Source organism: Eretmochelys imbricata, chromosome 4 (assembly GCF_965152235.1).
Source record: "Eretmochelys imbricata isolate rEreImb1 chromosome 4, rEreImb1.hap1, whole genome shotgun sequence".
Taxonomy (NCBI): domain Eukaryota; kingdom Metazoa; phylum Chordata; order Testudines; family Cheloniidae; genus Eretmochelys; species Eretmochelys imbricata.
In genome coordinates, this window is record NC_135575.1 from 84570281 (window position 1) to 84714459 (window position 144179).

Sequence of the window (144179 nt, forward strand, 5' to 3'; positions counted from 1 at the left end):
TATCCTCACCTACAAAGTCAAGTATTCTATGGCAACCTCTTAAAACACGCACCCAAATAAATTATAAAGGGTTATGATTGTTACCATCTATACATTTTTTTATTCTTACTTTTTATAGTAAATGTAATGGAGTTGTGAAAAATGTTGACTTCAAATAAGGGGTTGCCAACCTGCAATGTTTGAGAAGCACTGATTTAGGGTATGTCTACGCTAGAAAGTTGACCTATATTCGGCTGGCTTACAGCTGTCGTCAAGTGTCACCAGTGCGGTGTTCTGCTCTATCCGATGTTGATAACAGTTGGCTGCATGCTGCCGTGGCTCTGCACAGATAGCTGGCACAGCAGACCCCAAGAGAAACCCCAAGGACCACAGACTCTGATAAGGTACGAAGGCACCTGGCCAGGTTTATTGCCAAACGAAACAGTCTCTAGCTCCCCGGATCAGATGTCTACAGCTCTACTAGTACATATATGCTCCCTGACAATGGACCGGCTCAGTCAGTGATGGGATTTACCACTGCCCCCTATGCCAGACAAAGACAACCCCTCAGGACTGCATTCTTATATACAGGTACAAACAAATTACACCTCACTCCTGACATACTGACACTCCTGACATCCCTCTACGTAGTAAGGTGCAGCCTATTACCTTGTACATGTTGGTTTGATCAAAACAACCCCATCCATCATATTAACCTTCTGCCCCTGTCTTTAGGATGGGTCAGCTTGTTCCTTGTTGTCTGTGTGGAATGTGCAAGTATCGGAGTGTTCTGGTACCATCCTGGCACATGTTTATATCTCTAGTGTCCAGTACCTTTTAGGTATGTGTGTTTTTGAAACATCAGCCCTTTCCTTGCCAGATTCTGAGCAGCGCCTGCCTTTTGCTCACAGCTTAACTTTGCTTTATGTTAACAAAGTCTTGACCGTTACTATAGTTCAGGCCTTAGGCCTCATACCAGGCCTCTGATACAAGGGTTTATGTTTCAGGGCCTCATCTAACTACAGTCTACATTACTACAACAGCCACCGTAGTAATTTCTGCAGTGATTCACATCCAGCTACCCTCCTTGTGTCAGTGGTGCGCATCCTCACCAGGAGTGCTTCCACTGACCTAAGAAGGGAGCCAGTGGACTTAGGCTCACAGGTTGGGCTGTGGGGCTGTTTCATTGCTGTGTAGACTTCCAGGCTTGGGCTGGAGGACCGAGCTCTGGGCCCTCTACCCCACAGGGTATCAACTCATGACTATACTTGGTTGTTGTAGTTTGTCCCTCTCCCACACTGACCCTGCCCTCATATGTAATATTGCCTGTGTCCTGAAGGTATTCTCAGTGTTGCCCATGAGGCTAGTAGTTGTGCCCTGGACCTTGCAGTAGCTGAGTGAAAGATGGTTTGACCCCTCTAACTATGAGCAGTGGTAGTTAGGGTCACTGACAACTACAGGGAGACCTCACTTGACCCTCCAAGTTCAGATCCCAGGCTGCACAGGCTCAGGGGTATCACATTCAGAGTTGGAGCTCCTGGTGTTTGGCAGCTGAAAGCTGAAGTATTTACTCCTAGGATCACACTTTGCCTTTTGCTGCAGGCATGTGGCCTAACAGAAGCTGAGGGAGTTGCATGGAGTCTGTGCCTTTGCTGAGTCTGTCTTCTCTGATGCTTCCCTCCTCCGTGGTCTTTCCCCTGCTGTGGGCTCGTGTCACCTCCTGCAGATCCCAGCTTACACAGTGAGAACAAGGCCAACCATAGATCACAGCCGCGTTTCCTTCCTCTGCTGCTCTGCTCGCTCCCTGTCTAGAGATCCCTCCTTCCCTGCCACTTTGTTCCCCGGCCTCCCGCTCCAGCCCAGTCCCCGGGGCTCGAGCTCCGCCCCCTGGAGTCCCCAGGCGCAGCCGCTCAGCTCGGGCTCGAGGAGAGGGGAACTGTTCTCGGGACAACGGCTCAGTGCGCGCCCAGCGGCCGGGTCGGGGCAGCGATGGGGGCTCTGCAGCTGCCCCAGGAGGGGGACCGGCTGCTGTACTGGGGGGCTGGAGCCGTCACTCTGCTCTTCACGCTGCTGGCAGCCTTCACGTTCCGCCTGCTGCCGGCTTACCTGGGGAAGTGGAAGGCGCTGAAGCCGATTCCGGGGCTCAGCCCCTGTTACCCGCTGCTGGGAAATGCTCTGCTCTTCGAGCGCAAAGGGGAAGGTAACGGCCGCCCAGACACGTAGCGGGGGGTGCCTGCAAACCCCTCTTCCCTCCTGGAGCTGCTGCCTGCAGCACCCTCTCTCCCGGCTGACCGCAATGCCCTGGGGATCAGCCCCGGCAACAGGGCCTACAGCGGTGTGGACATTAGTAAAGTGCTCGGGAAGTGGCTGGCGATTTCCAGGGGCTGTAGAAATAGGAGCTGATTTGCAGCCGTGGAGCTGGACTGGTCCCATCACTAAGTGGTGGTGGTGTTGTAGAATAACAGAGTAGGAGCGAGCTGGTCTCAGGTTAAAGGATTTTTTCCAAGCTGCAGACAAAAACAAAACAGTTCATTCCTCAGCATCCTGCTGCATTTCTAGATCCAGGCAAAACAGACAGGCCGTATTACCGAGACTCTACTTCTACCAACCAAGCCTCCCCGAGAAACCTCTGACACGTCTTTATGGTTCCTGGGGTATTCCCCCCCTCCCCCCGCTATTTGCAACGAGTTTATAAATTGATTATAATTTGTTTCATGAAAACAAGTTCTTAATTATGATGTCCTGTCCTTTTAATTATTTGAGCACTTTCCCTCCCCATTGCAAAGCCTCCTTCTGTGTTAGTTTCTCTTTTGCAGCCGGAATAATAGCTAGCCGGTAGACAGCTGTGTTGCTTTCGGCTCCCCCTCTGTCTTGGTCCAAACGTAACATTAAACTTGGACGAATTGTTTGTTTTGATTTTTACCAGATATTTCCTAACTGATGTCAAATATTTTTAACTTTCAAGAGTTCAAAAGGACATTTTGAAGTTTACCTTTTTCAGAAGCTACCTTTCCACCCCTGTATGCTTTGAAATCCATTTCTTGTCTTTCAGTGAAACTTTAGAGATCCTTGATCAGCCTCTTTATGGCTAATACATTTAAAAACAACTGCCATGGTACATGCTTTCCCACTAGATTCTATGGTAAAGGAGTCTTATGCTAAAGCACTGGATAATTACATAATTAGATGAGCTTGTTATGTACATAGGAATTGTTGTTTCAGAACAAACTTTCAAAGTGTATGCAGTATTTATGCAAAACTGGAACAGTTCCACATTACAGTGTTATGAGTCCATTCATTATGCTCCTCTGATTTTCAAGACAAATCGGACATTACTAATTCTTTTTCTACTGTGAGACTTTTTTATACACCTATATTCATATGAGTCTTAAGATGCTGAGGTTACTGTGCCTTTCTCCCCAGTGAGATAGTAAAAATATCCATAAGCATGGATTTCTGTGCTTTTTGTACCTGTGCAACTATGGGCTTTTGTGCTGTATTATTGAGCCTTGATTTTTTTTTTTAACAAAAGGGATCTTTCAGGTAAGTTATACCTGAAGTGGAATGAAGAAAAAGGATTATTTTTTTGCTTAACTTTGCTGCAGGGTGGGTGTGGTGGTTGTGCTGAAGAAGACAATACTATAAATGTAGGTTTAATGCTCCTGCTGGTGAAGTTTTTTCTTTTTGATGTCATTTGGGAAAACAATAGGCCAGACCTGCAGCTGGTATAAATCCGGTGTCTTCAGTGGAGTGCTGCTGATTTACAACAACTGAACACCTAATACGGTGAATTTTATCTGGTGTTTGGATATCCCAAAAGGTAGCTGATCTGGTTTATTGTTAGCTTTTTGCTAAATGTACAGGCCCAATCCTGCCCTTCTCACACTTGTAGAATTTTCATTAAAATATAGATTGATATGGCCTTCCATCTACAAAATGCTTCTGTGGCAAAACAGAAGTATAATAGATGTACTATAGGTTATAAATTGTGAGCTGTATTTCACGTTGTGTTCTTCTATCTGTAAAATATGAAGTCCACATTTTATAACACTATATAACTCCTGGACTTAGTATCTTATGTAATTATTTTATGTGTAATTAAAGTACATCTGCCACAACTCTCTTACTAGAGAAAAAACACAAAGTCCATTTGTAGCACATTATATATAACTGTTATGTAACCTCTTGGACCCTTCCCTACCTGCTGGAGCTAAGGCAAATGCAGTGGGGCACATTGGCTCCTCTCAGCACCTCCCACTCCATGGCCCCAACAGCTGCCAGCACAGGCCTTGTAGATGGGAGCTTTAAAGTTCCAAGCTGCCCCAGAGCTCTTTGCTGCAGCACAGCCACCATGAGAAACTACAATGGCCTGGGCCTTTTACACTTGGGCAGGGAACCCATCTAGAGGCACTGGGTCCCAGTTGGTGCACAAGTGCTCACAAACAGCAGCTTCAATTAGCCACCAGGCCAGCATAGGTATTCTGAGGGTGGAGCTTTGAAGCACTAACACCTCAAGAGCCTCAAAGACCCAGGGGTCCCTTATCCTTTAATCAAACTCCTGGGAGGGACAATTAAAACTATGAGCAGACATTTCAGCACAGAGCCCTGTGTTGGGGCCCCTCTGGCCATCCCAACAGACAGCTGTGTCTGTGTTGAGAGCTAGGTGAAACTCTGCTTGGGGTAGGTTGTGGTTGATGGACTTAGCATCCTCCTCCTCTGTTGCTATAGCAAGAGAGACTCTTCTCCACAGAACTGTTTCTAAGGGGCGATGGGGTGTTGTTGATGTCCCCACCTACACCCAAAGAGCCTTCTATTTGGGAGACTGAATACTCCCATGGATTCTTGCTTTAGGAGGTGAGACTGCACTCAAGTCTCTGTTCCAGTAGGTGGGAAGTGCAGCCCTCCTACAAACTTACACACACAGAACCCTTCTCCTAATGGTGGCAGCTCTTTCCCCTTCCAAAAGCCTAACCAGCACAATCTTTCTGTTGATTTAGAAAGGTCCTCAAAGAAACCATTTTGAAGCATTTTGGAGGAGAAGAGGGTAATCAGGAACAGTCAACATGGATTCACCAAGGGCAAGTCATGCCTGACCAACATGATTGCCTTCTATGATGAGATAACTGGCTCTGTGGATATGGAGAAAGCAGTGGACATGACATATCTTGACTTTAGCAAAGCTTTTGATATGGTCTCCCACAGTATTTTTGCCAGCAAGTTAAAAAAGTATAGATTGGATGAATGGACTATAAGATGGATAGAAAGCTGGCTACATTGTTGGGCTTAATGGGTAGTGATCAACAGCTCGATGTTTAGTTGGCAGCCGGTATCAAGCGGAGTGCTCCACGGATCGGTCCTGGGGCCGGTTTTGTTCAACATCTTTGTTAATGATCTGGATGATGGGATGGATTGCACCCTCAGCAAGTTCACCGATTACACAAAGATGGGGGGAGAGGTAGATATGCTGGAGGGTAGGGATAGGGTCCAGAGTGACCTAGACATATTGAAGGACTGGGCCAAAGGAAATCTGATGAGGTTCAACAAAGACAAGTACAGAGTCCTTCACTTAGAATGGAAGAATCCCATGCACTGCTATAGACTGGGGACCGACTAGCTAAGCAGCAGTTCTGCAGAAAAGGACTTGGGGATTACAGTGGACAAGAAGCTGGATATGAGTCAGCAGTGTGCCCTTGTTGCCAAGAAGGCTAATGGCATATTGGGTTGCATTAGTAGGAGCATTGCCAGCGGATCGAGGGAAGTGATTATTCCCTTCTGTTTGGCCCTGGTGAGGCCACCTGCTCCAGTTTTGGGCCTCCCACTATAGAAAGATGTGGACAAATTGGAGAGTCCAGCGGAGGGCAATGAAAATGATCAGCAGACTGGGGCACATGACGAGAGGCTGAGGGAACTGGGCTTTTTTAGTCTGCAGAAGAGAAGAGTGAGGGGGGATTTGATAGCAGCCTTCAACTACCTGAAGGGGGGTTCCAAAGAGGATGGAGCTCGGCTGTTCTCAGTGGTGGCAGATGACAGAACAAGGAGCAATGGTCTCAAGTTGCAGTGGGGGAGGTCTAGGTTGGCTATTAGGAAACACTGTTTCACTAGGAGGGTGATGAAGTACTGGAATGAGTTCCCTAGGGAGATGGTGGAATCTCCATCGTTAGAGGTTTTTAAGGCCCGGCTTGACAAAGCCCTGCCAGGGATAATTTAGTTGGTGTTGGTCCTGCTTTGAGCAGGGGATTGGACTAGATGACCTCCTAAGGTCTCTTCCAACTGTAATCTTCTATGATTCTATGAAAGACCAGGAAATGCTGCATCAGATCATACTTGGGTCATGTTTGGAAAGTTATCTTCACAACCACAAGAAGCAGAAATCTTAGATTCTACGGAAACCAATAGCTCTCGCTTAGGGAAGATTCCAAGTCTTACTGTTTCAATTCCTTGCCCAGGGCCTGGAAACCAGTTATAGAGCAGACAGGGCTCAGATTTGGAAATGTTACAGTATTTTATTTGGAAAGCCAACGAGTGTCTTTAAAAGCAGAATTTTGTTTTGATCAGGGTAAGCATAAATAATGCTTCTGTAGGAATGTCTTGCCAGTACCAGGGAAATTTTCAAGGTTCTGGGTTGTTTAAATGTGTTTCTTTTGCATTATACATTCTGATGAAGATCTAGTTGGCTGAACTGCTCTTTTTACATGTCATTTCTGACTTTGTACTATGACATAAGTGGGTTAAAAGACATACACTAGGGCCACAATCCTGCCATTTGCTCTGGTGCAGGCGGCTGCCTGTGTGGAATTCCTTGCAAGTTCAGGGCCTAAGACAGCATTTGCTACATTTATATCTATCACACACACAAATTTATTTTAAAAGAACATTATGAAGGTTTTCAAGTCAAGCACTCAAAAGTTAGGAAATGCCAGAATTAAGGTTGGCTATACAACCTTAAAAGAGCTCTCTTTGTGCATAAGGATTATGATCTAGTCTTTAATTACAGGATCACATACTATATTTTCCATAGGACCCCAGCGTCATTCTGCATGTAGGATGGACAGTGCTCAGTTAATGAGCAGCTATTCAATGTTTTGTTTTAACCCCATAGTTCAGTATGTTGCCATAGGCTGTATTTACTGCATGCTAGTCAAATTCTGATATGAAGATAGAATTATTAGTTTCCTCGGGGTCTCTTCTATGATACTGATCACAGTAGTATCCATCTGCTTCCCAAACATTAATTAATTAATTTTTTTGCATCACCACTGTGAGGTGAGGGGGTGTTATTATGGGGAAGTGAGGCACAGAGAGATTAAGGTAAAAAATATCCACTGATTTTAGGTGCTCAATCTGAGATGCTGAAGACCTGATTTTTTATAGTACTTAACAATGTATCACACTTTATATATTCAAGCACAGCTCCCGCTGCCTTCAGCTGCAATTATGAGCCCCCTACACTTCTCCTGAACAGGCCACGTTTGGGCATCCAGAAAATGGGGAACACACAATTAATGACTACCTGTGGAAAATTTGGGTTAAGTGACCTGCTTAGCATCACCCTCTGTGGCAGAGGCTGGGATAGAAGCCAGTTCTCCAGGGCAGAATTCCACTATCTAAACCACCAGATCCTCCTTTCTCTTCCTGCAACCCCTTGCCCTCATTTGCTATGCATAGGGCCCTACGAAATTCACAGCCATGAAAAAAGCTTTACGGTGAAGTCCCCCTCCCCCGTGTGAAATGTGGTCTTTTGTGTTCTTGTTGCCTATACGATACAGATTTCACATGGGGGAGGGGGAGCGGAAGAAACAGTGTTTCTCAAATTGGGGGTCCTGACCCAAAAGGGAGTTGCAGGGGGGTTTCAATGTTATTTTAGGTCGGGTTGTGGTATTGCCACCCTTACTTCTGTGCTGCCTTCAGAGTTGGGTGGCCGGAGAGCGACGGCTGTTGGCCGGGTGCCCAGCTCTGGAGGCAGCGCTCTGCCAGCAGCAGTGCAGAAGTAAGGTTAGCAATACCATACCATTGCCATCCTTACTGCTGCGCTGCTGCCTTCAGAGCTGGGTGGCTGGAGAGTGGCAGCTGCTGACTGAGGGCCCGGCTCTGCAGGTAGCTCTGCCTTCAGAGCTGGGCTCTCGGCCAGCAGCCCTCACTCTCACGGCCAGTGGTGCCGCCAGCAGCCGCACAGAAGTAAGGGTAGCAGTACTGCAACCCTCCGTACAATGATCTTGCGACCCTGCCCACAGCTCCTTCTTGGGTCGGGACCCCTACAATTACAACACCCTGACATTTCACATTTAAATAGCTGAAATCATGAAATGTATGATTTTAAACGTACTCTGATTGTGAAATTGACCAAAGTGGACCGTGAATTTGGTAGAGCCCAAACTATGCACCTTTTCTATAACATGAGGCAGGGATCCTACAGACAGCAGATTCCTTCACTTACACGGCCCTGATTAATCCTCAGAGCAGCTCCATCCCATTCACTGAATCAGGCACGGGGCTCATGGAAAAAAATATGTGATCATGTAGATAAAGACTGTATCATAATGTATATTCTTAAGGATGCACAGGGAACCTTAACTCTGGCATTTCCTAACTTTTAAGTGATTGACTTTGTAACCTTAACAATGTTTTTAAACATAGTTTGTGTGTGTGTAATTTTCAGAATTTTTAAAAAAGCAAGCTGAAAACACAGAAATTCCATCATGTAGTCCATCATTGGATTGACACCCACATGGTTCATCAGCAAGGTTGAGACCATTAAATCCACTGCACAGACCTCTGCCACTTAAACTAATGGAGTATCTGATAGCAATAGTACAGTGTCATCTCTTTGTGGGCCAGCACTAGAGAGGGATGAGACACAGATTTGCCAGTTAGTGTCACAGATATTTGTTGTCAACAGAGGAATGATGAGATTCAGGAATTTAGGCTTTTATTCCAGACTCTGGAGGCTTATGTTCTCCACAAACTCTTCTGCCTGTTTCCCCCAAGCTTTGATCCCTTTCTTCCCTGTCCCCTCCAACCTGTTCCTATCCCTGTTCTAGTCCTATATCTTCCTCACTTCTGGGTTCCTGTTCCAGCCTTGGCCGCCTTGCCTACCCAGTCATCTCTTATCAGGCTTTTTATCTTAGTCCCAGTCTTCTTACCCAGCCAGTCTTTGTCTTCCCCTCTGGTCTCACTGTCTGAATCCAAATATCCCAATGATTCCAAATCTCTCCCTGTCCCCACATCCAGTCGTTGTCTGTTTGCCCAGCAACTCTCCGTTTTCCCATCTGGCTCCTCATCTGATATGCCTTTTCTCTCTCTCTTGTACTGTCTATCGGTCCCAGTCTCCCTCTCGGGATTCTTTATCCAGTCTCAGTATCTCTCTCTTCCCTCCCTAGCTCCTTGTCCCAGTCTCTTTGCCCAGCCAGTCTCACTTCCTTCCACTCACCCCAGTTCCTTGTCAGATCTGTCTCTTCTCTCACCTGCTCCCATCTCCCCCTGGTTCCTTGTCCTCCTCTTGTGGCCAGACAGTCCCAGTTTCCCTCCCTCCACCCAGCCCTCCAGCTAACTGTATCCTAGTCCCCTATCTTCCCATTTCCCTCAATGATTCCTGTCTCCTTGCCCAATTAGTCCCTGTCTCCCCACCCAACAAATCCCAACATGCCCTTACTTCCCCAGCTCCCAGTCTCCTTGCCCAGTCAGCCCAGTATTCCCTGTCCAATCCCAGTCAGAGTTTCTCTCCCCCCTTGGTCCCAGTTTCATTAGCTCTCTTGTCCCAATCTACTCCTTTCCTTCCCCCCAGTCTGACTTTTTTCCTCGTCTGCAGTTTCCTTCTCCATGCTGCCTGGGTACCAGCAGGAGGGTCATAGAGAGCACAGAAGAGAGAGGCTCCCTGCTCTGAGTTGTGGTGCCCAGTTGCACCCTGGGCTGAAGCAGCCATTATGGGGAAAGTTCTTCTGAGCCTCGTAACCCTTGGCTGGAGAGGGCATGTGCAGTCCAGTCCCACACAGGAGCTGTTGAGGGGATGGAGGCAGCTCAGTCACTCTGTGAGGATGGCACATGCATGGTCTGGTCACATGTGAGGGTGGGGAGGGGATGCAGCATAGCCAGTTGCTCTGCAGGGATGGCACATAAAATGTGTGGTCACACAAAGGAGCTGTGAGAGACTCAAGCATGCTCAGTGAAGAAGGAATCTTCAGAGATTTTTAGCTTTTAAAACCCAGCAAGTCTCTATTGAACAAGTACAAAATGTTTTTTTTCAAAGGCTAAAGATGGTCAAATTTGGGTGGATTTTTACTGGGGTGGCACAAGGTACATTCCTGACGCACAGTCCATTCCCTTGCATGTAGGTGTTAAGGCATTTAAAACTAAAGGTCTCAAGAATTTTTTAACATGAGCAAAACAACAACATATTTGTACTTAGCCTTGTTCAACTTGTTCAAAACAACTGAATGGTTTTGGCTGAAATTTGGCTTGAGGTGGGCACCTGGCGTGGAAATTTGCAACCCAAACTGGTAAAGTTTGGCAAAATTATAAGCAACTAAAAATGAGGCCTTACAGTGGAAAGTGTCAGGCAATGTTTATAATAGGTGGTGACCCTCTGGTCTTTTGTGTATAAATCTCTTTCGAATGTGGGACTCTAGCATTATTGTGGAATGATTTATGAATCTGCACAATCTCATTTCCCCTTTTATCTCAGATGCTTGTGGTGTCATTTTAGAGGGACTCAATTAATGTCTATAAAGTCAGTTAGTAGAGGTTCTCTTGTACTTAATAGATGATCCTTACCTTCCCCCCACCCCCCAAGATTTATATTCCGTCTTCCATGTTGTTCAGAAAAATTAATCAGTGTGAGGATGGGTTTGTGTTAATGCACTGGACTGGGACTCTGGAGAAATGTATTCAATTTCTAGCTTTGCCATAGACTTCCTTGGGCAAGACTTCCTTTGGCAAGTCATAGTCTTCTTTTGCAATGGACTTCCTTGAGCAAGTCACATAACCTGTTGTGTGTTGGATCCCCATCTGTAAAAGGGGGATAAAAATATTTCCTTTATACTCTTTCATTTGTCCTTTCTATTTAAGTTGCAAGATTCCTGTGTCTGTACAGTACTTACAACAATCTCGACTGAGACCCCTCTGTGCTACTATGATCAAAATAATAAATAAGTGCAAAACATACTTGCTTTGTCACAGTAGCAAAACTAACACTACGGTGAACTCATGATCAATTACATGATTACAGAAGTTCTGGTTTTGGCCTATTCAAATTGATTTTTCCCCCCCACAGATTTCTTTAAACAAATACTCGACAAATTTGAAGAATACAGGAATCTACCACTGCTAAAACTTTGGATAGGACCATTGCCTTTTGTGATTTTATATCATCCAGATGCTGTAGAGGTGAGTGTTTGTATCTCAGGTTTAATAGATTTGTTTGTACAAGTCATACAATTTATGACAGTTATTCCCTAATTTGAAATTTTGTGTTGTTTCATCTCCAGAGTTTATAGTAAACATTGAAAATGGCTGGTCATGAAGCACAGATGCCAGTCACCAAACTTCTTGTTAGTTCTACAGCTTAGGCTTCATGCTGGTCTCCCCCTCCTCCCTGCCTGCCCTCCCTCCCTACTTTTGTGCAGGTGCTTTATAGCTCTAGGCACTCAGGGGAGCATAGGGACTGCATGCCAGATGCCCCTCGCAGTGGTATGCTGCCTGAGCTAAAGGAGTGACACAAATCACTCCCTGTCAGTCCAACTGAGACACAATACCCCTGGTGTTCTCACTGCAGGGGTGCGAGTACCATCCCTTTTATTATGGCAGTGTGCAAATAGTGCAGTCTAGCCCTGAATGGTTTGTAGTTTGCTTGGAGATAAATGCAAAATTTCTTGTTCTGTGTCTTTACGTTGATTAACTATACTTCTGTGATTCTCAACTAAGTGAGAGGAAATGTTTATCCAGGTTTTGGACTGTGGAAAACCTTGAACTTCACTTTGCATGATCAACTTAAGAGGTCTGAATGCAGATACTGTGTTAATGATCTACTGATTTAAAATGTCAGTGTTGTGCTATTATCTTCGAGGCACAGTTGTGTTTTATAAGCAAGTGATATATGGGTGAGATACATTTTATTGGTTTCAAAGTAACAGCCGTGTTAGTCTGTATTCGCAAAAAGAAAAGGAGTACTTATGGCACCTTAGAGACTAACCAATTTATTTGAGCATAAGCTTTCGTGAGCTACAGCTCACTTCATCGGATGCGTACTGTGGAAAGTATAGAAGATCTTTTATACACACAAAGCATGAAAAAATGGGTGTTTACCACTACAAAAGGTTTTCTCTCCCCCCACCCCACTCTCCTGCTGGTAATAGCTTATCTAAAGTGATCACTCTCCTTACAATGTATATGATAATCAAGTTGGGCCATTTCCAGCACAAATCCCAGGTCCCTCCCCCCCCCCCCCCCACGCACACACACACCCACTCTCCTGTTGGTAATAGCTTATCTAAAGTGATCACTCTCCTTACAATGTGTATGATAATCAAGGTGGGCCATTTCCAGCACAAAGCCAGGGTTTAACAAGAACGTCTGGGGGGGCAGGGGGGGGTAGGAAAAAACAAGGGGAAATAGGTTACCTTGCATAATGACTTAGCCACTCCCAGTCTCTATTCAAGCCTAAGTTAATTGTATCCAGTTTGCAAATGAATTCCTATTCAACAGTCTCTTGCTGGAGTCTGGTTTTGAAGTTTTTTTGTTGTAATATCGCAACTTTCATGTCTGTAATCGCGTGACCAGAGAGATTGAAGTGTTCTCCGACTGGTTTATGAAAGTTATAATTCTTGACATCTGATTTGTGTCCATTTATTCTTTTACGTAGAGACTGTCCAGTTTGACCAATAGGTTCCTGGGTTAGTGGTTCTGTTGTGTGGTATATGGTTGCTGGTGAGTATTTGCTTCAGGTTGGGGGGCTGTCTGTAGGCAAGGACTGGCCAGTCTCCCAAGATTTGTGAGAGTGTTTGGTCGTCCTTCAGGATAGGTTGTAGATCCTTAATAATGCATTGGAGGGGTTTTAGTTGGGGGCTGAACGTGACGGCTAGTGGCGTTCTGTTATTTTCTTTGTTAGGCCTGTCCTGTAGTAGGTGACTTCTGGGAACTCTTCTGGCTCTATCAATCTGTTTCTTTACTTCCACAGGTGGGTATTGTAGTTATAAGAATGCTTGATAGAGATCTTGTAGGTGTTTGTCTCTGTCTGAGGGGTTGGAGCAAATGCGGTTGTATCGCAGAGCTTGGCTGTAGACAATGGATCGTGTGGTGTGGTCAGGGTGAAAGCTGGAGGCGTGTAGGTAGGAATAGCGGTCAGTAGGTTTCCGGTATAGGGTGGTGTTTATGTGACCATTGTTTATTAGCACTGTAGTGTCCAGGAAGTGGATCTCTTGTGTGGACTGGACCAGGCTGAGGTTGATGGTGGGATGGAAATTGTTGAAATCATGGTGGAATTCCTCAAGGGCTTCTTTTCCATGGGTCCAGATGATGAAGGTGTATCAATATAGCGCAAGTAGAGTAGGGGCGTTAGGGGACAAGAGCTGAGGAAGCGTTTTTCTAAGTCAGCCATAAAAATGTTGACATACTGTGGGGCCATGCAGGTATCCATAGCAGTGCCGCTGATTTGAACGTATACATTGTCCCCAAATGTAAAGTAGTTATGGGTAAGGACAAAGTCACAAAGTTCAGCCACCAGGTTAGCCGTGACATTATCGGGGATAGTGTTCTTGACGGCTTGTAGTCCATCTTTGTGTGGAATGTTGGTGTAGAGGGCTTCTATATCCACAGTGGCCAGGATGGTGTTATCAGGAAGATCACTGATGGATTCTAGTTTCCTCCGGAAGTCAGTGGTGTCTCGAAGGTAGCTGGGAGTGCTGGTAGCGTAGGGCCTGAGGTGGGAGTCTACATAGCCAGACAATCCTGGTGTCAGGGTGCCAATGCCTGAGATGATGGAGCGCCCAGGATTTCCAGGTTTATGGATCTTGGGTAGTAGATCCAGGATGGTGTTATCAGGAAGATCACCGATGGATTGTAGTTTCCTCAGGAAGTCTGTGGTGTCTCGAAGGTCCAGTGAGAGACTGTTGAATTGGAATTCATTTGCAAATTGGATACAATTAACTTAGCTTGAACAGAGACTGGGAGTGGCTAAGTCATTATGCAAGGTAACCTATTTCCCCTTGTTTTTTCCTACCCCCCCCCCAAGACGTTCTTGTTAAACCCTGGCTTTGTGCTGGAAATGGCCCACCTTGATTATCATACACATTGTAAGGAGAGTGATCACTTTAGATAAGCTATTACCAGCAGGAGAGTGGGGTGGGGGGAGAGAAAACCTTTTGTAGTGGTAAACACCCATTTTTTCATGCTTTGTGTGTATAAAAGATCTTCTGTACTTTCCACAGTATGCATCCGATGAAGTGAGCTGCAGCTCACGAAAGCTTATGCTCAAATAAATTGGTTAGTCTCTAAGGTTCCACAAGTACTCCTTTTCTTTTTGTGAATACATTTTATTGTATTTATTAAATAAAGTGCATACAAAGAAATCTCTCAACAGGACTTGAGGACAGACAGTTTATCTGATGGAAATGATTTAACTTGCATCAATCAGATTAAAACTGAAAAAAGTGTTTTAATTAAAACCATAGACATTATTTTATAAAGGAGAATGCATTATTTAGAGTAGCCTTAAGGCAGCTTTGTTGTTCAGGTATCTCTTCTGCCAGTGATTATCAGGACACTTGTTTATGTATTTCAGTGTATAAAATCTGCCCACTACCATCAGCCTCTAGATGTGTGTATAATTCAATCTTTAAATATATGTCCAAGAAATTCAGGTTGACTCAGCGTCACCCCTAGGAGCCCCTTCTACCGTATGTCGTGGACTGGGGTAAATCTGCCTCTTTAGTTTGCTCGCCCATTCCTCCTGACCCCATGGAAATGTCTCTGGGGATATGTCAGTTCTATGGAGCTAAGAGGGGTAGTTAAATGAGCTGCTGGGAGAGCCCCTGGAAGCACAGCACCAGTTTATACCTGCAGAATTCCTATAAAAATCTACTAGCCCAACTAAAACTCCAGGAGACTGACAAAATGACTTATCTTACTGTTAATAAGAGTCTGTGTTTATGTCCACCGCCCTTTCTCAAGAAAACAACCCATTTTTTGCCTCTGAAAAGACTCTTCTTCATAAACATGTGGTTCTTGCTCTCAGCCCCGCTTCGGAGACTGACCTCCTTTGTCTTGGGAAGATGTCGCTGCCTTGGTGTAAACCATCCAACCAGAAATCAAGTTATTTTCACAAGACGAAGGGCTAGAAACCTAACTTTAAAAATGAAAGCTTAGATTCTGCACAAGATGGTGTTGTTCCCCAAAAAAGACTCCTACTCTAGTTGGGCAAAGTTTGTAGATATATTACATAAATAATTATATTCTGTGTCTCGTGTTTAATATTACTGTTAGGAAGATGTACTTTTACCAATCACATGAGAGAGACAGAACCTCTGTTGCAGTTCAGGTTGTCAGTCCAGATATCCAGCTTCTCTTTGGCCTGGGAGATATTGCAATATATTAAAAAGGAATATCGCATTCAGACTATTAACTATTACAATCCATTGGAACATTTTCCTGGTCTTACAGTCAAAGTGATGTATTTTTATTGTGATAATATTTCCTTGTTAATGACCTCTCCTGTACCTCCAGGGTTTGTAAAGTTGACTGAGCCATATAAAGCAATCTCTGATTGTAAATGAGTGTGCAAGTATATAGGAGAGCAGTCATAGCTTTGAATATATTTTGCAAGTGCCCTCCTCCTTAAAAATAGGATGAGTATACAGTGTTACCAACTTCTTCTTTTAAAGAGATATTTCCCCTCTGTCCTTTCTCCTGCTGGTAGGTTGTTCTCAACAGTTCAAAGCACATAGAAAAATCTTTTCTGTACAAATTTCTACATCCATGGCTTGGCACAGGACTTCTGACAAGGTATAGTAATATATAAATAGAGTCATGTACCTTTAAAGTTATGCAAAGTTTAATTCTAAGATATTATGTATATTTACTGCCTGAAGACTAGAATGTGTTATATTTTATTTGCTAATAGGCAGAATAAAAGGCATAATTAGAGTCTGAATATTAGAATCTAAAGTACAGATGCCCAAAGAGCAGCTTTAGGCCCACGTATCGCCTGCAGGGCCATAAAATGGGGTCCTCCTGCCACCATCTGGAGTCTAGAAAGGATCAATTCTTGAAAGGATCATGTGGTGTGAGGAATGTGAATGGGACTTTAGAGCAAATGATGTAGCAAGACTTCACTTGGATGCACTGAGCTCGAGCTTTCATAATTGTTAGAAACAACTTTTAATTTTTCAGCAAAAGAATATCAGTCAATTATAATCCAGCAATATCAAATATTGTCCCCACACAAATGACACAAGTAGTCTTTTTGAGCTAGCCCTCAGCTGTCCTCAGACTCAGCTTCATGAACTTCAAGGCGAGCCATGTGCAAGGGCACCCACTCTAGGCTCCCAACTCCTCACCCATCACCTTTTCATGTCTCTCTCCCTCCTGATGGAGTTTTTCTAGGCTGCACGGTTCCCTGCCTATACTGTGATATTCGCAGCAAGCCAGACTGCCTGAACAGGCCAGTGTCTGTGTTTTGCTTTTTCTCCAAAGGCTATAGACAGTTAAATTGCACACAGTTATAAGTTACCACACAGCTCTTTCTAAGCAAGCACATTTATTTTTAAGGTGAAAGGATTACAGGGAAAACGTATAAAAAACAATAAAAGAATCTACACATGTGCTGAAAAGCTTACCAAAGATGACCCCCTCACCACTCCCTACTCCAGCAGGGACTTTGGTAGGAGTCAGTCCTTCCAGCCCCACCAAAGGGTTTTTCTGTAGTTACAAGTTCATTCAGCTTTTGCTCAGAAAAAGCACACCGATGCATAGGTTCATCTTTCCTTTACACAGCTTGGTCCTTTGATCTCGGGATTCTGGAATCAGCTGATGATTGTGCTGTCCTTAGGGTGCAGTTGCATAACCATAGGTGGGGTTGGGGTGGGTGTGAAATTTGCATTCACCTCCCCCTAGATTTTTCCCAGGAAATCCATTTTACTGGTATTATCCCAAAAATCCATTTTTGTCTGCTACTTTGTTCAATGTAGTCATTTGATCATCCAGGCCCACAACCATTCATTTAATGCAATGTACCCCAAACATACGTAAACTTAATTCCCAAGGATATTGCGGGAAGTTGCCATATCTGTCACACTTGGGTTAAAGTAAAGTATTTCAGTTCCCAGGAGACGAAACTGTGGTGTGCTATGGGCAGAGAACAAGAAAGACTAAGGTGCTATCAATACCCAATGCCCTTGCAATGGCAGGGAATTGATTAGGTAAACTACACACAGATGATCCTGGTTGATAATCCACACACTGTGCTACTGAGGATGGCAAAAAATGCCCAAGTACCCTTCCCATCTGACTTGCTGATTCTTTCCTGACCCCAAATTGGGTGATCAATTTGACCCTGAGCCTGTGTGCAAGACACACCAGGCATTCTCTGAGAGAGAGGATTTTCTGTACCATTGAGAGCAGTGGTCCACCCTGCCTGGTGTCCTGTCTCCAGTAGTGGCCAATGCTTGATGTTTCAGAGAAAGGTGAACCCCTGAGGTTAAAGTAAGTCGGTACGGTATGGTACTGCGTACATAGCTAACCATACCAGCAGGGGACAGCTTCTCCAGGCTGGCAATTTAAAAGGGCCCTGGGCTCTGGGCAGCGGCCAGATCCCCCGGTCCTTTAAATCTCTGCCAGAGCCCTGCTGCCGGAACCCTGGAGTAGCGGCCGTGAGCCCTGGGGCTCTGGTGGTGATTTAAAAGGGCGAGGGGCTCCGCTGTGGTAGCAGCGGCTGGGAACCTCAGGCCCTTTAAATCTCCACTGGAGCTCCGGGGCCCTTTAAATTGTGATTTAAAGGGCCTGGGGATTTAAAAGCCCCGCCCCTTCCAGTTGAGGCCCCGGCCCTGAGTACCAGTAAGTCCCTTTAGTTACTTTCACCCTGGGTGAACCCACACAAACCCCCACAAGAAATCTGGCCAATTGTGCATTGTGGAAAAAATTCCTCCCTGATGCTTACAGGTGACTGGCTGAAACCCTGAAGAATGAGATTTGATGATAATCATTGTCTTAATACAGAGCTGTAAGTGTAAATGAGTATGCTGAGGGCAATGCAGACACACCTACTTCTCCCTATGGCCCATGAAAAAAGGGACGAAGGGGGGAATTAATAAATTCACAGATTCTGAGCCCAAAGAGCCCACAATGACCATCCAGCCTGAAGGTGGATTAAAGCATATTTTTTAGAGAGCTATATAATCTCATTTTAAAGACTCTAGGCAACGATGAGCCTTCCACCTACGTTGGTAAATTGTTCCAAAGTCTAATTACCCCCACGGCTAGGAAATGGCAACTTATTTCAAGGTTGAATTTGTCTAATTTCCAGCTGTTGAACTGTGTTCTGCCTTTGTCAGAGGTGAAAGTAAGCCGGTACGATACGGCGTACCTGCAAGAGCTTTGCACAGCCAACTGTACCAGTAGGGGGCAGCTTCTCCAGGCCGGCAATTTAAAAGGGCCCTAGGCTCCGGGCAGCAGCCGGAGGCCCGAGCACTTTAAATTGCTGCCAGAGCCCCGCTGCCAGAGCCTTGGGGTAGCGGCAGCTGCTGGAAGACCTAGGGCTCCGGCAGCGATTTAAAGGACCTGGGGCTCTCCGCAGCAGCAGGTACAAAATAACAGCAGGTTAATTTGATGAGACCTACCTTCTATGAAACCATGTTGACTGGCATTAATTATATTTGTAGCCTCTAATTCTTTTTTAATAAGAGTCCCAAATTAACTATTCCATCATTTTATTTGGGATCAACATCAGGCTATCCAGTGTATAGTTCCTTGGGTCATCCCTGTTTCCCTTTCTAAATACTAGAACTACGTTGGCAATGCTTTCATCCTTTGGCATTTCCTCAGTTTTCTAAGATTTGTTAAAAATTAACATTAGTGATTGAGAGAGATCCTTAGCTAGTTCCTTTAAGGCTCTTGGGTGTAAGTTATCTGTGGATTTGGAAATGTTTAATTTAAGCAGATGCTGTGTGCCAGGGAAGACTAGGCTCACAGGCCCCCTGCTGGAGGCCTCAGGGTCCTGCCACACCTCGTCCCAGAGAAGAGCAGAAGAGAAGTCCTCCAAGCAGCCTAGGAGTGATTGCAAGGAAGGCAGCCAATCAGAGAGACGACTGGAGCAGCCGATCAGGGGCCAGAAGGGCAATATAAAAAGGAGCAAGAGGCCCAGAGCAGTCAGCTGCTGGGTGGAGCTGGAAGGGAGAGGACCAGGTTACTGGCTGTCTGAAAGAACAGCAGGACAACGGACAGCTCAGTTTGGGCAGTGACTGGGGGAGCTAAGAAGGAGCTCCTGGCTAGTTGCTGGGACTGAGTCTGGGGAGGGCTGCAGGGGCACGTACCCATACCAGGGCCGAGACTACTTAGAGACTGAGCTCGGGGAGGGATAGAGAGACAGGCCTCTGGTGGACTGTATATCCTGGAAAGGGTCTGTTCTGATTCACATATAGACAGTGTGGGTGACTCAGCCAGAGGGCTGAATTACTGAAAAACCACCTGAGGAACCACCAGCAGAGGCCACCAGAACTGAAAGACTGTAGACACATCCAACCAGAAGGGGTGCTCGTGAGAGGTGAGTGTCACTTCCTCACATTCTCCTTTGTTATAGATGTTGACCTTTCTGTTCCATCCACAATATTGTGTGTAATGGGTTCAGGCTGCTGCATGGTTCCAAACACAGAACAGAAATATCTGTTGAACATTTCTCCCTTTTCTGCATCAGTATTTACAATTAAATCATTTACATCTAGCAATGTTGTGCTACCTGACATAGGGTTGTTTTGCTCCTGATATGTTTAAAAAATACTTATTGTCTCTAACCCATTTGGACATTGATATTTCATATATTTCTTTATCTTCGTATATCAGTTGCCTACATTTTTAACTTGTATTCATTGCCATTTACTTCCCCTTCCTTCCATCCTTTAAATATTTTTGAGTGTGTTTTATTGCTACTTCTACTTGCCTCTCATGTATCACTTCTAATTTGTTGATCTCAAAGAGCCTTTAAAAGAAGGGTAAATATTATTCTCATTTTACATTTTGGGAAACTGAGGTACAGAAAGGTGAAGTGACTTTCCCAAGTTCATCTAGCAGAACAGCGGCACAAAATCCCAGGTCTTTTGACTCCTATTCTAGTACCTGATCGGTTGGACCACACTGCCCCTCAACAGGGCTACCGAGCAGCTTAGATGCAGAGCAAGTGGCACAATAAACATAGCTCATTTTCAAACCCTGGGGCTCAAAAGAAGGAGAATAGTGCACACGTTGAGCACCACTATGTGGGGGAATGGAGCAGGAGAATCCTTCTCCACCCTTCAAAGCTGCAGAGCAGCTCCTTAGCCACCACTGTAACATTGCATTCATTATTAGGGCCTTTTGTACTTGTAGCAGTCTAGACCTAAATTCTGCACAAGGTATCTGAATTCAGCACTTAACTCCCTTTGTGAAGCACACCCTGAGCACCTTGCCAGTTATCTGATTCAGAATTATTAAATTCTGCCTTCATTTATGTTCTTAGAACTTTAAGTGCAGCTGCTGGGGTGTAATGAAAAGCAAGCTTGCAGACAGAATCTGACTCACAGTCAGCTTGGATTTATGTGCTATATCAAAGGTGGTGTGTTTATGTATTTATCAGTTATACACACTTATACCTCTGCTGAAGGGACAGTCTGTTGTTATTATGAATCATGATTATTAGGGTAATGCCTTGGGCCCCTTTGTGCTAGGCACCATACACATTCACAGCAGTAGATACACCCTTCCATGAAGAGCTTACAGTATAAGTAGACAAGACAGACACAGGGTGAGGGAAAGGGATATGACCCACAAGCAAAGTGAATAATGTGGAAGCATAGATGTCATACCAGTGTGATGATTTTTTCTGAAGAGGGCTAAGAGGAGATTCACACAACAGAAAAGGCAGGAAAGGAGAGTGATGAGAGGGACAGAGCAGATGAGAAGCAGGACGGAAGGAAGGTATATGGGGAAGGTTAGATGTGGAAGGAGGCTGAGGAGTAGAGATGTTGGCTGTTTGCTCCAGTCCCTTCCCCCAGTCAGCACAAGGCAGAGAAAGTCCAGTCAAAGCTGTAGAAAATATTAGTGTTCCTGGGTGCCTGCTTCAATTGCTTCCACTGCTGCTCTGCTGGCTTCAGACTCTGGCTGGCTCCTCTGCTGTTTTTTTGCCCTAGCAGACATGTGCCTGGGAAGGGAAGGCACTTAATGTCCACCGGGGATGTGCTGGGGATACCATTCATGAGGGAGGGATGGCCCTCGCTGGGCCCCACTTTACTCCTCCCCCAGTGCAATAGTACCTACTTATGCTGTTCTGGAAGCACAAGTGTAATGTAGGTATTTGCCATTTCAGATCTTTTGTAAATATTTTAGTGATTATTTCCCCCATAATTTTTTGCTGATTAGAGACTCAGAATGAACTAACACTGTGGCTGGATCTCAGCAATGCTGTGTTCCTGACTTTCACTCAATAGACAAAGGAGGGTCAGTTCAAGGAAATGCTCAGTTTGGGGACATTTAAAAATAAGCGATTTAGGGGTGGGGGGTTTGTGAGCTCCCCTGCTCAAAACAGGAAGATGCTGTGTTCCCTGCTGAAACCGTCTGAGACACAGGCTAGGTCTCCTCTTAAGATTGCAGTAGGGATTCAGCATAAGGAGCAGACAGGCTAGAGTAGCTAAGAAGAGAAGGCCCACTGTCTCCTTTGGCCAGCCTGTGTTGTGATGGTGCAAGATCAAGCACATCCATACCTTAAAGACTAGCAGTAATTGGGAGAGGGGCCTGGAGAAGCATCAGTGGCACCCCAGGAGAGGGGAGGTGAAGTAGATTTGGCCCACCCAGAATGAGCCAGATGGCTTGGGAGGCTGGGATCAAGCACCCTGAAAGAGGTTCATGGGAGGAACGAAACTAGTTGGTCTCACTGCAATAGAAACAGCTTCCTGCAGCGGGGAGGGACCACAGAAACGTATACTTGGGCAGTCTCTGTCCCATCACCTTAACAGCTCTGTGGGAGATGAATCCTATTCTCTGAGAAACGTTTGGTATATGATACTGACGTAAAAAATTGGACATTAGGCTATAACTATCCCTAAACCCCACTTTTCTACATAGTGGAAAAATGAGGGCAGCCACCATTTACGATTATCAGTGAAGATGGGCTTAGCCGCAGCTGGGATGCTAAATATTTAACAAGGGACTTTTTATTTACCCTTATCCTCATCCCCTTACACCCCAAGTGCCTTCCTAATGTCAGCCCTTGCCTTAGAGTAATTTTGTTCACCGTATTTGTCTTGCAGCAGCTTCAGTTAGCACCAAACTTTTAGTAGCACTGTATGATTAGAAGTTTTTTTAGCAAAATGCACTTCCATTTTTCCCCTAATGGTGAGTGGTGCTGGCTGCAACTACCGACATTAATTTATGTATGAAAAATGTTACTAGTCATTACAGCCACTCTTTAGTGTCATCAATGAAGATGGACTGACAAAGACTACATTGTCCACTGGCAACATTTGAAAAGATTAGCTTTAAGAATCTATCTACCAGTTGTAGCTACTCTAGTGCCAGGAATTGTATGTTCACTGAGCACTTCCACAAGCAATTAATTGTTTCCTTTTTGGTGAGGTTTTTTATACTTAATTTCCAACTCTTTATTCTGTAGCACCGGAGATAAGTGGCGTTCCAGAAGGAAAATGATAACTCCCACGTTCCACTTCACAATCTTAGCTGATTTTCTAGAAGTTATGAATGAACAAGCCAATATTTTGATTGATAAACTTGAAAAGCACGTTGACAAAGAGCCCTTTGATTGCTTTCTAGACATCACTCTCTGTGCCCTGGATATAATCTGTGGTAAGTCCTGGTGATGATTCAACAGTTGCTATAAAAGTCCTGTAAATGATGAGGAGAGTACAGCTGTCCACAATGCTACAGTTTCATTTGTTGTGATAATTGACAAAAAAGCCCTGCTGGTTTTGTAACACTGTTTTTGTATTATCAACACTGAACACATCTTTTCTGTTTTAATTATGTTGTGTCTATCTGAACAATCAAACATTGTGTTATGGGGTAAAACAGGGACATGGAATCTAAACTGAGGGAGAGTTAAAGGAACAGGAATATTAGGACTAGACTCAAAGAGAGTACATATTCTAAAAAAAGAGAAATGCCATGAGATGAGGATGTAAATGACTGCAATGCTTTCATGCAACTCCTGGCCGTATGTTGTCAATGTACTTTGGGCTTTCCACCCCACTAATGTACTCTTCAAAAATTTCTCTTTTCTCTTCCTAGAAACTGCAATGGGCAAGAATGTTGGTGCGCAGAACAATAGGGATTCTGAATATGTTCGTGCTGTTTATAAGTAAGTGTAGATCTTTCATGTCTGTCTTATAGTTTTGTTGGTGAAGGATTGAGAACGCCAATGCCAGCTATAGCACCTCAAAGCTTACGAAAGCAAAATCTGGTAGGACAACCAGGCCTGCACAAGAGCAACAGTTCACCCAAGCACAAGGCCCGCTGATGTGCAAGTTAGGTCCTGCATTGCCCATGCTTGGGGATGGGGGAGTGTATATGGAGGTAGAGTGGCAGGATGATGGTAGAACCTATGCAAGCTGTATGTGCACAGAGGAGACCTCTGTATTGGCTCTGCAAGGCCAGCTGCTATAACGGCGTGAACAGGTTGCAGTTGCAAATCAGCCCTTCCATAGCTAACATTGGCTGGACTAGTCACTACAGCTCCTTTCAGTCTTCTTTATGGGCGGCATGAGGACACTGAATCTATATGGCACATTGGGCCCAACTCACTGTTGATTTGCACCTGTATAGGCATTTACACAGTGCAAAGTGAGTACGGAATGATGATGTTTTGCACTCGTCATGCGTTAGTGTAAAAGACTACAGGAGGTGCAACACAACAATGAAGTGAGAATAAATTAGTCACACCATAGCAGCGTAAAGGGAGCTTACAGTGGGTGTAACTGTAATTTATTCTAATTCAAAAGCCCCTTTTTATTGCCACAGCAGTACAAAGGCACCTTATTGACCATAAGAATCAGACCATATGGGTCTACATTAGATTATATTAGAACAAGCATTGCATTGGTTATACAATGATTTGTTTTGTGACTGATCCTTTTGCAAATGCAGATTAATATTGTGGACTTCAGTAGAGTTATTCCAGATTTACATTAGTGTGACCAAGAGAAAAAGTTGACCCTAGGTTTTTTTTTCATAGTGACAAACTTCTTGAATTAATACTGCTTTTGTATGGGAAAATAGATTTCACTGGACAGAAGCATTTCTATAAATAAAAATGTGAAAAGTATTATAGCTGGGAGTGAGCATTATAATGAATTAAAAATGGAGTGAGGGCATCTCTAAAGATTAGACCAAATGGTTTGTGTCTGTAACATCAAGCAGTGCTTGCATCATCCTGTCCAGGACCAGGAAATTTAGACCCTATTAGACTCTTGTAGTCATGTTGTGAATACGTTTTCAGAAATAAATATTACAATGCTATTTTTGTTACCCTAGGATGAGTGACCTCATTCATCATAGACAGAAGTCTCCTTGGCTTTGGTCTAACTTGATGTACCCTATGTTCCAAGAAGGAAGGGAACATACTAGAAGCCTCAAGATCCTTCACAGTTTTACTGACAGTGTAACCTGTTATTCCTTTTTCTATTGTGTTCCCATTAAAGGAGAGAAATAATGTAGTAAATATAGAGATTCCAGGTTGTGAATGTGGTGACAGGGAATCAGTCACTGGGAATATCACCTTATCTGTGGTACATATATAATAGGAGAACTGAATATTTATGACAGGTTTCAGAGTAACAGCCGTGTTAGTCTGTATTCGCAAAAAGAAAAGAAGTACTTGTGGCACCTTAGAGACTAACCAATTTATTTGAGCATGAGCTTTAGCTGTAGCTCATGAAAGCTCATGCTCAAATAAATTGGTTAGTCTCTAAGGTGCCACAAGTACTTCTTTTCTTTTTGTGAATATTTATGATAGTCAGTCCCTAAAGAAATCCTCTGAAGAGGAGAGATAATGTGACTTAGAACTCGTTGCTTGAGTGTTGGTTTTAGTCAATGGGTCACCCTCACATGGTAATAGTATGACTTAGTTGTAATTGGCGGTAAAAAAAAAAATCACACAGAATCGTCCTAATTCCTTTAACGTACAATGTTCTCAACATTTTAAAATAATTGGTGCACTTCACCCTAAGGCTTGTAACAGCTAAAATATTTGAAAACGGCTTTCTGCTTTGTTCTGGTGCTTTGTCCAGTACTTAAATATTTCAGTTCAGATCTGAATTTTGAGAAAATGATAGAAATTTGGACTGCATGGAATACTTAAAAATAAAAACCCCAATGAATACACTTCAGCAAGAAAATATACGCAGAGATGACCTACTTTTTTTTACCCACTATTTTCTCTTAATTTTAAATCCATAAAAGTAACATCTGATTTTAATTAATTTTCTCCAGCTACAATGGTGTGCTTAACATGGGTTACCATTCAAATCCTGTCTTTCTTTCTATAACAACTTGATGCTGATTAGCATTTTGTGTGATGTACTATCACTATACAGTATTATAATATTGCTTACTAGAGACACGGTGTTGAAGACTCAGAAATGAAGGACAATCAAAGTAAAGAGCCAGCATGGATTTAAAAACTCAGATTATACATGATTCACAACCCTGACCTGTGCAAACTCAGTGTACAATAGGAAAACAAATACAGAGGGGGTGGGTATAGATGTCGCTTCCTGTCACCAACCAGTGCATAGTATGGAGTCAGAGGTAGAATCGGTTTTTAAATATCTGGGGTAAAAGTTATTTTAAAGTACGTATGCAGTGGCCACACACTTAGATTGTGGAATCTAAATTGTGGAAAAAATAATATATTGATTTATTTATATCTAAGGTTATTGAAGAAAAAGCCCGTGAAATAAAGAACCACATACAACAGAAAGATGACTTTGATGACAACTGTGAACAAAGTGGGCCCAAAAGGAGAAGGGCTTTTCTTGATATGCTTCTCAATGCAACTGATGATGAAGGGAACAAACTGAGCTACATGGATATTCGAGAAGAAGTGGATACTTTCATGTTTGAGGTACTCCAACTAAACTGAATGGTCCCAGTCTCTTCCCACAATGAATCTCTTTATACTTCTAATCGCTTTTGTCAGCTGTCTTTGGACCCTTTCCATAACACTTAGATCCGTTGTGACACAGGATGACTGGAAAAGATCACACTGGGTCTGGTTCCCTGCTGTACTGCTCCAGTTTTCTGATGATGTAACTCTGTACTCCCAGAGGCAGTGGAATTAATTGTACTGTGGTTGCTATTACTCTATGGCATAATTAGAGTACATTTGATTAAAATTAAACTTCGTGTACTAAAATCTGTTGCTAGTGAACATTATCTTGTTTTCTTTAGCATATAGTACCTGAATGGATGAGTTTTATGTTTGTAATATATAATCTTAGCAAAATTAAATTTCTTTGCCTTCTTCCGGTAATTGATGGTAATACTGTATATTTTATCATGGGATAGTAAAGATAGTGAGTAACTAAAAAGTCAGGCATACTTACATTTCATTGTAAAGTGGTGAAGAAGGGCAAATGCCCTTCCAACAGTTGACTGAGGAAAAAAATAGTGAATTTAAGATTGCTATATAATGTTTAAATTATTGTGACTGTCCAGAGCAATTTAGTGGGTCAACAAGTTTATGTCTACAAGGAAGCAATGGCAAACCTCTTCCTCATAGAGACTGAATGTGGAGGAAGACCCTTCACCCAGGCAACGTAGAAAAGCTAAGTAATAGAAGAGGGATGGCAAAGGGACTTCTGCTTATTAATTATTATGATTTGTTTTAGCTTTTTTCTTATCTTAGTCTCCATCCATCCTATTACATAATTGGTTATTTTTGTTATGTCTTGGGTGCCAAATTGTTACATGTATTCATATAGTCTTACCTTTTCTTCTGTATCTGTACAGTTAGGCTACACCACTATAATATCCCTAATTATTTGTATATATTTATCTTCATATGCATGAGGATAATGCAGATCTGAACATCTGAATAAATCTGTACCTCTAGGGGCATGATACAACAGCTGCTGCTATGAACTGGGTCATCTACTTACTTGGATGTCATCCTGAAGCCCAGAAGAAAGTTCACAGAGAATTGGATGAAGTGTTTGGTAAGTTTCTACTCTTTCCTTGGATGTGGTGTAAGTTTGTATGGTACAGTATATGGTTTATATATTAATTTCTGTATAGAGGTTTAGAAAGGCAATGATTCTACTGCCACTGTATGTGCTGTAACTCTTCTGTGGAGAAAGAGATGTCACTAGGAGTTGGTTTGATGCTAAGGGAGTTGTGACAGACTTCAGTACTGACATTGTAAGCTTTTTGGGCAAGAACCATCTCTTCTATATTTGCACAGTGCCTAGCACAATGGGGTCCTAGTCCATGACTGGGGCTCTTTGATGCTACCTCAATACAAACAATAAATAACAATAGTTTAAGGACATCGCAAGAATGAAAATTGAGATAAATGATTCAAATCCGTAAGCACAGTGGTGCAGTTGTAGTTTTGTCATCGTTTAAGATAGCTGTGAGCCTCTTCAGCTAGCTTGTGTTTAGTCTGATTAGGACAGTTGTTTCTCACACCCCTGTTGTGATTCTGATCAGGGAACTCTGACCGGCCAGTCACAATGGATGACTTGAAGAAGCTCCGATATCTTGAGTGTGTTGTTAAAGAAGCCCTTCGTCTCTTCCCTTCTGTTCCATTTTTTGCCCGCACCACAAGTGAAGATTGCCATATTAGTAAGTAGTTCTCAGCCTTTTGTATGTATTCATCATTTTAGGTATGATAAATATCTGCTCCGTCAAGATGGTGCACAAGTCAAGAATTGGTTTTGAGCTTTGTATCCATTTAGAGAAAGCCACTTACTTCACTGGCATGTTGATACTGTTTTTGCAGGCGGATTTAAGATACCAAAGGCAACAGAGGTAATCGTGGTTCCTTATGTGCTGCACAGACAACCGGAGATTTTCCCAGACCCAGAAGAATTCAGGCCTGAGCGATTCTTCCCTGAGAATTCTAAGGGAAGGCACCCATATGCATATGTGCCCTTCTCTGCTGGACCCAGAAACTGTATTGGTACATGATAAAGTGTAATAAGGCCCATATGTGGTTATTTTCTTACCACTTAGGTGAAGGTGCCTTTGCTGTAGTACTCACAACAGAGCCTATGAATTTGAATGGAGATTTCAGATCTCTGTGGCTGATAACTGCAGCAAAACAGTACCAGTATCTCACATTATCATTGTCACAACATTTCCTTTCTTCCCGTGGGGTTCTTTAGAGTCCACATTACACCCACTTTATTGTTTTCCTCCTTGTTGGGACATGCTCCATATGTAGCATTGTATCATGCTAACTTCAGTTCTGCTCAAGAGGGCTGGACACATCCTCAAGACTCCAGAACCCATCAATGACACCCTGACAACTCACTAGGGAACAACATGAGCCACTGTCTTTCTTTTCTTTCCCTTGGGATAAGTTTGCAGGCTATACAATGATCCTAACCTGCAGGCTGGAGGGGAAAATTTAAGAACCCTCCTCTGTCTTCTGCACTGGTTGCTGGGGTGTTCGCTCAATTCCTAAACTTGTAAGCTGTTCAGGGAATGGACTGTGTCTGCAATTGTTTCTCTGAAGCACCTAACACAGCTATGGGTGTTCAAAAATAAAGAGCTTTTGGAGTATTGTATGTATTATATAGTTGTTGTGACGTCAGAGAAGCTGTCCCTCCATTGACCCTTGATCTAGAAGCACTATTCTATTATATTAACAGCCTTGAATGGGTCAAAATACTGAGAGGAAGGTAAATTTCCATGGGTCTGATCTCATTTCATTTTCAGGATTTCATTCCATTTTGTATGGGTCAGTCCCAATGACAGAATCACGGGCAATGCTCTTCTTCTGTCAGCAGTGCGAAGTTCTAGAAGATATTCTCAGGAGTCCAAATATTAAGTGAAGCTAAAATTAAAACCCCCCCTCAAAGATTACTTTTTTGTTCTTGATCAGATCTTCGTGTGTTGAAAGCTGATCTAATTTATTATACCCAGGCTAATTAATTATTGTTTCTAGAGCACCCAAAGAAGTCTGGACGCTTTGCAGACATAATGATTCCTGCCTAGATAGATGGCAGTCTGAATAGACAATGTACAGAGTAGGTGTTGATGGAAGGGTGAGATGCAGCAGAAAACAACTTTTTTAAATCCACACCTCTTTTGAGTTAAATCCTTGGCTAAGGGCTTGTCTACACTTGAAACACTACAGCAGCACAGCTGCTGTGCTTCAGTGTAGACACTGTGTATGCTGACGGGAAGGATTCTCCCCTCGGTGTAGATAATCCATGTCCCCGAGAGGCAGTAGCTAGGGCAAGGAAAGAATTCTTCCATCGACCTAGCACTGTCTACCCCGGGGGTTAGGTTGGTATAGCTGCATCCCTCAGAGAAGTGGATTTTTCACGCCCTTGAGAGACGAAGCTATACTGATGTCAATTTCTAGTATAGACCCAGGCGAATTGTCTGGTCTGTGACCCTTGTCACTTTGCTTAGTTCTTTTTTTATTTCTGTCTATTTTTTCGCCCCTCCTCTTTTCTTGTAAACCTTTGATCATCTGCCTAATTCCTCTCCCTGTCTACCACACCAGCACACTCCACTTTTAGGATAAAAAATAGACATAATTCTATCATTTCCCCTGTGTGTGCACACCCATTCAACCCTGAATTTGGCCCATATTGGCTTATAATCTGTGACACCAGATGCACAGATATTCCCATGCTGCATCTTGTGGGAAACCTTTGCCATGTAATTACAATTTCTAAACTACTACTGGTTTTGTTCCAATTTAACTTGAAGGCCAGCGCTTTGCACAGATGGAAGAGAGAGCTGTTCTAGCCATCATCCTACGGCGCTTTTGGGTGGAAACAAGTCAAGAGCGAGAAGGGCTTAGCCTCGTGGGAGAACTAATACTTCGCCCAAATAAGGGCATCTGGATCCAACTGAAGAGGAGAAGAGTGTGTGTGTTATAAGAAGAAAGCTCCTAAAACATGTGCCATTATAAGATCAGCTAGCAGTTGATTCTCGCTGAGATTTATGTAAATCTCTGCATTTTAAATTATTGTAACCATTTATAAAGGAACTCAGTATCAAATTATTAGAAGGGGTTTTTCTTGTTGTTCAGTTTGTATTTCTGGCACTTTGTTCACACAGCACGATTTTCACGTTACAATGAAAACGGAGGTAGTGTCGAGCGTAACCTCCCTCCCTTAATAGAGCAGGTACTGGAGGACAAGGTGGGGGTTCTATATCTGCCTCGCCTGTGCACAAAATAAGAAGTTTGGTTGCCAGTACAAATAATTCTAACAATTTAGCATGCAGGGCCAGAATCTGTTGAGATACCCAGGTCCTATGGAAAAACAAGTATGTTGATCATGTAATTAAAGACTGTATCATACTTAGAGCTGCATGAATAATGGATTTGTAAGTTTGCTGGCAAGTAAAAAAAAAATAAAAACCATTTTGTTTTAGATTGAACCATTATGAAATTATTCAGTGTATTGAACAGTCAACAGATTTTAAATTGGGTCAAAACAAAATGTTTTGAGCTGAAAATTTTCATTCTAGTTTTGGGCATTTTTATAAAAACAAAGGCTGGATTCATGAGAAGGGGTGGGAAAGAGCTTCCTAGTACCCTTTAGCCGAGGGGTTTGGGTACTTTCCTAGGATGTGGTAGACTCAGATTCATTTCTTTCCCTCCCTGATATAGAGAATGTATTTGAACTTCACAAATACTCTCCACATTCAGGAGAGTGTCCTCGCTTCTGAGCTATGGCATATTCTGATGCAGGATATGGGCTACGGAGTCATTGTCTGGCTTTTCTCTAGCCCTATGATTATCCATTGTTATCATGAATTACTAGGAATTGCAACCTCTGTTCTGACACGGCTGAGCAGCTGGACATCTAAACCCCAGCAGGATCCTCAGTCTAGGCGGTCACCCTCCTATCTTATCTGATCTGGTAGGCATGCTTAGTAGCTGTCTACCAGATTGTACCCCACACAAAACACAGCTGAGGGAGGTGCTGCTGCCGCCACCCCATACTCTAAGAGAGCACTCACTTGGGATGGGGAAGATATGGATTCATATCCCCACTTTACCTGCTTCAAAGCAGAGATCTGAAACCCTCCCCCTCCATTTCTCATCTTATAGGTGAGTGCCCAAAGCACCAGGCTACAGGGTAGGGTGTTCTGATCAGGTTGTCTTTCGGTCTGTCCGATGAAGCTGTTCCACTTGTATAAATGAATGTTATAATAAATGAAATGAAATAAATGAAGCTGTTCGACTTGTATAAATAAAATATTCATTGGAGCTTGGACTGTAGCCGGGGTCACCCATATGAGTGCTCTAGCTGCTGGGCTACTGAGTCATTCTCACTATCTTTCAGGCTCAATATCCCTTTAAGGGCTGGCGGCTTAGGCATTTCCCACTGGCTAGCTTATTTGGCTTCCTGGTCAGCTTGTTGGCTTTTATGAATCCCCTTCTTAGCCACTTAACTCTCCCCAGGCATTAGGTGGCAGGGCACCTTAATCTCAGGCATTGTAACACCAAATCTAAATCCCCACTTTGAACCTAGGCCCACATCCTCAAAAGTATTGAGGTGCCTAATTCTATCTGATTTCTTTGAGAGTTAGGCAGCTAAATATCTTTGAGGAGCTGGTTCCTAGCCCCTACTTGCCACCAGTGGGTGTGAGTCTCCTGCAACAGCAAGGAATCATTTAGATGAGATATGCCCAGATAATTTTAGCAGGCGATCCATACTCCTATGCTGCTGAGGAAGCCAAAACCCCACCAAAGTCCCTGCCTATCTGACCTAAGGAAAATTCATTCCTGACCTGAAATGTGGCAATCAGTTTAACCCTGAGCCTGTGAGAAACACACACCAGCCAGGCAGCTGAGAAAAAGGATTTTCTCTGTATCAGATCACTGGTCCACCCTGTCCTATGTTCTGTTTCCAGCTGTGGCCAATTCTTGATGTTTCAGAGGAAGGCAGAAAAACCCCCAAAATACATCTGGCCAACTATTCATTAGGGAAAGAGATTCTCTTCTGGCCACTGTAGGTGACCAACTGAGACATGAGAGCCGATTATAGTCATTGTCTTAATGCAGAGCTGCAAGTGTTATGAGCATGTTGAAGCAGTGCAGGTAATCCTATTCTTTTCTTGGCCCACAAAGGAAGGTCATGAACAGGGGATTCATAAAATTCACAGATTCCAAAACCAGAAGGGACTACCATGACCATGCAGCCCACCCATCCAAAAACATAGGCCACACAATTTCTCCCAGAAGCTGGACTAAAGCATATCTCTTAAAAACATGTCTAATCTCACCTTAAAGACTCTAAGTGATTGTGAATTGACCTAAGGAATTGCATCCTATCTCAAGGTTAAATTGTTTCACTGCAGTTCTAGCAATTGGATCTGTGTTATGCCTGTGAAAAGCTCTCCACTATCAGATATCTTTTCCATGGGTATGTACCTAAGCACAGCCATCAAAGCACTTTTCAACCTGCCCATCAATAAGCTTGTGATAGGCCTTGCCTTCCTCAGGGGTCACCCTCAGGCAGTTTCAGATCCTATACCCATCCTGTAGGTATAGCCTGCATTCCTTGTTCCCAAATGTATTATATTCCATTTGGCTGTACTAAAACACATTTTGTTCGATTGTGATCATTTAAATAGGTGATTCAGATTGTTTTGTAATGGTAACCTAGCCTCCTTGTTATTTATGACCCCACCAATGTTTGTGTCACCTGCAAACTTCACCAGCAAAGATTTTGTATCATCGTCTACACGACTGATTAAAATACTGAATAGTATTGGACCAAGAGCCCATCACTGGGTTCTCATAGGTGATAGGAGACATGAATTGGGTTGCATCTCTACAAGTGCAAATGCAGCAGTCTTCTCAGTGGAACGGATCCCTTTTCATATCCCATTTTTGTGTCCTGGATGACTCAGGTTAAGACATGGATGAAGCAGGTTAGGCTGTCACAGTGGGAGAAAAGGAGTAATCCTGACATGTAAATTAGAGTGGATGCTGTCTTCAGATTATCAGGCCTACATGGAATATTTACTTAATTATAGATTATACATGTCATGAATGTGTAATTGCTAGGAGTAGGCTTACACATATGGGGTGGCTAGATGAGTGTGTATCTGATTCATGACAAATATTAACACAAGGGACCACATATACATTAGTATTCTATTCTATTCTGTTCCATTCCGTATAGGTTCTCATGTCACCCTCATCACTGTAGTATCCAAATACCTTCCAGTACTGCATTAAGCATCGTGACTATGACTTGTCACATGTTGTTCACAATCTCAGAAGAGGGTGATTGTATCTGGGGATTTGGAAACAATACACAACTAGTGGAGCATCACAACAGATAGGTTGTGCGCATACCCATATATTAGTACTACAACCCAGCACTTAGCCAACACTTTACAAACATTAACAAATGACTCCGTTAAACCTTCCTCCGCTCATTTGAGGTAGATGAGTAAATATCCCCATTGTTCAGATGGAGAAACAGAGAGGTCAGATGAGTCACCCAATGGCACAGGGTGATTGGATTAGTATTCCAGGAGTTCCTGACTTCAACTCTTTCCCTCATTCCTCCGAACTACAATTATTAATGATAATAATGGTTAAATTATTTGTTACCAGTTCTTAAAAAAACATTCATTATGAATTAGCCCCACTTTTTGGCTAGGGAATCATTTGTGAACGCATCCTGATTTTCTTTGAACATATTAATTATTCATACACGTTCGGCAAATAGTTCAGAAGACTAAATTTTAGAATCGGAGTTGTTTGCCCCCCCTCACTTTGACTGTTCCATGTTTGCTATTTGTTCCTGGTGCTATGTTAAATTATATGGTATTTATGTTAGGGTGACAGATTTTTTTTTAAACAGGAGAATCAAACTTCTAGAATTAAATTTTAGAATAAATATGTGTGTAGCTTTTGGGATACACAAATATTTTCTCAGATACCAGCAGTTGTCAAAATATTCACATATAATGAATAACATCAACGCACAAATCACAGTAACCATATTCACTTGGCATTTGTATTCATGAAAATATATCCATTTTTATATATCCAAATCCATTTTTTTTACTATTTGACCAGCTCTTTTCTAAACTATGCTATGTCTCAGGGACTCATGTGTCCCAAATAACTCTGGTCAATGGTTTCAACAAGGTAGAAGAGAGTTGTATCTAAAGGAGGAGGAGGCTATAGATATGTGTACGTTATATTCTATAGGTCATTCCTTTTGTTGACTTCAGTAGGCTTTGGATCAAGCCCACTGAGCACGCTGTAGCATTTTATCCCAAATACGTCCCATTGGCTGCTGTTGTACTATTCTGTATAATGAGTAGCTGGCAATAACCATTGTTTTATAAATCAATTACATAGAACAGGAGGTGTACAAGCTGCTTTAAAAACATGTAAGAAGACATGATTCCACCTCCAAGTAGCTTACAGAGCTAAGGGCTAGATTGTCACTAGCTCTACGTGCCTGTGCATAGGTGGAAGGGAGTGTAAATTCTAAATAAGACCTAACCTCGCAGTGTAGACCAGATCTAAGACCTCATCTTGTTCTCTTGCATGGGCTACTTATTCCACTAGTTGCAGCCTGAGAGGGAAGCAGGAGGAAATGTGAAAAGGTCAGGGACTTGGCTCTGCACCCTCAGTGCACTGACTAGGGTGTTTGTTGATGAACACTGTACCAGTTGAGGCCGGTTATCGTTTTCTACCTCCCTACAGCAGAGAGTAGCTCAGAGGCACAGTCTGCTTCCCTAGCTGTTCCTTTCCTGAAGCAGCCCAACTATATATGACCCCCTTTTTCAGGCAGATTGTAAAGTTATAATCCAGCCTTAAATTATACAGATAAATAAGGGTCATGAACAAGAGAGGGGACAGACAGAATGAAGAGGAGATCACCATTGTAAGACTAAGTCAGGAGGACTATGTGATTGCTGCCTATAAATACATTAGGGGTAAATGCTAGTGAGGGTAAAGAGCTATTTAAGCTAAAGGACATGTTGACACAAGAACAAAGGGGTGTAATCTGACCGGGAAAAAATTCAGGCTGGAAATTAGAAGAATGTTTCTAACCCTCAGAGGGACGAGGCTCTGAAACAGCCTCCCAGTACTAGTTGTGGGGGCAAACAACTTAATCAGTTTTAAGAGAGAATTGGACAAATTTATGAGTCCAATTGTCTGACAGGGTTGTTTGTGATGGTAGGGGGCAGGGCTCAGGCTCACTTCCAGTTTTTGTCTTATATTCCTAGAAGCTCAGGCTTCAGGATTTCTGTTGGCCATGTGCAGGTGTCAGGATGGGATTTCCACCCCCCAGCATATCCTTTGGGGTTTTTTTAATGTCCTTCCTCTGGCCAGAGCTGAAGATGGGACACTGGACAGGGAGGGCCAGGTCTGTGAGGTGGCACCAAGCATTCTCTCTCTCAGGTGCTTGGCTGGCTGTTTCACGCTCAAGATCTAACTGATCCTAAACTGTGGGGTTGGGAAGGAATTTTTCCCCACGTCAAATTGACAGTGACCTTTGCGGTGTTTCACCTTCCTCTGCAGTAAGTGGGTGTGGTTCACTGGCCAGGATTATCTGGGTGTATCTCAATCATTTCCCTGTCTCCACAGGCGTGCAGAGCACTAGTGTACCTTGGTCCCTGCTTTCTCTGCCTGTGATGCATTGTAGTCTAGTCTCCTGTGGGCTATAATACTCTGCTCTAATATCCTTTGTTGGGTTTAGTGTGTGGATGCCATGTGGTGTTGGTGGCCTGTGACATGCAACAGGTCTGACTAGATGATCTGGTGGTCCCTTCTGGCCTTAAACTCTATATTGGCTAAGATTTTCCAAAGCAACTCAGGATTTTGGTTGCCTTGGTTTTTGGGGCATGATTTTCAGAGAGTGCTCAGCAGTCTCTGAAAGTCAAGCCCCATTTAAAGTGTCTCCCGCTGAGCACCAAAAAGTTGAGGCAATCATGACTTTGCTTCAGTGGGCCCTATGGAATGAAACTTGCTCCCCTTGGCATGGGTCTCAGCCCATCCCTTCCCACTTTATATAAAAAACAAACAAGGCAAGTTTCTTTGGAAAGGTGCTTTTCTTCTTATTCTGATTTTTTCGGCTCCATATTTAGGACTTTCTCTTCTCCCGGCTCTCGTTGCCCCATTCTTTTTGCATTAAGACCCATGATTTTTTTTTTTTTTTAAGTTACTATTCTGGTCTTCTTACCTTTGTGTGTATGCTTTTACATTTGGTTTGCACTACCTAATTCCTTCTATGGAGAACTATAAGAAGTATGCTTTGATGAGGATCCCAATAAGCATTTGTATCTTCTGGGCTCAGCTGTGCAGTGAAACCAAGTCACTAACTTGATCATTAGCTTCACCTAAGCACCCTAGTCTCTTCTTTGCCTGTTGGCAGTACACATGGTACATCAAAGTGTATTGTTGAAAGTAACCCCCACCAAACTGAATCTGGTAAGGTTAAGTGCTAATTACCCATGTAGTCTTTCAGGCCAATGTCACCTTGCATGCTGTTTATTTACAGAAGTGGAATGCAGAGAAGAGCTTGGATCAGATTTTCAGATATACGGAACTCCTGGAGCAAGTGGCGGCCACTAAAAGGTCAAGAGTGGGTGTCAACACATTTTAAGGGATTGTGAATGACCTTGACATGCAAAAAGTTTAAATTTTTTAGTTAACATAATAAGAGGTTCCAACAAGGTTGGAAAACTGTAGCCAGGTTTGAGCCCTTCAGTTGTCTCAGTAGGGTCCAAAATTCTGATAATTATTCAGGCATATTTTGTAACATGTTGTTTTACAATACACTGTTTCAGTAGGTTTAATTGTTAATATCCATTGAGAGGAAGCTCACTATCATGTAAGGAAGCACGTTCCCTGTGCAAGGGCCTCATTCCATTTTTGACACCACCTCCCCCTGTCACCTTGATCAAATTACCTAGACAAAACTTTTCAAACTGGGTGTCCTAGAGTTAGGCACCTAGTTCTATAAGGGCTTAATCCTGTGCAGATTGAAGTCAATGGCAAATCTTTCACTGACTTTAATGGTGCAGGATCAGGCCTTAAGTGCGGAGTACCTGCAGCTTTCACTGCAGCTTTTCACTACAGCTTTTCACTTAATGCCAGTTGCAGGATAAATCAGTGTAGGGAATCCACAAAAATGAGAACATCCATAGTTGTTTAAAATGTCTTTTTTGTCACTTATCTTTTATCGAGCTCACTAACTTGCTTTGTCCAATGGTAAGGAGTGTGCAATAGTAACGAGACAAAAACAGACGCAGTTTTGAATACAGATAATCTATAGTGTCGGCATCCTTTTTAGAGGTACCTAGTCACAGAAATCTTGGCTGTCTATTTTACTCAAAAGCAATTGACACCACGCCTCACAGAAGGTGGAAAAGAAAAATATATGTTTGGAATCCAAGTAGCCATAATCCCTCGGGTAATGCTGGGCCTACGTACGCCCATAGAAGGAGTATTATGCTGAAGCAGGAAAGATTATGCAAAAAGGAAGATATTGTGTAACTGGGTTACCAGTTTCATGTGGGGGAAAACACCTGCTGATGTGTAGATGCAGACAGCTTTGACGGTCTGGTGCACCATCTTTCCCTATAGAATGCTGCAGGCTGTCACATTCAGGGATCTGTGAAGTTAGCCTATTATAACATGAATGACTGGTTGACTTGGAATATGTCCCACGTACTCACTACTATGTATTAGCAGATTGTATGGCTGTTTAATGCAGACATCTTGACTGTAGTGTGTTAAAGCTTTGGTATACTGGGATAAAGTAACCAGGTGAAGAACTTTGCCTTGCTGAGTCTTTGTTGTGTGTTTGTGCCTTTTTGGATGACTGAATAACCTTCTGACAGCAGTAAATTATGTACACTAAATTACATACCTGAGCTGTAGTATGATAAAAACTACTATTATTATACAGTGATCTCAGAACTGGGTTTTAACATTAGGGTAATGCCGCGAATTGTAGAAAAATACTTGATATGGAAGCCTTGTACATAGAGGAGCCACTAAGTTGCTCTTATGTCAGAGAGCGATGCTATGTTTAATCAATGCTCCACAGTCATCTGTCAGGTGGAAATGTTTATAGGTTAGGAATTTTGGGGTGTGTCATGACTAATGTGCTGTTCTTACATTCAGGGACCAAACGGAAAAACTAAGCTAGTTAGACTTGTGCTTTTCAGGTTCTTGCTTCAATAAGAAAAAAAAATCTGTTTCAGAAACACTGCCAGGTGGTATTTCCAAAAGGAACTGTACTTCTCTGGGCCAGCAGCTGCTGAGAAACATGGATGGGTCTGCCACAAGATACACTTCATACGCTGTGTTCATAACTTTGCAGTGTGGTTCTGACTGCATATTACAGAAGTGCCTGTTGCTTACCGTTGCTTAAAAATGTCATCAGAAATAGCGCAAAGATGCCAGTGGTATATAATTACACATCTCTTACCTACAGAGCCTGCAAATTCACTGTCTGGACTCGGGAAATACTGAGTGAATCTTATTAGCTCTGTGTCAGCACAACATGTTATACTGTTATAGCCTTCTCAGAGTAATCAGGCAAAGTCTTCCCTTATTGTCATGCTTACTGAAGGTACTCAAATGGAGTCGGGTTAAGGATCCTGGCATCCCTTTATCTCTGTACTTTCAGTGGCAGAGTGGGTGCAGACTAGGACCTTGCAATAGCTACACACGGTGTCATGACCACCTCCAGGTTTCATTATTGTCATTCTCTCTTAACAGGGCTTGCGACATTGGATCTCTGTTACTACTGCATTCTAAAAGTATGTTTGTTCACTGTTTTGAGCAACTGCGAGCATAATATGCCCACTTTATGGTCTTTATGGCCACTTAAGAAGTAGTACATTGATTCTCTGAACCCTCTCCAGTTTATTAGCATCTTTCCTGAACAGTGACACCAGAACTGGGCACAGTAGCCATTGTACCAGTTCCAAATACAAAGGTATTAGAACTTTTTCACACCTATTCCATCTTCCCCTGTTTATGTATCTAAGGATTGCATTAGCCTTTTTGGCTGCAGATCGCACTGAGGGCTTGTGTTCACTTGATTATCCACCATGACCTCAGTCTTTTTCAGAATTACTGCTTCCCAGGATAAAGTCCCCCCCACATTCTGTAAATCTGGCCTGCATTCCTTGTTCTTATCTCATTCTTTGGCTCCAGGCTGCCCCTCCCAAGCATCTCTGGGCCTGGCACTTCTGCTCCTGGCAATTTCCCATGGTTTCTCTACAATTATTGAGCTGTAGCACTTAATGAAGAGGCTACTTATGCCAACAGGAGACCTGTTGAACTGTTAGCCCACTTGTTAGGGCACTCACCTGGGAAGTAGGAGACCTGGCTTCAAATCCCTGCCCCAAATCAGGCAGAGTGGGGATTTGAACTTGGGTCTTCCACATCCCAGCCAAGTACTCAAACTATTCGGTTATTCAGAATTAACAGGGCCTTGTATACATCATGATTTTCATACTTTTTTTTGTAGAAAATTCATGACAGTGTAAATGGCAAAATATTGAATTTCACAGATTTTCCATGGATTTTAAAGTAATGCTACTGAATTTCTAGGAAGGAATGAAATTTAGAAGTAACCTCAGTCAATTTTGACTAGTTACTTGTAAAATTCTTTCCATCCTTTAAAACTGACTAGCTAAAATAATTATTGTATTAAAGACTTTGTAGCCATTTTTCTTAAGGAAGGAGGGGAAAAACAAAGAAAAGATCACAGTTTGGGGGCGTTTTCATAATTTCCATGCCTTCCAGGAAATTTAGACAGGGCACTGACTGTAAGGGAAGTAGCACACTCCTCTGCTCCTTTTTGCGTGGTTGAGTGTGCAAAGAGCACACTTACTGGATCAGGCCCAGCTGAGGAAATCAGTATGTGAATCCCACTAGGGCTTAGATGTAAAGAGCAGCTTGATAGTGTCAGGACTTAGATTTGCGCATGCCCACTGACAGAAACGTAGGGGACTTTACCAGCAGAAACTTAGGCACGTAGTGACTTCGGGCACCTAAAGGGTCAAGCAGCAGCCAGGCAGTGGTTTCATGAATGCCAGTGGTGCCTAGATGTTAGATTCAGGCACCTAAGGGTATGCCTATACTGAAATTAAGAACCCAACGCTGGCCTGTGCCATCTGACAGGCTAAGGGGCTGTTTAATTCCCAGGCTTGGGCTCTAGCACTCTGTGAGGTGAGAGGGTCCCAGAACAGGGGCACCGGAACAGGGGGGCCAAGGGGCAATGGCCCTCCCACTTTTTGCCACAGTCCTGGTCTTCTGCCTCTCCTCTTTGGTCACCAAGGCAACACCCCCAGGCCAGGCCAGAAGCCGGAGCCGGGTTGGGGTAAGAGCTGTGTGGGGAGCCACAGACCCTCCACCTGCCCTGGGTTGGGGGGCCAGGGACATGGGCCGGGGGCTGCTCTTGTGTAGATGGAGCCAGGCTGGGGAGCACAGTCAGGTGGAGGAGCCTGGGCTCCCCGGCCTGGCTCCAGCTTCTGGCTTGGGTGGGACCTCAGGAGGAAGAGGACTACGGGGCAGGGATGGGGCCATGGAGGGGGTGGGACCTTATGGCCCCCGCACATTTAGGAAGAATCCATTGCCCCTGCCCTATCCCGAGTCCTGCAAGTCAGATGCCATGGGCCAAACACGGGTCTGTGCCACCCCGGGCCGCACCTGGGTCTGGTGGATAGAAAGCTGGCTCGATTTTCGGGTTCAATGGGTAGTGATCACTGGATGATGGGATGGATTGCACCCTCAGCAAGTTTGCAGATGACATTAAGCTTGGGGGAGAGGTATATATGCTGGAGGGTAGGGCTAGGGTTCAGAGTGACCTAGACAAATTGGAGGATTGGGCCAAAAGAAATCTGATGAGGTTCAGCAAGGACAAGTGCAGAGTCCTGCACTTAGAACGGAAGAATCCCATGCACTACTCCAGGCTGGGGACCGACTAGCTAAGCAGCAGTTCTGCAGAAAACGACCTGGGGATTACAGTGGATGAGAAGCTGGATGTGAGTCAGAAGTGTGCCCTTGTTGCCAAGAAGGCTAATGGCATATTGGGCTGCATTAGTTTGGGCATTGCCAGCAGATCGAGGGAAGTGATTATTACCCTCTATTCGTCACTGATGAGGCCACACCTGGAGTATTGTGTCCAGTTTTGGGCCCCCCACTACAGAAAGGATGTGGACAAATTGGAGAGTCCAGTGGAGGGCAATGAAAATGATCAGCAGACTGGGGCACATGATGAGAGGCTGAGGGAACTGGTCTTATTTAGTCTGCAGAAGAGAAGAGTGAGGGGGGATTTGATACCAGCCTTTAACTACCTGAAGGGGGCTCCAAAGAGGATGGAGCTTGACTGTTCTCAGTGGTGGCAAATGACAGAACAAGGAGCAATGGTCTCAAGTTGCAGGGGAGGAGGTCTTGGTTGGATATTAGAAAAAACTATTTCACTAGGAGGGTGGTGAAGCACTGGAATGGGTTACCTAGGGAGATGGTGGAATCTCCATCCTTAGAGGTTTTTAAGGTCAAGCTTGACAAAGCCTGGCTGGGATGGTTTAGTTGGGGTTGGTCCTGCTTTGAGCAGGGGGTTGGACTAGATGGCCTCCTGAGGTCTCTTCCAACTTTTTAGTCTTCTATGATTCTCTCTGCCCCCTGGCCAGGCCCCAGTGCACCTCTGGGTCTGTGCAGTCTCTGCTTCCCACCACCTGTGCGGCCCCACCTGTCTCACTGGAGCTGAGCCACCTGGGACTGGTGCACAAAACTGGCCAGTCTCAGCCAGTTGATGGGGGGCAGTGTGGGGGACATGGCTGGGCCCTTCCAGGCAAGTGGCTCCTGAAGGAGGCTGGCTGGGGCAGGCCCTGGTCTGGCTGAACATGCCACTCTCGGGGGGCTGGAGTGATTGTTCACCCCGGAACCAGCCCTGGCTGCACTGGCAGCTCATCCTGCCAGACACAGTTGCCTCCCATCAGGGCCAATGCGTGTGGCCAGGAGGCAGGGCATGGGGGAGTGGGTCTCTGGGCGACATGGGGGTGGGGTGCTGGGCGGTGAGGGAGTGGGGAAGATCTGTGTGTTGGAGCACTGTGGAGTGGGGGTTCTGTGTGGGGCGCTGGGCAGGTGTGGTGGGGCTGTGGGCAGGGGGGTGCTGGGTAGGACTGGTGGTGTGCAGGGTGCTGTGCATTTGTGGCAGGGTCTGTGGGGGGGCATTGGGCGTAGCAGGTCTGAGGGGGCTCTGGCCATAGGAAATCAGAGGAGTGGGGGGTGGTCCGATGTTGGGCAAGGGTATGTGTGGCACCTGGAGCAAATTGTAAAGTGGGGGTGCTGAGAGCCATTGAACCAAACTGTAAACTCTGTATGTGATGGAAACCACTTTAAGCCAGGGGGTGCCGCAGCTCCCCCAGCACCTCTAGTTCCAACACCTATGCCTTCGCTGCTCTGCCCCCTCCTCAGGCAGCCTCTGGGGATCCCTCCTGCCCTCCCACTCCTTTGTTCCTGGGCCTCTCCCCCCACTGCAGCGGGCCACGCCCCTGGGCTCCACTTCCCTCGGCTGGAGCCCGAGTCCGGGTTCTACTCCCGGTGCAGCACCCCAGGACTGTGGCTCGGTGCGCGCCCAGCGGCCGGGTCGGGGCAGCGATGGGGGCTCTGCAGCTGCCCCAGGAGGGGGACCGGCTGCTCTACTGGGGGGCTGGAGCCGTCACTCTGCTCTTCACGCTGCTGGCAGCCTTCACGTTCCGCCTGCTGCCGGCTTACCTGGGGAAGTGGAAGGCGCTGAAGCCGATTCCGGGGCTCAGCCCCTGTTACCCGCTGCTGGGAAATGCTCTGCTCTTCGAGCGCAAAGGGGAAGGTAACGGCCGCCCAGACACGTAGCGGGGGGTGCCTGCAAACCCCTCTTCCCTCCTGGAGCTGCTGCCTGCAGCACCCTCTCTCCCGGGTGACCGCAATGCCCTGGGGATCAGCCCCGGCAACAGGGCGTACAGCGGTGTGGACATTAGTAAAGTGCTCGGGAAGTGGCTGGCGATTTCCAGGGGCTGTAGAAATAGGAGCTGATTTGCAGCCGTGGAGCTGGACTGGTCCCATCACTAAGGGTGGTGGTGTTGTAGAATAACAGAGTAGGAGCGAGCTGGTCTTAGGTTAAAGGATTTTTTTCAAGCTGCAGACAAAAACAAAACAGTTCATTCCTCAGCATCCTGCTGCATTTCTAGATCCAGGCAAAACAGACAGGCCGTATTACCGAGACTCTACTTCTACCAACCAAGCCTCCCCCAGAAACCTCTGACACCTCTTTATGGTTCAGTGTGTTGCTCCTGTTTATCCCTATTTCTAAGGAGCTTATTATTAGAATATGTAAATAAGCTCTTAACTGTGGACAAATGTTTTATTTTGATCTTTGTCAAGTTTTCCCTAATTTATTTGTTATTTTTTGTTTTGGGTGTTCAAGAAGTTAACTTTTTTCAGAGGCGACCTTTCCACACATTTAAGGTTTAAATATATATAATGGCCCATATCACCAGTACAAATTAAGATATACAGCAGAGATGGTTTGTCAAATGGACAGTCAGGTCAGTAAAACAATTAAAATGAGATAGACCTGAAACATCTACTTTCTCAGTTTATATGCTTAAAAACAACTGCCTAGATACATGTCTTAGAATCTCTTGCAAAAACAAAGGAGTCATACTAAATTGTTGGATAATTACAAATTTAGTTGCTTCCCTCATAGGCATAAGAGTTGTTTGCAAACAGACAGAAGCTGGGAATGGGTGACGGGATGGATCACTTGAGGATTACCTGTTCTGTTCATTCCCTCTGGGACACTTGGCATTGGGCACTGTCAGAAGACAGGATACTGGGCTAGATGGACCTTTGGTCTGACCCAGTATGGCCGTTCTTATGTTAACTCTGGAACTGTATGCAGGGTTTACCTCAAAACTTGTACAGGCAGACGTGTAGTATCATGAGACCATTCATTACACTTGTGGGGTTTTCAAGACTAATCAGGCCCGGTGCTAGTTCCTTTTCTCCCATGAGCTTTTTTTCATACACCCACAATTATTATTATGAAATATTTTGTAGGGACCTGAAGGTACTGTGCCACTCTCTGCACAATGAGATTGTGAAAATATCAATATGCTTGTGATGTCTGTGAATTTTTTAGCTGTGCAAATATGCATTTTTGTTTGTGCAGTGTTCTATAGCTCTAATTGTTTAACAAAAGTGATCTTTCAGATAAGTAATACTTGCTTTGTAACCTCTAGTGGAATCAAGAAAATAATTATTTAATTTCTTTCTTTTTTAAGGGTAATTTAATTTCTTTAACTTTGATGCAGGTGGGTGGTGGTCGTGATGTGGAAGACAATACTGTAGGCCAGATACTTGCACACACTTAGGATAGTGACTCTCCAAATGGACACATATGTGCATTGCCAGAACCAGGATTAATATAACTCCAAGTTCTGTGGGCCCCAAACTACTCCCATAAGAAGGCAGTCTTTCTTGCTGACTTGAATGGGAGTAGGATCTGAACCAGAGTGCGAGAAGTTTCCACAATGCAAATTGTTTTTGAAAGACTTTTCAAAAGGTTTCACAGGAGTACTGTAAGGTTTTGGGATCACTCAGACCATAAGGGGTTCTATCACTGCCTGCATTGTAACTTTGGGTGCCTTAATGCTATGCTATTATGGCTCAGAGCCCTGACACCAGTAGCCAGCCTACGGCCATAAAGATCTCACTCTGGCTTCTACCAGCCTAGTTACTCCTTGTAGGGTGACCTCAACGGCCCCTTCCAGTCTTGACTACCAGACACTTGGTCTTTTCCTCTCTGGTTTGTCAACTCCGAAGGAGTGAAACCTTCCCCCAGTGATCAGATCACTTTGGACACGCATTCTATGTAGTTTGCACAGCAGAGACCTGCTTGCGGCAAAAAATAACAAAAGCTTTATTTAATAGCAAAATCACAGATTCAAAGATGACATAGTAAGGCAGAGCGAATGCATACAAGTTACATAGAAAATAAACATAAAGCTGCAACTTCAGCCTTTACACTTCTATATTAGACAAATTACCTTTTCTAGTACAAGTTACGTACTGTTTCTAAACACTTGCCCAGCATGCTTCTGTTGTAGATGGGATCCAGTGTTTCATGGACAGCATCCTACTTTGATGCTGCCTAGTTTCTGAATAGCCTTCCCTTCAAACCCCTTTCCTTTTAATAGGGTTTTCAGGGTTTTTTTCTTCTTTTTCTCAGACTATGGTGATTCATGGTGGGGGAAATTCCCTCCTTTCTTAATTTCTCAAGACTGGGGTTTTCTTTTCAGTTTCAAGTTGTTTCAATGTGTCCCCATTCATTTTAATGGCCCATCCGATGTCTCTTCCTGACTTGTAGGATGTGAAGTGTTTGGAGCCAGTCTCATCTTGTGGGGAAGGCAGCCCCTTTTTGCCTGGCTGATCACCTCCCTGTTGTGAGGTGGAGCTGAATGTTGTAGCACAAATTATGAACACATTTTATAGCTATACAAATCCACAAATTCATAACCACAATCTGTATACATATCTTATAATTAAGGCTACGATTTAATCATAGGTATTTTTAGTAAAAGTCATGGATAGGTCATGGACAAGAAACAAAAAATCACAGCCTGTGACCTGTCCATGAGTTACACCATAAATACTCCTGATTTAATCCTATGGGGCGAAGGGTTCCATGGAGGGGGGGTGCCCACAGCACCAGCTATGCAAGGAGTGTGTGAGCCCCTGGCCCCAGATGCTGGGGGGAGGGAGCCTCGGGGGCCAGTGACTGCTCTGGCCCACCCGGGACCACTTCCAGGAGCCACCAAGCTGTGGCGGCTCCCACTGCCCTTGGGACTGCTGCTCAGGTGGTCTCCAGGGCCAGCTGCCCAGGGCCGCCAAAGCAGTGGCTGGTGCGTACGGCCCCAGGGCTGGGACTGCTCCAGCAGCGTCCGGTGTGGCTGTCCCTATTCATAATGACCACCAAATTCATAATGACCACCAAATTCAGAATGTTACAAGCTTTCATAAAAGAGCTTACTTGACATGACAGTCTGTTTATACACAATGACATTCCATACAGCCGGTTGATTCAGTTACTTACCCTGATTATCACAACTACTCTGTGTCAGTTTGAGGGTAGCTGCACCTGTACTTCCCTCCCTCCCTACTCGGTCACCCACTATGGTCTGGTCCACTTCAGGAGTTCCCAGTTAGGTCTCAGGTCTGCAGCCATCACCTGTGTCTGGGCAGGGTCCCTTATCCCATTTCCTTCTGACTGGAGGTTTTAAGGCTATAGAGCTCCCTTCCTTACACTGATATCTTCAGCAAGCCAATGTGCATAAAGGCTAGTGCCTGTGCTTTGCTTTCTCTCCAAGGGCTATCAACAGTGTAAGGTAGGAAGCTACCTGGTTTTCTGTGAAAATGTAAAGGATCTAGAATCTGGTTGGGGAAGAACTGATGCTCACCTTGACTCAGTGTATGGGAATCAATACTCATTCCCCTTGCTGAGATTAGGTCAAATTTTAGGTCCTCATGCTTCAGTCTCTGAGGCGCAGAGAAAAGAATTTGGCTATGGGGGAGGTTTGAAGAATTTCCTTTGCCCTCCCCTGCCACCTTCCACTGTTAAAATAATGGTTAAGATTTGCTTTCTAGGGAGCCAGCCCTGCCTTCTTTCTCCATTTTGTCCAAAAACATGCTTCATGGAATATACCAAAGGGGGATGGGGAAACTTCACCCATCTTCAGGGCAGCCAAAAGGGCACCACACACATTCCCTAGGAGCCAGATGGGAGATGGGTGTGGGAGCACCAGGTATCAAACTCACACCCAAAAATATTGGAGTGACAAGGGTAAGAGAAGGTGATTGACAACCCTCTACAGGCCGAAAGAGAGATATTACACAGGACATTTGTCAAACGACTCTGTATGAAATTTTGAATGATGTGTGCTCGATTGTTAGAATATTTATTATACGAATAGTTAAAATGTGAAATTATGAAAGGTAATGGAAGAAAATTCTCCATGAGTGCCCTTAGGATGTCAGTTGGAAACCCTAGGGACACCCATTTATTTCTAGGGGAGACATGACAGATAATGACAGGTTTCAGAGTAGCAGCTGTGTTAGTCTGTATCCGCAAAAAGAAAAGGAGTACTTGTGGCACCTTAGAGACTAACCAATTTATTTGAGCATAAGCTTTCATGAGCTACAGCTCACTTCATCGAATGCCACAAGTCCTCCTTTTCTTTATGACAGATAATGTAACCACATGTAGTATTTTGGGGGGATGAATTGTATTAAGTTTATGTATCACTGTGGGCCAGGAATTGTATGTATGATTGTATTCTACTCCACAAGGGGGGTTTACCATTGCTCCTTCAGAAACTAGATCAGAAGGAGGTGATTAAGGTGAAACACTGAGACTAAACAACTCTAAAGAGGTGCCACCCTCTGGAGTGGTTTTCATATACTGGTTTGCAGTTGGGTTTTCCAGAGATTAGGGTACAAAGAAAAGTCTTTTGGTATAAAAGGATGAACTTGAACTGACAAAGGACCTTTTTTCTGATACAGCAAACAGACTGCACCTTCTTTCCAAGGAGGGCCACCAACCCTTGCAGAAGGGTTGGAAAGACTCTGGCCTACTAGGGCCCCATAAGACTAATGCATGACCACTGGTAAGCTTCTGGCATGCATATAGGAACTTTATTTTTTTTTTGTTTTCTCTATAATGCTTTTTCCTTAGGAATAAAAGTGCTTGCTTCAAAAGAGCTGTATGATAACTTGTACCTGCTGGGAATACATTGTTCATAGCCCTTGGAGAAAAAGACACTGGCTGATAGGCAGACTGGATTTCTTTGAACATCACAGTGTGAGGCAGGGAGCTGTGCAACCTTAAAGCCCCTGGTCAGAATGGAGTGGGCTACGGGTCCCTACCCAGAGAGAGGTGACAGCGAAGGTTCTGAGACCTGACTGGGCGTGCTTGAAATTTACCACAAAGGGGGCGATACAGATGCAATTACCCTGAAACTGATATTTTGCACAGAGGGCTTTTTTGTACAGCCATTGCACTGTCAGGGAGCATACACCCTCTTTAACAGGAGTCATAGGACCTCAATTCCCTGGCTACACCCAGTAACATCCCTGTCTGATCCTGTGCAATCCAAAGTTGTAATTTAGTCTTGGCAACTATTTGTTTAAATTATGATAATATGAAAATATATTGTTTCTGATTTTATTTGACTGTGCACCACCCAGTATATTTTATAGATCAGGGTTGGGCTTGAAAACACCCACCACCTACTAGCTCAAGGACTATACCTACTCTGCAAGCTACAGTATAGTGGTACACTGAGCTGCAAACCCACCCTTGCTGGCTCTCCTGATGATTCAGTATATCTCACTTCTTGGATCTGAAGACACTGGTCTACTGTTGGCTGAACTCTGAGCCTCCAGCTAATGCTGCCACCACTGTACACAGCACGGCAATCTGTTAATATAAGGCCCCATGCCCAATCTATTAATGCTGGTCCCCACTCCTCAAATAAAACAATGCACGCCTGCCATGACAAACTGGTGCTGGACAACCCGCCTTCTAATAAATCAATGTTTGCTTGCCTCACAGTGACAGTCCTCTACTGGGGTGGCAGAGGGAGACCATGGTGCGTGCATATCTGCAGGTTGAAGCCCCTTTTCTGCCTCCTTCTCTTGTTGAGGTTCTGGCTGGGCTATTCCACTCTTTTTAAAAATTTATTCACATCCTATTTGTGGCCCCCACAAAGTCTTGGGGTCTCCTCCTAGCCCCGACCAAAGTAGCTATTTATCAGTTGAGGAGGAGGAGGAGGTTGGAATGGGAACATTCTTTGTGATTGTGACCATGGTGCCCATTTCTGATCACTTATTTGTTTACGTCTCTGGGCAGAGTTCCTCAGGATTGGGTCTATTAGCTCCAATTTGTCCACATCTTTCCTGAAATGTGGTGCCCAGAACTGGCACGATACTCCAGTTAAGGCCTAATCAGTGTGGAGTAGAGCAGAATAATTACTTTTTGTCTTGCTTATAGCACTTTTGCTAGTGCAGCCCAGAATGATTTTTTTCTTTACAATGTTGACTCACATTTAGCTTGTGATCTACTATGACCCCTAGATCCCTTTCTGCAGTACTCTTTCCTAGGCAATCATTTCCCATTTTGTATGTGTGCAACTGATTCTTCCTTCCTGAATCGAGTACTCTGCATTTGTCCTTATTGAATTTCATCCTATTTACTTCAGACCATTTCTCCAGTTTGTCAAGATTATTTTGAATTTGAATCCTATCCTCCAAAGCACTTGCAACCCCTCCCAGCTTGCTATCATCCACAAACTTTGTAAGTGTACTCTCTATGCGGTTATCTAAATCATTGATAAAGATATGGAACAGAACTGGACCCAGAACTATCCTTGCAGGACCTCACTTGATATGCTGTTCCAGCTTGACTATGAACCACTGATAACTACTCTCTAGGAACAGTTTTCTAACCAGTTAAGCACCCATCTTATAACTTCCCCCCATCCACAAGACTCGTTACTCTGAAAGAAAGCAGTTAAGTTGGTTTGACATGATTTGTTCTTGACAAATCCATGCTGACTGTTACTTATAACCTTCTTATCTTTTAGGTGTCTGCAAACTGATTGCTTAAATATTTGCTCCATTATCTTTCTGGATACTGAAAAGGATATATCCTTTCTGTTTAGATTAGGGTGACCAGACAGTGAAAAATTGGAACAGGGTGTGTGTGTGTGTGTGTGGGGTAATAGGAGCCTATATAAGAAAAAGATCCAAAAATTGGGACTGTCCCTATAAAATCGGGACATCTGGGCACCCTAGTAGATTGCAAGCAGGGGAGGAGGGTGGCTCTTTCTTTGTGTCTGTAGAGTGCTTTTCAGATTAAGGCCATGATTTCTGTTTGGATCCCTAAGTGCTACGGTAATCAAAATAATAAATAAGTGCAAAACAAACCAGCTTTGTTACAGTAACAAATATAATGCTACAGTGAATTTATAATCAGTTAATCACAGAAGTCCTGGTTTGGGCCCATTCAAACAGATTTTCTTTTCCAGATTTCTTTAAACAAATGATGCAATACTATAATGATTTCAGGAATCAACCACTGTTAAAACTTTGGTTTGGACCATTGCCTTTTCTGTTTTTATATCATCCAGATACTGTTGAGGTGAGTATTCTGATCTCATTTTTAATAAATTTGTTTGTACAAGTCATGCAATTGTAGCACAAAACATGTCAGAAATTTTACATTCCCTCAGTGTAATTTATAAATCAGGAACGTCAAAATATTTGAACTGATGTAATTTCAAGGTTCAAGGGCAACAATTTGTGAACCAGTGCTAATAAAGTTTCAATATAAAGAGCAAATTGCCAAGGAAAATTTCAGTATAAAAATTTAAGAAATGACTGATTATTTTTTCAACTTTATTTGAAGTTTTTGCCATGAATGGGTCTCTCTTTCCCCTTTATTTCTATGTGCACTGTATGTGCCGCTGATGACAACTGAAGCTTACGTACACATCAGTGGACAACAGGACCCCTAAAATGTAAATTGCAATACTGATATAATCTTGTTTCATTTTTTTTAAATTAAACCCTGTTTTCTCTTCACTTGAGTGAGCAAATATGGGCACATCCAGGGATTTAATTAATCATTATAGTTGTTCCCTAATTTGAAATTTTAAGTTGCTTTATCTCCAGAATTTACAGAAAAGATTGAAAATAGCTGGCCATTCACCACTGACACCAGTCTTCAAAACTTCTTGATGGCCCTAGAGCCTAGGCTTCATGCTGGTCTCCCTGCTCCCTTTTACACAGGGGCATTATAACTCTAAGTGTAACCCACACACCTCGTGGGTGTAACCCACAAACCTCCCATCTAGTGGCACCAAGATCACTTAAAGAGAGAGATTTATTACCGGGGTCTGTCAGTGTTACAAGTGGGGGCTTGTCCAGGATTTCAACTGGGAAGTATCTGACATTTGGGATGCGCTTCCTCAGCTAGGGGAAGTATGTAACTCACACACCTCCTGGGTGTGGTGCTCCATCCCACGTAGTGGCACCAAGACCACTTAAAGAGAGAGCTAAAATGAGTCTGCTCTACAGCCTTAGCTAAGAGCTGTATGGCTTTTAGCTCATGCAGTAGAAGCTCATACAGTAAGCTCCAAAGGTCTCAGATTTGATCCTGCCTGCCGCCGAGCGGGGTCTGTCGGTGTTACATAGGCACGTAGGGCAGCACAGGGACTGCATGCCAGATGCTCCTCCCAGGAGTATGTTGCATGAGCTAAAGGGATGACACAAATCACTCCCTGTCAGTCCAACTGTGACACAATACCCCTGGTGTTCTCACTGCAGGGGTGTGAGTACCAATCCCCTTTACTATGGCAGCGTGCAAATAGTGCAGTCTAGCCCTGAGTGGTTTGTAGTCTGCTCGGAGATAAATGCAGAAATTCTTGTTCTGTGCCTTTACATTGATTGAAAATACTTCTGTGATTCTCGACTAAGTGAGAGGAAATGTTTATCCAGGTTTTGGACTGTGGAAAACCTTGAACTTCACTTTGTATGATGAACATAACAGGTTCTGAATGCAGATGCTGTGTTAAGGATCCACTAGTTTTCAGACATTAGTGTAGTGCTATCATCTTCATGGTACAGTTTTTCTTATTAGCAAGTGATATATGGGTGAGATAAATTTTATAGCATTTATTTAATAAAGTGCAAAGAAAACAAAGAAATCTCTCTACAGGACTTGATATTGGACAGTCTATCTCAGCGGTTCTCAACAGGGGGTCTGTGAACCCTTTCAAGAGGGCTGTGCTGCCCCATGGCTAAAACCCAGAGTCAGAGCCTCAGCACATCCCGCAGGTCTGAAGCCAGGACCTGAGGGGTTGAAGCCTTGATCCCCAGTGCCCTCTACGGGGCTGAAGCCAGGAGCAGCGGGGCTGAATCCCAGAGCTCCATGCCTTGGTGCTCCCCATGGGGCAGAAGCCCTGAGCCTCTGGGTAGAGTTGGGAGGCAAAGGGGTGTTGCCCCTCCCTCTCCCCCCCCCCCCGAAACTACACTGCAAGAGCAGGGCAGTCCTGGGGCAGCTTCACCCCCGCCACACACCTCCTTCTGTCCTTGTCGCCTGGCCAGGTCGGAGGCGGGAAGCCGGAGCCGGGCAATACGGGACAGCTGCTGCTCTGGCTGGTGCCATGAAGCAGGCAGCTGCGGTGTTCCCTCATTGCCTGCTGGTGGTGGTGCAGGGGTTGAAGCTCCTTTGCTCCCAGCCCGCTTTGCTCTCAGGGAACAGAGACTGTAGGGGAGCCCTCCTCGCACACAACCCCTAGCTACCCCCCTGACTGCACCCTGAGCTACTCCCCTGCCTGCACTAGAGCCACTCTTGCAATTTTGCAGTTACATTAATGACAATCCAGCCAAAAAACGGGACTAACATTTCATTCCTCTGACCTTTTAACTGATATTACAATATATGTTCACGTCCAATTTTTTAAATTTTGTACTATAATAATCATTTCAAAATGAAAAACTGAAATATTACTCTCCAAAATGTCAAAACAAGACATTGTCAGAACTTGTTTAATACATTTTCCCCTCCAGAATAATATTTCAATGAAATCCACATGATTTTCTGAAGCATTTCAATTGTGATGGAACTGCAGTTTTGAACAGAAAATGGTTCTGTCAAAGTTTTCAGACTAGCTTTATTGACTGAGTCATGTGTGTCATAGTTTTGGCCATACCTTGCAAATGTCCTCTTGCAAAATAGAATGAGTAAACAATTTTACTAACTTCATCTAACGAGAGATTTCCCCTCCATCTTTTCTTCTTTTGGTAGGTTATTCTAAGCAGTTCGAAGCACATGGAAAAATCCTATCTATACAAATTTCTGCAACCATGGCTTGGCACAGGACTTCTAACAAGGTATAGTAATATACAAATAGAGTCATGTCCCTTTAAAATTATGCAAAGTTGAATTTTAAGTTATAATGTATATGGACTGCCTTAAAACTATAATGTTACATTTTATTTGCAAATAGGCAGAATAACTCAGTTATGATATAAATATTTGAATAAAAAGTACCCAAAGAGCCATGTGTGGCCTGTAGTGTTCTAAAATGGGGTCTCTCTGCCACTATCAAGAGCCTAGAAAAAAACGCAGTTCTTGAAAAGGTCATGTGGTGTGAAGAATGTGAATGGGACGTTAGAGCAAATGATGTAGCATGACCTCACTCAAATGCACAGAGCTTGAGTTTTCATAATTGATAGAAAAAACTTTCAGTTCTTCAACAAAAGAATATCAGCCAATTATAATCTAGGAAAATCAATTAGTATCCCCACACAAATACTCTTAGTGATCTAGCTCCCAGCTGTGCTCAGACTCACCTTCATGAACTTCAATGGGAGCCATGTGCCTCTAAGAGCAGAACTCAGCTCTGTTTGCACCCCTCAGGAAGGGGCTGCTGGGCCAAACCCGAGCAGTGCTGCACCCCCATGATCGGGTCTCAATGCCACTTACTGAAATTTTATTTTTATTAGTTGTCTGTTTTGCTGCTAAATGTAAGCTAAAAAAGTGAATATGTAGACACCATGCTAAGTTCAAGTGAGAGTAATTCAGTGGTGCATACCATGCAAAGAACTTCTGGGGGCACACCTGCTGGTTACTGCCTTAGATTAAAGGATTCATATTTAAAACTGATGCAGCTGAACTAACCCTCCTAGCTATAACGCTCAAGATCTATGACACTGAAAACCCCTAGAAAGCCTCTCAACAATTTTTTTTATATTTTATCAGAGGTAATTCATGCCCAGAATGAGTGTGGACTATACCCCTTGTTTACTGCTAATTGATCAGAAGAGATTGTCCTATCTACATGTGCAATCTAAGGGGTAATACATACTACCTCCTGGAAAGTGCTGTTTCATAAATTGGCTCATCGTCTTATGATCATGAGCCAAGTTCCCTTATTTCCATTGAAGTCAGTGGGGTCCAAGTCAACACTGTATATGGTATAATTTCTCAATATGGTTACATACATGAACAATATTAATCAGCAAAAACTCCCACAGTATTTGAAAGTAAATGTTTGTAAGTGGCATTGTTAACTGACTGTATTTTGGTAGAGATCAACTGTCATTTCAAAACAAAAAAAATCAAAATATTTCATTCTGAGAGTGTCAAAACGGAACATTTCAGCTAGGTCAGAACTTTTCCCCCCAGTTTTATTTTGAAACAAAACTCTGGTGAAATCCACCCAGTTTTGCAAATTGTTTCAATTTTGACAGAACTGCAGATTCTGACAGAATATGGTTCTGTCAAAACTTCTTGATTTAGGACCCTTTAGCAGAATCCTGGTTGCTTGGAAATGAGCTCTTTGCCACAGGATAAGAGCTCTTTTCCCCGTCCAGAGGTTCTCTGAGAGCCCATTACCCACCTTGCTTATGGCCGCTCTGGTCCTCCAGTGGTCCATCTCTCCCTGTGATTTGACCCTCTGGCCAGGTCACAATTTAAGACCACCCCTTCCCAGGTAACAAAGTCCTACAGATAAACCCAATGCCCTCATAACAAGGCCTTCAGCTCCACCCCTGGGCCCTGTTATCCTCACACCTTTCTCTCAGGGCTCTGTAATCCTTGTCTCCTTCTCTGGCTTCATGTCCATTATCTTTGGCCCCAGCAGAGGACACAGACATGGCGGGGTGGGGGAGTGTGGGGGAGCTGATTTAAACACATGCCTGCTGTGATGGCTGAGAACTCATACCCATTTGCCTCATTGTTTCTTTGTGTTCCCCCATCTATCTGTCTCCATTGATTCTCTCTTGTCTTATGTGTAGATTGTAAGATCCTTGGGGCAGGGACCATCTTTTTGGTCTGCCTTTGGACAGTACCTAGAACAATGATCTATAACTAGGGCTCCTTGGCACTATGAAAATATTGCTAGTAATAATAATAATAATTAATAGTCAGAGGACAGTGGCTCTGGAACACTTTTTTAACCATGGGGGTGCTGATAGCCAGCTTTCTTGCCCCTGTCTGCCTCCTCCCCACAGAGCTAGGGCTGGGAGCAGGGCCGTGTCTCTGAGAGGTGGGGACCCAGACAGGAGTAAAGGGGCCAAGGCTGGGCCCACAGCTGGGGGCGGATGCGGGGCCAGCAGCAGAGGAGCCCTGGGCACAGAGCTGGGAGCCTGCATGTGGGGCTGGCAGCCAGACCCCGCGTGGGGGGCCAGAAGCGAAGCCCCGAGTGTGGGGCTGGAACCCCGCATGCGGGGATGGAAGCAGAGCTCTGCATAAAACCTGGGGGTGCTGCAGCACCCCCTGCACCTCTAGTTCCTGTGCATATGTCAGAGGGTCCATTTCTTTTGATACTATCAGGTGACCGTACAAACACTTAACAGACACTATATATTCCTCAACAAATATACAGCTTCAGTGCATATACATAATAATAATCACTTATCTCTTATGTGTTGATTTTCAAGTGCCTTTACAAAGGAGGATACATTTTATTATCCTCATTTTACAGACTAGGAAACTGAGATGCAGCGAGATGATGTGACTTTCCCAGGGTCATGTAGCAGGTCAGTGGCCAACCCCGGAACAGAATCCATTGCTCCTGTCTCCTTGCCCAAAGTGCTGAATAACACTGCCTGCCTTCAGGTTTGAAGAGTGGCTTAGATTCAGAGCAGGTGGCACCAAACGGGCAGCTCATTCTCAACCTCTGACACCCAAATTCAGGACAACAGTGCGCACGTGCACCCTGCTGCTTGGGGAACGGAGCGGTAGGAATCCTCCCCAGGCCTTTGGAGCGGCAGAGCAGCTCCTTAGCTAATATGGTAGCATTGCATTAATTATTAATAAGGCCCTGTGTACTTTGCAGCAAACTAGGCCTACCTTCTGAACAAGGGGTCTGAATTCAGTCAGACTTTGGTGCCCTGCCCTGAAGAGCTTGCAGTGTCTACACGTCAAACTGTAGGTGTAAATTCTAGCTTGAGGAGGCATACCCAAGCTATTTCAAGTGTAGCCCCAGTGTTTCTGAGCGATGGGAGGGGCTAGCTGCACCAACTATGTATCCATCCAAGATGCTGGGTACATACCTGGGGTGGCTAGTATAGCCTGTGGAGCTAGCTTTAGCATTTTATTTTACTCAGAAGTTACACAAAGGAATCTACAGGCCTGTATCCTGTAAGACATTAGCTTAAACAGTTAGCATAAGGCTTTGAAGCCTGTGAACTCTGGCACAGATCACCCTGAGTTTTGGGGAACTGGGAAAGATGTGTTTAAAGGGGAAGTTTATACCAGGTAACCACAAGAACATTGAATTGATACTAGGTTTTGATATTTTAGGATAAAATGTTGGCAAATGTTTAACTACGAACTTGCCTTGGCAATGAATTGACATAGATGATAATTAGTTGAAATCATTAATATACTAACCTACAGGATAAAGATACCCCAACATTATTAAGGTGAGGAAATTACATATGGACAAGGGAGACTGGGCATTTGAATGAATATTCGTGACCGTGTAGCCAGACAGCCAGCCCCCACCCTCAGACCAGCATTGCTGGAAACACAGGAGGAAGCCGGAACAGGGCACTTAACATATATTCCAGCACAGCCTTTGAAGCTGTGAAAGCACAGGTGTGCTGCTACAATGTGCCTCTGGGAACAGATACAACAATTAAGATCACGGCAGGCAGAGGCCCTGTGACAGACATGGCTCTTAGCCCCTACTAAATAGCGTGATGCACACACATCAACATCCTAGGTGGAAAATATTTACCCTGATAAAAGAAATGTCCAGTAGTCGACACTTATTGTTTCTCTCCCTTGCAAGTGTAAACTACTCTTGCGAAAGCTGGCGTCACCCAGACAGACCAGCCTCAATTTGGCATAAGAAAGGAGAAAGAGAATAAAGGAGTACAGAGGTATAAGTAGGGGACCTACAGCACCATGATTTTTGAGTGCTTTTCACTATCTATCTGCTGGTCAGATAAGTGACAGCCTCCCAAGGCTTCTGCAGCTAAGAGGGTCCCTAAGCCTTGTCCCTTATTCGTCTTTCCGCGGAATTGAGTGACCGATCCTGGCTTGGCACCGCTGGAATCGAGAGATGCAAGGAGGGTAAGAAGCACCCACACCTGATCTCCTATCTTTAGTGTACACATATTTTGAAATAGAGCTCTATACTTTGTTTTCTTTCTTTGGGATTGTGGCTTCAGTTTTGTAACTTGTTTGTGTGTGTAACATCTCTACATTTAAATAAGTAGGCACTAGCAATTTTGTAACCACATGATTAGAATCTAGCTTAATAAATTTTGGTAACCATTTGTGCATAAGCCTGACTTGTTTTCTCTGATTTACTGTAAAGCAGCCGACACAATTAAAGAACCTCAGCCGTTTTGGCTCTAAAGCCTGGCCATTAGGTGAGAGTACTAAGAACCTAGCGTTGAGTTGTGCCGCCTCCACGGGGGCAAACTCTTGGGGCACCTGTCAGTCAATCCTGGCTGCCCGCTGCGAAGGAGCTCTGAGCTCTAGCAGTTAAAGTCACGGGTGTGGAGAGGCTCTTAGTGCTGCCATTGGGGCACCTGTCAGTCAGTATTGACTGCCCGCTGCGAAGGAGCTCTGAGCTCTAGCAGTTAAAGTCACGGGTGGTTAGGACCTTGGGGCCTCCGTCAGCCTAGCCCGGGCTGCCCGCCGCGAAGGGACAGTGCGTCCTAGCGGTTAAAGTCATGGATGGTATAAACGGGCATAGCTGGCACCTCACCAAACATCCTTGGCCGTCGGCTAACAGACCGCCTCTAGGCTCTATAGCCAGAGGCCAGACCACCATGTAAGAAGGAGATCTGGACCATCGGACAAGTTTGGCATGTCAGGGACAGGGCTGGACCTTTGTCTCTTACCACAAAATTTCCAAGGAAGGTTATGAATATATGAATATATAGGTGAAGAATGGGTGCAGGATATTACCTTAAGTCTGAATTTTTGCTATCTTTTTATGTGGTTTGAAGCTTTTCTGTCTTTACTAATTGTGCTAATAAAAGTGGTTAAAGTTTTGCTCTGACCTTAGTGTGAGTGTCTCTGTTGTGCACATTGGGATTCCCAACCAGATATTGAACCTTGATTCTGTTGTGCCTGACTCTGGGACTAGAACGCTACAGTCCCCCAGCTCTTTAAATCAGAATTAATTGGAAATCAATAATAATCAATAACCATTAAAGAATCAGGCAACACTAGCCACTTTCACTCTCATGGCTACGCTATTTTTATTGTGGTAGCTTGATCAGAGCTAGTGTGGGTTTATCTCCTTGAGCTGGAATTCATACCTCCAGCTCAAAGTGCAGCATACCCTGCATGGACAAGACAGGCACAGGGAAATGGATATCTCACACCCAATCAAGTTCATTCCATATTTTTGGGTGAGTGTGTGTGGGGGGGATGGTGGTGGTGGTTAATGATATATGTGCTAAATTGGAACATAAGAGGAGGGAGAAAGGTGAGGGGAAGAGGGGAAGAAGGAACATGAGAGGCAGATGTGGCGTGAGGTTGAAGTGAAGAGACAGTGAGAAGAGGAGGAGATGACTGGAGCAAAAGGCTGGTCAGCACAGGTCAGAGAAAGTCCAGTCAAAGCTGTGGAAAATATTATCAGTGTTATGGATCCCTGTTTAAACTGCTTCTGCAGGTGCTCTGCCAGATTCATTCTCTGGCTGGTTCCTTCCTGCAGTTTCTTTCTCAGAGGACAGGTGGCTGGAGGGTGGGGAGACACCATTAGTCCTGGTGACCCCAAAATTAGGGAGTATCTCTCTTACACAATTCTACATCTGGAGAGTTCTTGGGTTACTGGGTGAGGGAGAAGCCTGGACAGGCCCCATTTCCCCTCTCTCCATCCTACTGTGCATAGAATCAGAGAAATGTAGGGCTCAAAGTGACCTCAAGAGGTCATCTAGCCCTTCCTCCTACACTGAGGAAGGATTAAATATATCTAGGCACTGTCCATGACAGGTGTTCATCTACTTAAAAACCTCCAATGATGGGGATTCAACAACCCCCCTAGGTAACCTATTCCCTACTTAATTATCCTTATAGCTAGAAAGCTTTTTGCTAATATCCAGTCTAAATCTCCTTTTCTGCAAACTAAGCTGATTACTTCTTGTCTGACCCTTGGTGGATATGGAGGAAACTTGATCACTATCCTTATTATAACAACCTATTACATATTTGAAGACTGTTATTAAGTCCTCCCTTAACATTTTCTTCTCTAGTCTAAACATGGCCAGTTCTTTCAACCTTTCTGCATAGATCATGCTTCTAAACACTTTTATCATTTTTTGTTGCTCTTCTCTGGGGTCTCTACAATTTGTCCACATTTTTCCTAATGTGTAGTGCCCAAAACTGGACACAGTGCTCCAGCTGAGGCCTCACCAATGCCAAGTAGAGCAGAACAATTATTTCCCATGTCTTACATATGACACTTGTTAATAAATCCCAGAATGACATTTGCCTCTTTTGTGACAGTACTTGCTTACACTGCTTTTGCAAGCACCTGTCTAACATGTATCTGCCATTTCAGATATTTTTAAATTTTTTTTTTTTTTTTGGTGTTTTAGAAAGTCGGAATGAACTAACACTGTGGCTGGATCACATAGTATGAGAATGATCTCATAGCAATGCTGTCTTCCTGATTTCCATGATAGAAAAGGGAGGGCCAGGTTCAAGGAAATGCTGTTTGGGGTCACTTAAAAATTGGAAGGAAGTTTAGGGGCTCTCCTGCTAAAAACAGGAATGTTCTGTACTGATGCTATCTGAGACACAGCCTAGGTCTACTCTTAAGATTGCAAAATTAGCAGACGAGCTGCTGAATAGCTAAATGGAGAAGGCCCACTGGCTCCTTTGGCTAGCCAGCTGTTATGATGAGACAAGATCAAGCACATCCATACCTCAAACTCCAGCAAGGAGGGGACTGGAGAAGCATCATTAGGCACTCTAGCACATGGGGCAATGGAGTAGACCTGGTCCACCCCAGAGTGAGCTGGATGGCTGGGGAGGCTGGGATCAAGTATCCCAAAAGAGCTCCGTGGGAAGAGGGGAAACTATCTGGACTCACTGCAATGGAAACAGCTACTTGTGTGCTGATTCTTTCTGCAGACAGCACTGTTTGGGGGCACCCTGCTCCCTGCACGGGGGAGGGACCACAGAAACATATACTTGCCCAGCATCTGTCTCACCACCTTAACAGCTCTGTGGGAGATGAATCCTCTTCTCTGAGTAACGGTTGGTAGACGATACTGATGCAAAAAACTAGATCCATATTAGGCTATAACTATCCCTAACCCTCACTTTTCTACATAGGGGAAAAATGAGGGCAGCCACCATTTACGATTATCAGTGAAGACAAGCTTAGCCAGGGCAGGGATACTAAATATTTAACAAGGGCTTTTTATTTACCCTTCTCCTCACCCACTTCCACCCCAAGTGCCTAACTTTGTTCACAGTATTTATCTTGCAGCAGCTACAGTTAGCACCAAGCTGTTAGTCGCACTGTATGATTAGAAGAGTTTTGTAGCAAAATGTACTTCCACTTTGCCCCTTATGGTGATTGGTGCTGGCTGCAACTACTGACATTAATTTATGTATTAAAATGTTACAAATCATTAGAGCTAGTTATCAATGTCATTAATGAAGATGGGTTGACAGAGAGACTACATTGGCCATTGGCAACCTTCTCAAATATTTGCTTTAAGAACCTGTCTACAAGATGTAGCTACTCAAGCGTTTTATTATTACCTTTTTGATGAGTTGTTTATACTGTGCTTAATTTCCAACGCTTTACTTTGTAGCACTGGGGATAAGTGGCGTTCCAGAAGGAAAATGATAACTCCCACATTCCACTTCACAATCTTAGCTGATTTTCTAGAAGTTATGAATGAACAAGCCACTATTTTGGTTGATAAACTTGAAAAGCACGTTGACAAAGAGCCATTTGATTGCTTTCTAGACATCACTCTCTGTGCCCTGGATATAATCTGTGGTAAGTCCTGGTGATGATTCAGCAGTTGCTATAAAAGTGCTGTAAATGATAAGGAGACTTAAGGTACAGCAGTTACAATGCTGCAATTTCATTAGTTGAGATAACTGACAAAAAGGCCCTGCCTGTCTTGTAACAATACTTCTGCATTATCTACACTGAATGCATCTTTTCTATTTTAATTATTTTTGTATTTGTCTGAACAATCAAATATTGTGTTATGAGAATCCTTTGTCCATGGGGTAAAACAGGGACATGGAATCTAAACTGGGGGAGAATGAAAGGAATAGGGATATTAGGACTAGACTCACAAAGAGAGTCCATATTCTATAAAAAGAGAAATGCCATGAGATGAGGATGTAAATGGCTGCAATGCTTTCATGCAACACCTGGCCGTATGTTGTCAATGAATTTGACTTTTCACCCAGTTAACTTTAGTAAATTTATCTTTTCTCTTTTTCTAGAAACTGCGATGGGCAAGAATGTCGGTGCACAGAACAATAAGGATTCTGAATATGTCCGTGCTGTTTATAAGTAGGTGTAGACCTGTACAAGGCATTCTGTGCCACCTTGGTCCTCCCTCGCTTATCTGTGGGGCTGAGGGAGGCTGTATATGGAGGTAGGGTGTCAGGACGATGGTAGAACCTATGGAAGCTGTCCATGCACAGAGGAAACCTCTATAATGGCTGCACAAGACCAGCTGCTCCAACCTGTGAACAGGTTTCAGTTGCAGTTCAGTCTCTCCATGGCTAATGTTGGCTGGAATAGCCGCCATGGGTCTTTTGAGCCTTCTCTGGAGGGTGGGACATTGAATCCACATAGCACATTGGGCCCAATTCACTGTTGGTTTGCACCTTGTCCAATCATTCCCGCTGGTGCAAAGCGGGAGTAAAATGCTATCTGATCAGAATGGTAATGTTTTGCACCCAGGATGCAGTACTGTAAAAAAACCAGAAAAATCAACCAGACCAAAAAACAAACAAACAAACAAACAAACAAAAAACGTACGCAAGATGCAGTGCTACAGTGCATGACTTCAATGGAGTTGCATGTTGCATATATATCAACATAAAATATGGCCTAATTTGGAGTTAAAGTACCTGATTCTCATTTGCACCAAAGTCCGTTTATACTACTCTAGTAGCATAAAGTGGGTGCATCTTTAATTTACTCTTGCTTCAAGGTTCCTTTATGCTGCCAGAGATAAATGAGTATCAGACCCTAAAAGGTTGTATAAGATTATATTTGAACAACCCTCAGTCACATGATAGCTATGAGCCACCAATGTAATGTGTCTGCGGAAAAAGGCAACTCAAATACTAGTTTATATTGGGCAAGGCATTTCTACTAGAGATAGAGAAGTGTTGATGCTATTGTACAAGGCACTGGTAAGATCTCATTTGGAATAGTGTGTACAGTTCTGTTCATCTATGTTCAAGAAAGATGAATTCAAACTGGAACAGGTGCTGAGAAGAGCTAATGGGATGATCAATGGAGTGGAGAGTCTATCTTTTATGAGAGGAGACTGGAAGAGTTGTCTTGTTTAACTTAGCAAAAAGAAGGCTCAGAGAGGATATGATTGGTCTCCTTACTCTGAAGCATCGGAGATGGCCACAGCTAGAGATGGGCTATTGGACGGGGAGGGCCAGTGCTTTGAGGTGGCACTAAGCATTCTCTCTCGCAGGTGCTTGGCTGGATAGTTTTTGCTCACATGCTAAGGTCACATATATGAGGTCAGCAAGGACTTGTCCGCAGGTCAGATTGGCAGTGACTTTGGATGGTTTTTGTCTTCCTTTGCAGTATGTGGGGGCAGGTCACATGTCAGGATTACCTGGGTATTCCTCATTTATTAATTTCCCTGCCATTGCATGGGCCTTTGGCACTGGTACACCGCAATACCTGTTATTCTCTGTGGCTCATAATAGTCTAGTCTCCTCTGGGCTGTAATACTTTGGTCTCATTGCTGTTGCTGGGTTTAGTGTGTTGGTGGCGGTGGTGGCCTGTAATATACAGGAGGTCAGTCTAAATGATATGGTGGTCCCCTCTGCCTTAAATTCTATGACAATAATTTCTTTTGTGACTGACTCTTAGGTTTTGTAAAATATTTGAAGCTATGTTGCAAATGCCTGGGCCAAACCCCTCATAGGGCAAGGCTAATACTTCTGTTCCATAATTTCTATTTAGTCACAATTGTGTGATTGTCCCACTGAAAAATTGTCCTGGCAGAATTTCTTTCCATAATTTGTTTATCAGATGGCATTGCTTATGCTTCTGAATTGTGGAGAGGTTGAAATTGGAGGAAAGGTCATGTAAATTGTTAGATTTAATTAAAAAAACCCTCAACCTTTTGTTCTCAGTATACCCACTGACATCAGAGCTAGTACAGAAATATACTTGTGTGAGAGAAAATGGGGGCACATGTTCTTTTCTCATAGTGACCAACTTTTTTTTATTAATACTGATTTTTAGATGGGAATAGATTTAATTTGTGTGGCAGAGGGCTATGCAATTCCCCTTGTGGCACAGTGAGATCCTACAGGCACACTTCCCGCAGTTCTCTCTATAGGAGTTCAGAAGAAATTCACTCGCCTCTGGAGTCTTTAAACATTTCCTCTTCTCCTGGGCTCAGATTTATTTAGTTTACATAGCTTCCCCAAAAGCTGTGGGGTCTTAACAGCTCTCTCCCTTGTGGCTGAGGTTTTCTATCAAGCTGTTCCCTTTGGGACACATGAAGCCCACAGTGCCCCTTAATGGTCTGAAGTAACATGCACAGCCCAGCTGTTGCTTTCAACCACCTTCTCCTTCACCTAGTCTCTTTCTCCAGTTAGTCCCTAGGCTCCAGGGGTTCAGCAGGTCACCTTGTCCTGCTGGTGTCTCCCTCTTCTGAGGGAGGAGGCAGCAGCATAGATACAGCCCTCTTTCCCTGAGCTGGTTCCGGTTGGTTGGGAGAGAGAAGCCTTGCCCCACCTTTTCTTTGCAAGGCTCCTGGTTCTGGCCCCTTGAAGGAATAGAAGCACAGGTTTTCCTCAAATACAGACTATTCTCCTTGAACCTCTTCTTCTCTCCTTATATCTGCCTTATGTCACTTTCCTAGACTCTTGGATACCAAACCTTAAAAGGGCCACACCATGGGACAGAGGTGGGATGATCCTTAGGCCCTACTATCCTTAAGGGGACAGACCACTCCTGTCACAACCTGACAGAAGCATTTCTGTCCAAAGAAATGTGAAAAGTAAGATAGATGATACTGAGCATTGTAATTAATAATAAAAAGTGGATTGATGGCATCCCTAATGACTAGAGAAAATGATTGTGTCTGGAACATCAGATGGTACTTACATCATCGTGTCCCCGACTAGGAAATTTAGACCCTGTTAGGCTCTTGTGGATGTGCTGGGGATGTTTTTCAGAAATAACTATAATTTAATGTTATTTTTGTTACCCTAGGATGAGTGGCCTCCTTCATCAGAGACAGAGGTGTCCTTGGTTTTGGTCTGACTTGATATACCTTATGTTCCAAGAAGGAAGGGAACATAATAGAAGTCTCAAGATTCTTCACAGTTTTACTGACAATGTAACCCTGTTATTCTTTTTTTTTATTGTGTCCCAGTCAAAGGAGAGAAATACTGTAGTAAATATAGAGATTTCAGATTGTGAATGTGGTGGCTGGGCATTCAACCATTGGAAACATCACCTTATCTGAGAGATGTGTCTGGGATAGGAAAACAGAATGTTTATAATATTTAGGCCCTAAAGGAATGCCCTGAAGGGAAAGACACGATAACTAAGAATCTATTGCCTGAGTGTTGGTTTCAGCTAAAGGGTAACACTTACATGGGAATAGTACAACCATTTATACTTGTACACTTTAGTTGGGGGAGGAGGGGAAGCCACAGAAAATTATCTTAATTCCCTTAACATACACTGTACTGAACAGCTTAAAATAATCTAGCACTTCACCATTAGTCTTGTAACAGCTCTAAAAATCACAGCTGTTGCAAATGCTAAGACTCATTCTTTATTATTCCATGCTTTAAATAAAGAGTTTAAAAACTGCCCTACCTTTATTTTTAAATCTGTTTCAATCAAGCAATACAAAGTGATTACTACCTAAAGACCAGGTTCTGTGGTGACAGGAAGTTGAGTTAATGGAAGCTGTGCACCCATATCTGAGATCAGAATTTGCCCTTTAAAGAAGAAAGTTCAGTCACAGGACCTGATTTTCCTCTCATTTAGAGTCAGTCCCTATGCCCATTGTCTTCAGTGGCGCAGGAATCAGCCCTTAAATCACTGTAGCTCCATGGCAGTCAATGGAGTTACACCAGTGAAAAGGCCAGGAGACTCAGGTACCACATCTGAATGGGATTCTTCATCCTTTTGGTGTTGATTTGCATTCTGTGCAATGCCTCATTACTATACAGTTTTGTGATGTTGCCTGCTAAGGCAGCAGCACTGTGCTGAGGCTCAGAAACGAAGAACAATCAAAGCAAGGAGTCAACAAAGTGTTCCTGTCTGTAGCACAGGTGCATACTCCTAAGTAGCCTGTTTGTGAAAAAGCAAGACATAAAACCTCAGAATATATATGATTCACTGCATGGACAAGTGCAATCTCAACGTGCAATAGCGAAACAAGTATGAGGGGGATGGGATAGGTCCCTTTCTACCCCCAACCAATGCATAGTATAGAGTCAGGGATACAGTGAATTTTTAAATATGTGGGATAAAAATTATTTTTAAGTATATACAAACAGGGGCCACACATCATTAGATTGTGGAATTTAAGCCATGAACTATGTATACATTTTTATATTAAAGATTATTGCAGAAAAATCCCGTGAAATAAAGAACCATGAACAACATAAAACTGACTTTGAAGGCAAATGTGAACAAAGTGGATCCAAAAAGAGAAGAGCTTTTCTTGATATGCTTCTGAATGCAACTGATGACAATGGGAACAGACTGAGTTACATGGATATTCGAGAGGAAGTGGATACTTTCATGTTTGAGGTACCCCAAAGAGCTGTAGACTTTCAGAACTTGAGATCTGTTACAGAACTGAAGTTTTCCTCTTACTGGAACAGAAGCTTTACTTTTATTAATCAGTCATAACTGTAATTGTGTAGGAGGAATGTAAGAAGAGTCTGATGGACATATTGCAATATAGAATCTCATTCTTCAGAACAAAAAATATATCCAGAGCAAGAAATCTTCAATATTGTGAGTTGCAATGTTGTGGTGAAAAGAAAAGGAGTACTTGTGGCATCTTAGAGACTAACCCATTTATTTGAGCATGAGCTTCGATGAAGTGAGCTGTAGCTCACGAAAGCTCATGCTCAAATAAATGGGTTAGTCTCTAAGGTGCCACAAGTACTCCTTTTCTTTTTGCGAATACAGACTAACACGGCTGTTACTCTGAAATGTTGTGGTGGAAAGTTGCACATTTCCAAATCAGGGTTAAAGTCCACTGGCAGAACTATGTGCCCAGTCCTGCAAAGTGAGCACTCCCCACTCACACCAATAGTCCAATGACTATTGTGGAACTACTGCCAGGGGCCAGGGTTTGCAGGCCTGGACCTGTAGGTCCTCATCCAAAGCCTATCCAAGTCAAAGCGAGTCTTTCTGTTGACTTGAATGGACTTTGGATCAGGCTTTTAGTGAGGAAGCTGTATAATATCTACCTAGACTAGATAGATATATACCTAGAAATAAAGAAATTGCTGCACCTGATATGAACTGTGCTAATCTCTTCCCACACTGAAATCTCTCCATGCTACTAATCGCGTTGTCAGCTGTCTTTAGTACCTTTCCATTACTGTTATATCCATTGTGACACAGGATAACTGGAAGTGATCGCACTGGGCCTGATTCACTGCTGTATTGCTCGTTTTCTGCTGGTGTAACTCTTTATTCCCAGAGGCAGTGGAATTAATTGTACCATGGTCACTATTAATCTGGGGCTCGATTATAGCAAATTTGATTAAAATTAAGATATTGATCAAATCTGTTGCTAGTGAACATTCCCTTGTTTTCGTTAGCATACAGTACCTGACTGGATCAGTTTTATGTTTATAACATATAATTTTAGGAAAATTATATTCCTATGCCCTTTTGTGGTAATTGATGGTAATACTGTATTTACAGTCCCATGATGAAAAAGATAATAGTGAGTAACTTATATACTTTATATTTCATTGTAAAGCAGTGAAGAAAGGTAAATGTCCCTCCAACAATTGACTGTGGGGGAAAATAGTGACTTTAAGATTACTGTATAGTGTTTAAATTATTGTGATTGTCCAGAGAGATTTAGTGAGTCAACCAGTTTATGTCTAAAAGGAAGTAATAGCAAACCTCTTCCTCAGAGTTTGAATGCAGAGGAAGACCGTTCACCGGGTCAGCATAGACTAGCTAAGTAATAGAAGAGGGATGGCAAAGTTAACAAGTCTGCTTGTTAACATTATGATTCTGCCCCCCCCCCCCATATTAGTCTCCATCCATCATATTACACAACTGGTTATTTCCAGTTCAATCTTAGGTACTGGGTTGTTACATGGATTCATATATTCTTAGCTTTTCTTCTGTATCTGTACAAAAAGAAAAGGAGTACTTGTGGCACCTTAGAGACTAACCAATTTATTTGATTAAATACTACAAGTATTTGTATAAATACTACAGCTCACTTCATCAGATGCATACTGTGGAAAATACAGAAGATGTTCTTATACATACAAACCATGAAAAAATGGGTGTTTACCACTACAAAAGGTTTTCTCTCCCCCCACCCCACTCTCCTGCTGGTAATAGCTTATCTAAAGTGATCACTCTCCTTACAATGTATATGATAATCAAGTTGGGCCATTTCCAGCACAAATCCAGGTTCCCCCCCCACACACACACACATCCCCACTCTCCTGTTGGTAATAGCTTATCTAAAGTGATCACTCTCCTTACAATGTGTATGATAATCAAGGTGGGCCATTTCCAGCACAAATCCAGGGTTTAACAAGAACTTCAGAGGGGCGGTGGAGGGGTAGGAAAAAACAAGGGGAAATAGGTTACCTTGCATAATGACTTAGCCACTCCCAGTCTCTATTCAAGCCTAAGTTAATTGTATCCAATTTACAAATGAATTCCAATTCAACAGTCTCTTGCTGGAGTCTGGTTTTGAAGTTTTTCTGTTGTAATATCGCAACTTTCATGTCTGTAATCGCGTGACCAGAGAGATTGAAGTGTTCTCCGACTGGTTTATGAAAGTTATAATTCTTGACATCTGATTTGTGTCCATTTATTCTTTTACGTAGAGACTGTCCAGTTTGCCCAATGCACATGGCAGAGGGGCATTGCTGGCACATGATGGCATTTATCACATTGGTAGATGTGCAGGTGAACGAGCCTCTGATAGTGTGGCTGATGTTATTAGGCCCTGTGATGGTGTCCCCTGAATAGATATGTGGGCACAGTTGGCAACGGGCTTTGTTGCAAGGATAGGTTCCTGTGTTAGTGGTTCTGTTGTGTAGTATGTGGTTGCTGGTGAGTATTTGCTTCATGTTGGTGGGCTGTCTGTAGGCAAGGGCTGGCTTGTCTCCCAAGATTTGTGAGAGTGTTGGGTCATCCTTCAGGATAGGTTGTAGATCCTTAATAATGCGTTGGAGGGGTTTTAGTTGGGGGCTGAAGGTGACGGCTAGTGGCGTTCTGTTATTTTCTTTGTTAGGCCTGTCCTGTAGTAGGTGACTTCTGGGAACTCTTCTGGCTCTATCAATCTGTTTCTTCACTTCCGCAGGTGGGTATTGTAGTTGTAAGATTGCTTGATAGAGATCTTGTAGGTGTTTGTCTCTGTCTGAGGGGTTGGAGCAAATGCGGTTGTATCGCAGAGCTTGGCTGTAGACGATGGATCGTGTGGTGTGGTCAGGGTGAAAGCTGGAGGCATGTAGGTAGGAATAGCGGTCAGTACGTTTCCGGTATAGGGTGGTGTTTATGTGACCATCGTTTATTAGCACTGTAGTGTCCAGGAAGTGGATCTCTTGTGTGGACTGGACCAGGCTGAGGTTGATGGTGGGATGGAAATTGTTGAAATCATGGTGGAATTCCTCAAGGGCTTCTTTTCCATGGGTCCAGATGATGATGATGTTATCAATATAGTGCAAGTAGAGTAGGGGTGTTAGGGGACGAGAGCTGAGGAAGCGTTGTTCTAAGTCAGCGATAAAAATGTTGGCATACTGTGGGGCCATGCGGGTACCCATAGCAGTGCCGCTGATTTGAAGGTATACATTGTCCCCAAATGTAAAATAGTTATGGGTAAGGACAAAGTCACAAAGTTCAGCCACCAGGTTAGCCGTGACATTATCGGGGATAGTGTTCTTGACGGCTTGTAGTCCATCTTTGTGTGGAATGTTGGTGTAGAGGGCTTCTACATCCATAGTGGCCAGGATGGTGTTATCAGGAAGATCACCTCAGGGCCTACGCTACCAGCACTCCCAGCTACCTTCGAGACACCACTGACTCCTGAGGAAACAACAATCCATCGGTGATCTTCCTGATAACACCACCGTTCCTCAGACGTTCTTGTTAAACCCTGGATTTGTGCTGGAAATGGCCCACCTTTATTATCATACACATTGTAAGGAGAGTGATCACTTTAGATAAGCTATTACCAACAGGAGAGTGGGGATATGTGTGTGTGTGTGTGTGTGTGAAACCTGGATTTGTGCTGGAAATGGCCCAACTTGATTATCATATACATTGTAAGGAGAGTGATCACTTTAGATAAGCTATTACCAGCAGGAGAGTGGGGTGGGGGGAGAGAAAACCTTTTGTAGTGGTAAACACCCATTTTTTCATGGTTTGTATGTATAAGAACATCTTCTGTATTTTCCACAGTATGCATCCGATGAAGTGAGCTGTAGCTCACGAAAGCTTATGCTCAAATAAATTGGTTAGTCTCTAAAGTGCCACAAGTACTCCTTTTCTTTTTGCGAATACAGACTAACACGGCTGTTACTCTGTATCTATACAGTTAGGCTACATCACTAAAATATCTCTAATTCTTTGAATAAATTTAATTTCACATTCATGAGGATAATGCAGATCTGAACATCTGAGTAAATCTGTACCTCTAGGGGCATGATACAACAGCTGCTGCTATGAGCTGGGCCATCTACTTACTTGGATGTCATCCAGAAGCCCAGAAGAAAGTTCACAGAGAATTGGATGAAGTGTTTGGTTAGTTTCTATCCTTTGCTTCTTTGTAGGTGTAAGTTTGCACTGACAGTATATGGTTTAATAGTCATTTCTATCTAGAGATTTATAAAGGAAAATAAATACCTGCTGTGCCACTGTACATGCTGTAACTCTTCTGTGTATAAAGACACGCCAGTGGTAGTTGGTTTGATGCTAAGGGAAGTATGACAGATCGCAAAGATTGCAAAGTCTTTCGGGCAGGTACCATCTCTTTGTTGTATATTTGTACCGCGCTTATCACAATGGAATCCTGGTCCATGACTTGGGCTCCTAGGTGCTACTGCAATAAAAATAATCAGTAGGGCTCTGAGTCTATCCCAGAGGTCACGGAAGTCACGGATTCCTTGATTTTCCATGACCTCCATGACTTCTGCAGCAGCCGGTGTGGCTGACTCCAGGGCCACCCAGGCAGCTGGCCCCGGGGACAGCCACTCCAGCCACTGCTGGAGCAGCTCTGCAGCCAGCTGCTGGGGTGGCTCCTGGGCCGGCTGCACTGTTCGCCACTGGGGCAGCCCCAGGGTCCGCTCCAGCAGTGGCTGGAGCAGCTGGCCCCGGGGACTGCCTGAGCAGTGGTCCTGGGGGTGGTGGGAGCAGAAGCGAGTGGGTGGCCCCGAGGGCAGCTGGACCAGTTGCTGCGTGGTAGCCCCCAACAGCTGGTGCCACTGGCCCCTGCCCTCCCTGAGCAATGCCCCTCTAGCCTCTCCCCCCAGAGCAGCGTCCCACTTTCCCAGCTAAGATTTAGTCAGGGGTATATAGAAAAGTCACAGACAGGCCATCTATGACGTTCCCCTCTGGTGTTATCTAGACTGGTGATCTGCTAGGTCACTCCAGTTCTTGACTCTGGGAGCCAGCCTTACCCTGCTCTGCTGTGAGAACCCCCATTCCTAGGCTGTTCACGCACAGCCTCTGGCACGTAAGCTGCTCTTTGGATTGTGCAACTGAATGATACTAGCCAATATCTCCGGTCCCAGACACAAACCCTAGGAACCTCCATCTTGCAGTGTCCAGTTATGCCTGCTGGATGCTGAAAGCTTATATTAGTTCGTCAGTTTAACAAATAAATTGATATGTACCAGGCTTGTTATCCCAAGGGGAGTCTCTGACACGCTTTAAACCAAGCACACTGCTTCAGGTAGAATAAACAAAGAGATTTATTACTATAAAGATAGATTTTAAGTGATTATAAGACAAAGCATAACAAGGTGGATTTGGTCAAATGAAATAAAAGTAAAACGCATTCTAAGCTGATCTTAACACTTTCAGTGCCCTTACAAACTTAGATGCGTCTCACCACAAGCTGGCTGGTTGCCCTTCAGCCAGGCTCTCCCCTTTGATCAGCGCTTCAGTCGCTTGGTGTGGTGTCTGTAGATGGAGGTAGAAGAGAGAGGAAGAGCATGGCAAATGTCTCTTCCTTTTTCTTTTATCATGTTCTTTCTTCTCTCTTGGCTTCGCCCCTTCCCCCCCGGCCCCCCGAGTCAGGTGAGCATTACCTCATCACAGTCCCAAACTGACCAAAGGAAGGGGAGTAACTCACTCGAAAGTCCAACAGATCCTTTGTTGTTGCCTAAGCCAGTGTCCTTTGTTCCTGTGAGGCTGGGCTGGGTTTGTCCCATACATGCCCTGACGAGGTGTGAACTGCCCCTCTACTCTTGGGGACTTTTTGCCTGGGCTTACTTTAAGCCATGAAGACACATTTTCAGCCTCATAACTATATACATGAAATTACAACCTATAACATTACTATAACATTACTGTAACAACAATTACTATAACATCAGTATAACAACAATGCTCATGTTGCCTTCCAAAGACACCTGACATGACAAACTTTGCATTGGATACCACGCAGTCATTTTACAAGGATGAACATGGGGATGCGGGGTGTTTCCCCTGAGGTACTGAGCATCACACCGTGAATTTTTGTTTATTGCATGTGACCTGTCTGACTTTTACTAAAAATACCCATGATTAAATTGTAGGCTTAATAATAATAATTGTAGTTGAAGAAAATCACAAGAATAAATATTTGGACAAATGATTCAAACTCATAAGTGTAATCCACATGCCTAACAGGGAGATATCTCTTTAAGAGATCTGTGGGGGTAGGAATGAGTTGTGTCTGGGTCATTGTTGCTAGGCAAATGCACAATTAACTCTCCACACTCAGAAGTTTCTGGAATTGTGGGTGGCAATTTTGGGTATGCTCAAAAGGTTCCCTGTTACTGGACTCAAACTCCATGAGGGCTAGTAGTCACGGCAGCTGCTTTACAAAAGACCATGTTCCTTGTGTGGGTTCGAAGAAGCTGAGCCACAGGAGCTGAAAGCAGGCTGTTGTAATTAATTCTGAAGTATTTTGCAGCAGGTTTTTTTTTAATCTGTATACTTAAAGTGAGTGCTCGTTTAATTAATTAGCTGACTAGTGTGAGCCCTCCCTTTGGGGATGCTATGCAGCCACGCCCCTTCCACAGGAGGCCCCGCCTCATCACCTCTCCCATCTGCCACAGCCCTGAGCTCCCCCACCCCCACAGCTGGAGGAACCCCAGCCATCCCCAGCACCGGGCTTGGGGAAAGGGTGGAGCATGGGCAGGGCCAGGGCTTGGCTTAGGGGAGGCTTAGCCTCCCCTGGCCTATTATACCCGCCACCCATGCTAGCTAACTGAGTGATTGCAGCAGACGAAGAGGAACGGTCTGCATGAATTCCAGTTGGAGGTTTCTGCAAGCAAGAGGAAAGAATTTATTGCTGCAGTGCTTTTAACTCAGCAGACTGTAACTGAGACTCAGGTGAATTCTACCTTAGCTTTTGGGAACTCTGAGTTTCTTATCACTGTGTTTCTGTGGGGACTGACCTGTTAAGATTTAATTTGTCTTCTTTATTTCTGTTATGTTTAATTGTGAAGATCATGTATGTGGATTATAAAGGAGCCATGTTATGATGTAGAAATTAAGTTGTTATTATGACTATTATTATTATGTTTTTGTCATTATAAAGTTGGTACTTAAGAATTAAGTTCATTCCTTTTGTTCTTTTTGGATTTGAATGTGGGGAGGTTGATCTTGTGCAATCCTAGCTGAAAATCCTCAGTGACTGAATTCTGGGTCTCCAGGTGCTTTTCGATGGGAGCTGGGTTCTTTTAAGCACTGGAGAAGGGCAATGATGTAAACTCTAGCCCATTCAAAGGTTATGTAAGCCCAGTGGTGGAGTTGTACTTTTGTCAGCATTTAAGAGAGTTGGGAGCCCCTTAAGATAGCTTGTGTATTTAGTCTGATTAGGACAGTTGTTTCTCACACCCCTGTTGTCATTCTGATCAGGGAACTCTGACCGGCCTGTCACAATGGATGACCTTAAGAAGCTCCGGTATCTTGAGTGTGTCATTAAAGAAGCCCTTCGTCTCTTCCCTTCTGTTCCATCCTTTGCCCGCACCACAAGTGAAGATTGCCATATTAGTAAGTAGTAGTATTTATTATTATTTTTTATTTTCATAGTGTGTAGGTGCCCCTGCCATGTACCAGGACCCTTTTAGGCTAGGTACTACTGTACAAAGAAAGTACAAAAAGATGTTCCCTGTCCCAAAGGACTTACAATCTACATATAAGACAAGGAAGAGCAGATGGATACAGACAGACCAATGTGGAGTACGAGAAAGCAATAAGACACTATTGGTTAGCAGGTTAGCCTCTTACATCAGCACAACAGTAGTCTAGTCCAGGGGTAGGCAACCTATGGCATGGGTATCAAAGGCGGCACATGAGCTGATTTTCAGTGGTACTCACAGTGCCCGGGTCCTTGCCACTGGTCTGAGGGGCTCGGCATTTTAATTTAATTTTAAATGAAGCTTCTGAAACATTTTTAAAAACCTTATTTACTTTACATACAACAATAGGTTAGTTATGTATTATAGACTTGTAGAAAGAGACCTAAAAATGCGAAAATGTATTACTGGCACGTGAAACCTTAAATTAGAGTGAATAAATGAAGACTCGGCCCACCACTTCTGAAAGGTTGCCAACCCCTGGTCTAGACATTGTCAAGTTTTTGAAGGGCTTGCTGCAAAAGAGAGTTTTGAAGGAGGAGGATGAGTTAGTTTTGTGGATGTTTACAGGTAGTAGATCTCAGCCTTGTCTGTATTCATCATTTTTAGGTATGAGAGGTATCTGCTGTCACGGTGATGCATAAGTAAAGAACCGTTTTTGTGCTTTCTATCCATTTACAGGAAGCCACTTACTTTACCGGCTTGTTGTTTCTTTTTTTGCAGGAGGATTTAAGATACCAAAAGGTACAGAGGTAATCATTGTTACTTATGCACTGCACAGAGATCCAGAGGTTTTCCCAGATCCTGAGGAATTCAGGCCTGAGCGATTCTTCCCTGAGAATTCTAGTGGAAGGCATATATATGCGTATGTGCCCTTCTCTGCTGGATCCAGAAACTGCATTGGTACGTAGGTGATAAAAACTGAAGTGTAATAGGCCTCTGTTGGGAGGCTGACACTGGCCCTTTATGAAGGAAGATATCAGTGCACCTAAGACTGGTTAGTTGACCCCTCCTCCCCATTAGACTTAAGAGAGGATACTTGGGCCATAGAGGGAAGGAGACACGGTGAGCCAGAGACATGGAGTATCAGAGCTTGAGAGGAGTCAGAGACAGGAAGCACCAGGAAAGAGCTGTCAAGCGTTGCTTGGGAGAGCTACAAGAGACCTGGTAGTTACAGCTGAGTTCTGAGAAGAGCTGGAACAGAACTGCTGGTGAGAACTGACTGAAGTTGGGACCCTGATGAGCAGAAGGCTTGGGCAGTGGCCGCGAGGCAAAAAGGAAAGATCCAGCTTGGCCAGGGGAAGCTGAGCCTGGAAGCAAGAGGGTGGACTCTGGAAGGATGTTCCCTGAGCAGGGGTAGGGCTCCCAGACAGGGAGGCCTGGGGAATAGAATGCTGTGGAGAGCTCTCTTGTGGGAGACCTGACTTGGGGGAGCTGTGGGAAGAATCATGAAACTGGTCACTCTCTGGTGCATTACCTGGAGAGCAGGCCCTGCCTAGATCAGGAGTCAAAGGGTCTGGGAACACAGGGTTGCTGTTGACTGCCAGTGGGTAACCTGGAGGTGTTGTCCATGAAGAGGGGAATGGAAAAATAGTTGTACCTTTATGCTTACTGTGGGTTTGTCAAGAATGGTTTTTCTACAAGGGTTTTGGGGGAATTAATACACTGGTATATTTGAATAAATTACTCTGAGTGGCGGGCTTTGTATTGGACACTGAGAGACTGTTTCATAGGTGAACAAAAAGGGGAAACTGAGGCAGGGGCACCTGTCATGCTGTAGCCTGCTGTTGGAGGGTGCTGTGTAGCATGCCCCACGCAAGGTTGCCTCATGATAGCCTTCATACTTGGTCATTGAACTTACCACTAAGACTGGTTAAATGAAGTTACCTTTGCTGCAGTACCCACAGCAGAGCTTATGCATTCTAATGGAAATGTAATCTTGTGTGCTTAATAACTGAGGCAGAGCAATTCTTACTGGTACCTCATTCTTCAGACTGATGAAATATTTACATTTTCTTTCTTCCCATGGGGTTCTTCAGAGTCTACTTTGTTTCCTCCTTACTGGGACTTGATCCACATGTAACTCTGTGTCATGCTAACATCAGTTCTGTCTCAAGAGGGCTGGGCCTGGTTTCCATCAGAGTTCAGAGCCACTCAAAGACACCATGGCAGCTCACTAGGGAACAGCATGAGCCACTCTCTCTCTCCCTCCCCTTGGGATATGTTTGCTGGCTATTCTATGATCCCAACCACTGGTGGACTGCAGCCTGGAGGAGAAAATTTAAGACCCCCTTTCAGTCTTCTGCAGTAACTGCTGGGGTGTTCACTGAGCTCCTAAAACTTGTAAGCAGTCCAGGGAAGGGACTGTGTCTGCACTTGTTTCTCTGAAGCACCTAACACAGTTGTGTAGGTTCAGAAATAAACAACTTTTGGAGAATTGTATGTAGTATATAGTTGGTGTGACATTAAAGGAACTGTTTCTTTGTGGATCCTTATTCCGGAGGTTCTGTTCTACCACATTAACTATGAATGATGCAAAGTATTGAGAGGAAGGCAAATTTCTGTTGTTCTGATCTCATTTCATTTTCAGGATTTCATTCCATTTTGAATGGGTCAGTCCCAATGACAGAAACACAATTGCAGGCAAAGCTCTCAGCAACAGCTGTTGAGACTCTTCTGTCAGCAATACAAAGTAGACATTCTTAGGAGTCCAAATACAAATGAAGTTAATTAAAAAAAAATCAAACCCAAATCAAACAAACAAAGCCAAAGATTACGTTTTACTCTTGAGCAGATCTTTGCACATTGAAAGACGATCTAACTTATCATAATCAGGCTAATTATTGTTTCTAGTGCACCCAAATTGTTTGAGGTATTTTACAGGCATAAAGATTCCTGCCTAGGCAGCTTGCAGTCTGAACAGACAATGTACAGAGAAGGGGTTGAGGGAAGGGAGAGAGACACTGTCAGACTTCAAAGCAACTGCATATATGTTTTCCCTTTATGATCAGCAAGGGCACCCACTCTAGGCTTCCAGCTCCTCAGCCATCACATCTCTGGGGTGGAGACTCATGACTCTCTCCCTCCTGACCAAGGTTTTTGTAGGTTGCAGAGTTCCCTGCCTCCTGTGAACTTCCCAGCAACTTGGACTGCCTATGCAGAGCTGCTTTGATTTTCTCCTCAGAGACTATAAACAGAAAAAGGACCCACCATTATAAGTTACCACACAGCTTTTTCTAAGCAAGCACACTTTTTCTTAAGATAAAAGCATTACAGAGAAAACATATTAAAAACAAACAAACAAAAAGTACACATCACTACACATGTACACATTACTACACATGTGCTAATAAACTTATCAAAGATTACCCCCATCTCCACAAGGGCTCTGGTTTGTCTCAGTCCTTCCATCCCTTCTCAAAAGATTGGGGCCCTTCCCGTGGACAGCAGGTCCTGTCTATTTGCTGGATCAGAAAGAAGGCCCCAAGTCAGTTTAAATTCAAACTATTTATCCAAAAGTCCTTTCTTTGTCTGTTGGCCTCTGGAGAACCCAGTCTGAACTAGTATATGCGGGCCTCTCTAGGTGGTGGTACCTCATTGGAGGCTTTACTATCTGAGTGAATTTGCCTTATCACCTTGCAACTGTTCTTAGTTCCTGGAGGGGCTGTGGTTACCTGCCCCATGGAATTACATATAATCCCTGGCCCACAATGATATATAAACTTAATACAGTAAGATCTCCCAAAGATATTGCAGGAAACTGCCATAGCTCTCACAGACAGCACAACACAACTTTTAAAATCCTCTGCCTCTATAATCTTTGGCTAGCTGCCTGGTCTGTGACCCTTGTCAATTTGCTTAGCTCCTTTTTCTTTTTATTTCTATTTTCTCCTCTCTCTACTTTTCTCTTAAACCTTTGATTATTTGTCTAATTTCTCCCCTCCCTATTTCACCAGCACACTCTACTTTTAGGATAACAATGAAATCAACAAAGCTCTCTCTTTTTTCCTTCTATGTGTGCTCTTCTTCCTCCTGCTGTCCATGTGCGGTGATCCTGGAGCTGAGCCCTTCTCCTCCTCCTCCTCCTCATTTAGGCCTAAATGTAACATAACAGGGTCACATTTTGTATTAGGTTTTCCTCCATGATACTTTAAGTTTAAGTTTAACTTTAAGGCCAACTTTAAGCTCCAAGTGGAGGCTATGCATATTTTAAATCTGATTCTTTCCTGCTGTAGATATGGAAGGAAACAGATCTATCACAAATCCCATTCTTGGTAACATCTGTACTATCCTGAATTTGGGCCATATTGGTTTATAATCTGTGACTGCAGATGCACAGTTATTCCCATGCTGCATTTTGTGAGAAATCTTTAAGTGTAATCATGAGGGCTGTTAGTACTAAACTACTATTGTTTATGTTCCAATTTAACCTGAAGGCCAGCGCTTTGCACAGGTGGAAGAGAGAGCTGTTCTAGCCATCATCCTACAACGCTTTTGGGTGGAAACAAGTCAAAAGCGAGAAGATCTTGATTTGGTCGCAGAATTAATTCTTCGCCCAAATAAGGGCATCTGGATCCAGCTGAAGAGGAGAAGAGAGTGTGTGTCATAAGAATAAAGCTTACAAGGATTTTAGATCCTAGAACATGTGCTCAGTAGTATCCTGTAGTTTATTCATCTTTAATCACATAAGAAGACTTAACAGAATTGTAAATATATCAAAATATTTCAGAATCTCTTGACCTTTGACCTATAAATATTTATCTCAGGATGTGATCTTTCCCTCCCATTCAGTTGGCTCAGGATGTCTCAGAAAGTAGCATTGACAGTTGAATGCCTTGTATCCTTACTATCCATTGTCATGGCACTTTAGATCACTTTCTCTGAGACCACCATTCATATTGCTCCATGAAATGGTCAGCTGACTGACTTCTCACCCTGGAGGAAAAGTTACTAAGGTGTAGGACATGCCCAGCTTCCACTCTCCCAAGGGTAAGGGTATGGAGGTGGTCTTCCACCCACTGTCTCTTAATTACAAACGCAAGGTACTGTTACAGTCTTCATTAGAATATTTTTGGTGGACAACTCCATACCTTATGTGAGAGAAATCAGACAACTATAGTTCTTGCATGGAACTGTAGCCTTGACAGGCTAAATGTAGAAAACTGAATGTGAATTTGGAAAGATCTGAAAAGAATGAGCCAGATCCTTAGCTGGTATGAATCAGCTTAGCTCTATGGTCTTCAGTGGAGCTGTGTGAGTTTTCACCAGCTCAGGATCTGGCTCAGTATATTTAGCGATTATTCATCCAAAATTGTTTTTTGTTGTTGTTGAGTTCATTCTGCAGTTTATGGCATGTCCCAAACTCTCCTCTCACTTAAAGCAGTGCAGTCTTACTGGCTTCAATAGAGTTATTCCTGCGTGAATGAGGGGAGAATTTCACAAATGACTTCCAGTGTGCCTATTGTAGGGAAGGAAATATATTTTCCAAAATGTATGTGTTTTTCACAGTTATTTTTGAATGTTATTGCGGCCTTGACTGTTGGATTAATTTGTCACGTAACTTATATAGTATGATATAATACATTCAGCTAACAGTCAAATCTGATTGAGATTTATATAAACCTCTGCACTTTAAATGATATTGACATTCTTTACAAATGGTTATAAATTATTAGAATGGATTTTTTGTTCAGTTTCTGGCATTTGGCTCGCAAAAGCAATCAGTAGATGAGCGTCTTTCCTTAGGAGAAAAAGAAAATTGGGGTAGCCTGGATGATGAACTACCTCCTTTAATAGAGCAAAAAGAAAAGGAGTACTTGTGGCACCTTAGAGACTAACAAATTTATTAGAGCATAAGCTTTCGTGGGCTACAGCCCACTTCATCGGATGCATAGAATGGAACATATAGTAAGAAGATATATATAGATATGTATAGATATAGATATATATATATACACACACACACATACGGAGAACATGAAAAGGTGGACGTAGCCATACCAACTGTAAGAGGCTAATTAATTAAGATGAGCTATTATCAGCAGGAGAAAAAAAAACTTTTGTAGTGATAATCAAGATGGCCCATTTAGACAGTTGACAAGAAGGTGTGAGGATACTTAACATAGGGAAATAGATTCAATATGTGTAATGACCCAGCCACTCCTATTCTCTATTCAAACCCAAGTTAATAGTATCTACTTTGTATATTAATTCAAGCTCAGCAGTTTCTCAATGGAGTCTGTTTTTGAAGCTTTTCTGTTGCAAAATTGCCACGTTTAAGTCTGTTACTGAGTGGCCAGAGAGGTTGAAGTGTTCTCCTACCGGTTTTCGAATGTTATGATTCCTGAAGTCAGATTTGTGTCCATTTATTCTTTTGCGTAGAGACTGTCCAGTTTGGCCAATGTACATGGCAGAGGGCATTGCTGGCACATGATGACATATATCACATTGGTAGATGTGCAGGTGAACGAGCCCCTGATGGCGTGGCTAATGTGATTAGGTCCTATGATGGTGTCACTTGAATAAATATGTGGACAGAGTTGGCATCGGGCTTTGTTGCAAGGATAGGTTACATAGGTTATAGAGCAGTTACTCCAGCACAAGGTGGATCTGTGTTTGCCTGGCCTGTGCACAAAGTGAGAATTTTGGTTGCCAGCACAAATAATTGTAACAATTTGACATTCAGGGTCAAAGTCTGCTCTGAGATCCGACTCCTGGTCCAAATCCTACTTGAGTCAGTTGGTGCTGCACCTAGTAATTGAGAATAGAATTTGACCCCCCCCCCCAGTCATGAATTGCTGCTATTCTCACAGGGTGGACAAAGAGCTGACACGGAAGTGAAATATCATGGCAGTTTATGATTTTGTACTGTGGGGCTGGGCAGAAAGCTCTTCTCTCTCTCTACAACTCCATGAAGCACACACTTGATTGACTGTGTGGGGAGTGCCCCACAAAAACAAGGACACTGAATTAACTCTGAAAGGGTTTGAGCCAATGAGCAGACAGGAGGTGGGATGGTTCACCAGCCTGGGAAGATTCAGAGAAGAAATAAAGAAGAAGCTGGCTAGCAAGCAGTAGCCCTGAGCTGGGGCAGAGAGAGAGAGAGAGACTGAACCTGGAGCTGCTGGGAGGAGAGCCAGTTGCTTGCAAAAGGGGACTTTCATAAATGCACAGCCTGGAGTTCACAGGACAGCTGAGACCACTGTTCTGAGCTCACAGGTTAGCCTGACCCAAGGGGTGGGGGATTGTATTGGCGTGGGGCAGAGAGTCTGTGTGTATCTAGCCAGCCAGCGCGGGAGGGGCTGCGGCTCTATCGGGGCAAGAAAGTCTGTATAACCCCTGCTAGAGTTCCTGACCTAGGTCTTCCTTGTTTGCTTGGGTGAGACAAGTGTTGTTCTATTGTTAAGTGTAGTGCATACTCCTGACCCCTGTAGGAGAGAGTGTTGGTGTTTGTGCAGAGGTGTGTGGATGGGACCTGGGACCCCTCTCCAATTGTTGGCATCCCCCACCTTACAATACTTTCATATAGGAAATATTGGTAATGTATTTAATGTACCTAACCTTGGTCTATTTTTAGCTATCTGGACAATATGCATTATTTTTCAATAAAGTTTTTATTAGTTAAAGATATTTTTAAACTGAAGACATATTACACAGTGTACATTTCCATGTAAAAATATAGTGGGGATGTTACAAAATGGAAAGATTAAAATTGCAACAGAGGGACACTTAATATGTTAAAAGAAAAGGAATACTTGTGGCACCTTAGAGACTAACAAATTTATTTGCGCATAAGCTTTCGTGAGCTACAACTCACTTAATCAGATGCATTCTGTAATACATTGTTGCCTTACAGTGTTGTGAATTTGTTTATAAAATGTTGACTTTGCTACATTGTTCCCTAGATCAATAAAACAATATATCTTAAATAATCTGTTTGTACTGTGACAGTTAATACAATGATTTTTAATATTTTTCTAATTACAAATATCTTTGAGAAATGCAAATACAATTTACTGTGTGTATGGGTGCGCAAGCCAGGAATTGAATGATGTCCATGAAAGACTCAGAGAAGATAAATTGTTTCTAATTTGAAATTCAGAGGTCACATCCACTCTTTACTAGAGCTGGTCGAATAATTCAAAAAGTGACTTGTAAATAATTTCATGAACAAAAATAGCAAGTTCAGCTTGCTCTTGTATTCAGACAAGTGCTGAGGTTTTGTGAAAATGTTAATATCTGAATAGTTGAGATTTTAATAGTTTTTAGCACAAATAATCATTCTTTCAAAAATTTGTGCCAGAAATAAAATAATAAACAGTGTGAATAAAGTATGTATAAAAGTTTTAGTCACCCTGTCAGGAACAGGAAACAATACTACTGGCCAATCACACACCTAAAATAGAGAGCAGTAAACAGCTAAACTGCACAATGTTTGGGATGAAATTGTACACAGAAATTATTCACTGAATACCTGTGACACAGAATTCCACTTAGTCAATTCAAAGGTTTGTAAACTAGAAAAAGGTGTTGCAATGACTTAGTTCTTATAGGTTTCAGAGTATCAGCCATGTTAGTCTGTATCTATTCAGGGGACACCATCATAGGGCCTAATCACATCAGCCACACTATCAGAGGCTCATTCACCTGCGCATCTACCAATGTGATATATGCCATCATGTGCCAGCAATGCCCCTCTGCCATGTCCATTGGTCAAACTGGACAGTCCCTACGTAAAAGAATAAATGGACACAAATCAGACGTCAAGAATTATAACATTCAAAAACCAGTCGGAGAACACTTCAATCTCTCTGGTCACTCGATTACAGACCTAAAAGTGGCACTTCTTCAACAAAAGAACTTCAAAAACAGACTCCAATGAGAGACTGCTGAATTGGAATTAATTTGCAAACTGGATACAATTAAGTTAGGCTTGAATAGAGACTGGGAGTGGATGGGTCATTACAGAAGGTAAAACTATTTCCCCATGTTTATTCCCCCCACCCATCCCCCACTGTTCCTCAGACGTTCTTGTCAACTGCTGGAAATGGCCCACCTTGATTATCACTACAAAAGGTCCCCCCCCCCCGGCCCCTGCTCTCCTGCTGGTAATAGCTCACCTTACCTGATCACTCTCATTACAGTGTGTATGGTAACACCCATTGTTTCATGTTCTCTATGTATATAAATCTCCCCACTATATTTTCCACTGAATACATCCTATGAAGTGAGCTGTAGCTCATGAAAGCTTATGCTCAAATAAATTTGTTAGTCTCTAAGGTGCCACAAGTCCTCCTTTTCTTTTTAATTCTTACAGCTATTGCCTCAGCTTCCCTCTTGCTGGTTGGGTAGTTTAGCCATCCAGCTAAACCAAAAACTCCACCCCTTCCATGTTAACAAGGGAAAAAATATCTTTCCCAGTCTTTACCTAGGGTGGAGGCTTTTTTTCCTCCTCGTGGTGGAACTGGACATGATGGGCAGAAACTTGGGCAGCTAAATATGCAGATGCCCATTCCAGGCCTCAAGCCCAGTCTGCCTCTTTGCCATTGAACAAGGTGAGGCCATTCCCTCACCTTGTTCAAACTTTCTCCTGCACTAGGCTTCCAATACAAAATTCTCAGTCAACAATATTTCCACTGATAAATAAATCCAACAGTTCTCTTCCTCGGCTTTCACAGGGCTACCCAGTGCCTTTCTTGGGTTCTTTGTCCTTTTGTCTGTGAGTGGAGAAAGGCAGAGCTCCTGCTCCTTCCACATATCTCTCTAGTCTGATGAAAAAGGAGCTTGTGTGTATTCTGGCCCTGTTTCCCTGCATTTTTCTCTATGATACTTGTATGGCTCCCATTACAATAGTATCTGAGTGCCTTACAATCTTTTAATCTGTTTATCCTCACACACCCCTGGGAAGCAGGAAAGTACTGTTATTCTCATTTTATGGATGGAGACTGATGCACAGAGAGGCCAATGGCTAAATCCACAAAGGGATTTAGGTGCCTAACTTCCGCTTAAGGCACTTAAATCCAAAAGTGAGCCCCTCAAAACCCCTGCTAGGGTACTGCTAACCCTGTAGGTGCCTAAACTCCCTGGACACTTAAATTTCATGGGTGAGCATTCAGACTGCTGCCTCAGTCCTGATGCCCAGCATATAGCTCATGCCTAAGCCCTAGCAGAATTCTGAAACTCTGCATTCCCCCACCTATCTTGCCTGGGGGGCCCCAGTCTGGTAGGTGTCTCACAGCATGCCTACTGAATTGGGCTCTGCATAAAGCACAACCAGAAGAAGTGGTACCACTGACCAGGGTGTGGGAGGCTGTTGGCCAAATTCCTCCTCTGCCTGATTCACTGGGCCAGAGAGTAAGAGCAAGAATCATTCTATAAGCCAAAGGTTAGGGCAGCCAAGATCACTCAGGAAGTCTGTGGCAGAGTAGGCTAGGGATAAAAGGGTATTTCTTTCCATAGCCTAGAATCCAATGGTCCCTCTATATGTACAGCCTCCAGAATGCCATTGTTTTGGGTGAAACAGGTAGGGTGACCAGATGTCCCGATTTTATAGGGACAATCCAGATTTTTGGGTCTTTTTCTTATATAGGCTCCTATTACGCCCCACCCCATCCCGATTTTTCACATTTAATGTCTGGTCACCATAGAAACAGGATAATGCTGCAGACCTGTGGTCTGTTTGTAAAAGGTCACGTGTCTCATTACAGGGGTAAATTAGCGAAGGAAAGGAAAGGCACTGGGAACACAGGTCGCAGAGTCAGTATCAACCACAAGGAGAAATGAAAAGATATCAATGCAGAAGAAGCCAATAGTAAGGAAGTGGTTAAGAAAGAGGATGTTGGGGGGCATAACAAGTGAGAAAAACTGTAGGGAAAATTGAGTTTGGAGACACAGGTGGGGTAGCTGATGGAGACCCTTTTGAAAATTAGGAATTCAAATATGTTAGAGACAGCAGAATGCAGTCCCCCTAACTGAAAAGAGTATTGGTTTCCACTTGCTAAATGCAGCACTTCAGGAATTTGTGGTAAAAGGAAAGAAACATCAGACTTGAATCTCTCCTCAGTTACACCAGATTTCCACAGTGTAACTCACTTGGGCTTGAGTCACCATTTCACTAACACACAAGTGATATAATTGTAAGATTCATACTGATGTAAGTAAGGCGAGATCAGGCCCATTTCCTGGTGGGGGAGGCAAAGAGGGAAGAACAGGACTGAGGAAGGAGGATTCTCTTTTGTCTATGCCCTGAAGATTTCCTTAAACATAAATGTTTGCTAGTTCGTGCAGAGCGCCACATTAAGCCGAAGAAGATTTGACTATTGTAAAACAGGGATTAGACATTTATTTTTTTAAAAAGGGTCAGATCCTCAGCAGGTGTAAACTGCTGTAGCTACATTGACTTCATTGGAGTGCTACCACTTTACACCAGCTAAGGATCTGGCCCAAAGACAGAAACAATGTTGAAATTGTGAGTACCCATTAAAAGTAAATATACAACTCAGGCAAACATTGCATGCAAAATAATATTTAACATAATTGGAAGTGCTGTTTTTTTTCCTAGTAGAGCATACACATTATCCAACCAGCCAGAACTACTCACACATGTGCAGCTATTGTGCTTTCAAGTAAATAACTTCCATTGTTTTAATTGCTATCAAATAAAACATTGGCAGTATCCACACCACAATACATGTTGATCTGATTATTGGTTGTGTTATCTTGCTGACATAAACATTTATTTGCTGCTCCTAAAATTTGCAGCGTAACATTTTTAGTGGTGAAGAATTTAAGATTCATTTTGTAAGCTTTCATATTTTGCTAAAATACTAAGGTTAAATGCAATGCCTACACTGTTGCTAGGAGCTGTTTAGATTAAAAACTATTTGGAAATAAAGGACTAGGAGGAGGTGGTCATATTGGTAATACTGAAATTTATAATTAGCAGGGCAGTTTGGCTCTCAGTTTAATCATGTGAAAATCCAGGGTAACTCCATTGGAGAGCCGAGCAGAATTTGTCCCAATATTTGTAAATTTAATTCATTCTTGTAGTCATAAACAAGGTATGAAACTTCTGCTGCTAATACATGCTATTGTATCTGTACCAGCATGGTCATTCCACTTGTATCCTACGACTTTGCATGTTATTTTTAAATGACTGTCTGACAGAAAAATTGTATGTAAATCACCCAATAATGGGTAGCTCTAGTACTCTTTAAAATGAGTTGCATCACATGTTAATTATATTCTAAAGAAACATTTTGATGTATTTATTTTTTAGATGGTTTGGATTTATCAGACCTTTAATTTCATTTTCTTATCAACTCGTTCCTTTTTTGGAACCTGTAGCTAGTAGCCTATGCCAGTAAACGTCAAACTACAGGTCCTGACTCTTTTAACTTTCTTCTCTTATCATTGCTATGGGAAATGCCTTTGGCGATGAAGATCTCAAAATTTTGATTCTGTGTTTTACCTTTGTATCATAGATACAAAAGTTGTAAGATAAAATTCCATCAAAGTCTGAAAATCAGGAATAGACTAAATTTTGCTGCTTCAAATTATGTGCAGTGTATACACTTGGGGCTTGGCTACACTACCACTTAAGTCAATGTAACTTACATCACTCAAGGATGTGAAAAAGCTACCCCTTGAGCGATGCAAGTTGTATTGACTTAAAGCTGTGTCCACACCACACTATGTCGGCAGGAGCTGCTCTCTCCCTACCTAGCTTCCAGCTCTCACTGAGGTAATTATGCCGATGGGAGAGCAATCTCCTGTCAGCATAGCGCATCTTCGCCAGGTGCAGCCACGCCGATGTAGCGCGGAAGTGTAGACTAGCTCTTGGAGACCTTTAAAGCAAGTATAAAACTGACCAGAGAATAAGTTTTCTGTAAAATGTGGGAATCCTGTTGCTAAGCCTGATGTATGATTTAAGCCTGTTCCTGTTATCCAGGCAAAATTCTCAGGACTGCAGGCTCAGATTCCGGGTATTATTCCCAGATTCTGTGTATTATTATTATGTAACATCCTACTTCATCCTTTTCTTATCTCTCTCATCCTCTTCATATTTCCTCTTGTTTTTTCCTACCCCCCCCCCCCGAGTGTTCTGGTTTAACTTGGATTTAAACTTGGAGAGTGGTCAGTTTGGATGAGCTATTACCAGCAGGAGAGTGAGTTTGTGTGTGTATGGGGGTGGGTTTTTGGAGGGGGGTGAGGGAGTGAGAGAACCTGGATTTGTGCAGGAAATGGCCTAACTTCATTATCATGCACATTGTGTAAAGAGTTGTCACTTTGGATGGGCTATCACCAGCAGGAGAGTGAATTTGTGTGGGGGGGTGGAGGGTGAGAAAACCTGGATTTGTGCTGGAAATGGCCTAACCTGATGATTACTTTAGATAAGCTATTACCAGCAGGACAGTGGGGTGGGAGGAGGTATTGTTTCATATTCTCTGTGTATATATAAAGTCTGCTGCAGTTTCCACGGTATGCATCTGATGAAGTGAGCTGTAGCTCACGAAAGCTCATGCTCAAATAAATTGGTTAGTCTCTAAGGTGCCACAAGTACTCCTTTTCTTTTTTCATATTGTCTGGCATTCTCCTATCTTAGTTGTGACATTGTTCTTCTTCATGCATTATCTTAGTTCACAGATTCATAGACTCCAAGGCCGGAAGAGATCTCTGTGATCATCTCTCCTGTATAACACAGGCCATAGAACTTCCTTCACTAGAAATCTCTTTTAATAATTGTAACACCATTTTGATCTTTCTGTTATTTGTCTCTTTCTGCATTAGAGTGTCTTATCAGACTCTACTAGGCCCATTATAGAAATATTCTCTGGAAACTATCTCAAAAATAGTGTAATCCAACTCTTTACAATATTAATATGACCAATGATGACACCTGCTCACTAAAGTGCGGAAGATAATGAAGAGGAACTCGTGGGATAGGGGTGTGAATAAGGGAGAAGATGTTAAGAGGTATCAGTGCCCATACCAGCCATAAAGCAGTAGCAACTAAGGAATGGTTTTTCACATTGTCCAGTTTTAGTTTATATTAGATAGACACACACATGGATATGGAAGAAATTTCACTGACATTTAGTGAATCACACTTACTGGTTTTGGCCATCATAGATGGAAGGCTAAAATATATGGCAATATAATGTGTTTTTAAATATGAGAAAAAATTCAGACCAATTTGAAAGTTATCAGAAGAATTGCATGAGTTACAGTAGTTGTGATGTCACAAGTAGCTATCGCAAACATCCTGAAATCAAACTACTAAATACATTTGAAAAATATTAGGGCTGTCAAGCAATTAAAAAATTAATCGTGATTAATCGCGCTGTTAAACAACAATAGAATACCATTTATTTTAAATATTTTTGAATGTTTACTACATTTTCAAATATATTAATTTCAATTACAACACAGAATACAAAGTGTATAGTGCTCACTTAATATTTATTTTTGATTACAAATATTTTCACTGTAAAAACAAAAAAAATATTTTTCAATTCACCTCATACAAGTACTGTTGTGCAATCTCTTTATCATGAAAGTTGAACTTACAAATGTAGAATTATGTACCAAAAAAACCTGCATTCAAAAATAAATGTAAAACTTTAGCGCCTAAAAGTCCACTCAGTCCTACTTCTTGGTCAGCTAATCACGCAGACAAAGTTGGTTACAATTTACAGGAGATTATGCTTCCTGCTTCTTGTTTACAATGTCACCTGAAAGTGAGAACAGGTATTCACATGGCACTGTTGTAGCTGGTGTTGCAAGATATTTAGTTTCAACCACCATTCCAGAGGACATACTTCCATGCTGATGATGGGTTCTGCTTGATAATGATCCAAAGCAATGTGGACTGACGCATGTTCATTTTCATCATCTGAGTCAGATGCCACCAACAGAAGGTTGATTTTCTTTTTTGGTGGTTTGGGTTCTGTAGTTTCCTCATCAAAGTGTTGCTCTTTTAAGACCTCTACAAGCATGCTCCACATCTTGTCCCTCTCAGATTTTGGATGGCACTTCAGATTCTTAAACTTTGGGTCGAATGCTGTAGTTATTTTTAGAAATCTCACATTGATACCTTCTTTGCATTTTGTCAAATCTGCTGTGAAAATGTTCTTAAAACTAACATGTGCTGGGTCATCATCCGAGTCTGCTATAACATTAAATATATGCAGAATTCAGGTAAAACAGAGCAGGAGACGTACGATTCTCCCCCCAAGGCGTACAGTCACAAATTTAATTGACGCATTATTTTTTTAATGAGAATCATCAGCATGGAAGCATGTCATCTGGAATGGTGGCTGAAGCATGAAGGGACATACGAATGTTTAGCATATCTGGCATGTAAACACCTTGCAACACTGGCTACAAAAGTGCCATGATATTGTAAATAAGTGCCATGCCATTGTAAATAAGAAGCAGGCAGCACTATCTCCTGTCAATGTAAACAAACTTGTTTGTCTTAGCGATTGGCAGAATAAGAAGTAGGACTGAGTGGACTTGTAGGCTCTAAAGTTTTACACTGTTTTGTTTTTGGGTGCAGTTATGTAACTCCAAAAAATCTGCATTTGTAAATTACACTTTCACGATAAAGAGATTGCACTACGGTACTTGTATGAGGGGAATTGAAAAAGACTATTTCTTTTGTTTATCATTTTTACAGTGCATATATTTGTAATAAAAAATAATAGTATAAAGTGAGCACTGTGCACTTTGTATTCTGTGTTGTAATTGAAATAATACTGAAAATGTAGAAAAACATCCAAAAATATTTAACACATTTCAATTGGTATTCTATTGTTATAAGTGCGATTAATCATGATTTGGGGGGGAGGGATAGCTCAGTGGTTTGAGCATTGGCCTGCTAAACCCAGGGTTGTGGTTCAATCCTTGAGGGGGCCATTTAGTGATTGGGGCAAAAATTGGGGATTGGTCCTGCTTTGAGCAGGGGGTTGGACTAGATGACCTCCTGAGGTCCCTTCCAACCCTGATATTCTATGATTCTATGATTAATTTTTTTAATCGTGATTAATTTTTTTGAGTTAATCGTGTGAGTTAACTGCAATTAATTGACAGCCCTAAAATATTTGTCTTTTTCCTTTTGCTTCTTGAAATAAATGTGAAGGAGCGCAAAGAAAGATCTTTTTAAAAAGATGTTGATAAAAATATGATTTCTTATTAAAATCTTATGATATCCTTCAAACAGAGGAAAACTAGTAAGGCTTATATATAAATGCATCTCAGAAATCTGCTTTCAGAAATTACTAGAGTTTAGATATTTTTTCTTCTTCTTTTATACAGATTGTCGTATGGACATTTTTCAACAAACAACATTTTCAGGAATTGATCTTACAAGTGTTTTCACTCCCAATAGCTTTGTATGTCGAACAATTTGTACTTATTATCCAAACTGCTTATTCTTTACATTTTTTACCGGGGAAACACAACACAAAGGTGAATATGACAGTTAATTTTTAACATTCTAATTAGAAGTATTAAAAATACATATGTCCATTTTTAATAACAAACCATAAAAGTTCTATTAATATAGCTGTGGGAATGCTCACAACATACAGCTTTACAAATGTTTTATTCATATGTGTATGTTTTCAAAAGGGGCATTTAATCTCTCAAAGGGCCAAATTCTTTCCTCCAATGTACACAGGGAGCTGTTATTGAAATTGCATATCTAGAGGTACGTACTGTAAAAGTTAATCAGAAAATACATATCAAAGGGGGAATAAACTTCAAATTTTCCTAAATAATCAAAAGCAAAAGATGAATCCATATTAAACTTTAAAACAGGTATCTGATGCTCGGGCTCTGAACCCCTCTCTCTAGGCTTCAGAGCCCAAGCTCCAGCCTGAGCCACAACTTCACTGTATTTTCCACTGAATGCATCCAATGAAGTGAGCTGTAGCTCACGAAAGCTTATGCTCAAATACATTTGTTAGTCTCTAAGGTGCCAAAAGTACTCCTTTTCTTTTAACTTCAAAGCACTGTCTACACAGCTATTTATGGAGCACTAATACGAGCCCCACTAGCCTGAGTCTGTCAGTCCAGGCTGGGCAAATTGCTACTGTGGGCTGTGTAGACATACTCATAAAGTCTTATGTGAAAAGAATGTTGAGGTCATCGGTGCTAACTTCCTCAATTTCTGGGGGGTCCTTGACCCCAGCTTTGCCCCAGGACCTGCCTGCACTCTGCCTCTTCTTCCAACCCCCCCCTCTCTCCCCGCCTGCCTCTTCCTGCCCCGGCCACTAAGCAGCTGATTGTGGCGGGTGGAAGGCACTGGAAGGAAGAGGGAAGAGCTGATCAGCGGGGCTGCCAGTGGGCGGGAGGCGCTGGCGGGAGATAGGGGGCAGCACTGATTGACGGGGCCACTGGTGGGTGCTGAGCATCCACTATTTTTTCCCGTGGGTGCTCTGGCAAATCTACTTTGGAAAGCTTTGGCTCTGGGCGCACGGCATGCACGCATAACCCTCACTAGAATACAGATAGGGACCACACATCTCAAAGAACCTCCACTTACAAGTAGAGTAACCTCCTCTTTCCTTGTGAAGCTCAGGCTGTGCAGAACCTAAACTCACCCCTTTTGCATAATCATTATTACCAGGCAGTTTTTAATAGCATAACCACATGGCATTTCACAAAAATACTACCATACGCTTTCTTTTCTAGCACCTTAGCTGTCAAACCCTGGAACCTTAGCATTCTCTGAATGTCTTTTTATATGGAATTATTTTTGCAGTAATGTAAAACAATACAGATGAAAAAGGAGCTTCACTTGCTCGGACTTGGAGGCGCTGCTGCTTTGCAAAACCTTGGTAATAACAGGCCAGATCCCCAACTGGTACAGTGCAGTGCTATGCCAATTTGTACAATGTCTCATTTCCCTAGAGCCAGATTGTGCAATTTACAGTTTGATCTATACTGGTGGGTATTTAGTTTGGGAGATCAGTTTTAGGACATGTTTGGTGACTTAATACTATTTTTAATTTTTCTTTTAGAAAGCTTTGTTTCCTTAAGACCTCAGGAAATGGGGTACCACATGGACGTATAGAAAGGGAAAATGCTATCTCTGGTTTTAGTCTTCTAAACTGCAGAAGATCTTTTCCTGGTAAAGCATGCGTCACAGTAAAAACCCAGATCAATTTCAAATGATTAATTTTAATAAGCAATAGAAAATTAGTCTGAGAATGGAGCACCAGTGCAAGGAACATGTTGATTTATTAACATATGCAATGTTAATGCCTTACAGCCTACCATTCCTGCACTTACACGGACACAAACTTTTTGAGAGATGAGTTGAATGTTACCTATGTTGAAGGGCACAAAGCTTGTCAGCAAGTTTGCACAGACACACTCTGCTGCCAGTTTTTTACTTATTTTCCACTCCAAGAATCATGCAACAAGGAAGGGTAAGATAATTTTTTGTAATGTTTTAAAGTTTGCTGAAGAAGTCATACAGCAAGTATATTAGGTAAAAAATTATAATTTAATCTGAAAATTCATTTGATCTACAGTAAATGCAAATGCTACTTGAGAATGTCCTCAAATGGGTCCCCAATTGGAATAGTGCATGAGAAAGGAAGGATCTCTGGCTACACATTAAGGTTATGTAAAAGAAAAGCCAGCACTGGTAAGCAAAAGTTTCACTTAATAAAGCTGTGCAAAGTTAATGAGCAAAATTCCATGGTGGTGTATAGCTCCATTGACATCAATATGAGTATACCTAATTACTACCATGACTCACATAAATGGTATATTTTTCCACGAGGTGTTATTCCACAAGAGTAAGAGTGGCAGAATCTAGTGGTAAATAATGTAAACAATAGATTTACACTGAGATCATACTCATAAAGGGCTCAGAATTCGGTAGGTGTCACTCTTCCTCTTAGTACTTAACTGATGCTCCAGACGTGGCTGAAATTCCACTGGTGGGTGAAATGTTTCCGACATATAGTTCATATATCATTTGCAGAACACTTTCAGATCTTTTGGGATGCAAACTGCTAAATAGAGCTGTATAGGCTTTTAATTCTTTCCATAGTGTGTATGCAACTACGTAAACCAGATGACAGAGTTGTCGGAGGGACTGATTCTTTCCACGGTGAATGGCCATGGCAAGTGAGCTTGCAAGTCAAGTTATCTACTCAGAGACATCTCTGTGGAGGGTCAATTATCAGCAATCAGAGGATTCTAACAGCTGCACATTGCACTGATAAGTGAGTACTACTCATAAAGGAATGAATTAGTGTAAGATCTTTGACACCACATGAGGTCTCAGTTAACACCTGTCTTTCACAAAAAATAAATATAAATAGTAAAAAAGAGGAGTAGGGAGAAACCAACTATTTTAATGAAACAAAAAGCTGAGATTTTTAAAGCAGAAAATTCAGGTTTCCACAACAACTGGAGCTCAGCACTATTGTCCCGTACGAGAAGACACTTCCAATATTTTCAGTCATTTACAATATCTTTTAAAACCCCACAGACTGAAATTTCTCAGGCTTGTTTTCAGCTCAAAAGTGAATTTCACTGGAAAATGTTGTCTAGTTCTGTGTGGCCACTGTACAGTGAGTGTGAAAAAAAATGTATTTTTCACCAAGTTATTCCCTCCCCCCCAAAAAAAGGGTGTTGTGTTCTGAGGGCTTTTGTTGAAAACAAAATTTGTCAAAGACTTGGACATGAATGGAGATTAGTGTCTTTGATATGGTTAAGAAAGTTTGCCTACAAATAAAGTGTTGAATAATTGCATACAGTGTTGAACATGAGCTGTATGCTAATCTCTGGGGTTGCTCTAATCTGTTCTAATCTATGACAGCTGGTAATAGCCCCTAGGATCTGGTTGCCAGTTGAAAATAGCTAGAATAAAGCAGCACTGTATCCATGCCCTCTTCTTCCCACAGCACATCCCCCAACACTGGCTGTGAGACATAGGAACTAGTTCTTTGCTAACTGAGGACTCCGCAATGCTAGGGAAACTCTCAGCTGGCAAGATCTGGTCAATTTCCATTCTGTTTGCCTGGAATAGTGTCAAGAGGCTGGAGCACCTTAGAGATTCTGCCCTACTCTGTTTAAAAGTTCCTGGAAACAGGGATTTACACTGGAACTAATCACTAGAGTAAAAAGAAAAGGAGTACTTGTGGCACCTTAGAGACTAACCAATTTATTTGAGCATGAGCTTTTGTGAGCTACAGCTCACTTCATAGCTCACGAAAGCTCATGCTCAAATAAATTGGTTAGTCTCTAAGGTGCCACAAGTACGCCTTTTCTTTTTGCGAATACAGACTAACATGGCTGTTACTCTGCAACCAATCACTAGAGTATAATTACTAGGATGTTACATTTGAAATGCTTCAATTTAAATGACTCATTGTATAGCCTGTCCCTCTTCTAAAACTTCTTTGTATGAATCAGTTATTTTTATGTTCTAATTATTAGGGAATTGTAGAACTACTGTGGAATTTAGTGCAGCCAGCAAGTACTGAATCCTACAGTGCATAGAAACATACAATACATACCTTTAATGGTTGACAAGTTGGTGAGTACATTTGAAGCCATTAACATTTTGGAGACCAGTTATACACAACTGACATTCAGCTGCTCCCTTTGCCTCATTGGGCTGTCTACATTTTAAAAAAGCAGCTCATCCTGTCAGTTACTGATGAAAGTGCTGTCTCTGGATGCTGCCCCAGTGCTGTGGGAACCATGCTGAACATGAAGGAGATGACAGGTGACAGGCCCAAAAGACGGCGAGCATTGATCCAGTAACATTGGCTACCTTTAGTCACATGGACCTCTGCAAGTAGTCTTACCTAAGGGTGTCAAACTCTGGCCCAGAGTGTCAAGTCCAATAGTGTAAAGATTATCTTTATATGCATGTTATCAAAAGTTTATTTATAGGAGTAGAACCTTACCAATATTTTAAAAGACAAGAGAGCACCCTATTTAAAAAATAGCTTTACTTTGTTGATGGAAAATTAGTTAACTGATATTTTCTAAAAAAGAAAAGGAGTACTTGTGGCACCTTAGAGACTAACCAATTTATTTGAGCATAAGCTTTCGTGAGCTACAGCTCACTTCATCAGATGCATACCGTGGAAACTGCAGCAGACTTTATATATACACAGAGAATATGAAACAATACCTCCTCCCACCCCACTGTCCTGCTGGTAATAGCTTATCTAAAGTAATCTTCAGGTTAGGCCATTTCCAGCACAAATCCAGGTTTTCTCACCCTCCACCACCCCCCCCCCCCACAAATTCACTCTCCTGCTGGTGATAGCCCATCCAAAGTGACAACTCTTTACACAATGTGCATGATAATGAAGTTAGGCCATTTCCTGCACAAATCCAGGTTCTCTCACTCCCTCACCCCCCTCCAAAAACCCACCCCCATACACACACAAACTCACTCTCCTGCTGGTAATAGCTCGTCCAAACTGACCACTCTCCAAGTTTAAATCCAAGTTAAACCAGAACATCGGGGGGGGGGGGGGGGGGGGGAGGAAAAAACAAGAGGAAATAGGCTACCTTGCATAATGACTTAGCCACTCCCAGTCTCTATTTAAGCCTAAATTAATAGTATCCAATTTGCAAATGAATTCCAATTCAGCAGTTTCTCGCTGGAGTCTGGATTTGAAGTTTTTTTGTTTTAAGATAGCGACCTTCATGTCTGTGATTGCGTGACCAGAGAGATTGAAGTGTGCTCCGACTGGTTTATGAATGTTATAATTCTTGACATCTGATTTGTGTCCATTTATTCTTTTACGTAGAGACTGTCCAGTTTGACCAATGTACATGGCAGAGGGGCATTGCTGGCACATGATGGCATAAATCACATTGGTGGATGTGCAGGTGAACGAGCCTCTGATAGTGTGGCTGATGTTATTAGGCCCTGTGATGGTGTCCCCTGAATAGATATGTGGGCACAATTGGCAACGGGCTTTGTTGCAAGGATAAGTTCCTGGGTTAGTGGTTCTGTTGTGTGGTATGTGGTTGTTGGTGAGTATTTGCTTCAGGTTGTGTGTGTATGGGGGTGGGTTTTTGGAGGGGGGTGAGGGAGTGAGAGAACCTGGATTTGTGCAGGAAATGGCCTAACTTCATTATCATGCACATTGTGTAAAGAGTTGTCACTTTGGATGGGCTATCACCAGCAGGAGAGTGAATTTGTGGGCGGGGGGGGTGGAGGGTGAGAAAACCTGGATTTGTGCTGGAAATGGCCTAACCTGAAGATTACTTTAGATAAGCTATTACCAGCAGGACAGTGGGGTGGGAGGAGGTATTGTTTCATATTCTCTGTGTATATATAAAGTCTGCTGCAGTTTCCACGGTATGCATCTGATGAAGTGAGCTGTAGCTCACGAAAGCTCATGCTCAAATAAATTGGTTAGTCTCTAAGGTGCCACAAGTCCTCCTTTTCTTTTTGCGAATACAGACTAACACGGCTGTTACTCTGAAACCTGATATTTTCTAGTTCACATATAAACTTTCTGTAGCAAATCAATTCAAGAGAATTTATATTACTTAATTTATGCACTTACTGAACTTTTAACAATGACTTACTACTATAATACTGAAATCAAAAAATCTCATACAAAGTCACTAGTACATGCACTCATATGAAATTTGAATCTAGAGAAATGAACTGGAATGTTTCATATAGTTCTATGCAATTACATTTTCTCCTCTACATTTACAGCAAATTTTTTAGTGGTAAGAGACATCTCTATATTTGATAAGTCTTTGAATATACTCTACTGGAGTTTACATTCCCAATTCTATTTTGGCTAATAAAAATGGCACACTAAAGTCAATGGAAAGATTCACATTGACTTCAGTGTGGCTTGGATCAGGATCAGGCCCTTAGAAAGGAAAATAAGGAGAGAAGAGACTAAAAAGAGACCAGAAGAGAGAAAGAGAGAAAGATGAAAAGGGATCAGAAAGAATGGGAATATAAAGGAGAGAGAAAGCTGATGTGAAGATGGGAATGTAAATGAGAACAGGAACAGGAGACATGCAAAGCAGAGGAGAGGGAAAAGCTGAATCTCTTTTTAGTTTGACACGATGAAAATGCAGCAATGGAAAGAATGGCATCAGTGCTCTCCTCTGTGCACCCAGGGGTAACTGAAAACATTGGCACCTGCAAACAATATAAAATAGTGAAATTCTCTGAACCTGAGATTGCTTGTTTGTCTTTTTCCTTTAGTCTCGAGAATCCCAACATTTGGCGTGTTTATGCTGGCATTTTAAAACTATCAGAAATAAATGAGGATACACCTGTCTTCAAAGTCCAAGAGATTATTATTCACCCTCAATATGTGATCGCAGAAACTGGATATGACATCGCCTTAATGAAACTTGATAAGCCTATGAATTTTACTGGTACATAGACTATTCCATTATAATAAAATTATTTCTCTAAATTTGGAAGCCTGGCAGGGTGACCTAATGGTAGTTCTCAGCACTGCTGTGCATGAAGCTAGGGTTCCTTTACTAGGTTGATGGGGTCTGGGGGGAGTCAGAAGCTGGGAATGGGCGACAGGGGATGGACCACTTGATGATTACCTGTTCTGTTCATTCCCTCTGGGGCACCTGGCATCGGATACTGTCGGAAGACAGGATACTGGGCTAGATGGACCTTTGGTCTGACCAGTATGGCTGTTCTTATGAGTCTCACCCTGTCCACCTTGGACAGGAACATAGTGGCACTGTACAGTCTGCAGGGAGAAGCCTAAGGAGAAGAATAGCATCAGGGCTTCAATGGGGACACAGAGAACCTTAAAGTTAAATCTTTCTTCTGACTAAACTAATATTTTTAATGAAATTTTAGATTTACAACAGCCCATATGCTTGCCATCAGAAGAAGAAACAAACACATTTATACTGACTGCCGGGTGACCGGATGGCATTACACAAAAGAACAAGGTACAGACAAATATTTAACCCATGAATAGCTACATTTTTAAGGACCATTTCATGCTGATACCTGTGAATAGGAACTGAGGTTTCACTCTACACATATGGCAGTGCATTTGCTCACTATTTTACTTAAATGAGCTCCCACCAGAATGAGTGTGCATGAATAAGACTATTCCTAAACTATACAAGGACCCTTTAGATTTATACTGTATATGTCTTCTAGAAGCCTTACTGATGTTACAGCTGTGAGTGCAATTTACTCCTTGTGTTGTGCCACTTCAGATTGTAAGCTCAGTGCATTCCCAACAAGTCACAAATAAATGTCACATACACTGATGGAAATATGATAATGAGGTAAATGATGCTGATTTGTTGGTCCATAGGATATCCATTCCAAAGTGCATCCATGTACATACATTTAGGGCCTGGTCCTCCAAACGTTTACACAATTGAGTAATTTTTCTTACTGAGGCTAGATTGCAAACCCCTCACTCATCCTAGTGAGCAGTTATTCACATGAATATTTCCCCTGACCATTGTGAGGAGATGGTTCACAATCTAGCCTATTGAGTCAAGGCACTTCAGCAAACTCCATATCATGACAGGAAATAGGGTGAGGGATGATATCTTAAATAAGTGGCTCTCAGAACATAATTATGGTGGGTGTGGAGCTCTTTTAGAACCCAGAGTGAGGGGGAAAGAGCTGATTGGCTGGCTGGGCTGTCAGTCATCCAGAGAGACAGGAGAGGATAGTCTCTTCCTACCAAAGGATTCTGGGTAGGGGAGCCGTTTGTAAAGCTCCCCAGCTTCCAGTTGAGAGTGGGAACTGCATTAGGAAGGGTCACTTGGAGGAACCTGGGCCCCCTGGAGTTGTGTTATGGAATCTATTCCTTTAAAAAATTATTTAAAAAATCTGAGCTTTTAAATTTTTTTTTTAAAGAACCCCTCTGAAATGGGTCTTGCTACTTATTGGACAACCTTGCTGCTGCACTTTGCCAGAATTATATAGGTATGGCTGAGGCCTCACTGAAAATCATGTCCTTTTTTTAATTCACTGATCCACAGCTAAAAAAAATGGAGTACAAATTTTTCTCTAAAATATTCACTTTGGGTTGAAATTGCCAAAGAAGAAGGTGTTGGTATCAAAGTAGAAGTTTCCAAAAAGTTATAGGCATGTGTCATAAATATAAAGGGAAGGGTAAACCCCTTTGAAATCCCTCCTGGCCAGGGGAAAGCTCCTCTCACCTGTAAAGAGTTAAGAAGCTAAAGGTAACCTCGCTGGCACCTGACCAAAATGACCAATGAGGAGACAAGATACTTTCAAAAGCTGGGAGGAGGGAGAGAAACAAAGGGTCTGTGTCTGTCTGTATGCTGGTTTCTGCAAGGGATAGACCAGGAATGGAGTCTTAGAACTTTTAGTAAGTAATCTAGCTAGGTATGTGTTAGATTATGATTTCTTTAAATGGCTGAGAAAAGAATTGTGCTGAATAGAATAACTATTTCTGTCTGTGTATCTTTTTTGTAACTTAAGGTTTTGCCTAGAGGGGTTCTCTATGTTTTTGAATCTAATTACCCTGTAAGATATCTACCATCCTGATTTTACAGGGGGGATTTCTTTATTTCTATTTACTTCTATTTTTATTAAAAGTCTTCTTGTAAGAAACTGAATGCTTTTTCATTGTTCTCAGATCCAAGGGTTTGGGTCTGTGGTCACCTATGCAAATTGGTGAGGCTTTTTATCCAACATTTCCCAGGAAAGGGGGGGTGCAAGTGTTGGGAGGATTGTTCATTGTTCTTAAGATCCAAGGGTCTGGGTCTGTAGTCACCTAGGCAAATTGGTGAGGCTTTTTACCAAACCTTGTCCAGGAAGTGGGGTGCAGGGTTTTGGGAAGTATTTTGGGGGGAAAGACGCGTCCAAACAGCTCTTCCCCAGTAACCAGTATTAGTTTGGTGGTGGTAGCGGCCAGTCCAAGGACAACGGGTGGAATATTTTGTACCTTGGGGAAGTTTTGACCTAAGCTGGTAAAGATAAGCTTAGGAGGTTTTTCATGCAGGTCCCCACATCTGTACCCTAGAGTTCAGAGTGGGGGAGGAACCTTGACAGCATGTGACATGAATGAATGATTTTGATATCACTTATTCAAATTTTACACGTTGTAACTCTTTTGATTTTATTAGCGGCACGTTCTTCTTTCACATTGGTGTATATACGATCAGACTCAGGGCTAGAGTGTTTTTAAAGAAAATTCTATCATGACCTTTGTTACAGGTATTGCCACCAGGCAACCACTATAATATAACCCCAGCATTGCCCCAAATCTTTTAATCTCCATTATAAAAAGTGAGTATCAAAGACTTATTAAACAATGCTAAGTTTATTGACTAAAATTACAAGAGGTTCCTCACAAAGACCCTAATTCTGTGATTTAAGAAATGGAAATGCTCGAGAATACAACCTTGATCTGAAATGTAGATTTTAGTATGTTAAGTACTGAAATCCAGTATAATTTTTCAGTTTCTAGCTGATTGTTAATCTAGACAACAATATGTAGCTAAAATAGATATTTCCCTCTCAGTCTGTCTAAAGAGCAAGCTCAGGAACAAAAAGATTGAGCTTAGTTTTGTTTGTATAGCCCTGTACCTTGCTTTTGAACAATAAAAGATTAAAATCGTATACATTATAATATTACATAGGGATCGCTCCTTCACCCATCTTTCTACTCTGATTTGAGAGCTAATGTTTAATGTGAAATTTGATGAAGTTACACAAATAAAATATACGTTGGATTCCTTCTAATCTAATGACTAAGTGCCTCTATCACTGTTGTCAGTTTGAATGCATGCACATATCTGCACGTGTTGAGCTAGGGCCTGAGCACCACAGCTGTTGCAGCTGGGGAATCTAGATGCTACTGTAATACAAATACATAATTATTTATAATATGCAGTGCTCACAACTACTTGCAAAAACAGGACTACAATCTGCAAGGGACCCTCTCCTGAAATCCTCAGGGAACAGCGGATTCACAGTAGCCAGTTCCGCACATGGTTTGTTGATGCAAATATGGAAAACAGGGTAGATATTAATATGGTGCATAACTGCACCATCAGCATGGGTGTCACTGAGTACAGCATCCACAGTGAATAGCTGGTGATAACCCTCAATTCAGCACTTTAGCAGCAATATGGGGAGGTGAGGAGGAACCCACACGTACTCAGTGGAGACAGACAATATGCCATGTGTAAAGGACATTGAGGGGTACCAGAGCAAGCAGCATAGTAAATTCAAGATATAGCCATGCCACACACCATAGCCTGTTGCATCACACCCAGAGGCCACACTAATAGTAACCAGGGGCAGCCTAATATGTGGCTAGACAGGCAGACAGAGGCACCTATAAGTGATAACATATGACACCTATACTTCACCTTTACCCCTTCTCCCATGGGGGCTGATGATGTACCTTAACTTGCCATCCCATAGTGGCTCTGTCAACAATCCGTGGCATTATTCTGGATTTACACTGCCTTATCTGAGCAGATTCTGGCCCATGGTGCTTGCACGTTCATGTTGAGTGGGCTCCTGTTCAGTGCACCCTCTTTGTAATAACTCTATGTTGGGATTCCTAGAGTTTTATTTTCCTTGTTTTGATACAACTGACACTTCTGTGATCTTAGCCATGTATTGTGTTGCTAATAGATCAAGTGCAAGATATTCTTCAGAAGGCTACTATTCCTCTAATATCAAATGAAGAATGCCAGACAAGATATCAGCAGGACAGAATAAACGACAAGATGATATGTGCTGGTTATAGAGAAGGTGGAAAGGATGCTTGTAAGGTAATGGGATGATAAGTGCCCAATCGTGCATTCTAATCACTGGCTACAATCTTGTAGAAACACTTTAAAAATAGCATCAGCTATTAAGAAATAGATGGATGCATAGATATATGCATGGCGATAACATAAATTCTCACTTGTATCTGCCAAAAGCATAGATGACTGAGACAAAGATGGAACCCTTTTCAGTTAACATGCAGGAACAATAATGCACCTGCTTTTTTGGCACAGTACAGTAGCAGTGGGGAGGAGATGATCTCCCTAACAGAGAACAAACCAGATAGAATGTTTATGCTACATTTGACCTTCGTCAAAAGGCTGAGGACAAAGAGATGTTAAGATGAAGATCACAAGATAAAAGCCTGCGAATTGGCATCTTCCCCCCCCCCACTAGTATATAAAGGAGAAGAAACTCTTAATTAGAAATGCAAATGTGTATTTTCATTAGGCTTTAAACAAGCAGATGTAAATATTGGTTGGAACTCTGCTGGATAGCATCGAGTAGAAATTGGTCTAACTGAATGAAAAATATGTAGAAGTTAACTTTCCTGAAACACATGAGCCTGATTCACCCCTGTAGCTCAGATCTTCAGAGGCATTTAGGTGCCTAGCTCCCATTGAAATCAGTTGGAATTAAGCACCTAATAACTTTGTGGATCTGGGCCTGTGTTATGCAGTACAACTCCATGGAAACGGATGGATTTAGAATGGTCTGAAATGGGAGTAATGCTGTGGTGAATCCGGCCCTCCTTTGTAAAAGAAGCACTAACCAAAACCATCTTTTGCACATCTTATCTTTTCCTTCTGTGATACAGGGAGACTCAGGTGGGCCATTATCATGCAAACATGAGAATATCTGATATATGGTGGGCATTACCAGCTGGGGTGAAGGATGCGCTCGCCCAGAACAACCAGGTGTTTATACAAAAGTGGCGGAATATGCAGACTGGATTCTAGAAAAAACCATGTAGCACAAGAAAATTCTTGAAAATATTTGGATTCCTAAATCATGGCATGCAACAATAATCCTGAAAGCAATTTTGTGACACACGTTGAAATACTGTAAATTGTGGTCTTCTTTAGTCTAAAGCACAGCAGATAAACTTAGTAAGGCAGAAATGCAAGAATGAACTGACTTTAGTATTGTATGTCATAAAAAGATCAATAAAAATAAAATCCTGCTTTGTAGTCACTGATCTGGAATAATAAAGACTATGTTCTAAACCATTGATTTCCACATGCATACCAATAATCATTCTCCTGGACCTGGTCCCTCTCCCACTGAAGTCAGTGAGAAGATTTGCCTTTCTCTTCAGCATAAGAAAGAGGTGAATGGGTTCAGAAAAAAAGCATAAAAAATTCAGGACAGTCTTGGTTGATGCTGCCTCTACAAAGTTCAATAGTCATTAGCCTCAGGTTGGGATTCAATATCAAAACATTTTTCAGCTCTGTTTGGTGACAAGATGGTTATTTACCATTGGTGATGTGAGGAGGTTAATAGGCTAGGGGATCATTGTTAGTGGAATATGTATTCTCCTGAAGTAACATTTAGATTATTACAAGGAAGGAGGGCACACAATTTCTGTAATTGTTTAGTAAACTTCATACAAAGATATTTCTATATTGCCCATCCCTGTAGCAGCTAAGCGCTGCACAAACAAATTTTTACATTGTGTCTTTTATATTTACTTTAGACTTATTTCTTCAAAAAATATATTTTTTATGAAGGATCAGAAGGAAATCTAGTCAGATCCCTTGGTGATCCTTCAGTGAATGGGTTATTTACGCATCATAACATTATCTCTTTTTTTTAATGTTCTGTAACTTTGACTGAAAGTTGCCTCGACAGCTACTTCTAAGACTGAAATCTGAAATGGGATTTCAGATTTTTAATGGGGTTGTAAACACAACAGCAGCATTCACTTTTCTTGAATTGGTGCTGACCGTAGTTTATTCTCCTCCACACTTATAGACTAATTGCTGGTTGGAGCAGAACTTATAAGAACAACCATACTGGGTCAGACCAATGGTCCGTCTAACTCAGTATCCTGTCTTCTGACAGGGCCAGTGCCAGATGCTTCAGAGGGAATGAACAGGACAGGACAATTATTGAGTGATCCAATCCCAGCATCTGGCAGTCAGAGGCTTAGGGAGACACAGAGCATGGGGTTGCATCCCTGACCATCCTGGCTAGTAGCCATTGATGGACCTATCCTCCATTAACTTATCTAATTCTTTTTTGAACCTTGTTATATTTTTGGCCTTCACAACAACCCCTGACAGTGAGTTCCACAAGCTGACTGCATTATGTGAAGAAGTATTTACTTTTGTTTGTTTTAAACAGCTACCCATTAATTTAATTGGGTGACCCCTGGTTCTTATGTTATGTGAAGGGGTAAATAACATTTCCTTATTCACTTTCACTTATTCACTTTCACTATTTGCAGCTCTCCATTCTGAAAAGTGACCATTTTTTCCTACTCTTTGTTTCCTGTTTTTTTTAAATCTAGTTACTGGTCCATTAGAGGATCTTCCCTCTTATCCCATGACAGCTTTCTTTGCTTAACAGTTTTTGGAGAGGGACCTTGTCAAAGGCTTTCCGAAAGTCCAAGTACACTATATCCACTGGATCACTCTTGTCCACATACTTGCTGATATCCTCAAAGAATTCTAATAGATTGGTCAGGCATGATTTCTGTTTACTAAAGCTGTGTTGATTCTTCTCCAACAAATCATTTCCATTTATGTGACTGATAATTCTGTTCTTTACTATAGTTTCAGCCAATTTGCCTAGTACCGGTTAAGCTTACCGGCCTGTAATTGCCTGGATAGTCTCTGGAGACTTTTTAAAAAATCTGCATCACATTAGCTATCTTCTAGTCATCTGGCACAGAGACTGATTTAAGTGACAGGTTACATACCACAGTTAGTAGTTCTGCAATTTCATTTATGAGTTCCTTCAGAACTCTTGGTTGAACACCATCTTGACCTGGTGACCTATCTCCATGCCACTGGACTTCTAGGTGGTTTGTGGAGACCAGCTAAAGCTCAGTCAATAGCAATTAAACTTACATGACCAAGTGCTGAAATGGTACTATTTATATGAGGTAAGGCCACCAAGGTCTGTGATTTGGAGGGTGTATGGGTAGCAAGGGATGGAAATAGGTGATCTATCTGAGGGAGGATTCAGGTGTCACTCTGTTCAAAAACCAGTCGGAGAACACTTCAATCTCTTTGGTCACTTGATTACAGACTTAAAAGTGGCAATTCTTCAACAAAAGAACTTCAAAAACAGACTCCAACGAGAGACTGCTGAATTGGATTAATTTGCAAACTGGATACAATTAATTTAGGCTTGAATAAAGACTGGGTGTGGATGGGTCATTACACAAAGTAAAACTATTTCCCCATGTTTATCCCACCCACCCCCACTGTTCCTCAGACGTTCTTGTCAACTGATGGAAATGGCCCACCTTGATTATCACTACAAAAGGTTTCCGCCCTCCTTCCCCCCCCACACACTCTCTTGCTGGTAATAGCTCACCTTACCTGATCACTCTCGTTACAGTGTGTATGGTAACACCCATTGTTTCATGTTCTCTGTGTTCTCAGCCTACTACTTGGTCCCTAGCTCATGAAGGCGACCACAGAGCACCTTGACAGCACCATGGAAAGATCCAAACTACTGGCTGAATAGGTACAGAAAGACAACTGCATGTGCTTTTTGGTAGATTTAAGGGATGTTGGCATTGTTTACTCACAAGATTGGATCTCTTTGAGGAAAAAAATTCCCAGTTGTTCTAGCTGCCTGCTGTCTCCTGCATAACATCTGTGAGCCAATGGGAGAAAAGCTGCTGCTGGGGTGGAAGGTGGAGGTGAAGTGGGCAGTTGCACACAACAAGGGAGAGCTGCTAGGTGTACTTGCCAAGCTGGGCAATCAGAAAAAGGCTTTTAAAAATATGCAGAGTTATTAAGGTGGGGAGGTGGCTTCTGGTCTCTCTGATCCTTGGGCAGTGGAATTCATAATTGTGACAAGAACAGTCAGTGGCAGGCATTGTGGGACAGCTGCTGGAGGACTGTTAGAATCGACACAGGTAATGCAATGACCTCAATATGCCAACCACCGCTCAACACTGTTTGGGGAGGTGGTGTTGCTGTGTCACCATAACAGGGCATATACAGCAGCAAGAGACAAAGTTAAATGTAGACATATGCACAGCTAGGTCAATAAAAGGCAGCTTATGTCGACTAACTGTGTCGTGTAAACAAGGCCTAAAGTTACTGAACTTCTCAGGTCCTTGCCTGTGTGTAAAGAGATTTGGTACCTTTTTTCATGTTTGGTATCCTCTTTACTCTTAGAGTAGTCTTACTGAAATCAATGAGACTACTCAAGAAGTAGGGTGCTAATCCAAGCCAGTAAAGTATCAAAATTTGGCTCTCAATTCATACTTTACAGTGCCTTGAGATCCTAAGGCTAGAGAGTGCCTTACCTCAGCTTTGGGGTAGATCGTGACGTGGAGTGCACAACCATGCAAAGGCGGGTTCTTACTCCCTTGGACTCTCCTGTGCATGCTCGTAGTCTGTCACTAAAAATCCAAGTTTACGCAAAATCACAATTCACCAATGAATTTAAAAACAAAATCTAGGGTTAAATTTTGTCTTAGGCTATACCCCCCTTTCAGGGAGCAAGAGGGGGTGAGAACCTCCCTTACACTGTTGAATGAGTTACATGGCTATGTGCATGCTTATTCCCTTGCTAGAACTGAGGAAAGACCAGAGCTGTGGCTCTAATCCCCCACTTGCTGGGCAGCATGGCAGGGGACGATTTCAGATTTTGGTGGTGGTGGTGAGGGGGACGGGACAACTTTAACTGTGATTCTAGGTGCTACTTAGGCACCTGAAATCTCTAGGGTGTTTTTGTGTGTGAGTGTGTGTAGATAATAATGTAGAAATTAGCTGACAGGAGCACTGTATTAATTCCTATATAAAGAAAGAAAAAATATATGCAAACATCAATTAAAGCATATTTTAAATTAATATGTAAATTTAGAACAATCAGGAGATAATTCAGCAAGATATTCCCAATCCCAAACCTTGGGGTATCAATTTTGAAGCCTTAACACAGATATTAGAAAAACAGTTTTGATACTTTGTACACTATCTTTAGTAGGGATAAATACATAGAAATAAAATCTGCTTACTTTCTCTAACAGAAAAGGAGTACTTGTGGCACCTTAGAGACTAACCAATTTATTTATTTATTTAGTCTCTAAGGTGCCACAAGTACTCCTTTTCTTTTTGCGAATACAGACTAACACGGCTGTTACTCTGAAACCTTTCTCTAACAGACACGCTCTGTGTTACTGCCATTATATCCTCTATTTTAGTCAATTGTTTTTCACTCCATTAAAATGTATTTATTTAATTTTAATATATGTGATTTTTTTTTCTCTTTTATTAAGAAAGGGAATTTATTTTTCTAGTTATTTTGGCATTTATGGTTACTGATCACAGTCACGTACGTGACTCACTAATATTTGACTCCATCATCACTATTATTATCCAACTTGGAACCATATTTATTTTTGTACAAATTTTAAATTATTTTACGGATATCACTAAAAATACAATTTGAAAATCAGTGACCTTCATCTGCACAGTGACTAAAGTTGTGTGTTTAGCCAATGTTTTTGTTTTTAAACTGGCACTGCTAAGGTGAGTACAAGCTAAATTACACTTGAGAAGCACACTATTCTTTGATTGTACCATTTCAACTAATGAATGACAAAGCACAATATGGTAATAAAAGTAATAATGATAATTACTGCAGCCAGGACACGTTAGACATTTTAGAACTCACTACACAAAGAATTAAATTTAAGCATAAAAGAGAAATAAAATTATGAAAGACACAGACCAGTCAAAAAACTAATATAACTGTACTGGAATCCTTAACAAACTTGGAAAGAATAAAATTACAGAGAATATATATGCATTGGGTATGTTGACAGGAAGTAACAAGAAGCAACAACAACAATAAAAATACAAGTGTGTGTGTAAGAGAAACTGTGTGTGTTGTGGGGGGTATCTCTGTGCGTGTGTGTGTGTGAGAGAGAGAGAGAGACATTGTGGGGGAGAGACAGTGTACTGAGGGACTGTGTGTGTGTGTGTGGGGGGGAGTGTGTGTGTGAGACTGTGTGTGTGTTAGCACGCTGTCTCTTTAAGCTGAGCACTTAGGAGCCTGAATGCTTGTTCAGTATGGCAGCAGCCGCAGCTCCCACTCCTGAGCCAGAGGCACCAGCACAGACAGGCTCCCAGTCCCCCCACCCCAGCTCAGCATGGGCAGGGGGAGTGGGACATGGACAGGGGGAGAGGGACACCCCGACATCAGCCCCCGCTTAAGTCTGCACAGCAGATCAGCAGGCAGGCCCCTGGTCCCAAGCAGGTTGGCCCGTGGTGGCTCTATGGTGGGGTTGGGGACAGGGCAGGGGCAGAGCTGTGCTTTCAGATGGCAGTGGGGCAGGACAGTGCGGGGAGGAGGGGCAGCAACTTCCCTCCTGCTGCAAACTTCATCCAAATGTGGTATGAAACTCGGGGTGGGGGTGGGGGGCAGTTTCATAACTGCTGTTGATATAGCAATAAAAAGTCAAAACTCCTCCTCTGCTTCCCCCTTTCTCAGGGCACAGGCAGGGGAGGAAGTAATGGCCAGATCCACAAAGGGCCACAGGGATGTCCACACAGCCCATGGCAGTGAGCCTCCCAGCCTGGGCCAACAGACTCAGGTTCACAGGGCTTGTGCTACCATGCTAAAGATAGCTGTGTAGACATTATGACTTGGGTTCTGAAGCCTAGTGAGTGGGGTCGGCTTCAGAGACCAACCTCCGGCCCAAGCCACAACTTTAAAACACTGTGTAGACATACCTGTAGGTGTCTAAACCCCAGATCTAGACACTATTGCAATTCACAAAACCCCTACTTGGCTGCTGCCTAACCTGCAGCCATAGAAACTCAGTTAGTTTTGGTGCAAAAGTTCCCTAGGCTTCCATAAGTTTCTGCCTCTGGGCATGCACACTCCCTTACTTTAGGTGTCCAGATGTCTATTTCTTACCTTAATGCCAGCACCATCCATAAGCCAGGGGAAGATAGGTGGAGGGTTGCCAATCTTGCCTGATCTGGTGTGTGTGTGCCTAGAGACTGCCTAACCCTGAAAAAGGAGTAGATGTTCCCTTCAGCCTAGTATTTAGGGTACTCACCCAGCAGCTGGGGGATCCCCCTTCAATGTCTCACTTTGCCTGATAAGGACAAGGGATCTGAGGTAGGGTATTGTAGATTTCCCTACCTTACCTTTCAGCTGAGTGCCCTGAACACTGGACTATAGAGTGATTTCCACTCTCTTTAGCTCAATTGATATTTAATTAAAGTGAAATAACTTCAGCAGGAGAGACTGAAGGAGCCTCACATCAGAATAACCCATAACTCAGTTCTATAGGTACTTGCCTGAGAGGTGGGGGTATGTGCATCTGAAACTCTTTACTCGTCAGACAGGGCGGGGAATTGCACCCACTTCCCAAGTGAGTCTCCCACTTCCCAGGTGAGTACCCAAACCACTGGGCTAAAGGATATAAGCTGCTCCTGCTCCTCTTCAATTTTTTGTGGTTAGGTAGGTGTCCAAGCTGCCTGACTCCAGAAGAGGGGTTCCCAGTTGTAGATCACAAGCAGAGACAGACACCTCCCTGCAGCCCAGATTTAGGCCCCTAAATCTGTAAAAGGGGCAGGAATCTTTGGCATCTCCCTTTGGTTAGTTAGGTGGCTCCCTGCACAGCATGCTGGCTTTTGTGGATCCCATTCTTAGGCACCTCTCTTCCCATTCATTGTACTGAAAGCCTGGATGCCTAACTCAGGATTTGTGGATCCCATTGTTCCTCCAGTGCTTTTGTAGGTGCCTAAAATTAGTATCTCAATGCTCAGTGTTGCAATACCTCAGTTACTTCCACCCTTTGGAGGAGCCCAGCTATTGAGAAACTAAGGGCATGTCTACACTTACCTCCAGAACGATTGATCCAGCAGGGGTCGATTTATTGCGTCTGGTGAAGACGCAATAAATCGACTGCCGAGCACTCTCCTGTGGACTCCGGTAGTCCACCGGAGCGAGAAGCGTAGGCGGAGTCGACGGTGGAGTGTCAGCAGTCAACCTACTGCAGTGAAGACACCGTGGTAAGTAGATCTAAGTACGTCGACCTCAGCTTCGTTATTCACGTAGCTGAAGTTGCGTAACTTACATCGATCTCCTCCCTGACCCTCCCCAGTGTAGACCAGGCCTAAGGTTCCTTCTACTCCCTGTCTTTCTCCTCCTGTCCTGCCCATTTGCTTGCAGTGGGGAGCAGTCTCTACTCTCCTCCTCTCTTACCCACAGCCAGTCACAATCTGAGCAGGGCCAAGAGAGGAATAAGGCTCTATTCCCCCTTACTTCCCTTTGCAGCTGACTACAGCAAAATTCAGAAAAACACCTAAGCATGCACTTTTAACGTGGCCTGTTGACTTCAACAGTATTTAAGCATGTGCTTAAGTGCTGAAAAGGAAAGGTTTCCTGAATTGGGGTGTAAGGGCTGAGACAATATAGTCCTACGAGTGGAAGTCCGTCCGGTCCAGTGTATAGAGCATTGACTGGGCTGCAGATCTGAATCTCGTTGAAGTCCATAGGAATTAAGCATGCTTAAGGACCTTACTTTATAAAATAACCAAAGGTAGGATTAGCTTTGTCACTTCGGCGTTTCAGAAGATAGAGGCCTAAAGACAGCATGAAACACAAGCTGCTTGCTGCTGTTGCTGCTTCTATTTTCCCTCAATTTTTTCTCCAGCTGTAACAAAACCTTTGCTTTTTCAGCTTGAGAATCTAAGAATAAAGTTAACTTATGGCTAAAATTTGCTGAACATTCAAATGAGCACATAAAAGAAGCAAATTCCATTCTTTGGGGGCATTTGTGTGAGAGAGCCAGAATTGGAGACAACTTTTCAATCAAAAGGAGAATCTTTGGAAACTGCTTTCAGACAATAATTCTCCATGCAGATAGCTAGTAGTGGTGCAGGCAGAGGAAGAGGCAGAAATACAGAAAAGTCAATACACAAAAGGAACAAGAATTTCAACAACTTCAGTCAGAAAATGGAAAGCCTCAGACAAATTTAGATCAGCAATTTGAGATTTCTCAGCAAATGAAGCTCTTGCTGTAGAGAAGCAGAGATTTCTATGCTAATTTCTTTTTAAAATGAAGAACTTGCTGAGTGCCTAGCCACAGTTGCAGAGTTCATAAGATGAATGCTAGTAAAGACTCTTTGTAAATCAAAACCCAGATGAACCTTTTTGGAGGATTGACTGAGCTGAGTGGTCTCCAAAAGAAACCTGAAAAATAGAAGGTTTCAGAGTAACAGCCGTGTTAGTCTGTATTCGCAAAAAGAAAAGGAGTACTTGTGGCACCTTAGAGACTAACCAATTTATTTGAGCATGAGCTTTCGTGAGCTACAGCTCACTTCATAACTGCTGAATTGGAATTCATTTGCAAATTGGATACTATTAATTTAGGCTTAAATAGAGACTGGGAGTGGCTAAGTCATTATGCAAGGTAGCCTATTTCCTCTTGTTTTTTCCTACCCCCCCCCCCAGATGTTCTGGTTTAACTTGGATTTAAACTTGGAGAGTGGTCAGTTTGGATGAGCTATTACCAGCAGGAGAGTGAGTTTGTGTGTGTATGGGGGTGGGTTTTTGGAGGGGGGTGAGGGAGTGAGAGAACCTGGATTTGTGCAGGAAATGGCCTAACTTCATTATCATGCACATTGTGTAAAGAGTTGTCACTTTGGATGGGCTATCACCAGCAGGAGAGTGAATTTGTGTGGGGGGGTGGAGGGTGAGAAAACCTGGATTTGTGCTGGAAATGGCCTAACCTGAAGATTACTTTAGATAAGCTATTACCAGCAGGACAGTGGGGTGGGAGGAGGTATTGTTTCATATTCTCTGTGTATATATAAAGTCTGCTGCAGTTTCCACGGTATGCATCTGATGAAGTGAGCTGTAGCTCATGAAAGCTCATGCTCAAATAAATTGGTTAGTCTCTAAGGTGCCACAAGTACTCCTTTTCTTTTTGAAAAATAGAAGTTACAGTCAAAGAGACTAATTTATTCTTCTATTAATGTGTGAAGGATTTATGAGTGCAACCTCAAGTTACATTTATGGGAGTTACGTATGTTAATCGGAGAATACCCCGACCCCAAAACTAAGGTTCTGTGATTAAATTGACACTTGCGTCGCCTCCTAAATCTCCCATAGTTAACATTTTTCTGACTGCAGTATAAAGATCTGGACCCTTGTTATGACAAAATGTCTTTCTGGCAGTAAACAATGTTATGTAGTTGACACTTCTAAAATAACATTGCTCTCAAAAAGAAACATTCATAATGGCCTCTAGTCATGCTGAAAACACAATGCAATTCAGTGGGTGCAACTGGTAAAGATCCAGCAATTTTAACGAGGTGAAAGAATTGCTTTAGCACCAGTTATGTTGTACTACCGTCATCACTACTTACTATTTGTATTGTGATGGGTCCTAGTGCCTCCAGTCAGGGATAGGCCTCAATTGTTCTTTGCCACTCTCCCTTCTGGTGCATCTAGCAAATTCATTCTCCTCCAAGGTCTTTCTAAAATGTACTCCTTTTACCAACCATCCATTAGCCTGTTCTCCTTGAAGGCCACCCTTCATAATAATGTAAATGATATATTATTTTAGCAAGAGATATGAACCATACAGAAACAACCTACTTCCCTTCACAGTTATATTAAATGCCTTTTCCTAATTCAGAGCTCTATTTTATCTTGCTGGAGGCTGACTCACATTGGGGAGGGAAAGAGGTGCACCCTGAGAGCTTTGATGCCCGGAGGCATTATAAGAAAATGATCTATAATAAAGATCAAAAGAAATTTACAGCCTGACTCTCTCTCTCTCTCTCTCCTTTTGCAGAAGTTCATTGAGGGGAGGGACTGATAAGGTTGCTTATTTATTCAGCTGAAAAACCTGGCCATTATTCAAGAATGGGAAGTTCATATGTTGGTGAGCTACAGCTTTCTTTTGTTCAGAATGTCTGGCTCGCTAGGTTGATATATAGCCCACCATCAGTTTAATATCTAGTTTGCCTTAAACAACTGCCTCTGTCCAGAGAGAAGACAGAGGGAGAAAATAAAAAATGGAAATGAAATAAGAATGATGCTTTGGGATTAATGTGATTTAAAATTATTATGATCCGGATTTTCTCATTTTACAAGCTAAAGGTTTAATGTTTTTAAAGGAAATCTTTTTGGGATGCTGTTTGTGATTTACAATAGAAAATGACTATTCTGCTGAGACAAACACTGTGCATCAAATGTTTGAAAGCATGGGACTGGGTAGATCAAAAATTATTTGCAAGGCAGTTCTTTACAGTGAAAGAATTTGCCCAATTAAATTGAAATGTGGATTCTCAATCCTTGCCTAGTTTTCACTCTGTAGGGAGAATCCATTGGTTGATTTAATTTGTAAAAAATCTGGATTATGCACTATTTCAAGTCCACTTCCCTTCCAATGGAGGGCTATGTGCATTTGGCTCTCTGGGACAAGAAAATACTAGAAACAGGATATTAAATATTCATGCTCCAGCATCTACTTGAATAATAAGTGGAGAGATTTTTCCTGTGATTTTTATGTTGTGAATGAAGTTGTAGTTTCTTTGAAAAAGCTATTCCTGTTTGTCATAAGTACTGAGTATAAAATTAAATTTGTTTTGTGAGCTGAGCTGGGTTGGGGGGGACGACCCCATTAAAAAGAGAGTGAAACCAGCCAGTCACACCACTTTGGACTCATCTGTGTATGTGCAATATGAAAGATATATTGTAAACCAGGACTGATAATGAGACAAAAGGAGAAAACAGAAGCTCCCACCTGGTACCTGGCTTGCTACCCAATTGATACAATATTTTTTTGGAAGCCTCATTCAACATGATGACTCCAGACCTGGGATCCAGCTAATGACTCAAGGTGATTGGGTAAGTAGGGAGTGAATGTGGCTGCATGCCACATGGTGAGTTGCAAAGATGTACCATCTTTATACTTCCCTGATCTTTATAGCTCAGTGGTTTGAGCATTGGCCTGCTAAACCCAGGGTTGTGAGTTCAATCCTTGAGGGGGCCATTTAGGGATCTGGGGCAAACATTGGGTACTGGTCCTGCTTTGAGCAGGGGGTTGGACTAGATGACCTACTGAGGTCCCTTCCAACTCTGATATTCTATGATTCTATGGCTTCCTTAGGCCAGGCTAAGGAACTGATCTAACTGATACCTTGAGGAAACAACCCCCTAGGGAATCACTGGAGCACAGCAACTATCCTACACAGCCTGATATCAGGGGCCATGGTGGTGGCAGGAGCTAGCTGTCATCTTCCTGCTATTCTACATCAGTGGATTTTTCAATAGGCCACTCAGGCCAGTTTTAAGTCTGTTTTGTGCCTCTGTAGCAGTAAAAGTAGCCTTAAGGTAGGAAAGGTCTGCTCCATTGATTATGCTCAGCCCCTGCCAATCCATGCATCCCTTTCACTGCACTGTATTTATATTTCTAGAAATAATACCTTGGGTTTGATTAACAGTTTTGATTCTGCTCACCAGTAAGTGGTCATATAGTGAAGAATGAACTTGTCAGTTTATGCAGAATGGGCTGATGGAGGCATTTAAAAATGATAAACACCAGTTTAATGGTAGGAGAAGAGGTGGCATGAATTTCTTCCCTAGAAAGGAGCCCTTGTCCAGGTTACCACAGATATCTGAAAATGTCTAGTTTCTTTGTCATTGTCCACTCCATGCTCAATTAAATTATACGAAAAGGGAGATTGCTTTTCACTGTGAATCATTGTGGCTATATGTCACTAGGTGGCACTTTTGCTCTAATTTGTCTTGCATTTAACAAATGGTGAGAAAAGAGGTAAATTATTTTCACATTTTTAAAGGGCTTTGTTATAGCAGTTGGTAAAAGTGGCATAGATCTGAGAAGATGACATTTTCCTCCCTATATCTACCATAGAAAAATGACAGTTAATATGTAGCATTTTTATTTGTAGAGCTCAAAGGGCTCTAAGATGGTTGGTATCATTAGTCATCCTTTTCCGTATGGTGCAAGTGAGGTACAGAATAGCTTAGAGACTTGCTCAGTGTCACATAGAGAGTCAGGACATTGTTGGAATCCAACAATTGTGCTCTGCACAATTTAGCTGCTTTTCTACAAGACTCAATGATATTTCACTTTTTTATAAGCTGTACATTATAAGGGTGAAGGTCACTGAAAATGTAATTTCCTTGTGCTGCAGTGTACCTTTAGACTTAAGCCTAAGTACTATGAATTAGTTATAGTTGTTTTTGCAAAGTTAACGTAGCAAACTCACTTTACGGTCTATATCTACACCAAATTTCACCAGTGTAAGCCGCAGAAGAAAGTTTGATAGAGGAGGTGGGGAAGGTACCATGGAAGCGAGTGACTGAAACCTTCCATCAAGTGGGTGCCAGGGTGCCCATAGAGTATATGTTGCTGACAAAAAGACAGGTTGGCTAGGTGGTGGGGACATTGGGCACATTAGACACATTTTGTCAGCCAGCAGGCACAATAAACACAATGTATATCACGTTTAAGCGTAATCTAGAAGATTCATTAGTAATATATTTCTTGTTCTCAACACCCAAAACAAGAGCTTCTTTAGCTAGTAACATTTCATAATCTTTCCTGTCTTAAAATCTGTTGTTTCTACCTAATTTAGAGATAAAAACAAATCTGAATGTCAGAGCAACTTACATTTGAAAAATTTGCATTCAAATACCTCAAGAATGATGTTCTTTACAGTATTTCCCTCCTCAGGAACAGAAGGTAAATATGTTGCAATTCTACTGTTAGTTCAGTGTTTCAGAAAGTTACTGGTCCTAGTGAGGATGGCATCATTTACTGCAGATGGAGAATACTTTTAGTAGGTGTGGGTGGGATGAGGTGGATAAATTTTGTATAACGTAAACAAACAAGACTATCAAAAATAATAAGATACGGGTCTTTTCCTTTAAATATATGCAAACTTTTCAGACTTGAATTATCATCAGTAGAAAGAAACAGTTTTCTTTTTAGACATTTTTTGCCTATTCACTCAGTTCATTTTACTTCAAATAACAGTGTTTTACATTTAGTACATTTTCATTTCTCTGTTTTTGTTTATTTAAAAAAAATCAATTAATTTTTTAAACACAAGAAAAGGAAGGTAACCAAGAACAAATGAAAAGGAGTGGAGTGGGAGAAAATGAAAGGTAGGAAGAAAGGATCTGGGCTTAAATGTGACAAATATGCAGGCATGGGCTCGCAGTCTAGTTGAAGATTCACCTGTGGGAACAGAGGCATCCAAGCAAAAGGCAGAAAGACAACCCAAGGGCTAGGACACAAAGCTAAGTTTTGAGGATCCTTCACCATAAACGTAACAACCAGAGGAAAAAAGAACTTTATATTGTGGTGCAAACACACAGTTTAATATGTGTTCAGCCAGGGCCAATCCCTCCCCCGAACCTCCCAGAACAGTGCTGGGGAGATAACCCATCATCTCTGAGGGCACTCGGACCCATGTTGGGCTCCCCTTCCCTCTAGGCATGTGGGTTTGAAGAAGAAAAATGGCAGGGAGGAGCCAGACAAATTCAAGCTGCCAGGAGCAGCCCCAGAAGCAGTTGGGTCCCTTCAGACAGCGAGGATGTCATCAGACTTCTTGTTGCAATTTTGGCTGGATGTTCCCCCCCTGCTGTTGATTGGCTGTTTGCGCCCGCCTCCTTTTGCCTCCTCCCTCACAGTCTCTTTGTCTCAACTTTCACCTGCTCCAAGTGCCTCCCGTTCTCCCTTCCCTCCTGCCCTTGCCCCCCTTTGGCTTTTTATTTAGCTAATCCTGAACTAAACCCCTACCCTAAGAGTTTAAAACAAAATAATCATGGCACTAACATGAAGTTTGCCAGCCATCACTCTGTTCACTCAACTTGCCTGTCGTATCTTTTTCCCCTGGCCTTTGTGTTTTGTCTGTTTAGACTGTAAGCTCTTCAGGGCAGGTACCATCTAATACTCTGCTTTTAGAGTGCCTAGCACAATGGGACCTTGTTCTTGGTTAGCCTTTAGGCACTACTATAATACAATTAATAAAGTATAGCATAAGTAACCTAAATCTAACCTATAAATCTATATCCTGTTACGTTTTAGATGTGTGCTGCAATGACATATCTTGGCAAGTACTAATGTCACAAATGGTTTATACTGAGTTTTACAGCATATATATATCATGATGGTAACTCTCATAGTGAGTCTCTTGATAAAATCATATTTTAATTTTTTTCTTGAAGCCCAAACTCCTAGATTCATGGGATTAGGTGAGAATCTCAGCTTTCAAGTTATTCATGTATTTTTAAAGTAAGTTTGCAGCCGTCATGTTTGTGGAGAAAATGTTACTCAAGTGCAGCATAAAGGCTCAGAAAGGAGCCCTGAATTTATTATTTAAAAAATTTCTCATAATTTTTGAGGCCTGACTCATGATTTTTTGTATGCTTGGGCAGTATACTTTGTATACCTGATGACCAGAGGGTGAGTAAGTCAGTTTAGATAAAATGCAAACTAGACATTCCACCAAAACTCAACCTAAACCAAATCTAACCTGAACCCTTTGCAAGTTTGAAAAAGTTCTCCTCCTGCCAAAACAGACTTCAGTTGGTGGTTTGTCCGATTCTCCATAGAAAAATGTCCACATCACGAAACTTACCACCACCATTGGGAGCCTTTGGCAGTTTCAGCAGAGGCAATAGGTGAAAGGGCAGTGAGATGTGATTACACTTTCATTTCAGAATGAAGCAGTCCTTCCAGTTCAACATTAGAAGAACCTAGATAAATAGATTAAATAGGGTAGGGTAGAAACGCATTAGAAGATGTGAGAGGCAGGCTGATCTTGTGGGTTAGAATGGGATCCAGGGGATCTTGGTTCAATTCCCAGCCATTATAGCCTTCCCGTTTTTCCTTGTGCAAGTAACAATCTTTCAGTGCTTCAAGGACTATTTCTTACTATGAGTTTGCATGGGCTTCCATATGCTACTGTAACATAAAAATCAATAATTAGGAAAGTATAGCAAAGCTTTCACTGCTGCTGTCTATGCCACTGGTATTGATGGACAAATGGGTTCTGTCAGTCTCTAGATTGTGCTGTTTTATGCTATGTGGTTGTAATGGTTCTGGCCATGCGATATGATCTATTTCAGGCAAGGTTCCAGACAGAAAGCTCAGGCCACTAAATGCCCGATGTGAATGCAAAGGATACACATCCCAGGGTGGGTCTCAACTGCTCTGTAAATGAGACTTTTATTTTCAACCAATTGTTTCCAGAGTCTTATTACATGGAGGTGCACTTGACATCCAATCACCCTATTATTTGGTACAGTATCTGATGAAGTCAAAAAGGTAGATTCATAACATGCCTACAGTTACAGTTGGCTCCAACCAATATCCCAGATCACATTCTATAAATTTTGAGGAAGGAAGTGACATACTTTGGAATCCAAACCTACAACTGGATCTGAATTTTACAAATGGACCTTGTGATTAGACTTGGCTAAACTTACACCTCAGATCCAAAGAACCTAAGATCTGGGTCTGATGAGATGAATACCCCACACTGGCAAATAAAGGGTTAACAGTCTTCTGGCTTAAGTAGCCCAACAGTTTACACCTGCGGGAGAAGGGAGATGGTAAGGCCCAATTCAGTATCAGGCCTAGCTGAGAAGGAGGATAGGGCTCCAAAGAAGTAGGCCTGGAGAAAAGTTGGGGAAAGACTGTGGCTGGGGAAAAAGCTGCATAAGGAGACCACTCCAGGGGAGGAATAGTGGTGGAGGCTTCAGCCCTGTGAGAGACACTGATAAAGAGGGAAAAGGTAGGAGCAGCCCAGGAAAGTAGTGATGGTTTGTAAGAAGTAGTCTGCAGCTGCCTAACACAGTTATCTCTGGGCTTCAGCCCAGAGGAGAGAGTGGGCCTGGGTTACCCTACCTCTCCCCCTGAAAGAGGGGAAGAAGACTAAAAGAGGCGAAGACTGAGTCCCAGATGGGGACTTAAGGCCTGGTGTAAAGGCCATGAGACTTTGTGTTTTTCTGTTTGGATTATGCTGGAAGGGGACTGAAGCTGAAAGGTGACCTGGCTAGAAGGCTGGGACATGGAAGCTTCAGGTTGCTGCAGAACCAGAATGGCAGACAAGAGAGGGTGCAACACAATCTCTTCCATTGAGGGTGTGCTCTGGAAGTTTGTTTCCCCGTTACATTGGGGTTTTCGAAATCCAGATACTAATTTTCTGGCTTAGAGCTCTATTTACTAAAGCACCTCTATACTCTCAGAGTAGTATAAAGGGGCCTTAATGTAAATGAGAATCAGGGTGTTTTAGGTAGTGATGTAGTGATATTCTGTAAAGTGTTTCTTTGGCAACTACAATCTTTCTTGCACAGATATTTATAGACCAATTTGTTACAACATATGAAAAGGAAATAATGGACACATGCTAAACAGGCTGAAATAGATGTTATACACTAATATCATCATGGGTTCACTGCAAGTTTCTTTCTCAGAAAATAGAATTATGGTTTTCAAGTATACAACCCTGTTAACATTAGCAATTGGAACTTTGTTGAAGTACAAGAGCAAAATCCTTGAATTCTGGACTCGAGTGAAAAGATGAAATCCATTGCGAAGTAATGGCTTTAATATTTGTTACAATGTTGTTGTTGCACACTCTTCTTCAGGTGTGGCCAACAACAATTTCTGAGCTGTTGGGATCATTCAATATTTATGTTTTGTTAACATGTACTTAGGACTTCTGATTTTAGGTTTTAACCAATAAACACTGATAAAACACCCCAGATTAAAATTAAAATAATTAAATACATAAAAATGTGTTTACCCAATAAGCACCAGAAATGGTTATTCAATTCATTATGACTTCACTCTTTTCCTAGTGCAGTTTGTCTATTCAGGCAATGTCTTTGCTCCCTCCTTGTATCTAATGGCTTGTCTACACAGAGCATTAATGCAGATTATGGGGGTGTGACTTCTAAAGTGCACTAATTGTGTTGCACATTAATTGGCCCTATAGACCGTGATGCTGTGCATTAAGGTTCCCTAGTGCGCTTTCATGTAGTGGTGTTTGAAACAGTACTATGTTGAAATGCACTAGGAAATAAACACAAAACTGGGGTTCACTAACTAAATAGAGCTTAAACTAACCTAATTTATTGTATGTATAATAAAAATTAAAATGATCCTATTTAGATAAAAAGAAAAGGAGTACTTCTGGCACCCTAGAGACTAACGAATGTATTTGAGCATAAGCTTTCATGAGCTACAGCTCACTTCATCAGATGCATTCAGTGGAAAATACAGTGGGGAGATTTATATATAAAGAGAACATGAAACAATGGGTGTTACCATGCACACTGTAATGAGAGTGATCAGGTAATGTGAGCTATTACCAGCAGGAGAGTGGGGGTGGGGGGAACCTTTTGTAGTGATCATCAAGGTGGGCCATTTTCAGCAGTTGACAAGAATGTCTGAGGAATGGGGGGGGGGATGGGAATAGTTTTACTTTGTGTAATGATCCATCCACTCCCAGTCTCTATTCAAGCCTAAGTTAATTGTATCCAGTTTGCAAATTAATTCCAATTCAGCAGTCTCTCGTTGGAGTCTGTTTTTGAAGTTTTTTTGTTGAAGAAGTGCCACTTTTAGGTCTGTAATCGAGTGACCAAAGAGATTGAAGTGTTCTCCAACTGGTTTTTGAATGTTATAATTCTTGATGTCTGATTTGTGTCCATTTATTCTTTTACGTAGAGACTGTCCAGTTTGGCCAACGTACATGGCAGAGGGGCATTGCTGGCACATGATGGCATATATCACATTGGTAGATGTGCAGGTGAACGAGCCTCTGATAGTGTGGCTGATGTGATTAGGCCCTGTCAAGGTTCCCCAAGGTACAAACTATTTTACCCTTTGCCCTTGGACTTCCACTGCCACCACCGAACGTTTATCTGGGTTAATTTTATTAGGAAAGCGTTGTTTGGAAACGTCTTTCCCCCCAAAATCCTCCCAACCCTTGCACCCCACTTGCTGGGGAAGGTTTGGTAAAAATCCTCACCAATTTGCATAGGTGACCACAGACCCAAACCCTTGGATCTTAAGAACAATGAAAAAAATCATTCAGTTCTCGAAAAGAAGAATTTTAATAGAAGTAACAATAAAAAGAATCACCTCTGTAAAATCAGGATGTTAAATACCTTACAGGGTAATTAGATTCAAAACATAGAGAATCCCTCTAGGCAAAACCTTAAGTTACAAAAAGACACACAGACAGGAATATCCATTCTATTCAGCACAGCTTATTTTCTCAGCCATTTAAAGAAATCATAATCTAACGCATATCTAGCTAGATTACTTACTAAATTCTAAGACTCCATTCCTGTTCTGTCCCTGGCAAAAGCATCACACAGACAGACTCTTTGTTTTTTCCTCTCCCCAGCTTTTGAAAGTATCTTGTCTCCTCATTGGTCATTTTGGTCAGGTGCCAGCGAGGTTATCCTAGCTTCTTAACCCTTTACAGGTGAGAGGATTTTTCCTCTGGCCAGGAGGGATTTTAAAGGGGTTTACCCTTCCCTTTATATTTATGACAGGCCCTATGATGGTGTCCCCTGAATAGATATGTGGACACAGTTGGCAACAGGCTTTGTTGCAAGGATAGGTTCCTGGGTTAGTGGTTCTGTTGTGTGGCTGCTGGTACCCTCCCCCCCCACTGTTCCTCAGACGTTCTTGTCAACTGCTGGAAATGGCCCACCTTGATTATCACTACAAAAGGTTTCCTCCCCCCACCCCCCCGCTCTCCTGCTGGTAATAGCTCACCTTACCTGATCACTCTTGTTACAGTGTGTATGGTAACACCCATTGTTTCATGTTCTCTGTGTACATAAATCTCCCCACTGTATTTTCCACTGAATGCATCCGATGAAGTGAGCTGTAGCTCACGAAAGCTTATGCTCAAATAAATTTGTTAGTCTCTAAGGTGCCACAAGTACTCCTTTTCTTTTTGCGGATACAGACTAACACGGCTGCTACTCTGAAACCTATTTAGATAATAATTTTGGGAAGTACATGAAAAAGTCTTCTCATTACAGTATCAGAGTCCTGAAAAAAACCCATTTTTTGACATTTATATAGAACTCAAATGAATAAAAGTAAACTAAATCCTGAAAAACAGAAGCCCTACATTTAGAGTATGAAATGTTTACAGTGAATCAAATCTAATCAAGCCAACTAAACAGATATACTCGAGCAGTTTGTAGAATGAATGCACAGCTCTGAAGGTTTACTTGTAAGTTTTACTTCAAAAGAATAGTTAAGTTCACCTGACTATTTCTAAATATAAAAATATATAAATTCTGTATCTAAAGCATAAACATCCAGACAGATGTTAGTCATATTAGCGTACTTGATAGTTAGTCTGTTAGAGGACATGAAAGAAAATGGAGGGTTTTCCCCCTTTAAAATACTTTGTAAACATATCTAACAAAATCAGGGAACATTTTAAAGTATTAGATCAAGTTTTTAGTCATTTATGATGAAGTTGGTGTGCCTAGTGTTTGTACACTGCATTATTTATGAATGTTTAAAGTCTGTTGGGGTTTTTTTTAGAAATTTGGCATGTTTCAATTGCTACAGTCTCTAGTTAAATGAATATTGTTCAGGAAAAAATCATTCATTTAGTTTTGATGTCTGTTTTAATGTGCTTTAACAATCTAAATCTCTGTTTGCACTACAGATAAGCCATGTTTTGAAAACTAAATTCTTTGATCCTTCAGAAACCATAAGGCATGCTTGAGACTGTGCCTTAGTGGGCTTTGTATATTTGTTAAAATATTGTTGTGATAAAAATGTTGGCAAACTTGAGTGTTTAAAGTTAGGCACCTAAATACATGGTCAGAGTTTCAGAAGTGCTAAGCACCCTCCATTAACATACAATGGACTTCCATGAGAAGTACAGGTTCTCAGCACCTCTGAAAATGCAGCAACTTATTTATTTACCTAAATGTGGATTTGCTTAGCTTTAAGCATTCAAGTTTGAAAGTTTTTGCCCATGGTTTTAAAAAGCTGTTTTCTCTGATTAACACATATTGCATCCACAAACAGTGGTCAGTGGTTTAAAAATAGAAATAACAAAACACTCTCTTCACAAAAAAGCTTTCAAGATGTCTGTATGGATACTTTCAGCATGAATACTTGGGTGAATTCACACAGGTATTTGTGGTGCACTTGCTTTTCACCAACATTATTTGTCAATAAATTCACTCATGCCAATGTTTATGGAATGTGAACAGAGGGCTTTTGTATACTGCCTTAGCAGACCTACAGCTTTTATCTGTATGAATGTTTATGAATACTTTTTTTTTCTGCAGCCAAGTGAGCTGCTTTGGCATATACATACATTCTTAAATAAGCCGACAAGAACCATGAACTGCAAATGTATCCTCTACAGTTATCTACAAAACCTTTTATGGTTCTGATAAGTGCCAAAAGATTTTGAATTCTAACTATTCTCTATTTCCACGGATCCACAAGTCTGCTGGAACCTGATTAATATGTCCTATGCAAGCTCTCTCTAAGTTTCATCTGCAGTTAGGGATTCAGTGATTTTAGCTTATGCTGTACTTATTAACAGTATCTGAGTGGAAAAACAGTACCCACAGATAAAGGTGGACAAGAATTGAATAGAGTATGATATTTCTGAGGATACCAAATGAAGCCAAGTAGAAAAGATTAAGCAGGATGGGAGGGCTGAAAAAGGTAGCCAAATTCATACTTGGTGTAATTGCTTTGTGGCCAATTGAGTTAGATCTGGGATGAATGTGTCCCAGAGTCTATATTTTCTATTTTCCCTCCAGAAAAGCCTGTTTCCTGCTTTAAAGGGCTGGATTGTTACTTCAGCAGTCAAATCCACTTCTAGTTAACCCATCAGCTTAGCAAAAAATACTTTCCTTGTGGGATTTGAATAAATAAATATAGATTTCCTGAATTAATTTTAGATTGTTGGCTACAGAAAGCCTACATGTGTCAATGTAGGAAATGAAATTCAGCCCCTTAAAATAAAATTGGTCTTTTGTACAAAATGCTATATGGGAATATAGACCAGAAGCCTATGAATATACCCATCTAGTCTTTCTCCCTTGTAGAATATGAGCAGAATTTTTTCTAAATTGAGGAAAATAGAAGGAAGTATAAAATGGGCAGAAGTATCAGTTTAAGTAGTTGACCAGTTACCAGTCAAGGGTGATTCAGGAAAAGGCTGAAGATGAGAGGGGCTTTAAAAAGCTCTTAGCTGACTGATGATTTCTATCAGACCAAACTATGAAGTGCAGGAAGCTTTTCCTGAAACCTCAAATCAAAAGTATTTGTCTGTAATTTCTGTTCTACATGTTTCTAGTTCTGGTGCTGTTTGGTAGAAATGATTCTGGAATATACCTTTCCTGCTGCCACCCAAGGAGGCATGGTAAGCACTATTGGTACTGTGCATAAGGGCCTCTAAAGACATTGTCTTTAGTGAGACACACCCAAGGTCTCAAGACATGGAGCAATATGTGACTAATGAAATATCTCTGAAAAGAGAGAAGCTATGACTAGGTTCCTTTAAAAGTCACAGAGCCTGATGTTTGATCTTTAGTTTAAATCAGGAATAACTCCACCAAGGTCAATGGAGCTATACTAGTATAGCTAGAGAGTGGAGGATCAGGTGTCTGGTGACTACTGTTTGTTTAACAATGGATGAAGTTGAAAGCTTCAAGTACTGCGAGCATCACTGTGCTGAGGAGTACAGTGTTACTGAAGTCACAGTTCCAGGATGGAATATAAATCTCAGGGTGACTAAATACTGGAATCACTCACCACCTGTCACAGGGGTCCCCTGTAGTGAGTGCACGTAGCCTGAGTGTAGACAAGGCACAAAATACAGACAGAGTTGCTATTGCGATGTGTGTGTTAGCAAAAAAACCATCAAAACAGGTAAGCGGAAGGTGCAGGTTCACAGCACATCTGACAGTCAGGTGCTAAATGTTGAACTCTTGTCCTAGGAGGATCACATTCCTGAGTTAGAATCCACAGAGAGCACACTTTTTCATTGTGTTTGTAAACAGTTACAAGAATATGAATACCCAGATTTTGATGCTTAAACTAAAAACTTTTCAGTCTTTTGGCTTGACTTGAATATAAAAGTTTCCCTTTGACTTCTGGATCATTGCCCTCTAACTTCAGAGATCATTTTTCATAGTGCCATACAACCACAAGGTGCTTTTTAAATACAGGCTAAGCCACTTTATCTACTAGCTGAACTTACAATCAAAGTACAGCAGCACAATAGAGGTACTGGTGTGGGAGGACTGAATAAGTGTTCTGCTGCTTTTATGAGTAACTGTGAAGATGGGAGTTCAATTTGACCCACAAGGAAAGGGGATAGATACTGGGTAGAGGAAAAGAAAATTCTCACTAGTGCAAATAGAAAGACTAGTCATTCCAATGCACTTTAAATATACACGAAGATTAAAATATGTGGCTGAAAGGAAGATTGATGAAAGAGCTTACCCGCACAAACAAAATATTGATAAGAAACGGGAGTGACTGAAAGGACTAAATATATTCTAGCAGTCAGAGTGCAGGAATCAAATAAGGCAGGGAAGAAAGGAAAATGCTAGCATCTGGAGTTAAATTGTTCCATAAATACATTCAGGAGACGAGAGAAACTAAGAAAGAGAGAGGATACCAAGGGCCCAGTTCCATCAGGTCTTGAACACTGCACAGAATTGGTCTGTAATTGAGGGAAGTGAACAGATAATGGTGCTAGTGGGCTCTGTGTGACAACTTCAGATGAGACAAGATCCAGGACCTGACTACTTACAAGCACTGTGTTGCTTTTTGCCAGGGTAGGGGTGTTTAATGCTAGTATCCTGGTTTCATTTCAACGTTGGGCTCTGATTACACGTTATTCCCATCTACATTTTTCTAGCAGTTTCATTTGGAGAAGCTTTTCTCGCCTTTCCATCTTAAAGGTGGCTGTGAAGCATTATCAGAAGAGAATGGTTGCTAATGCCTTTCCACCCCACCATTAGCTGCATTTCAGATGTGGGTGAAGCAGTCCATGCGCAGTTAGGGACATATCCCAGTCCCATTAACTTCAAATCTGATAAGATTTGACACACGGGACCTGATTCACATGTACATTAATTCTCCTTTATATTGCTCCAGCAATGTAGACGGGCCTTGAAGTGGGCATCTGTTACAGTGACATTCACACTAAGGCTCCTTTATACTGCCAGGGACTAAGGGCTATGGCACAGAATTGTACCCCTTGACTTTTAAGTGTTTGGAGATGCACGTGTATGGGAGGCCCTATGTACATGACCATTTTTATTTGTCCATAATTTTATCAATTGTCTTTCTCTTCTCATGAACTTTCAGTGTTTAATTAGTTGGCAGAGCTTCTGCTTTTCCTTTGACCTTGTATGTGTTAGCTGGGATTTAAACGATGTTCCTTTAGCTGAATAAGTATTTGTGAGACATAAAATACATTTAAATGCAAGCAATATTTCAAAGACTTAAAAAAGTTGTGAATTAAATCTGTTCCACTTACGAAACTGCAGGTCTCCCCAGATGCAAGTTTTTAAAAATGTTCTGTATTTTACAGCCTAATTTGTCTTTTGAAAATAGAAAGCTTACATTAGTAGCAGGGTACTTAGTTCCAATCAGTCAGCAGCTTTTATTTCACCAATAGTGGATTCACAAAACTGTTTTCTATAAAAAATAGAGTAGGCTTTAAAAGTGGTTGCTACAGAAAACATATTAAATACACTGTCAGTATTCATTCAAAGTTCAGAAAGTAGACTTTGTGCATCTAAGTCAGAATCCCAGCTAGGTTTTTCCTGCATACTTAAAAAGGAACCATGACCTCATGTCTTTGCAGGTGTGTTCATTGTCTGAACATTATCCAAGGTATTACCAATAAAGTAGATGAAGACTTCAGGCATGTAATGGAAAACATATCTAAAGAATGGAGGGTAAAAATCAATATTTTTCATTTTAAGAACGACTTTCACCTATGGCTTTACTGCACCAAATGCTGGAGCAGGAAAGGAGACTATTCTTTTTGGAAATGTGCAAAAATTAAGTTTTCTTTACACCACCCTTTTCAGATGTACACTGCATATGGTTGCAAAAGCCCAACCAATGGACTGGGCAGAGAAACTAGATCCTCAGTCCTGATAGTTCACAGTTGTGCTGAACTTTGGGCCCAGGTAGCCCCACCCAGCCAGGCCTGCAGAGCATGCTCCAGCTGAGGAAAAAGCTTCAAAGGGAGCAACTCAGCTCAGAAGAGGGAAAGACAGGGAGGAAGGCATCAATGCTATAAGGGACCCTGAACAAGGATGCTGAAGAAGCCTCACTGTGAGGAGGAAGACTATGTGCTGAGACAAGTAGGGGCTGAAGGATTAGTTATCTCCCCTCCCCCTTTTATTTGACTATCTTACATTGGACTTGGAGACTTTGGGGGAGATGTATGGTAGGAAGTGACCAAAGAGGCAGCTCTGGAGCATTCCAGGGTGCTGGACACTGTTGTCCCTCACAGGGCGCTGGGTCAGAGCCTGGTGGAGTGGAAGGGCCAGGGATCCCTTACCAACTTCCCTTGTTGCAGAAGGGGCATAAACCTTATTTTTGCCCCACCTCCCCTGCTAGTAAGGAATGGGTAAGGCACTGAAAAACCTCGAGGTGAGGATACGCTACGTACAAGGGTGAGGAACTTGACCGAGGGGCCTTTCTGCTAGAAGGCAAGAGACTGAAAACTGGGTGTGCTAACCACTAGGCCACCAAGCTCTCTGAGGGCTCTACTATATATCTGTCAGGGTCATAGATTTTCATTCTCCTCTCATTTACAGTTGTGCAAATGGGGATCATTCCACTAAAGTCAACAGTTAATGTTTCATAAGAGAAGAATCAGGCCCATTGTACCACTATGCATCCCAAATAAATAGAATTGCCTATACTTAATATTAAACAGAATCTGATTTCTGTTTTGTATAACAGAAAATTTTTAATTATGGTAGAAAAATGTATATATACACCTGTCAGTCTCATTGTTTCAGGAACAGTATTAACTGTACAGTCTGATTGTGAGAATAACATACAATATACCTTTGATAGTGACATATCTTCCACTAATAACCAAGGAGTACCAGCTATTCTATGTTGCACTGATCCCCCATGTTGCGAGTCCACACCCTGTCCAGGAGCCTTTCTTTTCCTTTTGACTCCTTTTTGCTGATAGTTCTGTGCTACTATATGCTAGTTATAACACACTGAATTTTAAGTATTGCAAGAATAGCATACTTGGTATGCTTAGACTACTAATTATTTACTATTTTAAAATAGTGAAATTCAGCAAAGAATATGAATATATATATTAGTTTAACTATTATAAAGAAATTAAGTTGTGATGGAGATCATGCTAATTTCAGGCCACTGAATTATTAACATGTAGCATTACTAATTCAGAAATTTTAATTTAATTAGCTGTTTTAATCTTTCCCCATAATCAGTTATTGCAATAACGTGAGAATATATTACATTTCAGGAGTTCCTGTGAAGAGGATGGTAGGTTCAAGAGACGAATTGACTTCACTCAATAATTGGAGCCAGGTATTTCACCCTGGAATTTTGTGCTGTGATGGTGGTGTAGTTCATGCCTGTCAGGTCAAGTGGGTCCTATTAACTCCAATCCAGAAGTTTAGCAGGGTAGGAGTGTTGCTCTCAGACATAGGGAATTAAGGGTAAGGACAGAGAGAGAAAGTGTCCTGCAGACAAACTCTAGGTACAGCCAAGCTCAGGAGGAAGCTTGGGCTGATGTTTATAATAATGCCTCACTCTTATCCATGGATCTCAAAGCACTTTACCAAGAAAGTTAGTATCATTATCCTGATCTTACATATGGGAAAACTGAGGCACAGGGAGAGAAGTGACTTGCCCAAGGTCACCCAGAAGGCCAATGGAAGAGCTGGGAAGTGAACTGGGTATCCTGATTCCTATTCTAGTGCCCTATCATAGGCTGTATTGCTTCCCTGTGCTTACCTTTTGTTATTTAACAATAAAGGTGAAGCCAAGGAAACTGGTAAATATGAAACTTTTGCAGTATACTTGGAGCAGGGTGAGAACTTCATCTGCTTACACTGTTATAAACAGTTTCTTTTTCAAAATCCACTCAGTCCAAAACTAGAAAATGTAATGTCTTGATAAAGCTCCATATAAGTGATGTAACTTTAATGAAATAAAAACAGATTGAAATTATTTTGAATCATAACAATATCTTTTCATTAGGAAAGAAAGAAATTCTAGAATTCAAAATGCTGCACAAATGTAAAAGACTTTCTTTTGCTGTGTCATATAACATTATTTCTCAGATTATAGATGAAATACAGAGACACAAATTCTTCCCCATTGTGACTTTAAAAGAATTAAAGTATGAATTCGATAGAAGGTGAAATCTTAGCACCCTTTGAAGTCCATGGCAAAAACCCCATTGACTTCTGTGGGGAAGGATTTCACCCACTGTTTAAGTGGAAGACAATCTATATAATACACAGAGGACTGTTTCTGCTCCTAGGAAGGTTAATGGAAGAACAATTGGGGACCAAACTGGGTTTACAAAATAATGAATATTAACATTCAGAAGTTTAACAAATAAAGTGAAAGCTAAATGTTGTCCTAACTGAAGGTGCAACATTCAGACTACATTAAAATTGTGTTTTAAATTGAGTCATAAATATTGAAAAAAACGTATTTTGTCTACAGCGGACTCATTATGTTAAATGACAAAACTGTCAGAAAAGATACAGCAGCATTTCTCTTCCGGCAGGGAAAAATGTAGTGTGTTATGGTGGATTCAGATAGCTTGAGCGTTTTATTGCACAGATGGTGGTAGGATTATGTCAGCCTCTTGCTGCATCTTTCTAACTAATATTTAAGTATGATTTTGTAAGCCTATTATGGTCCAAATTCTCCTTCCATTGACTTTGCTGGGAAAAGGATGAGGCCTCATTTGTTACAAGGTTATCAAATGCTATTGAACTGAAGAATTCTGGGCTTAATTCTCAGGTAACCAGGGGTCTGCTTAATGCATCTGAAAGGGGAAGCAGGGGTATTATTTTGCCATTTTTCTGCCTCTCTATCCCTGGCACAAACAGGAGCTGGTTCAGCACACAGTGCCATGTTAGCAAGGATTGTCAGTGCAGCACGTTTCAGCCATGCACTCTCCTGCCCCTAGCGTAACCTGTACTCCAGGGGGCAGGAGCAGGTGGCAGAAAGCTGGCTATGCCAGCTCTACTCCACCCAGAGATTCCTCTACACAAGCGAAGTCCCAAGCTGCCCCTTTAAGGTGGCTTTCAATCCTTTTTGTGCTGCAGGAGTGGTGGTAAGAGGATTTAGCATCAGGCAAAATAGCATCTTCATGTCAAATTCATTTTTGGTGTAACTGCTTAAAAGTCAGCGGAGAGATGCCAGACATAAATTTTGCTTCCATTATTTAATCTTTAGCTTTGAAACACTGTGTCTTTGCCATAGCATGCTCTGGGAAGTAGAAAATCTCTCCAATATATGCAGAGTTTTCAATTCCAGCTATGTGTTTTTCCAGATAGGTATTTTTAATTATTTAAAATAATTTAAAGCAACTTTAATGACAGTTTAATCATTCATAGACAGCCTTACACAGTGGCTTTATTTAGCGTGTCATTTCCTAATTTTTGATTGAATGGATTTTGATTAAAAATAACTTTGTATAACAGCTAAAGCATGTGGAATTCCCACCCTGCTCCAGAGTACACACATGTAACTCAGCTCTATCTATTTAAGTGTATATATGTAAGATTACCTGTAGGGCCCCAATCTGGCACCTTAAATACATGCTGAATAGGGATGGATTTAAGCATATTCTTAAGGTTAAGCATATAGTCAAATATTTTTTCTGATTCAAGACCTAGATGCCGAGGGGCAAATTTTGCCCTAGTTTACAGCCGTGGAGCCTAAAAATGAAACCGCCTTCTTTTTGTCAGGAACTTAGTCTTATTCCATTTGATTCAGTTTGCACGCATGAGTGGTGGGATTTTAATATTCCAGGTCTGTATCATTAAAATCAATGGGGTCTCACAGGATTTAAGTCACAGCAGAATCTGGCCAACAGAATATATCCTGAAAGAAGATAAAGAAAAGGGTAAAAGAAAGGGCAGAGAACAGACATAAAATAGAGAGACAAGCAATTATAAAATCTTGTAAAATATCTCAGGTGAAATAAAATTGGTCCAAGTTGTTGTTTTTGGCCACTGATTTGCCAAGTGACCAGGATAGCAGTTAGCTCCTTCTCATATTCAATGCTACCACGAGACTTTGGATTTTACAAAGGGTGATTTTTTTTTTTAAGACGTGACAGATATCAATGTTGCTTTCTGGGATGGTTAGGAACGAGTATGAAATAGGGTACTTTAGGGCCAGAAAAAAAAAAATTGCATAGCTCTTCCCCCAAAGAGAAGGCACTTAATTCCAATGTCAGACAACATGTGAGCATGGCTGGAATATAGCAGCTACACAATAATTATTAAAATGAGATAATTTGGCTGAGTGAAGTCTTGCAGCTTGCCAATAATGTTTGGTGAAGGTCTTATTTTGCATGAGATGGTAAAGCCAATGTAACAATGAGACAGAAAGAATGACATTAAATTCAATGCTCCTTTTAAAATCCTGATGAGCAACAAGAAGAGTAATACAGAATCATAGAATATCAGGGTTGGAAGGAACCTCAGGAGGTCATCTAGTTCAACCCCCTGCTCAAAGCAGGACCAATCCCCAACTAAATCATCCCAGCCAGGGCTTTGTCAAGCCTGACCTTCAAAACTTCAAAGGAAGGAGATTCCACCACCTCCCTAGGTAACGCATTCCAGTGCTTCACCACTCTCCTGCTGAAAAGGTTTTTCCTAATATCCAACCTAAACCTCCCCCACTGCAACTTGAGATCATTACTCCTCGTTCTGTCATCTGCTACCACTGAGAACAGTCTAGATCCATCCTCTTTGGAACCCCCTTTCAGGTAGTTGAAAGCCGCTATCAAATCCCCCTTCATTCTTCTCTTCCGCAGACTAAACAATCCCAGTTCCCTCAGCCTCTCCTCATAAGTCATGTGTTCCAGTCCCCTAATCATTTTTGTTGCCCTCCGCTGGACGCTTTCCAATTTTTCCGTATCCTTCTTGTAGTGTGAGGCCCAAAACTGGACACAGTACTCCAGATGAGGCCTCACCAATGTCGAATAGAGGGGAGTGATTACATCCCTCGATCTGCTGGCAATGCCCCTACTTATACATCCCAAAATGTCATTGGCCTTCTTGGCAACAAGGGCACACTGTTGACTCATATCCAGCTTCTAGTCCACTGTAACCACTAGCTCCTTTTCTGCAGAACTGCTGCCTAGCCATTCGGTCCCTAGTCTGTAGCGGTGCATGGGTTTCTTCTGTCCTAAGTGCAGGACTCTGCACTTGTCCTTATTGAACCTCATCAGATTTCTTTTGGCCCAATCCTCCAATTTGTCTAGGTCCCTCTGTATCCTATCCCTGCCCTCCAGCGTATCTACCACTCCTCCTAGTTTAGTATCATCCGCAAATTTTCTGAGAGTGCAATCCACACCATCCTCCAGATCATTTATGAAGATATTGAACAAAATCGGCCCCAGGACTGACCCTTGGGACACTCCACTTGACACCGGCTGCCAACTAGACATGGAGCCACATTGATCACTACCCATTGAGGCCGACAATCTAGCCAGCTTTCTATCCACCTTATAGTCCATTCATCCAGCTCATACTTCTTAAAATTGCTGGTAAGAATACTGTGGGAGACGGTATCAAAAGCTTTGCTAAAGTCAAGGAATAACACACCCACTGCTTTCCCCTCATCCACAGAGACAGTTATCTCATCATAGAAGGCAATTAGATTAGTCAGGCATGACTTGCCCTTGGTGAATCCATGCTGACTGTTCCTGATCACTTTCCTCTCCTCTAAGTGCTTCAGAATTGATTCCTTGAGGACCTGTTCCATGATTTTTCCAGGGACTGAGGTAAGGCTGACTGGCCTGTAGTTCCCCGGATCCTCCTCCTTCCCTTTTTTAAAGATGGGTACTACATTAGCCTTTTTCCAGTCTTCCGGGACTTCCCCCGATCGCCGTGAGTTTTCAAAGATAATGGCCAATGGCTCTGCAATCACATCCGCCAACTCCTTTAGCACTCTCAGATGCAGCACATCCGGCCCCATGGACTTGTGCTCGTCCAGCTTTTCTAAATAGTCCCGAACCACTTCTTTCTCCACAGAGGGCTGGGCACCTCCTCCCCATGCTGTGCTGCCCAGTGCAGTAATCTGGGAGCTGACCTTGTTCGTGAAGACAGAGGCAAAAAAGCATTGAGTACATTAGCTTTTTCCACATCCTCTGTCACTAGGTTGCCTCCCTCATTCAGTAAGGGGCCCACACTTTCCTTGACCTTCTTCTTGTTGCTAACATACCTGAAGAAACCCTTCTTGTTATTCTTAACATCTCTTGCTAGCTGCAACTCCAAGTGTGATTTGGCCTTCCTGATTTCACTCCTGCATCCCCGAGCAGTATTTTTATAGTCTTCCCTGGTCATTTGTCCAATCTTCCACTTGTTGTAAACTTCTTTTTTGTGTTTAAGATGAGCAAGGATTTCACTGTTAAGCCGAGCTGGTCGCCTGCCATATTTGCTATTCTTTCTACACTTCGGGATGGTTTGTCCCTGTAACCTCAATAAGGATTCTTTAAAATACAGCCAGCTCTCCTGGGCTCCTTTCCCCCTCATGTTATTCTCCCAGGGGATCCTGCCCATCAGTTCCCTGAGGGAGTCAAAGTCTGCTTTTCTGGAGTCCAGGGTCCGTATTCTGCTGGTCTCCTTTCTTCCTTGTGTCAGGAACCTGAACTTGACCATCTCATGGTCACTGCCTCCCAGGTTCCCATCCACTTTTGCTTCCCCTACTAATTCTTCCCTGTTTGTGAGCAGCAGGTCAAGAAGAGCTCTGCCCCTAGTTGGTTCCTCCAACACTTGCACCAGGAAATTGTCCCCTACACTTTCCAAAAACGTCCTGGATTGTCTGTGCACTGCTGTATTGCTCTCCCGGCAGATATCAGGGTGATTCAAGTCTCCCATGAGAACCAGGGCCTGCGATCTAGTAACTTCTGTGAGTTGACGGAAGAAAGCCTCGTCCACCTCATCCCCCTGGTCTGGTGGTCTATAACAGACTCTCACCACGACATCACCCTTGTTGCTCACACTTCTAAACTTAATCCAGAGACTCAGGTTTTTCTGCAGTTTCATACCGGAGCTCTGAGCAGTCATACTGCTCTCTTACATACAATGCAACTCCCCCACCTTTTCTGCCCTGCCTGTTTTTCCTGAACAGTTTATATCCAACCATGACAGTACTTAGTCATGTGAGTTATCCCACCAAGTCTCTGTTATTCCAATCACATCATAATTCCTTGACTGTGCCAGGACTTCCAGTTTCCCTGCTTGTTTCCCAGGCTTCTTGCATTTGTGTATAGGCACTTGAGATAACTCACTGATCGTCCCTCTTTCTCAGTATGAGGTAGGAGCCCACCCCTCTCGCATTCTCCTGCTTGTGCTTCCTCCCGGTGTCCCATGTCCGCACTTACCTCAGGGGTTTGGTCTCCTTCCCCCGGTGAACCTAGTTTAAAGCCCTCCTCACTAGGTTAGCCAGCCTGCTTGCGAAGATGCTCTTCTCTCTCTTCATTAGGTGGAGCCTGTCTCTGCCTAGCACTCCTCCTTCTTGGAACACCACCCCATGGTCAAAGAATCCAAAGCCTTCTCTCCGACACCACCTGCGTAGCCATTCATTGACTTCCACAATTTGATGGTCTCTACCCAGGCCTTTTCCTTCCATGGGGAGGATGGAGAACACCACTTGCACCTCAAACTCCTTTATCCTTCTTCCCAGAGCCACACAGTCTGCAGTGATCTGCTCAAGGTCATTCTTGGCAGTATAATTGGTGCCCATATGGAGAAGCTGGAAGGGGTAGCGATCCGAGGGCTTGATGAGTCTCAGCAGTCTCTCTGTCACATTGTGAATCCTAGCTCCTGGCAAGGATAGACTGTATTTAACCAGCTGTATCAATGTCTTGCAAGGTGAGGATTGGCCACAAACATGCCCATCCCATCTCTGATCTCATGTAGAGAGTTCCACCTTTTGATCCATGAACTTTTCCAAATGAGGTTGTTTTAGCTGATACAAGGGATACTGAATGAGTCTCCATTATCTTTAATGGAGAAAAGTTCAGAAGGCTTCTTCCTGTTATCAGGGGCTCACACACACAGAGAATAAAAAGGCAGGGATTGTATTTTAATTACATGTGGCTAAAGTGCCTGGTCTCTCTGATCTCTGACTGGGGCCTGTATGTGCCAGGGCAATACAAAATGATGATTAATGTTGTGATTCCTATAAGTATAGTTGACACTTTTTGCCCTGGGAAAATTGTTGCTGTGTGAGTGAAGAAACCAAAAGCTTTAAATCACTTCATTTCAGATAAAGCAGAACCTTGATTCTGACCTATTCTTGGTTTTGGTTTTGCAAAACCTGCCTGGAACAAGTATTACCAACTCAACACCCAAATATCGCCTCCTGAGCCATCACCCAAACTCTCAATAGAGCCCCAACATTTTGAACTGGAAATCTCCAGCACAGCATTGAACTTTAAATAGCTGATACATGTTACCTTGTGGGAAATTATTGATATCAGCATATATGTATCTGTAGGAGCTGGCTGTCTATAAAGAGACCCATTTTCTGAGCTGTGATTTAATATTGTCCTTAATTGCCTCTCATTTCACCCACAGCTGGCAGATGAGGTGATATAGTGCATTTGTAAGAAAACTGCTGTTATGCAGTGCATTTTGTCCCAATACATCCATGCACTTCAGAGTTTACTAATAAATGTTTTGTCTTTCAGTGCTGTTAGATGACAAATTACATATCATGGACAGCACTGTACTTGTATCATATACCATTTTGATGTACTGCACCAATGTAACTTTAAAATATGCAGCATATATATTTACTGTGATTTTAAAAATAAAAATATTCATTGACTTTCAGTAATATCTTGCATTTTTATTCCCAGGGATTCCAAGGCACTTTAGAGATGCTGGGTTTGATCCTGCAATCATTATTCAGGCAGCACTTTCACTCACTTCAGTGAGAAGTTTGCCTAAGAAAGGACTGCAGGGTCCAGACATCAGGTACACCCAGAGCCATTGAAATTTGGCTCCTTGGTGGTAGAGGGTATTAACAAACTGGTACACAACACAGTGTATGATACTGTGGATCGTTTTGACCCAAGACACTAGGGCAAAATCCTATTTTTACAAAAAGTGCCATGAAGTCTTGAAATGTCCACACAGGACAAAGTATATATTGGTGGAAGAATGAATAGTAAAAGAAGGTAAATCAGATGGTTCTATTAATCCTTTATCACAATGCAAAAGCAAGGGGCTAGTCAATTAAATTAAAAGGCAACAATTCAAAAGTAATACAATGCAATATATTTTACACAACACATAAGTAATCTGTGGAACTCAGTGCCACAAGCTAGCTGAGAAGTATAGGCAGGCCATTTGTCTGGTTTTATGGTGGACAGTCCTGCTTTTCTAAGGTTTGTCCCTGTCTCATATTGTGACAAAACCAGATGTGCTTTTATCCAGTACTGGATGGGTGATGCCACTTTGAAAAGCATGCTGCTCCGCCCCCATTGGTGTGACCTTCCAGGTCCAGAGCAGGTCCAGACCATTCCTGGAAGTACTGGAATGTCCAGTATTCTGGGAATGTGTGAGTGGCCACCCTGGAGAAGGATTAGCCATAATATGTGAGTTATGGGAACGTCTTCAGTTACACTAGGATAGGCTATTCCCTTTTTATATGGAATATAAACCATCATGCTTCAGGTCACAAACCAATCTCTGACTTTTGCAATTTATTCCATAATTCACTACAAGAGGATTTTTTGCTCCTTCCTCTCAGCATCTGGTAATGGCCAGTGTCAGAAAACTAAATACATCCTCATTTTAATATGATGCTCTATACCTGCCAAGGAACTGGTCCTGTAGTGGAAATCACTCATGCAGTATGAGATGTTGGCAAAACCCAGTTTTACGTACTAATCACTTGTGACTGGGGAGGGATAGCTCAGTGGTTTGAGCATTGGCCTGTTAAACCCAGGATTGTGAGTTCAATCCTTGAGGGGGCCACTTAGGGATCTGGGGCAAAAACTGGGGATTGGCCCTGCTTTGAGCAGGGGGTTGGACTAGATGACCTCCTGAGGTCCCTTCCAACCCTGATATTCTATGACATTTTAATGATACTCTGCCTCAATATTTTATTATACAACAAAGTATCCCATTTGTCCATTGTTGGTATCTGCTGTAATGACTATGGTATTTCCTTCATGTTTACTGGAAAATATGCATTGTTATATTAAAATTCTTCTAAAACAGTGGAAAGTGAAATTAACATTTACAGTAAATGGGGGAGGGAAGGTATGGTAAGTAGAGAGGCTCATTGGGGACTCAAGACTGAATGCTGCTGTGTTAAAAATCTAAGATCTCTTAGATGTACAAATAGATGGAAAATTTAGGTTACTCCTTTTCTCTCTCTCTTTTTTTTCTTTTCTATAAGTAGTTAGTTTTTGTTGTTGATGTTTAGCTCACAGCTCCAACCTTGGCTGTTGTATGTGCCCAGAATACTTGTAGGACCACTTGTGTTGCTTGGAAATACCTGTCTTTGAGGATATCAATACTGAAGGGAGCTTTTTGGGGACAATGGTCTGTAAAATAAGGCTAGTTTGTGCTCCATAAATGTGTCAAGGCTTTTAAGCCTATTGTGTATTCTTCTGGGTCCAAAGGAGAAATTTGAATCAGTCTCCTCACTCCTTTAGAATACAATATTGGCAAATACTTTTCACCTGATAGTCAGAGGTAAATCCCATAATAGGCCATTAAATATTATATTAAATATATATAAACATTAAATGAATTTTGGTTATGCTCTAGAAAAAATGTGTTAAAGAATTATATTCCCCTATTTTGTGTAAGATAAATAACAACTTTGTTCCAGTGTTAGTTTAAGAATTGTTGTGGTTTCATCACCTGTCAGAAAATGCATTTCTGTCAAAGTCAGCTTGCCTGGTCAGAAAGCAATTATTAGGGATGGGATGTCTGTGCTGCCCCAAAAAGAAAAGGAGTACTTGTGGCACCTTAGAGACTAACCAATTTATTTGAGCATGAGCTTTCGTGAGCTACAGCTCACTTCATCGGATGCATACCGTGGAAACTGCAGCAGACTTTATATATACACAGAGAATATGAAACAATACCTCCTCCCACCCCACTGTCCTGCTGGTAATAGCTTATCTAAAGTGATCATCAGGTTAGGCCATTTCCAGCACAAATCCAGGTTTTCTCACCCTGCACCCCCCCACACAAATTCACTCTCCTGCTGGTGATAGCCCATCCAAAGTGACAACTCTTTACACAATGTGCATGATAATCAAGTTAGGCCATTTCCTGCACAAATCCAGGTTCTCTCACTCCCTCACCCCCCTCCAAAAACCCACCCCCATACACACACAAACTCACTCTGTGCTGCCCCAGCAACAGAAGGAAGTAGAAGGTAAGGTACAAAAAAAACCCCCTTTTTGCTGCTGGAAGGGGGTAAGAATTGGCTTGTTTGCACTGATGGTGCAAACTGAAACTAAAATCATGGCTACACTTAGAGCCACTGGAATCTTTTGAAGAGATTATAGTGCAGTGGCATGTATATACTGAATGTTTTGAGCTTTTTGTTATTGCAAATGACATTACAGAAGAGAAGAAAGTGCCAATATTCTTAAGTGTTGTAGGGGCTAAGACCTACTCCCTGCTATGCAGTTTACTACACCCTGTTAAGCCAGAGACTAAATCTTACAGTGACATTGTGGAAATCCTGGGGTCCCATTTTTCTCCAAAACCACTGGTAATTGCTGAAAGATATAGGTTCCACAAAAGAGACCAGAAAGAAGATGAAACAGTTGTACAATTTGTAGCAACTTTGAGAAAGCTTGCAGAACACTGTGAATTTAAGGAGATACTAAATGATGCCCTAATGACAGGTTAGTGTGTGGCCTGCACAGTGAAGCTATACGGAAGCGCCTTTTGACAGAGACTCAGCTTACCTTACAGAAGGCTGTTGACATTGCAGTCTCTGTGGAACTAGCTACGAAGGAGGCACAATATATCAGTGCATTCCATAGGGTACATGCGGTGTCACAAGAACCTACCCACAAAACGTGTGGGGAGTCAGGAACGTTACCGCTGTGGTAAGGCGGGTCACCAGGCATCAGAATGCTGGTGTAAGAACCTGGTGTGTCGACACTGTGGCAAAAAGGGACACATTGAGTGTGCCTGTAAACAAAACAAAAAGAGGCCTGTGGTCTGGCCGACCAAAAAGGGAAATCTGCATACCCTAGAGCAGACCCAGGATGACAAAGGAGACACCTCATCGTAAGAAGAAGAGCCACTCCATGTTTTGTCTTTGGCAGTGCGCTGACATGAATACTGGGTAACCCCGTTGTTGGACGGGAAACCTATATGCATGGAACTGGACACTGGTGCAGCTGCCTCACTAGTCTCTGCGACTGTGGATAAAGAGAAGCTACAGCATCTTCCGCTTAAAGCAAAAAACAAAACAAAACAGAAACCCAGTTCTGAAGACATATACAGGAGAAGCTGTGTCCATGTTGAACACTACTGATGTTAAGGTGGAGCTCAATGGACAGGCTGCTAAATTGCCACTGTTTGTGGTGAGAGATAATTACCCAGCCTTAATGGGTAGGTCTTGGCTTAGGAAGATCCAGCTGAACTGGGCAGAAGTGCACCGAATGACTGAGCCCTGGTCTACACTAGGAGTTGAGGTCGAATTTAGCAGTGTTAAATCAATTTAACCCTGCACCCATCCACACGACAAAGCCCTTTTTTTTGACTTAAAGGGCTCTTAAAATCGATTTCCTTACTCCACCCCTGACAAGGGGATTAGCGCTGAAATCGGCCTTGCTGGGTCGAATTTGGGGTACTGTGGACCCAATTAGATGGTATTGGCCTCTGGGAGCTATCCCAGAGTGCCCCATTGTGACCGCTCTGGACAGGACTCTCAACTCAGATGCACTGGCCAGGTAGACAGGAAAAGGCCCGCGAACTTTTGAATTTCAATTTCCTGTTTGGCCAGCGTGGCAAGCTGCAGGTGACCATGCAGAGCTCATCAGCAGAGGTGACCATGATGGAGTCCCAGAATCACAAAAGAGCTCCAGCATGGACTGAACGGGAGGTATGGGATCTGATCGCTGTATGGGGAGAGAAATCCGTGCTATCAGAACTCCGTTCCAGTTTTCAAAATGCCAAAACATTTGTGAAAATCTCCCAGGGCATGAAGGACAGAGGCCATAACAGGGACCCAAAGCAATGCCACGTGAAACTTAAGGAGCTGAGGCAAGCCTACCAGAAAACCAGAGAGGCAAACAACCGCTCCGGGTCAGAGCCCCAAACATGCCGCTTCTATGATGAGCTGCATGCCATTTTAGGCGGTTCAGCCACCGCTACTCAGCGTGTTGTTTGACTCCTTCAATGGAGATAGAGGCAACACAGAAGCAGGTTTTGGGGACGAGGAAGATGATGATGATGAAGTTGTAGATAGCTCACAGCAAGCAAGCAGAGAAACCGTTTTTCCCGACAGCCAGGAACTATTTCTCACCCTGGACCTGGAGCCAATACCCCGCGAACCCACCCAAGACTGCCTCCCGGACCCGCCAGGCAGAGAAGGGGCCTCTGGTGAGTGTACCTTTTAAAATACTATACATGGTTTAAAAGCAAGGATGTTTAATGATTAATTTGCCCTGGCATTTGCGGCTCTCCTGGATGTACTCCCAAAGCCTTTGCAAAAGGTTTCTGGGGAGGGCAGCCTTATTCCGTCCACCATGGTAGGACACTTTACCATACCAGGCCAGTAGCACGTACTCGGGATTTGTAGAACAAAGCATTGCAGTGTATGTTTGCTGGCATTCAAACAACATCCGTTCTTTATCTCTCTGTGTTATCCTCAGGAGAGGGATATCATTCATGGTCACCTCGTTGAAATAGGGTGCTTTTCTTAAGGGGACATTCAGAGGTGCCCGTTCCTGCTGGGCTGTTTGCCTATGGCTGAATAGAAATGTTCCCCGCTGTTAGCCATGGGGGGGGGGGGGAAGGGCTAGCCACGTGGTGGGGGGAGGCAAAATGCGACCTTGGAACGAAAGCACATGTGCTGTGCATGTAATGTTAACAGCAAGGTTTACTGTGAAAGAGTGTAGCCATTGTTCTATAAAATGTGTCTTTTTAAATACCACTGTCCCTTTTTTTTTCTTCACCAGCTGCATGTGTTTCAAGGATCACAGGATCTTCTCCTTCCCAGAGGCTAGTGAAGATTAGAAGGCAAAAAAAATGCACTCGTGATGAATTGTTCTCTGAGCTCATGCTGTCCTCCCACACTAACAGAGCACAGACGAATGTGTGGAGGCAGACAATGTCAGAGTGAAGGAAAGCACAAAATGACCTGGAGGAGAAGTGGCGGGCTGAAGAGAGTAAGTGGCGGGCTGAAGAGAGGGCTTAAGCTGAAAGGTGGCGGCAGCATGGTGAGAAGAGGCAGGATTCAATGCTGAGGCTGCTGGAGGATCAAACCAATATGCTCCAGCGTATGGTTGAGCTGCAGGAAAGGCAGCAGGAACACAGACCGCCGCTACAGCCCCTATGTAACCAACCACCCTCCTCCCCAAGTTCCATAGCCTCCTCACCCAGATGCCCAAGAACGTGGTGGGGGGGCCTCCGGCCACACAGCCACTCCACCCCAGAGGATTGCCCAAGCAACAGAAGGCTGGCATTCAATAAGTTTTAAAGTTTTAAACTTTTAAAGTGCTGTGTGGCCTTGTCCTTCCCTCCTCCACCACCCCTCCTGGTGCTTCTCTCCTCCACCACCCCTCCTGGGCTACCTTGGTAGTCATGCCCCTATTTGCGTGATGAATGAATAAAGAATGCATGAATGTGAAGCAACAATGACTTTATTGCCTCTGCAAGTGGTGATTGAAGGGAGGAGGGGAGGGTGGTTAGCTTACAGGGAAGTAGAGTGAACCAAGGGGCGGGGGGTTTCATCAAGAAGAAACAAACAGAACTTTCACACCATAGCCTGTCCAGTCATGAAACTGGTTTTCAAAGCTTCTCTGATGTGTACCGCGCCCTCCTGTGCTCTTCTAACCGCCCTGGTGTCTGGCTGCGCGTAACCAGCAGCCAGGCGATTTGCCTCAACCTCCCACCCCACCATAAACATCTCCCCCTTACTCCCACAGATATTGTGGAGTGCGCAGCAAGCAGTAATAACAGTGGGAATATTGGTTTCGCTGAGGTCTAACCGAGTCAGTAAACTGCGCCAGTGTGCTTTTAAACGTCCAAATGCACATTCTACCACCATTCTGCACTTGCTCAGCCTGTAGCTGAACAGCTCCTGACTACTGTCCAGGCTGCCTGTGTATGGCTTCATGAGCCATGGCATTAAGGGGTAGGCTGGTCCCCAAGGATAACTATAGGCATTTCAACATCCCCAATGGTTATTTTCTGGTCTGGGAATAAAGTCCCTTCCTGCAGCTTTTGAAACAGACCAGAGTTCTTGAAGATGCGAGCATCATGTACCTTTCCCGGCCATCCCACGTTGATATTGGTGAAACGTCCCTTGTGATCCACCAGTGCTTGCAGCACTATTGAAAAGTATTCCTTGCAGTTTATGTACTCGCCGGCTTGGTGCTCCGGTGCCAAGATAGGGATATGGGTTCAGTCTATTGCCCCACCACAGTTAGGGAATCCCATTGCAGCAAAGCCATCCACTATGACCTGCACATTTCCCAGGGTCACTACCCTTGATATCAGCAGATCTTTGATTGTGTTGGCTACTTGCATCACAGCAACCCCCACAGTAGATTGGCCCACTCCAAATTGATTCCCGACTGACTGGTAGCTGTCTGGCGTTGCAAGCTTCCACAGGGATATTGCCACTCGTTTCTCAACTGTGAGGGCTGCTCTCATCTTGGTATTCTTGCGCCTCAGAGCAGGGGAAAGCAAGTCACAAAGTTCCATGAAAGTGCCCTTACGCATGCGAAAGTTTCGCAACCACTGGGAATCGCCCTGCAACACTATGTGGTCCCACCAGTCTGTGCTTGTTTCCCGAGCCCAGAATCGGTATTCCACTGCATGAACCTGCCCCATTAGCACCACGATGCCCACATTGCCAGGGCCCGTGCTTTGAGAGAAGTCTGTGTCCATGTCCTCATCACTCACGTCACTGCGCTGACATTGCCTGCTCGCCCAGTATCGCTCTGCCAGGTTCTGGTGCTGCATATACTGCTGGATAATGCGTGTGGTGTTTAATGTGCTCCTAATTGCCAAAGTGATCTGAGCGGGCTCCATGCTTGCCATGGTATGGCGTCTGCACAGAAAAAAGGAGCGGAACGATTGTCTGCCATTGCCCTGACAGAGGGAGGGGCGACTGACGACATGGCTTACAGGGTTGGCTTACAGGGAATTAAAATCAACAAAGGGGGTGGCTTTGCGAGAAACTGAATGGCCCCCTCAAGGATAGAACTCAAAACCTCAAGGATAGAACTCAAAACTGGGTTTAGCAGGCCGTTGATTTCACAGAGGGAGGGAGGGAAGAGAAAATGAATACAAAACAAATCTGGTCTATTTCTTGTTTTGAGCCACTTCATCTATCTTTATACATCTTGCTGGCAGCAGACTGTGCAGTACGACCGCTAGCCATTATCAACACCTGGGTGCTCGGCAGAAGACGGTGCAGTATGACGACTAGCCGTCATCTTCTGCTGCCTGCAGGTTAAAAGACAGTGCACTGC

General features: G+C 42.7%; 3 protein-coding genes across 3 annotated transcripts; all 3 read left to right on the forward strand.

The window, feature by feature from the left end:
- Positions 1–1965: 1965 nt before the first annotated feature.
- On the forward strand, positions 1966–31577 carry LOC144264144 (cytochrome P450 4V2-like). Its single transcript, XM_077815561.1, has 11 exons — positions 1966–2179; positions 11246–11358; positions 15884–15969; positions 22820–23010; positions 23452–23521; positions 24694–24820; positions 26093–26284; positions 27275–27377; positions 27871–28005; positions 28163–28342; positions 30109–31577. Exons 1-11 carry the CDS (start codon positions 1969–1971, stop codon positions 30279–30281), a joined length of 1581 nt encoding a protein of 526 aa, XP_077671687.1. The 5' UTR covers positions 1966–1968; the 3' UTR covers positions 30282–31577.
- An 11441-nt stretch (positions 31578–43018) lies between these two features.
- Positions 43019–78822, forward strand: LOC144263613 (cytochrome P450 4V2-like). Its single transcript, XM_077814554.1, has 11 exons — positions 43019–43229; positions 50485–50597; positions 53268–53353; positions 61262–61452; positions 61914–61983; positions 64897–65023; positions 66265–66456; positions 70563–70665; positions 73993–74127; positions 74937–75116; positions 78650–78822. The coding sequence occupies exons 1-11, from the start codon at positions 43019–43021 to the stop codon at positions 78820–78822; spliced, it is 1581 nt and encodes a 526-aa protein (XP_077670680.1).
- An 11716-nt stretch (positions 78823–90538) lies between these two features.
- On the forward strand, positions 90539–102967 carry KLKB1 (kallikrein B1). The gene is given in 11 exon segments (XM_077816163.1): positions 90539–90683; positions 91981–91984; positions 92240–92349; positions 92491–92650; positions 92756–92871; positions 93283–93457; positions 97444–97619; positions 98068–98112; positions 98115–98162; positions 101857–101996; positions 102812–102967. Coding segments are annotated over 11 exon segments (1275 nt in total).
- The last annotated feature ends 41212 nt before the right edge of the window (positions 102968–144179 follow it).

What these genes read in the sequence shown, in the direction of transcription:
- LOC144264144 (XM_077815561.1), top strand. Translation starts at nt 1,969, where the DNA reads ATGGGGGCTCTGCAGCTGCCCCAGGAGGGGGACCGGCTGCTGTACTGG. An exon ending in TATGTTCGTGCTGTTTATAA is followed by an intron (nt 23,522 to 24,693) that starts GTAAGTGTAGAT and finishes TTGTTACCCTAG; the next exon opens with GATGAGTGACCTCATTCATC. An exon ending in TTCACAGTTTTACTGACAGT is followed by an intron (nt 24,821 to 26,092) that starts GTAACCTGTTAT and finishes TTTATATCTAAG; the next exon opens with GTTATTGAAGAAAAAGCCCG.
- LOC144263613 (XM_077814554.1), top strand. Translation starts at nt 43,019, where the DNA reads ATGGGGGCTCTGCAGCTGCCCCAGGAGGGGGACCGGCTGCTCTACTGG. An exon ending in GGCACAGGACTTCTAACAAG is followed by an intron (nt 53,354 to 61,261) that starts GTATAGTAATAT and finishes TTTACTTTGTAG; the next exon opens with CACTGGGGATAAGTGGCGTT. An exon ending in AGAATTGGATGAAGTGTTTG is followed by an intron (nt 70,666 to 73,992) that starts GTTAGTTTCTAT and finishes CATTCTGATCAG; the next exon opens with GGAACTCTGACCGGCCTGTC.